The sequence below is a fragment of the Anolis sagrei genome, chromosome 6 (genome assembly GCF_037176765.1).
Source record: "Anolis sagrei isolate rAnoSag1 chromosome 6, rAnoSag1.mat, whole genome shotgun sequence".
Taxonomy (NCBI): Eukaryota; Metazoa; Chordata; class Lepidosauria; order Squamata; family Dactyloidae; genus Anolis; species Anolis sagrei.
This window is the reverse complement of record NC_090026.1, coordinates 12,596,387-12,708,087: the sequence shown is the minus strand read 5'-3', so window position 1 is coordinate 12,708,087 and position 111,701 is coordinate 12,596,387. Positions and strand designations below refer to the sequence as shown.

The window sequence follows — 111,701 nt, the reverse complement described above, 5'->3', positions numbered from 1 at the left end:
CAAGGTGGTCAGTTGAAACATTCATACCTAGCTCCAGCAGACAAGAGTCCTTTGTCCCACCCTGGTCTTTCCACAGATATATTTTCCTAGTTCCAACAGACCTCACTACCTCTGAGGATGCTTGCCATAGATGCAGGCAAAACGTCAGGAGAGAATGCCTCTAGAACATGGCCATATAGCCCGAAAAAACCTACAACAACCCATTTGTTACTCTTGTTGTGTACCTTCAAGCGGTTTCCAATTTGTGGCAATCCAAAGGTGAATTTATCATAGGGTTTTGTTGGCAAGATATCGTCAGGGAAACCTAATCTATGGACATTAATTGTGGTTTCAGTTCTTTGATTTGTCCAAAGTGTGGTTGTCCTCGACTTCCTCTGAGGCTGAGTGAGGTACTGCCTTACTTGTATCCTCTTGGACCTGGAAACAGTAGTTTGGAGAGGCACTTTAATATAATAATATACTTTATTTATATTCTACCCTATCTCACCGAGGGGACTCAGGGCGGATTACAAACATTCAATGCCATTATACAATGAACAAAGGCAGACAGTACATAGACAGAGGTAAAGACTTTGCATCCTTTTCCATCTCCGTCATCTGAAAACTGTGCTTGCCTCCAGCCACAGGGGGCAATGCAGTACCTATTTATCTACTCTCATTACTGTTTGGAGCTCCCGGTGGCGCAGTGAGTTAAATCACTGAGCCGATGAACCTGCTGATTGAAAGGTTGCAGGTTCAAATCCAGGGAGCGGCATGAGCTCCTGCTGTTAGCCCCAGCTTTTGTCAACATAGTTAGAAAATATGCAAATGTGAGTGCATCAATAGGTAATGTTCTGACGGGAAGGTAACGGCACTCCATGCAGTCATGCTGGCCACATGACCTTGGAGGTGTTTATGGATAATACCATCTCTTCGGCTTAGAAATGGAGATGAGCACCACACCCCAGAGTTGGACATGACTGGATTTAATGTCAGGGAAAAACTTTACCTGCTGTTTTCAAACTGCTACGTGAGCAGAAGTTCAGCTGATGGTTGGACGCTCACCCCAACCCAGGCTTGAACTGTCGACCTTTCAATCAGCAAGATTTTCTGCAGCTGGGCCTTTAACCCGCTGTGCCAAACCTTTATAGGAGCTCGGTGGCTGAGAAGTCCTCGTGGACAACAAGTTAAACATGAGCCAACAATGTGATGTGGCGGCAAAAAAAAGGCAATGGGATTTTGGCCTGCATCAATAGGAGCATAGTGTCTAGATCTAGGGAAATAATGCTACCCCTCTATTCTGCTTTGGTTAGACCACACCTGGAATATTGTGTCCAGTTCTGGGCACCACAATTCAAGAGAGATATTGACAAGATGGAATGTGTCCAGAGGAGGGCGACTAAAATGATCAAGGGTCTGGAGAACAAGCACTATGAGGAGCGGCTTAAGGAGTTGGGCATGTTTAGCCTGAAGAAGGGAAGGCTGAGAGGAGATATGATAGCCATGTATAAATATGTGAGAGGAAGCCACTGGGAGGAGGGAGCAAGCTTGTTTACTGCTTCCATGGAGATTAGGACGCGGAACAATGGCTTCAAACTACAAGAAAGGAGATTCCATCTGAACACGAGGAAGAACTTCTTGACTGTGAGAGCCGTTCAGCAGTGGAACTCTCTGCCCTGGAGTGTGGTGGAGGCTCCTTCTTTGGAAGCTTTTAAACAGAGGCTGAATGGCCATCTGTCAGGGGTGATTTGAATGCAATATTCCTGCTTCTTGGCAGAATGAGGTTGGACTGGATGGCCCATGAGGTCTCTTCCAACTCTTTGATTCTATGATTCTGTAATTCTTCCTGGACTGCCAGTCCCATGATTCACTAGAATGGAAAGGTGGTACTTTAATGGATCATAGTGCTATAACTGTGCAGAATGAATGGGTACCAGTGACCTATGAATTTTACTTCAACACAGCTGAGAAGACAACTTATTTCATTGTTCACTGCAGGCAGCAGCTTATTATCTAGAGAAGTTCAAATTGTGGAACAGGTTGCAGGTATCATAAATAAATAATTGTGTAGCGGATCCAGGCAGGCTAAAGAGCCAGTGTGGTGTAATTGTTTGTGTATTGTGAGTAGGACACTCAGAAGACCTGGGATAGACTTGAAGGCACACAACAATATAGTCAATACAGTTCCTAAGGTTCCTCAAAACCTATTGAAACTTGTTTCTTGTTTATGGTTGCTTATGTTAAGCTACTCAAAGAACTGAGAACACAGGTAATGTATACTGAATAAATTTCTCCAGTCTCAGTTCAAGTGAGAAGATGTCTCCAAATACAGTCAATTCCATAGTGGGACTACAGTAAGGTCCTCAAGAAACAGTTATCATTTCCATATCAGTATGGTGGCAAACCCACTTTGAGTTTTAGTCTGAATGTTAAAGGAGGGCCCTTCCACACAGCCATATAACCCAGAATATCTAGGCAGATAATCTACAATATCGGTTTTGGATTGGATTATCTGAATCCACACTGTCATACAATCGAGTTCAATGTGGGTTGTATATAGTTGTGTGGAAGGGGCTGGGATTATCCAAGGATAGAAAGCCCAATTCTCCAAATAGGCCCAGCATATTTAAAGTTCAGACGAAAACTCAGAGCAGTTTCATCACTTCACTGTCTATGAAGTCACCAAACTCCAATGGTCAGAACACATTCAGAGTTTCTTACACACACTACAGTCAACACACATTTTCAGTGTCTCTTGTAACATACATGTTTTAATTATTAGTGACATGTAAAGAATGTATTTATTTTCCAATAAAATACAAAGTTTTATTTATTTATTTATTTATTTTGTATCAAAAGCATTGCATAAATTAGTATAAAACCGATAAAAATAGGAGCGCAGGTGGCTAAACATCTTTTGACCAAAAACGGGCAATAGCAATGGCATTGTCTGTAGCCTCCAACAATTCTTCCTCTGTACATGAAGCAGGGCATAGTGGACAAGCATACAGATGCAGAGTTGTCTGTTCTGCTCCACAGTCACACAAGGTGTGGGATTCTTTTAGGTCGTGCCATTTTGCCAGGTTGTCTTTTGATCTGCCCATTCCACTTCTGAGTTTGTTCAGGGACTTCCAGGTTGCTCATTCTTGGTTTGGCCCTGGAGGAGGACCCTCGCGGGGGGCCATCCAGTTGGGATTTCCTGGTTTAGCTGCCCAGGGGGATACCCTTGCTGTTGCTGGGGGGATGCCAAGAGGAGTGGTAGTTCTCATAAAGCTTTTCCTTGATTTGAGTCTACTGGGAGGAGGCTGGTAGGCATGTTATATGTAAGTAAGTAACATTGATTCAAAAAACCACTCTAGATTATTTTTACCTTCTAAGTTTGGCCCTATGGATTTCTGCTGATTCCAATGGTTGCTCTCAACTGGAGCAGACCCACTAAATGAAACTTACACAAGCATTGAGTCATTGAGTTCTACTCAGGTAAGATCAATAACTGAATTTGGGTTTAAGCCAGTGGTTCTCAACTTGGGGTCCCCAGATGTTTTTAGCCTACAACTTCCAGAAATCCCAGCCAGTTTAGCAGCTGTTGGGATTTATGGGAGTTGAAGGCCAAAAACATCTGGGGACCCCAAGTTGAGAACCACTGGTCTGAGCTTCCAGTTGTCCTTTTCCCATTGCTAAACACTTTGGGCCAAACCCAAGACATTTTGTTGGCTAAGGAACAAAATTATATCCTCTTTCCAAAGCCAACTGTCCCAACAATGAAATCTTCACACAGCGTTCATCTCAAATACTTTCATTCTACCTTCAAATACCTGCTGCCTAAAGTGACTATCTCACATTACCTAGTGGTGAGGCCATCTCTATAAGTATCTTGGGAGCAAAGTAAGTTGAATGGGAAAGGATGGAAGAGAATGGAGATAACACATTCTTTTTGTCAGTCTTTACTGTCTCCCACAAATGCTCACCACCTTCTCTTCTCCTTCTCTTCTTTTTATAACTCTGTATGTTATCAGTAGCCATCAATATTAAACACCTCTTGAGAATAAAATAGATCCAAAAAATGAATGAAAAGAGCTGAAAGGAAATTTAAGGTGTGTGAGGGTGGATTATAGGTGGATGCTCTTCTCTTCTCTTTGCCTTATCCAAAAAATACAGTTTGTTTTCTTCTAGAACAGTGTTTCTCAACCTGGGGGTTGGGACCCATGGAAGGGTCACAAGGGGGTGTCAGAGGGGTCACCAAAGACAACCAGAAAACACAGTATTTTCTGTTGGTCATGGGGGTTCCGTGTGGGTGGTTTGGCCCAGTTCTATCATTGGGATACTCTTTGATTGTAGGTGAACTATAAATCCCAGCAACTAGAACTCCCAAATGTCTATTTTCCCCCAAACTCCACAAGTGTTCACATTTGGGCATATTGAGTATTCGTGCCAAGTTTGGTCCAGATCCATTATTGTTTGAGTCCACAATGCTATGTGGATGTAGGTAAACTATAACTCCGAACTCAAGATCAATGCCCACCAAACCCTTCCAGTATTTTCTGTTTGTCATGGGAGTTCTGTGTGCCAAGTTTGGTTCAATTCCATCGTTGGTGGAGTTTAGAGTGCTCTTTGATTGTAAGTGAACTATAAATCCCAGCAACTACTACTCCTAAGTGACAAAATCCTCTCTCCAACCCCACTAGTATTCAAATTTGGGCATATTGGGTATTTGTGCCAAATTTGGTGCAATCAATGAAAATACATCTTGCATATCAGATATTTACATTACAATTCATAATAGTAGCAAAATTACAATTATGAAGTATTTTCTGTTGGTCATGGGAGTTCTGTGTGCCAAGTTTGGTTCAATTCCATCGTTGGTAGAGTTCAGAGTGCTCTTTGATTGTAGGTTAACTATAAATTCCAGCAACTGCAACTCCCAAATGACAAAATCACCCTCCGCCCCAAATACATCCTGCATATCAGTTATTTACATTACGATTCATAACAGTAGCAACACTGCAGTTATGAAGTAGCAACGAAAATAGTGGGTTGTTGTAGGTTTTTTTGGGCTATATGGCCATGTTCTATAGCCCGAAAAAAACCTACAACAACCCAGTGATTCCGGCCATGAAAGCCTTCGACAATACAGCAACGAAAATAGTTTTGTGTTTGGATGTCACCACAACTTGAGGAAAGGGAATAATGGGGTTGCGGCATTAGAAAGGTTAGGAACCACTATTGTAGAAAAAGAGATTATTATTTATTTGTAACAGTTTGCTCTCAGAATTGGGGCCCAAAGTGGTGTTTACAAACTAAAACGAAACAGCAAAAGATATCTAAGCACTCCTGCTAACTCAGAGCTTGTGGGTGAATTCCAGAAAGGAAGGAAGGGAAACAAAGACTGGGTCACTACCACTTCAAAATCCTCAAAAAGCATGGCTACCCGATCCTGCAACTTGTCCCAAAATATCAATTTAAAATCATAGAATCATAGATTTGGACAGTACCACAAGGGCCATTCCAGTCCAACGCCCTGTCCCACAATACACACACATACACCAAGTTGCATTGAACAGGAATCAAACCCAATCCTCCCGTGTGTCAGGCTAGAATTCCAGTACTGAACCACCAGTGTTCACAGACTAGCTTTGGTTTAGAAAACATGACACAGAATTGCTGCTCTAAGATTTGATATCTTGGTAGTGAAAGGCACTGTGCATGTTCAGTGAAGTAACCCATTCTTTTGAATGAGGTGGTAATTCAGAGCTTGCTGGAAAAACAGAACTGTCCTTCCTCACATAATATTGATGTAAAGAGGACATATGGTGAGAGAAAGAGAGCATTTCACCATACAGAGTTCAAAGCTCATATTGCTCTTCAGTGGGTTTGTAAGGTGACTGGAGGGGCTTGGAAGCATCCCCACCTTCTTGAGATGATCCACCAGTTGTTGGGTTAGTAGACATAGTCAGAAATTCAGGATTCTCATGATTTAAGTGTTTGATCTTTGAATTTCCAAGCTGTTGACTTCCTTGCATGGTGCCTTGTCTGGTGCTGGACATTTCAGAGGCTGTCCCTTCAAAGAGCTTGGCCATGAAGCCAAAGCCAGCGGACCGGATAAAGGAGCCACCACTGAAAGCATACAGGATGGGGTTGACGCTACTGCTAAAGAAGGCTAAGGCAATCAAAGTAGGTCTACCCATTTCTCCTGCACTTTTTACCTCCTTGGAATTGCTCCAGACACCAACCACATCCAAAAGGTTAACCACATGGTATGGGAGCCAAAAAAGAGCAAAAGCTAACACAATGAGACTGATGAGGTGGTTTGTCCGTCGCTTCCGGCGGAACCGTGTCTCCTTCAGCCGTCGGTTTATGGTCCCGTAGCTGTAGATTATGGCAATGAAAGGAAGAACAAACCCAGTGATGGTTTCAAAGAGATTGTGGAAAACCAGGTGCTTGGACATGGGGTCAGGGTAGCTGAGTTGACAAATGAGCCGTCCACTCATATTTACTTCCCTTCTGTAGATGAGTACAGGGATGGCCAAGAAAAAGCCAACCACCCAGATAACAGAAACCAAAATGCGTATGGTACTTCTTGTGCGGATCTTCTGGGAGACAAAGGGCCAGGAGATAGCCAAGCAGCGGTCAAGGCTCATGAGAGCGATAAGGGAAACACTGGCATACATGCTAACTCCGCAGATGTAATAGCATGCCTGGCAGATGACTTCACCCATTTCCCATCTGCCAACACTTAGAAAACGGAGAAAGATAGGTGCTGTGAGGAGTACAATCAAATCAGCTATGGCCAAGTGGAGGATGAGAAGGCAGGTGACAGTGCGCTTGCGGACAAGGCAACCTGCACTCCACACGACGAAAGCATTGCCAGGGAGACCCAGGATGAAGGCGAGTGAGAGGACAACCTGGCCTACAGTTGATCCTGGGAGAGGACCCACTGAACTGGTTATATTCTGGGTTGCATTCTTAGAAATATTCATGGTCCAATCAAATGTTGTACGGTGACAGAGGAACTGTGTGGGGAAAAAAGAAGCAAAAGAGATGTCAATAGAATGTCATGACCAGGACCCTACTTTGCATTTGCATGATGTAATTATGCTCTGAGACCCTCATGTAGAAGGCAACGCTGTGTACAAACAAATGTGCAAGTGAATCCAGCTACACACTTGTCTATACAACCACATACCACAGCAAATGTGCAACTAAATAGAATCTGAATATGGAGCTATATGCACAACATCATCAGATGTACAACTTTGCTTCTGTGATCTTGAACTAGATGGACAAAATGTCCAGTTGTGTAAGACACCAATCAGATTCTGACCCATGTCCTTCCCCTTCCCCTTGGCTACAATTTGGCAATAGTGTAATGGATATCAGTCCCTTACAAAGGCAACCTCAATGTAATATAAAGCACATAGAGATAACATTCTCAAAATAATTCTAAATGAATAATTGTACACCTTGTAGCAGAAAGTTTTACAAACCAAACCACAAAGGCAGCGTTTCTCAACCTGGGGGCCGAGACCCCCCAGAAGAGGTCACAAGGGGGCTTCAGAGGTGCCACCAAAGACTACCAGAAAACACATATTTGTGATGGTCTTAGGAACTCCTTTGTCAGAGAGGCGAAGGCTGAAGCTCTCTCTGCCTTTCCTTCTCTTCCTTTTGGAAACAGACGACAAATACACCAAAAGCCCTTCTGCTGTGATTTTCCAGTCTCTCATCCAATGGAAGCGCTGTTTCTGAGACTCCAAGTGGGGAGGGGAGAGCAGGCATTCTCTGCGCATGGCAATGTGGTGTGCATGTGCAGGTGAGGGAGAGTGCAAGGCTGCAAGGAGACTCATGTCAGTGAGTCCCTTCAAGGCATAGGAGTTCTGTGTGGGAAGTTTGGGTCAATTCTATGGTTGATGGGGTTCAGAATGCTTTTTGAACTATAAATCCCAGTAACTACAACTCCTAAATGACAAAATCAACGCCCCCCCCCCCCCCCCCAAACCCCACCAGTATTCAAATTTGGGCATATTAGGTATTTGTGCCAAATTTCATCCAGTTAATAAATACATCCTGAATATCAGGTATTTACATTACGATTCATAACAGTAGCAAAATTACAGTGATGAAGTAGCAATGAAAATAATTTTATGGTTGGGGCTCACCACAACATTTTTTTTGTCATGTCCACAACCCCTGCATAAAGGGGTTGCTGCATTAGGAAGGTTGAGAAACACTGCACTAAGGGCTGTGTATGTGTGTATAAAGCATACAACTTAGGGTTGAGTCTACACTGACCAATAAATTTGCAGCCAGAGCAGTCCAGAGCATATCTGTTCCAGACTAAACGCTCTGTGGTGCCACGTTGGTGTCTACATTGTCCAGCTGGATCAAGGCTTCATCCTTTTATGCCTGAAGAGAGGCAAAGCTGTTTTAAGTCTGCAAAATCTGTGATGGCCACAGAAAGTAGGCAAATATCATGAAAACAGCCAGAAGTGTATTTGGGATAAGTCAGGCTTTTTCTTGCTCATGCAGACTTGCCATTAGAGGACAAGCTTTAAGAACAGATGTGTCATTAGGTTTCAAATTCAAGAAAATTCTGAATGCCTATTGCAACCCCAATCTCCACCCCATCACAACCTGGCACTATCCAGATGTACTACAATACAGTCATTCTCACCAGGCCCGTAGCCAGGATTTCGTTTCGGGGGGGGGGGGGGGGGGGGCTAAAAAATTTCAGGGGGGGGTTTCGGGGGGCTGAGTTTCGGGGGGGGGGGGGGGGCTGAGTCTGAGTGAAAGAGGGTCTAGCCTAGCAAACCTTTTGTATCATTACCCCAATACCCCCATACGTATGGGATATATTGAGAATGGTGATCAAATCATGATATTAATAAACATAACAGTTTAAATAATGCACCAGTAAGGCCTTTTCGTGAACCACCATGAGAATTTCGGGGGGGGGGGGGTGAAGCCCCCCGAGCCCCCCCCCCCTGGCTACATGCCTGATTCTCACCCATGTTGATTGGGCTGATGGGAGTTGTAGTCCTAAAATCAGATGACCATCAAGTTGGGGAAGATGACTTGTCAGAAAAGGGGGAAGGAATTCCCCCATCACAGCATGCCTCAACAGAGGTTGTCCCTTGAATCGGATGTGATGCGTGATGCTGTCTTGGTGTAAAGGCACAAAGACTTCTAGTTCGTTTAAGCATATGGAGCAATTTCCTTGCAGCTCTCAGAGAAATGGTGGGGCAACTGCTTAATGATGGGGAAACAAAGGGAGTGCCTGCAGATGCGAGTTCTGCATAAGGACATGTTGTGCATATCTATTTCAGATGAACTGAGTCTGTTCAGAGATGAGATCCAGATCTTTCTTTACTTTTTCTACCAATTGGATCAACTGGGTGTAATTGTTTGATCGTTGGACTAGGGTTTCTGAGGTTCATATCCTTCTTTAGGAAGCTTGCAAGTGACCTTGAGCAAGTCATAGAGTGGGAAGAGACCCAGGGGCCATCCAGTCGACCCCCTGCAATGCAGGAACATGCAATCAAAGCCTTCCTCAAAGAACTCACACTCTCTCAGCCTCAAAGGAAGGCAAAGGCAAACCTCCTCTAAAGAGATTTTGCCAAGGAAGTCTTGTGACAGATCTGGTTTAGAGTCACCATAAGTCAGGAATGGTTTGAAGGCATGCAACCTTATTTCTTGCATGGGAAGAAGTAGCCGGGGAAGCATTGGTATTGCTTGGATGTCCCACAAGGAAAGGTTTGTGCAGCCCTTTCCCTTTTCATAAATGGTTGGAGGTACATCCTAGAGGAAACACCATGTAACATTACTGCGTCCAGATCTAGTTTGGCTCTTGGTGATGTCTAGAATTTAACTTTTCTACAACATTCATAAGATTCAACAGATAAGGGTGAAGTTGGCCATTAGAAAGGCTAAGGGCATCAGGTGAGGAAGGTTGCCAAAAGGGACATGCTGGGATTTGAAGCCAGGGCCAAGGTGCCTGTTATTTCAGCCTCCCCCCCCCCCTCTAGATTCTGTCTTCTCAGTTAGTCAAATGTTCTAGTTGTTTGCAGGACTGGCAGAGAAGGGGCATTATTTGGGTCACCTAGATTTTCTGATGTTAAGGTTGCATCATGTTCTAATGTTCTTCATACATCTGTGGCCCTCTAAAGAAAGTGTGGGCAAATAGATACATTTCCCGTGTTTCCCCATGTAACCAGATCTTCAAAGCAGCTTCTACCCACATTAACCACCAAGCTTAGACATTCAAACTGAAATTGAAGCAAGTTGAATTTTGGGACCTGCCTTCAAAAAAAACCTTTCCATTAGGTTTGAGAGGGACACATTTGATTATGCCATTGGAAGATAAGACTAACTGCTCAGCTGTGAATACTCTTACATAGTGTCTCTACATGTTTATTAGCTCCATGTTCCAATATCATTTAGTAAGTCCTTTTCAAAAGTGATTCTGCAATTGCAATGAGATATGCAATGCTATTGCCACTGCAGAATCAAAACTACTATGTTTGAACAATCTTATAGATATACTGATTACATTGAATGTACCTCCTTAGTCAGTGATTACACATCTTTAACAGTCATAGCTCCTTTGGCAATGATCTTGAGATTTGTAGTTTGGGTTTGAGCATTGGATTATGACTCTGGAGAGCAAGGTTTGATTTCCCACTCAGCCATTGAAAAGTTGGTGAGTCACATACTTCCAGACACATAAAATTCTGTGATAGGTTCACTTTAGGGTTGCCATGTCAGGAATGACTTGAAGACACACAACAAGGTACTTGGACTTCTCTTCTAGATAGCTTTCTAGCAGAGAATTCCATGTACTTCATCAACATACAAATCTTTGGATTCTGTACAAAAGAGTAATGATAGTTGAACATGTATGAAATTGTTGTAACTGAATACAAAGGTAGACTTACTTAGAGCCAAAAATGAATTCTTTTTAGCTGCCTTTGAAGGTTTTAATAAAAAGTTGAAACCTTAGGCTTGCTAAGGGATAAATTAAGTGTATCCTCTGTCACTACAGACTTCTAGACCTGGCACCCGAGATGCATACAAATCAGAATAGATTCAGAAGATGAAGTTAGAAAAGAATATAAGGTTTGCATTGCAGAAGTTATCCTCCAATCAGAATGGCATAGCACAGGTTGGTCTTACATAATGCATCGTGGTTAATTGGAGCCAAGACTTCTCTTATGATTGTAAGGCATGGACCAGCTGGAGAAAAGAGACATGCTCCTTTTCCAAACGATTCACTTGCGTAATTTTTTTTTTGTCGTGTCAGGAGCAACCGCTCCTGTTGTGAGAGAATTGGCTGTCTGCAAGGACGTTGCCCAGGGGACGCCTGGATGATTTTTGATGTTTTATCATCCTTGTGGGAGGCTTCTCTCATGTCCCCGCATGAGGAGCTGGAGCTAATAGAGGGAGCTCATCCACCTCTCCCCGGATTCGAACCTGCGACCTGTCGGTCTTCAGTCCTGCCGGCACAGTGCTTTAACCCACTGCGCCACCGGGGGCTCGGCACTTGCGTAATTGATAATAGACTAATGACAGACCCGGAAATAAACAGATAGAAAGAAATGGCTACAAACAGAAAATGCAAAGGCATGTTTACAATTGATCAGCAAGAAAACAAAAATCATGACCACAGATGAAGCCAACAATGAGGGCATTAAATTGTTCAAAAATTTTGTTTCCTTGGCTCAGTCATTAATCAGAGACTGGAATCAAGAAATCAGAAGACAAGACCTTTGAAGGAAAAGCTATGATGGATCAAGATCCTGATGTGCAAAGATATATCATTAAATACTCAAGTTAGGATGGCCCATGCCATTGTCAATGTCTTCCCCATTTCTATATATGGTTGTGAAAGCAGGACAGTGAAGAAAGCAGATAGGAAGAGAATCAACTCATTTGAAGTGTGGTGCTGGAGAAGAATTCTGCAGAAACCATGGACTGTTAAAAAGACCAATCAATAGGTCCTAAAGGAAACTGAACCAGAACTCACCCTGGAATCCAAGATGACTAAACTCAGACTGTCATACTTTGGCCATATCATGAGAAGACATGACTCCCTAGATAAGATGCTAATGTTAGTAAGGTAGAATGCATTAGGAAAAGGTGAAGACGCCATTCCAGGTGGATGAAATTAACCAAGGAATACACAGGCCTGAATTTGCAAGACCTGAGCAGGGATAGGGTGACTAGGAGGTCTCTCACTCAAAAGGTTGACTTGGGCAGCAGCAACAAAATGATACATGCTCAGAGGAATATTTCTCCTTTGTTATCCCTTCACATCTTCTAGATTGGAGTCTTGGCATGGGGAATACTTTCTAGGTTCTAATACTTCTGCCTGGCTTAAATAGCTCTGGTTGGTCTCACTTCTCCTTTCCACTCTCTTTATGGTCCATCTGTCAGAAACACACTTTGCCATCCCTGATATTATCTCAGGACTGTGGAGTTACCCACTCACTTGCTTACCTTTCTGGTCTTCCAAATTAATCTGCCTGGTGCTGAGTTCTCCAACCTTCTGCGCCCCGAGACTTATCCTGTCCCTAGTTTTGCATCACCCCTTGAGGAGTTGGTGGAGTGGAAGTGGTTTGGTTTGTGGGCTACTGCTTCTTGCACTCTCTCACAACAGCATTAGGAAACGCCCCCTCCTTTGCTATCTTCCATTGAGCTCCAAGAGGAAGTGACTGTAACTTTGTAAGGGATTGAGTAAGCAGTGGTAAGAAAGTACTAATGCATTAGGAGAAATTGAATTAGTAAGTAGATAGGATACAAATTTACTTGAAAAGGGCTTGTGATGTATGTGTTTCACGTTGTTAAGACTTTGTAGATATGGTTCTCAAGGTTTCCCACCCTAAACCATCTTGTAAGTCATGGGTTGATGCATCCAGCTATGTTCCTGTATCTGGAGACACTGTGATGGGCATCAGCAGGCACCTCCTTGAGATGTCTATACAAGTGATGTCTATACAAGTGGTGCCTTCAAGTTGTTTCCAACCTACAGTGAACCAATCATTGGTGTTTCTGGTCAAGATTTATTTAGAAGAGGTTTATCACTGCCTTCTTCTGAGGACGAGAGACTGTGATTTGCCCAAGGTCACCAAGGTTTCATAGTGGAGCAGGGATTCAGACCCTGGTTCCCAAAGTCATAGTCTGGTCTTTCTGGTTTTTCTTTTAGAACCATAGAATCATAGAGTTGGAAGAGACCTCATGGGCCATCCAGTCCAACCCCCTGCCAAGAAACAGGAAAATCACGTTCAAAGCACCCCAACAGATGGCCACCCAGACTCTGTTTTTGCTGTGAAACAAAAGAAATCCATCTCCCCAAACTGTTCTTATACATGTGTACTGGGCCTTATGTGTTCATTACAGTTTTGCTTTTTTGTCAAGATTTGTTCAGAAATGGTTCACAATTCATTTCCTCGAAAATGGAGAGACCATGACTTGCCCAAGGTCATCCAGTGAGCTTCCATAGTTGAGCAAGGATCTTCCAAACTCCTAGTATATTATTCAAGCCACTGCATATAATAATGTGGTATAAATAATGTAGTGTGATGTTTTATTTGGACTACAACTCTGGAGACAATGGGGGTTTGATTTCCCATGTAGCCATGGAGTGGATGGGTGAGTCACAGAATCTCAGCTCCAAAGAACCATGTGATAAGGCTTGCTTCTGGATTGCCATAAGTCAACTTCACAATTCCAAAGCAGTTAAAGTGGTGTCAAACTGAATTAATTCTACAGTGTAGATGATGTGTCCAAAGCTCATAATTGTCCAAGGTTTATAATAGCATAATGTATTAATTGCTTAAGTTGATATCCAAATTATTGGCATTATCTCCTACAGATACATAGCCCATGACAATAATTTAATTGTCACTGTCAGTACTTTTAGCATTATATTTCCTTTGTGTACAATCTCTGAAAATGTAATGCAGTGTGTCTAATAAGGAATCAAATGAGCTATAGAGGCAGACAGAGAGTGAAATTTGAGATGAACCATTGTTGTTTTGTGCCTTCATAACATTTCTGATTTATAATGATCCTAAGGTGAAGCGATCATAGCATTTCCTGTGATGGAAAGTGTGTGATATGCCCAAGATCACATGTGGATTTTCATGACAACCAAACCATGGTCTCTAGAGTTGTAGTTCAATACTCAAACCATTATACCAAACCCTCCAACATTTCCCAGGTAAAAAAAGAGACCAAGCAACATGAGAGTATGCTAAAGATGGTAACAGTTGCAACAAGGAAGAACACGCTGCCTAGGAAAGGATGCGTAGTTTGCTTTTGGTTGAGCCAACTAGGAAGGACAAAACTCTCCCCTCACCTCTCCAACCCAAATTAATTGAATGCCAACTATTTTTGGCACTTTGAATTTAAATGTATAGCAACTGAAGTAAACTGAGTATGAAAGACAAAGGAAGAAATTGGGACAATTTAGAGAAGTATAAGAACAAGTGTAATGGGCAGAGGATTAGTGGGAAGTTTTCCCTGCTAAACCAGAACAATTGGGTGATATGGAGGACTATGATTCCTTTCTCTAATTCAGTGGTTCCTAATCTTTTTTTGACCAGGGATCACTCTCCAACATTAATATCAAAAGGGTTATGAATCAATTTTTGGTCAACTTTAGATTCAGTTTGGTTACTTGGGGTCTTGATTTAGAAAATTATATTGTATAAACCACATTAACTCTAGTTTCTGATATAGAATATATGCCATCCAGTAGTCATCATCAGCTCACCCACAGAAAACCATATTTAATAACCCTTGGCACAATAAGAGGGTTTTGTGAGACCAGTTGCTCTTGTTACAATGGTGCAGTAATGGTGAGGCCATGGACCGTATTTTAATTCTTGCTGACCACTGGTGGTTCACGGACCACAGGTTGGGGACCACTGCTCTAATTTATGCTACCTGTGAAAGATTTTTGTATGTTCAGGACACCCAGGTTGTTCAATGGTGTGAATTTAATTCCTCTTTTCGTTACACAGGTCTTCAGGCAATACAAATTATGAAACATTGTCCCTAGAATGACCCAACCTTGAAATCCCTCAGTTGTTATTGTGTACATACATTTGCTCACAACGGTTTTGCAGCATCCCTTGATGTTGCATCAGAGCTCTGACCAGAGATACAGCCAGAATGAGGCTGGTTCATTTCCTCTTTCAAGAGGGATAGCTGAGTCAGTCTGGGTTACAGAAAACACAATAAAAGAACAGTTTGCAGTCTTAGAAACAAATACATTTAGCTTGTTAATTGCTAGAGAAAATTCGCCAGCGTTCAAGTAGCAGAATTTAGAATCTGGAGCATTGTTTAATCTCCCCCCCCCCCCCATTTATTGATAGGTACAGGTAAATGTTTTCCTCTGACATGAAGCCCAGTTGTGTCCGACTCTGGGGGTTGGTGCTCATCTCCATTTCTAAGCCAAAGAGTCGGCGTTGTCCGTAGACACCTCCAAGGACATGTGGTCGGCATGACTGCATGGAGCACATTGATCTACTCACATTTGCATGTTTTTGAAGTGCTGGTTTGGCAGAAGCTGGGGCTGACAGCGGAAGCTCACACCGCTCCCCGGATTCGAACCTGTGACCTTTCGGTCAACAAGTTCAGCAGCTCAGTGCTTCAACCCACTGCACCGGGGGCTATTTATTTATTGATACATCCATTCAATTAACAAACTTTTGCCGTACAAGTCTTATCTCGATATACATTATCCCAAAAGTCACTTTACCTTATATGGCACTATACATTTCTTAGATGTGTATCTCCCACTATCCATACCTTCCCCTCCATTTGAACATTATTTTAAAATTGCTTCAAGCTATCACTCTGAGCCAACTCAAAAGCAGTAAGTTGTTTTCACCATTGTGGCTGACAATTTATAGAGTCATCATAACCGAGGGTGCATCTACACGTTAGAATTAATGTGGTTTGACACCACTTTAGCTGTCATAATTCAATGCAATAGAATCACAGAGTTGTAGTTTGGTGACGCACTCTTTGGCAGAGAAAGCAAAAGACCTTGTTAAACTGCACTCCCCATGATTCCATGGCATAGAGTTATGGAAGTTAAGGTGGCATCAAACAACATTAATTCTACAGTGTAGATATACTAGGGTTATGGATCTGTAAGTGCTTCATATGCAGTAAGATTATGGACATAACGGAGGCAAACTGGTATTGAAGCAAAACTGCCATCTTTGGTGATAATCTCCATCACTCAATGCCAGTTTAGGTCATTTTTTCAATTAACAGCTCTCCCCCTTGCTATTAATGGACAAAACTCATCAATAACTGCTACTTGCACCTTGTTTATGTACTTAGTAAAATGGGCTATTCTGCTTCTCTGCTTGCTATTCCCCCCCCCCCCCCCACATTTCTAAGGACTATATTTTCAGTTTCACACATACCTGTGTTTGTGAAGTTGCTTTAAACATCATTTAAAATTTTTATGGAGCAGTGGAAGTGCGTTAATTGTGGGGTTACAAAATCTTGTGGAAGAACTACATTACAGCTGAACTTTGGCTTCACCATAGAGGTGCTACTTTCTCCTCTTATCCATTCCATATCTGCTGGAGAGTGGGGAAATCCAGAGAAGTATCTCGCTATGTCCCATAGCCAGTAGTAAAATGATTACATTTTCTCTCCAGAGTGAATTTGATTATTTATGGATTTGATCAATATGTTCTCTCTAGGAAACTAGAAGGGGGTCATGAGGTGGTTTCAGAAGGGTCACCAAAGACCAACAGAAAACATAGGCGGAGAAGGCTGAAGATCTCTCCACCTGTTCTTTTCACATCAGCAAGTCCCTTCAAGCCATAGGGGTTTTGTGTGGGAACTTTGGCCCAATTCTATCGTTGGCGGGGTTCAGAATTCTCTTTGATTGCAGGTGAACTATAAATCCCAGCAACTACAACTCCCAAATGTCAAGCTCTATTTTCTCCAAACTCTGTCAGTGTTCACATTTGGGCATATTGAGTATTTGTGTCAAGGTTGGTTCAACTCCATCATTGTTTGAGTCCACTGTGCCCTCTGGATGCAGGTGAACTACAACTCCAAAATTCAAGATCAATGTCCACCAAACCCTTCCAGTATTTTCTATTGGTCATGGGAGTTCTGTGTGCCAAGTTTAGTTCAATTCCATTGTTGGTGGAGTTCAGAATGCTCTTTGATTGTAGGTTAACTATAAATCCCAGCAACTACAACTCCCAAATGACAAAATCGATTCCACCCTTCCCCCAAACCCCACCAGTATTCAAATTTGGGTGTATCGGGTATTTGTGCCAATTTTGGTCCAGTGAATGAAAATACATCCTGCATATCAGATATTTACATTACGATTCATAACAGTAGCAAACTTACAGTTATGAAGTAGCAATGAAAATAATTTTATGATTGGGGGTCACCACAACATGAGGAACTGTATTAAGGATTCATGGCAATAGGAAGGTTGAGAAATACTGCTCTAGATCTTGCATGGTGACCTCACAGAGTCATACTAGCTGACCTAGAAATTCCTGGAAAGAATACATTTCTAGGTATTTGTAGGTTCCCCAGTACAATTCCATGATCAACAAAATGACCGTGGAGGGGAAATTGCAGCCACTTTGGAAGGCTTTGGTTGTTACAGATGGGTAAAGGGAGTACTCATAATCTCAATACCCAGAAAAAAGGCATACACAGGAATGAGGTTAACATAGATTTATGAGTGTCACTTATTGCAGTCAAACTGTGCAGATGGAAAACTAAAGAATGTGCACTTGGAAAAATGGAAGGCAAACAAGTGCATGGTATGCATTGGGGTGAAGTACTGGGAGAGGACATTTATAACAGCACGAAAGCATTGGAATAACCCTTGCAAGGTTTTTAAAAACATTCAAGAATTATGTGTAAGCCCCAGACATGATAAAAACTCGTAGGACTTCAGACTTCAGAAGCACCGTTTTTGGCAGCCCTAGTCTAATGAGGCAGCAAGTCAGATTCTTAAGTGAGTCACTGCTGTAGTAGTAGATAAGAAAGAATGATTCCTTCGAGATAAGTTTCTTAGGAAAGCAAAGAGAAAAGCATATTTTGCCCTTGGGCTTCTTTCAGTATGAGGTATCTGTGTCTGGAATATTGTCTTCAAAGGAAAATTCTGTCGAATTAATGCAGTTGGACACTGTTTTAACTGCCATGGCTCAATGCTATGGAATCTTGGGATCTGTAGTTTGGGGAGACACCAACACTCTTTCACTGAGAACGCTGGAGACCTTGTAAAACTACAACTCCAAGGACTTTGCAGCATTGAGCCATGGTAGCTAACATGGTGTCAAACTGCATTAATTCTACAAAAGTTCCACCCCTAAAACCAGGGGACAAAATCTCCCAACATCTCCTAGTTTGCAGTGTAATCCCCTAACACCCAAAGATTGTCTGTCATAGAAACATAGAGCTGGAAGAGACCCCATGGGCCATCTAGTCCAATCACATTCAAAGCACCTCCAACAGAAGGCCATGAAGCCTTTGTTTAAAAGCCTCCAAAGAAGGAGCCTCCACCCCACTCCAGGACAGAGAGTTCCACTGCTGAACACCTTTCACAGTTAGGAAGCTCCTCCTAATGTTCACACGGAATCTCCTTTCCTGTGGTTCCTGTCCCACTCTCAACATTTTGCTGTCATTGTCTTCAGTATATAGCATTGAATAATAGAGTGCTCCTGTTCCCAGAGGTCTGAGTTGCGGATTTTAATCATGATTGCAAAATGGTTTGAATATTAATGTTGTATAATATTGGTGATTTGTATTACTGTGAGAAAGGTAAATAGCCCCTGATGGATGTATTCATCTTGTAGTCTGCCCTCATGTCATTTCTGACTTATGGCAACCCTAAGGCAAATCCATCAACTGTTTTGAGGAGGCTGACTTACCCAAGTCCCTTTTAATAAGAATTCCCTTATACATATCAGTGATTCCCAACATTTTTTTGACCAGGGACCACTTGACCAGGGGCAGCTTTGACCAGCGACCACTTGAGCAGGGACCACTTAAACAGGAACTACTTGAATAGGGACCACTCTGACCAGGGACCACTTTCCAACATTAGTACCAAAAGGGTCACGAATCTGTTTTTGGTCAACTTTAGATTTAGTTTGATTATTTGGGGTGTTGATTCAGAAAATTGCATTGGATAGACCACATCCGCTCTAGTCTTTGATACAAAACATATGCCATCCAGTAGTCGCCATCTGCTTGCCCACAGAATTCCATATTTAATAATCTAGAGCTGATATAGTAGTAGTAATCTTTTGTTGGTAGTCAGCCTCTTCTCACTTGACATCCCCATTGCCTTGGCACTATAAGAGAGTTTCGTGAGACCAATTGTTCTTGTTGCTGCGTGATGTCGAGGCCACTTTGACCAGGGACCACTCTCCAAAATTAGTACCAAAAGGGTTACGAATCAGTTTTTGGTCAACTTTAGATTCAGTTTGGTTATTTGGGGGTGTTGATTCAGAAAAATGCATTGGATAGACCACATCAGCTCTAGTTTTTGATACAAAACATATGCCATCCAGTAGTTGCCATCTGTTTGCCCACAGAAAACCATATTTAATAATCTAGAGCTGATGTAGTAGTAGTACTCTTTTATGGGTAGTCAGCCTCTGCTCTCCCGACATCCCAGTTGCCTTGGCATTATACGAGGGTTTGGGGTGAAGTACTAGGAGTGAAGTACTGGGTTTCAAGGCAATGGTGTAAATAGACTTGTGCTTTTATGACTCACCTTGACCCATTTCATGTTTGGCTTTCGATGGGGACCCTGATCCATTTTTGTCTGGACCTCCCAAAATCAGGAGGTCAGATATTTGGGGTTTTTTTTGGTTTTGTGTAAAAATAATTTTTTGGGGGTGGGGGAGACTTCACTCATAGGCCCGAAGTGCCCGGACCTACAGGCCCTTCCTTACTCGGCACTCGGCTACAGGCCTTGCCAGTCCCCACACAATCCATCTGAAAGGCAGCCCCACCTGCCTTTTGGATCAATTGCATTTTTGTTTCTGGAGGGCATTTCCGTTTTGTGCCATCCAAATGGACAGATGAAATGAAAACACGAATGGAACGAATGGGACAAATTTGGGGCTAATGACTAGTAATGGTAGTTAGGCTGTGGACCATACTTTCGTTCTGGTGGACCACGGCCCACAGGTTGGGAACCACTTCCTTATATCCTGAGCTCATCTGATGGAGAAACCACACCTCTTCAGACTTCAGCATTTTGCTAGTCTTTACACAAGGACTGCTGAAATCACCATTGATTTCTCATGAAAACAATAAAACCAGAAATGAAAGGATACATCTTATTATTTTATATCAAAAAGCACAAATATATGTTCTTTATTTACATGCTATCAACTTCCAGATATCATGACTCCAATCTACTAATCCTCTTTTGCATGGGGAAAAAGTAGGGAAGCATATTGTTTTTTTCCCTTATGCTTGCAGTGTGGAATGCAGGAATCTTTTCTTTTCATTGGGCAAGTCTCGATTTATTGCTCTAAACCTCTTCCCCAAAATGCCAGGCAGTGGAAGGGATTATTGCTGCAGGCAGATAATGAAGGAATCCATCAAGAATTTCACAGAAGCTTTTCTACATGGGCACACTAAATTTAAGTCAACAATTTAAGTTATTCAAGATATCAAATCCTTTTCCTCCCCCTCTGCTCCACTGATATGGGAAAACATGCACCGAAGCTGGACACATCCTCAGTCCATTTTAGCTTATATATACGTTTCTATATGAAAAACACATGATTTGAAACATTCCACAGTATGTGACACTTTTTGCACACAGAAAAATGGAGAGGAAGCCCAGATAATGCAAATATTAAACACCCAGGGTTCCTCAAAGTGCATGTGCACATAAAAGTGTGTGAGAGACAGAAGGTCCCCATCTTTAAGCATTCTGTGCAGAGAGATGGGGAAACCATAGTCAGTCTCCAAAGTCAATCCATTTATATTACTCTCATTTTCAGAAATTTCAAATCTGAAGGTTGGCCTTAAAAGCAGAGTTGGAATGAACTAGGTTCAGTACAATGTCTTTCATCTCAAGTTTTTAGTAATTCAATAGTGCTGTAGTGTAGAATTGTTCCCCAGTGCTTTTCAATGGAAGTTAAGTTTCCAAATGAAAGAATATAAGGCAGGAAGTTCATAGCTCAACAGCAGAGTACACAATACTGCTGAGTGGACGGTGGACCATAACTCAGTGATAGTGTGTACATTTTGTGTCGGAGGTCTCAGATCCTAATATCTTCATCTGTAATTGCAGAGCATCTCTTTTTGATGCTGGAGACTATCTGTCAGTCAAAGTAGACAAGGCATAGTAGACAGACTGACTCAACCAAACACAGCCTCATTATCTTAGAAACTGTCTCATGTTGAAATTTGCCGTGATTCAATCTAGGAGTGTTAATATTCAGATTATGAGAGCTGCTCTTTTGTGCCATCATCCAGCCTACACTCAATGTCCTTGCTGACCCTGTGACAGGTTTCTAGTGGCTGCTGTTCTGCGGCCACAGGAACTCCTGCCACAGCTACCAAGTCTTTTGCCAGGTTTCTTTGAGACTGGCTCCTCCGTCCAAGCCCATCAGAAGCTCCCTCAAAGAACTGGGCAATGAAGTTGGCCCCCGAAGTCTTGATGAGGTTCCCAGCTGCAAAGACATAAAGCACCGGGTTGATGCTACTGCTGAGGAATGCCAAGGCGGTGGCCCCTGCTCGCCCACTCTTCCAAGCCTGCCCAAGCCTTTCTGCAGTCCTTCCTGATGCCATGTTTGAAGCCACCTGGAGCATGTTGACAATGTGGTAGGGCACCCAAAGGACAGCAAAACAGATCACAATGGAGACAATGAGCTTCTCAGTCCGAGCCCCTTGCCTCATCCTCACTCCCCTGAGCCGTATCAAAATGGCAGAGTAACACCCAACGATGATAGTGAATGGTATCACAAAGGCCACCACTGTTTCCAAGGTGAAGTGGAAAATGGCTAAGTTTGGTCTAGAGTGGCAAGGTTCACAGATATGACGCATTTTTGAGGGGTCTGTCACAACCTGTCGGAATAGAAAGGCCGGGATAGACAGCAAGATAGCTCCCAGCCAAATCCCAGATAGGAGCTTGACCACCAAGTGCTTCTTGCGAATGGCTTGGGAGAGGTAGGGCTGGTTGACTGCAAGACACCGATCCACACTCATGAGGGTGATGATGAAGATACTGGCAAACATGTTGATGCAACACAAGTAGTACACCACTTTGCAAATGGCCACCCCAAATATCCAATTCCTGAAAATGAGGAAGACAACAAAGAAAGGAGTGAGGAGGAGCACTGCCGCATCAGCCATGGCCAAATTAACCACCAGAAGGCAGGTGACTGAACGTTGACTTGGCTTCATTTTCCATAGGATGCTCCAGATAACAAAAAGGTTTCCAGGAAGGCCTATGACAGCAGCCAGGAGAAGAAAGACAACACCAGTACCGCTGGAGGTTGAGGAGCTAAGGAGAGTGCTGTTTCCTGAAGTTTGGGTGCAATCATTGGTGGTTGCATTGACCAGAGATGATGAGGATGCCCTGCCAGAGAGAAGGAAAAAGAAGAAGACCATGAGATCAATGCTACAACCAACCCTCTATATTCACTGGTTTAGAGGTATAGCACCCCTAAACCTGAGAGAACACCTGCCTAAGAATCAGTAGGTCCCCCAAAACAACTCTATAGTCAACTTTCACTAGAAGTTGACTATAGAATGGCACTGGAGAACCTTGAGATTCCTAGACAGGTCTTCCGGCATGTCTTGATGGTTGACTTCCAGTGGAGACTGACCACTGTATATATGTTGATATACAGAGATATCTCGAGATAGCATTTCAATCAAATCCATAAATAATCAAATCCACAAAAGTCAAATCTGGAAATGTGGAGGGTCAACTGTACCAAGATCTGGCCAAATCCCTGAGTCAACCCAGTGTTTTGAGTAGAATATATCCCAGTCAAGACTTAGTCATGTCTAGTATACATCCATCAGGGGCAGTAGACTTTCACGGCACACTTCTTGGTTTCAAATGATCTGGAATATTGATCTAGCTGATCTAGTTCAAGACTTTGCATTTCTACCTATTCTCCCTTGCTCAATTCCTCACTCACAGTTGAAATGTATGTTGCTAGTTTTCTGGGCAGAGGCTAACAAAATATAAACTAACCATGTGAGTCCATAAAATACCCTTTGTTTTTGTTTTGTTTTGTTTTGTTTTGTTTTGTTACAGTGGGCCTGTTGTACCCACAGGCTCTCGATCCACGGATTTAACCCACTGTGGTTTCTGCATGGGATACGTAGAAGTCCATAAGAAAATCATAGTCTGGTCTTTTTGTTACCTTGGCTATCCAGTATATTTGGATACTTGGTGTGACCATTGCAACTAATAGGCATGGTTACTATATGGACTTGATTCAGACCATAGTGCATTTTGAAGAAACAGCGAGAAATTATTGCAGTGGTGATAAAGGTAAAGAATGAGTAGGAGGAAAAGGAGGAGGTGGAAGGAAATGATGCCAGCAAATTAGTACCAATGCATTTGTTTTGTGAATTTCATATGATAGATGGCTAGACAGGGAAGTGGCTAAGCAAGAGAAGTTAGAAATGGAAGGAAAAAGACAAATGTAGAAGTAGAATACCAATGAAGGAAGGAAGGAAGGAAGGGTGAGTGGGTCAAGCACATTTCTTGGGTCCTCTCTGTTCTTTTGAATCTCTTATTTCAAAATCCTCAAGCTGTTTCCAGTCCAACCCAGAGCTAGGATGCTCTCAGTATACCTCCTTTCACCCCCCCCCCCCCAAATACCACCACTACTTCCAGCCCAGACCATTGCCAATTGATCTTCTAGTTCAGCTTGGACTACATCTATACTGTAAAATTAATGAAGTTTGGCACTACTTTAACAGACATGGCTAAATGCTGTGGAATCCTTGTAGCAATCATTTGGTGAGGCACCATCAACTCTTGACAGAGAAGGTGAAAGACATCATACATTCCAAGGATCCCACAGCATTGAACCACAGCAGTTAAAGTGGGGTCAAGCCAATGTTGATACATACCCCTTTAGTTTTCCTGATCCAGCATCACTTACATGGGAGAGTTGTGTGCAGTTCAGTCCAGGGAAAATGTCTCCTGCTTCTGCTGTCTCGGTCCCTTCATATCCTCCTTTGGGAAATGAATGCTCTCTGTCTCTTTGTGGAGACTGTGGATTGCTACGACAATTAACTGCTCTGATGCACGTCGAGACTGGAAGCTGGAATGAGGTTGAGTAATGGAAGAGGCAGGGAGTGGCTGCTGGGCTGGCTCTTAGCACGCTTTCCTTGGGTTTCTCCTCTTGATCTCCAAGTTGGGACTTGCTAGGGAAGGAAGGACACACCCAGCCATATCCAAGACTGGAGGATGGCAGTTTGGGAGAGCCTGTTTCTTCCCAATTCCCTTGTTCTTGCTTGGGCTGCAATAGTCATCCTTTGATTCTTGTCTCATCCTTTCATTCACAAAAAGCCTCTGTGCTGATAAAAAAGGGAAGAGGCAAGACCACAGGAGGATGCCTGCTGAGGGCTGATAGGGGACCTCACCAAGCCTGCTGGACAAAAAGTCACCAGATGCGTCCTTTGAAGAAGAAGAAAACTGAGCCTTGATCATTAGGCAATGGCTCATCTTTCCAACTTTTGTCAGAAGCTGCGAAAGTTACAAGTGACCCAAGCCAAGGAAAAGGGATAGATGGATAGGTAGGTAGATAGATGTATACACAGACAACTAGATAGACCATTGGTTCTCAACTTTCCTAATGCTGTAACACCTTAATACAGTTCCTCATGTTATGGTGATCCCCAACCATAAAACTACTTTCATTACTACTTCATAACTTGTTTTGCTACTGTAAAGAATTGTAATGTAAATATCTGATGTGCGGGAAGTATTTTCATTCACTGGAATAAATTTGGCACAAATACCCGATACGTCCAAATTTGAATATTAGTGGAAATGGAGGGGGGATTGATTTTGCCATTTGAGAGTTGTAGTTGGTGGGATTTATAGAACAGAAAATACTGGAAGGGTTTGGTGGGCATTGACTTTGAGTTTTGGAGCTGTAGTTCACCTACATCCAGGGAGCACTGTGGACTCAAACAATGATGGATCTGGACCAAACTTGGCACGAATACTCAAGATGCCCAAATGTGAACATTGATGAAGTTTGGGGAAAATAGAGCTTAACATTTGGGAGTAGTAGTTGCTGGAATTTATAGTTAACCTACAATCAAAGAGCATTCTGAACTCCACCAAGAATAGAATTGGGCCAAATTTCCCACACAGAACCCCCATGACCAACAGAAAATACTGTGGGTTATTGTAGGTTTTTCCGGGCTATATGGCCATGTTCTGGAGGCAATTTTTCTCCTGACGTTTTGCCTGCATCTATGGCAAGCATCCTCAGAGGTAGTGAGGTCTGTTGGAAGTAGGAAAAATGGGTTTATATATCTGTGGAATGACCAGGGTGAGACAAAGGACTTTTGTCTGCTGGGGCTAGATGTGAATGTTTCAGCTGATCACCTTGATTAGCATTTGACAATACAGAAAATACTGTATTTTCCGATGGTCTTTGGTGACCCCTCTGACACCTCTTTATGACCTCCACAGGGATCCCAACCCCTAGGTTGAGAAACACTGAGACAGACCCATGAGAAGGAAATGGGATGGATGGATGGATGGGCGGATGGGCGGATGGATAGATAGATAGATAGATAGATAGATAGATAGATAGATAGACAGACAGACAGACAGACACGAGTCCCAATGTCCAGAATCTCCAAGCAGGCTAGAAACAGTTGTTGTCTGGATGTAGGATGCTGGGGATTATAGTTCAAACAAGTAACCTTTCAAGCTAAATTTTCTCATAACTTCCAACATTTCACAAATGAAAACCAAAGCATGTGGCCAAGTAACACCACTGTGTAGCCAAGTTGGAAAAGGTTATTAACAAGGAAGGACAGACAAAACGAGAAGATGCTGGAGAAGTTTGCTTTTGCCTAAGTTGGCAATCAAGGATATATACTTTTACCTTGTTTTCTCTCCTAATGCAGAGCAAATGGAATGTAAACTGTTATTACTTGAAGCAATCTGAAGACAAGGGGGGAGGGGGAGGACAGAGTATGTTGAACATTTTAGAAACACCTGAGAAAGTGAGAAGGCAGAATTTTCACTGGGACTGTTCCTGCCAACTTGGGGGAGTCGGAGGCTATGTTCTGGGTGGAAATAGTCAAAATGCCTTTTTGTATCTTAAGTAGAATATAGAAAAATGGTTCTGTTTGCCGCTACTAAGGTCTTGCCATTCAGGGTAGGGGTGAGAATTGTATATAATATATAGTTTATCTTAGTATTTTTTAAAAATATTTTTATCCCTGGGATAAAGTGTCCTACTAAAACCACCCAGAGAACATTCTCCCTCATTCCTTCAAGGGAAATGCTTATCATTCTTTAACGTATTTTTAGTGTGTTGTGGAATTTTTTTGTTTTTTTAAAAACTGTGCTTTGAATATGTTTCTGTTTTAAATTGTCGCGGACCATTGATATCTGATGTTTCGTTCCAGAATCTTTGGTGGATACCCAAATCTGGGAATTCACAAATTCCATTGTATACAATGCCATGGTAAGATGGTGTTCCTTATACAAAACAGCAAAACCAGCTGTGAGGAGTAGACTTGGGCCCAAATCGGTTTGAACAAAAATGATTTGTAATATTCAGTGGTTCATTTCATATAATCTCTGAAACCAGAATGGGGAGGAGGGAACTGAAAAGCTCAGCAAAACGGATCAAGAGACCCGGATTTTATCAGCTGCTGGAGAAGATGGAGTTAAGTCTGCAATATACTTGAGGCAGGGGTCTGCTGCAAGGCTCCTGGAGAAGACGGGATTACCTGCAGTGTCTTTTCTCCTTCCCTGGGAGCAGCAGCATCCCTTCATTTCTTTTTGGACAGCCCTTCTGGGAACTCGATTTCCCAGCAGCACTTGCATGGGATGGGCATGAGTTCCTCTCGGAGCATGATGGGAGTTGAAGTTTTTTTTCTCTCTCTTTCTCAGCCAATAAAAAGCCTGGTTGTGTCCATGCTGATTGGCTGAGAATGGACACAGTTGGCAGCTACAATTCCCAAAACTCTATCTTGCAGTTTGTCTCATTTTTTAAAAAAGTTATGGATAAAACTTAAAATAATTCTAAAAAATCAGTGGATTGTTGAATTGTTTTGATACTTGGCAGGCCCAAAGTTGTAAATGGGGTCTAAAACTGAAGTAGGTTTCATACATATAGGTCTTAAAATGACTGAGGATTGAGCCTTTAAAGTTTCCCATTTTAGCCAAAGGACCAAATCTTTGCCAAATGAAAAAGGCAACACCCCTCTAGATTTGAGTAATTTCTTAGTAAACAGAATGAGAGGTTATCCAAAAATAGACTCCAAAACAGCATGCATTTTGGCTGAATTGCACACCTCTAATGAGGAGCATAGTCAAACCATGGATGGTTGAATCCATAGATGCAGAATGCATGCATATGGAGGAACAACTGAATATGTATTGTTGAAGGCTTTCCTGGCCGGAATCACTGGGTTGTGGTAGGTTTTTTTTGGACTATATGGCCATGTTCTAGAGGCATTCTCTCCTGACATTTCGCCTGCATCTATGGCAAGCATCCTCAGAGGTAGTGAGGGTAGTGAATGTTTTAATTGAATGTTTGTTTAATATTTTTTAAATGTTTGTAGTATCATATTTCTTCAATTCTAAGATGTCACTGATTCTAAAATGCAATCCGATTTTCAGTATCACCACCACCAACAAAAAACACACAAGATGCATCTGCAGTTCTAAGAACCAATTAATTTTTAGAGCTAAGGAAAAACATCAAATAATTTAAAAAATCCAGTATTTTTAAAAAGGTTGAATAAGGCTAAATATTTTTTCAGTGGATACGTAGAACACAAGTATGAAGCCCAACCAAAAAGGAATGCTCTTACCACATATTGGGAGGCAGGAATGTAAAGTTAGGTATAAACACACGTGTTGTTTCAGAATACAAAATACATTTATTAGTACATAAAAGTACACAATACATAAAAGCATATACAACTTAGAACATATAAATAATCAATTTCAGATCAAAAGATATAAAAAGTGACATTTGTACAGAGTGTCATAATGTTGCTTTGTACTCAAGCTTGAAAGTAAATCTGATTCAAAACCATTGTGGTATTTAAAGTTGTCCGCATATATTTCTCAACTCTATTTGTAGACATAGAAATTATGGCACTCTTTGGCAGAGAAGGCCAAAGACCTTGTAAAACTATAACTCCCAGGATTCCATAGCAGTAAGCCATGGCAGTTAAAGTGATGTCAAATTGCATTCATTCTACAATATAGATACACTCATAGTCACCTTTTATTTCTAGAATGGATTGAAGGAATAGGAAAAAAAACCCAGGAAAAAGCATTTCTCAGCCACTCTGAGTTCCCTCGGGGAGAAGGGGTGAGATATAAATAAAGATTTATTATTTATTATTATTTTTGCAAGGGAAACATGCGAAATTTCAACTTAGCCCTAATATTAATATATTACCTGATTGAAATGATTGTGCGTGCTGGATTAATGTAATATATTTATGCAAACATGTTGTTTTGGGTGTGGAGAAGTGGAGGGGTGAAACAGACCAGTTGTAAGAGAAACAGGATGATGTTGAAAGGACAAATATTCAGTTTAATAAATCAGCCCCTCAGAGATTGTGAGAATTGGTGGAAATTTAGTTGTGATTTTAATTCAGAGTGTGTTACTTTTATACAAAGATGGCAGCTCCAAGAATCCTCCAGCAAGCATGGCCAATGAGTGACCCTTGTTGTACTGGGGATTCTGGGAGCTGTAATCCAAAAAGGACATTTCCCCAAACTCTGTAGTTGGTCATTATTTTCCCAGAGATGTTTGATTGCATACTGTATATACTCGAGTATAAGCTGAACCAAATATAAGCTGAGAAACCTAATTTTACCACCAAAAAAACAAACAAAAAAAAACCCTGGTAAAATGAGTATAAGCCAAGGGGAGGGGGCTTTTTCAGTCTTAAAAAGGACCGAAAAACTAGATTTTTGGGAGTATACAGTATTTTATTAAGTTGTTATTTGTTTTCACTAAAAATAGAGTTACAAGTTAACTGACTCATGGGACAAATGCTCACTACACTTGAGTCTGGATTCATTTTTAGCAGTTTCCTTTGGCCAATATGGCTTCTTTGGCTTGGCCAGTGGCCATAACGGCAAGGGCCCAGCTGTCACTGTTTTTTGTCCATAATGGGACCACGTGGCAGCCAATCATGGCTCTTCCTCTCCTATTCAGCATCACAGTCAGGCATGTAGCCGGGGGGAGGGGGGAGGGTTTGAGGGGCTTCAGCGCCCCCCCCCCCCCGAAATTCTCATGGTGGTTCGCGAAAAGGCCTTACTGGTGCATTATTTAAACTGTTATGTTTATTCATATCATGATCTGATCACCATGCTCAATATATCCCATATGCATGGGGGTATTGGGGTAATGATACAAAAGGTTTGCTAGGCTAGACCCTCTTTCACTCAGACTCAGCCCCCCCCCCCCGAAACTCACCCCCCCAAAACCCCCCCTGAAAAAAAATTACCCCCCCCAAAATGAAATCCTGGCTACGGGCCTGATCACAGTTGAATCTTTTTTTATTTTCCTTTATTTTCCTACTTCTTTTTATTGAGTGGGACTGACTAGGAGTTGGGGACCTGAAGGACGGGAGGTGGGTTGCACACTTGCATATTTGGGGGCTTGGAGAATCATCCTTTACCTTATTTTTCTCCTTCCCTTTCTCTCCTTCAGAAAATACTTCTAAAAGATAATAATAATAATAATAATAATAATAATAATAATAATAATAAATCCCAGCAAACAAAAAGAGAAGTCTACCTCTCCTCTAGAGTAGAAAGTAGAAACAGCTTTAAGGAAGTAAAAAGTCGATTTAGGACTGCTTGCATGTCTCCATCAACGCCACATCTCCTGTCACTTGTCCATGCCTAGCATTATTTTTTAAACTTCATTTACATTTGGCCCAGCCATAGATTTTAAATGTGCACTTTACCTTGTTTAATGTTTATGCTATATGTGTATGTGATTTATTTTTTAATTGCTTTGTATTGTACTTGTTATTGCTTGTATTGCTTGTATTGTTGTATCATGTAAGCCGCACCGAGTCCCTTGGGGAGATGGTAGCGGGGTATAAATAAAGTTTTATTATTATTTATTTATTAGTAGTAGTAGTAGAACCCCAAGCAGAAAGTATATTGTAGACATTGGAGAAAAGAGAGGGGATTTTTAAGGTAGTCCAGGGAGGATAGCTCCACTGAGCTCCAGGTCATCGTTCTTCCTTTCCTCCTTAAAATGTTTTAGAAATCAGGCGTGCTGCTGTTGCTGGGAGATAAAGCACGCATGCCTGCTTCTCCTGTAGCGGTAGAAACAGCTTTAAGAAACATTAAACCTGGTCTCCGCCTCTACAAACAGAAGGGAAATGATCCAGAAAGAGTGGTATCTTAACTCTGATGCTTTTAAAAATCCAGGTCTTAATGAAGGCTGTGGAAGGGGCGCATGAGGGAAGTCCCTCCCAAAATGGGCTGGATAGGGTGCTTTCTAAACTCTTTTGCTGATACCCAGGCTCCCTTGAAGGGAAGAAAGGAAAGGCTCCCAGGAAGAGTGCTTCCTTAACCCCACTGCTGAAACCCAGGCTCCCTTGAAGGGAAGAAAGGAAAGGGTCCCAGGAATAGAAAGCAGAGCCTCATAAATTGCCCATTGCTGCCAACGGGTCGAAAAGAGCCACTTTTTAAAGATGCGGAACAAAAACGCCCATTCAGCAGTATGCTCGTTTCTGGGAGGCATGCAAAAATGGATATGGGGGGCTTCTGGTATCTGGCAAGCAGAAACGGATAGCAATTCACCTGAAATGCACAAACCTAGTGTTCACCCATTAGATTACAATTCCATTGAGATTGTTCCTGAAACAGAAAAAAGTATTTTCTCTATTCCATTATGAAGCCCTTAAAATCTACAAATATAACATAACCAGGAACATCTCAGCCAAAAACCAAATTCTCCAGAAAACTTGGGCTTCCCCTCCTTTATGTTATGAGGGATCATACAGTTCCTGTCCCTTTCCTCCACAAAGTGTTTTCAGATAAAGCCGGGTTCTTCTAGGAAATGGATTTGAGAGGTTGACACTCTGGATGACAAAAAAGCAGCCAGGCTAGACCATCATGTGTTATTTGGGTTATCTGAAGAGAAGATCTGAAAATGAATGTAAAAAAAGCAACAGGAAAAAAATCATTTTGGATGGATTTATCTCTCAACTGCTGTGGCATAGTTGAATTTGCTTTTTTTAAAAACGCCAAAACTATATTTCCAAATGCTCAACTCCAGTTTTAAGTGATTGCAATGCTATACATTTGGGGATTGAAAGGAAATGACATGGGGATGGGGACAGCATTCTTATTTGAGAGGGGCAATGCTCTCATTTCATACCCCTTTCCCTTAAGACTGGATCCACACAGACATATAATGCAGTTTTGAACTACATTATGTGATCATTGTAGAGCAGGCATGGGCAAACTTCGGCCCTCTGGGTGTTGTGGACTTCAACTCCCAGAATTCCTAACTGCCTGGAAAGAGTCGAAGTTTGCCCATGCCTGGTGTACACCCATATAATTCAGTTTAACTACACTGAACTGCATTATATGAATTGAACTTGACCACATAATGCAGTTTCAAATGGCAATGTAGATCCAGCTCAAGTCATATGGATTATTGAAGACTTGCATGGCTGGAATGAGTGGGTTGTTGTAGGTTTTTGTGCTATATGGCCATGTTCTAGAAGCATTCTCTCCTGACGTTTCGCCTGCATCTATGGCAGGCATCCCCACAACCTCTGAGGATTCCTGCCATAGATGTAGGCAAAACGTCAGGAGAGAATGCTCCTAGAACATGGCCATATAGCCTGAAAAACCTACAAGAACTAAATCATATGACCAATATCAGATAGTCATGCTACCACTGCATTTCAAGACACCTGGAGGAAACTCAATGCACCTTTCCAGGTAATATTGTACACTTGATATGAATCTAATCTAGATGTGACTAAGGCATAAGAGATAGCTGCCAAGTGTAGGTGTGTGTCTGAGTGATACTGATGACAACACCACTCCAATTTATCCTTCAACCACAAAAATGTCCTCAGGCTATTCTTAAGTTAAAAAATTGTACTTTCTATAAAGTACACAATGAAGGAAATCCCCAAATCCCTTAGGCATGTGACTTGTACAGGAAATGTCATTTACCTGAATCTTAAAAAAAGAAATGGGAGATTAAGAAGATAAGACCGTTGATGGCGAAGAAGGAGACTCCGACAGCCAACATCCGTTCCCATCCAACATCTAAAAAGAAAAAGAATTTCTCAGTTATATAGTGGGATGAACAGTTGGCACATCCATGGGGAGGTCAGAGCATTCTTGATCGGAATCACATAAGACTTGTTGATTCTGGTTTGGTGAACCCAATGTTTGTTTGTTATCTTGATTTTTCAGGCTCCTTTGGCGAGATTAGCTATCTTATCACATACATATTTACAGGGACCTCTGAGATAGACTACTTGAGAGAGAGGCTTTCATTCATCTCACATCCAAGGCTATCTGGAAAAGTGATGCTGCTATGCCATCAACTCTGCTGGACTGGCCACGTTGTCTGAATGCCTGATCACTGTCTCTCAAAGCAGATACTCTCCTCTCAACTCGAGAACAGAAAATGGAATGTTGATGGACAGAAAAAGAGATTTAAAGATGGGCTTAAAGCCAGCCGGTTTGAATCCAGGGAGCAAGGTGAGCTCTCACTGTTAGCGCTGTTAGCCCCAGCTTCTGCCAACCTAGTAGTTTGAAAACATGCAAATGTGAGTAGATCAATAGGTACCACTTCTGTGGGAAGGTAATAGCATTACTTTAATGTCCTGGATTTGGGCACATCACACATAGATGTATTGTCGAAGGCTTTCATGGCCAGAATCACTGGGTTGTTGTAGGTTTTTTCAGGCTATATGGCCATGTTCTAGAGGCATTCTCTCCTGACGTTTCGCCTGCATCTATGGCAAGCATCCTCAGAGGTATGCCATATAGCCCGAAACATGGCCATATAGCCCGAAAAAACCTACAACAACCTCACACATAGATGCTCCCTAAAACACTTTGGACATTCAAACTCATTTAAAGACCTTCAAAGAAAGAGGCTCTACCGTCTTCCAAGTCAACCTATCTCACTCTTGGGTAGCACTAATGTTTAGAAAGGAGTCTGTTAGAAGCAGTATCCTGATGCATGGTTTCAAAGCACCAGACCAGATGATGGCCAGCTGCTTGTAGGGAGCTCTATGGCCAGTGGGGAGCAGTGGCAGAAGCACTGGGACAAAGGGAAAGGCCAGTAAGGGGACAGTCTGTAGACATGGCTCTGGATTGAATTGGTACTGTTTGGATTAACTTGCTCCATGTAGCTGTACATTGAAGCACTCCTGAAATATGGCCATCCAAACTTTGTTTAAAAGTTGTCCTAAGAAAGTGATCCCACCATCCTCCAAGTCTGGCTATTCCACCCTGGAAAATCTTTAATATATAAACTTACGTAGTTCTGCAACATCCGTGGAGACAGGGTTACTCCACTTAGAAGCTACTCTCCTCCCAGCAAGTTGTAGGATGTAACGGCAGCGGCATTTCCCCATATCTTTTGGTTCTGTGATGTTTATGCCATGTGTCTGACTGCTGCCATTCACCGTCATGGCTGAGATGCATATCCTGCCACCAGAGTACTGGAATTCTTTGACATCCTTTGTTTCAGGTGGAACGGTACATTCTAAGTTGACCCACTCTCCCAATGGTTCCAAAGAGAGAGATGGAGCTGCAGGGGCCTCTGGAGGAAAACAAAGGGAAGATAAAGGCCCCAAATAAAATTTCCAGAGACACCAAGAGGCTTCACTCTTCCATTCTAAATATGTGTGCAACAGTGGTCACGTTTGTTGTTTGTTGTTATTGTTGTGTGCATTCAAATCAATTGGAATTTAAATTGCAAGCTTTGGGGCGAAAAACAGTCAGAAATGCCAGAAGGGCTCCATAAATTTTCCCCATGGGTTGCTGTGAGTTTTCTGGGCTGTATGGCCATGTTCCAGAAGCATTCTCTCCTGATGTTTCGTCCACATCTATGGCAGATATCCTCAGAGATTGAGGGGTCTGTTGAAAACAAGTGGGGTTTATATATCAGTGTCCAGGGTGGGAGAGAGAGCTCTTATCTGCTTGAGGCAAGTGTGAATGTTGCAATTGGTCACCTTGATTAGCATATAATGGCCTTGCAGTTTCAAAGCCTGGCTGATCAAGGTGGCCAATTGCAACATTCACACTTGCCTCAAGCAGACAAATTCTTTCTCCCACCCTGGACATTCCACAGATATATAAAGCTCGCTTGCCTAGTTTCCAACAGACCTCACAACCTCTGAGGATACCTGCCATAGATGTGGGCGAATCATCAGGAGAGAATGCTTCTGGAACATGGCTATAGAGCCTGGAAAACTCACAGTAACCCCATGAAAGCCTTTGACAACACAATTTCCCCTATGCTGTCATCTAGTGGTCAGCCTGTGCTGCTACATTCTTGCATTATTTTTATTTGTTTCCAGTAACAAATAAAAATAGTGTTGTGGTTTGTTGTGGTTTGAAAAGGAAACTACTTGTTGTGGTCTCTGGATCATTAAAAATGAAAGCAAAGGTCAGCAATTTTTTTCATTGCTGGGGAATTTTACTTTGAAAAATGCATCATGAGCTAATATTTTTTGCAAGAATGTGCAATATAACATTGGGGAAAGGGGAGAGAGAGTAAGAGAGAATGGGTTCTTTTAGCCTTCTGGGTTGTGCCTCAACATAACAAAAGTGTTCATTGCAGATGTTCATTGTAAAGGTTCCTCTCTCCATTCTCTAAAAAATACAGAAATGACCATGATGGACATTGCATGCTGCAACTTACAAGGCGTGGTTTTTTTTTTTTGTGGTAGTTTTGGGAGAATGTAGCCACATTATAAATGTTAGGGCTGTGCATGGTACCATTTTTCAAAACAGGTTCCGGGAATTCCGGCAGTTACAGAAACTGAACCTCTGGAAACAGGACGGGCGACAGGGCTTGAATTGACTTGGCTGAAATGGACCACGTGGTGGCCAAAATCGGTTGCTTTTGGTTACACTATGACAGTAGCCGTGCATATGTGCTGAGTTTTCCCCCTTAGCCTTGCCTGAGTCAATCGGAGCAAGAAAGTGTATCACGTGTCAGGCATGTAGCCGGAGGGGGGGGGGGGGGGGGGCTTGAGGGGCTTCAGCCCCCCCCCCCCCGAAATTTTCATGGTGGTTCGTGAAAAGGCCTTACTGGTGCATTATTTAAACTGTTATGTTTATTCATATCATGATCTGATCACCATACTCAATATATCCATATGCATGGGGGTATTGGGGTAATAATACAAAAGGTTTGCTAGGCTAGACCCTCTTTCACTCAGACTCAGCCCCCCCCCCCCCGAAACTCAACCTCCCCCGAACCCCCCCCCCCTGAAAAAATTCAGCCCCCCCAAAACGAAATCCTAGCTACGGGCCTTTCACGTGTCTTTTTTCCAAACTGGTCTATATATACCAGGTTGAGCTCCTCCATTTTCCTGTGGTGTCCTGGCATTTGAGAGAGAGAGAGAGAGATTGTGTGCTAGAGTAGCTACCTCTGTGTCTTGTCTCAGTGTTGTTGTTACTTAGGATCGCTTTTTTACTCAATTCCAATCTTTTTCTTTAGCAATTTTCTTTTAGTTTGCTGTATTTTAGTCCCTTTTTAACTATTTCGCTAGGAAGTTGAGGGTGGGTGTGAATTGGAGGGCTATGAAAGGGCATTTTTTTTTGGAGGGGAGGTTGTTTAAATATTTTTCCTTTGTGTGTGTGTGGAGGTGGGTGAGTGTGGTTTAGGGAAGGGAGGGGATAGCCTGACTCGGTAATGGTATGATAGCTGGGTCCGGAAACTCCGAGTTATGCTGTTTCCGCTTCGCTCCTTCGGGAATGTTGTTTGCGCAACGCAGAACAGAACACAGATATTGTAGAAGGAATGTAAGAGTTCTTTAATGGTTAAAACCTAACCCTTACCCAAACCTGAACCCTAAACCTTACCCTAACCCTAACCCAAACTCTAACCTAAACCTTACCTAGACCTTACCACTAACACTAATCCTCACCCTAATCATAATCCTTACTTACCCTACCCCAAACCGTAACCCTAAACCTTACCCTAAACCTTATCCTAACCCTTCCCTCCTTTCTCTCTGGACTATGTGGTCCCTTCCTTTATTCACAACTACCGTTGCAGAATGTGCGTAATGCTCGGAGCGTCTGGATCCAGCAATCATACTATCACTCCTGACTCCCTTGGGGCCCCCATGGGGAGAATACTAGTATTTCAATTTCAGTCCTTCCCAAGCCCTATCTATCTTCTTGCTTCTGTACTCTGTCCTGCACCATCCTTCTGCCTATAAAACTTTAAGAATTTCCTAAAGATCAGTGGAGGACCCAAATGTTCTGAAACTTGGGGGACTTGCAGTTGTAAATGTGTCCTCCAAGTGTGATCACTTTTGTTCCAATAGCTCAAGAAATGAAGGAAAGGGGAGTTTCGGAAGTTCCCCTATTGCAGTCAACGGGTTGGATCTGCCTAGAATGAAAACAGTACTACCGGCTGTATGAGAAATAGTATTTCCCCCCTCTTGATTTTGGGAAATTCCCAAAAAAATAAAATTGGGGCTGTCTGAAAATTCACACCGAAAACAGTAAAGTTTTTCCCCCAAATTGCACAGCCCTAATAAATGTATTTATCATGCTACAATATCTTGGTTAAGATATGATTTTTGCTATAGTAGAGGAAAAAAACACTGCTCTTTTGATATGTACCTGGGTTGAATGAATACACATGTTTTGCAACACAATGTCTAGAAATTTTGTTAGGGTGATATATGTTGGAGCATGCAAGGAATCAGTGTGTGTGTGTGTGTCAACTGTAAAATAAGATGCATGGAGCTGATTGGTCTGGCAATGCCCAGGGAGCAGGCTGAGCTTGGGACTTTTGTATATGTTACATTTTTGTTCAGGCTTGAGCTATGTAGGTGCAGAGAGATGAAGAGAGAAGCAGAGAGAGACACAGTTTGGCGTGCACTCTTGCTTCATGAGCTGATGAAGGAGTTTATCCAGAGGGATAAAAGAAAGACTATTTTAAATCTCTCAAAAAGGACATTATGTGAGTGGGTGCAACTGATCACATTGTACATATGTTGTTCTGAATTTACGAAGAGCAAACTACTTGTTCTTTATTTTTCATCTGCGTGGCACACTTTCTTTCTCTGGCAAAGCGGTGTGTGGGCTGATCAAAAGTGAAGTATGAGTGGTATGCAGGTACAACTGCACCAGGAGCTCCAATTTTGTTTACAATCCCAGGCTTGGGATTTTGCAGCAGGTTGGCTTCCTGTTATAGTTTGCAATCATAGGGCAAGCCACCTGTCAATTATCGTTAGGTTCCCTGGTCCCGCCCCTTTTTGAGTTTTGGTGGGAATAGGAGCCTTTTTGAGTCAGTTCTCACAGAGAAGCCTTTCGCACAGGACATAAAACGAAGAGCTCCTGTAGAAAGCTTCGTCTTCTACGGCTTGGCTGGGGAGATATACAGCCTACAGCCTGGCCGGGGAGAAAAGGCTCTACAGCTTGGCCAGGGTTTTTACAGCCCACAGCTTGGCCAAGGATCATACAGCATTACAGCTCCTTTGCTGAGGGACTTCAGCCAGCTATCACTGAAACCTGAACTTCTTTTCCCCTGGAAGTCTACAAAGCTCTGCTTGGGAAGGATCTCTCGCAGAAGCCAGACACAGTTGGTACCGGGTGCAGGGGCTCCACGCCAACAGAGGCAAGTACAGTCTGCCCAGATTAGAAGTTAAGGATTTCCCCATTAGTTAATTACAGTTAAGAAGATAGTGCCTGTTCCCAGTGAACAAGATTGCAAGTGCCAATAGACTGTTAAGAAAGCTTGAAAGTATCTGTTTGTTTTCATCAATAAATAACTTTGTTGAATTTACTTTAAGCAATCTAAAGACTCTGTTTGGAGGAATCTAAGGGCCTTTAATCTGAGGCAGCCCCAGCGTCCCGTTGGGCACGCAGAATTTATGCTCTGTCTACAGTCTAATGCACAGGCCCAGCGTGCGACAGCACAAGTGGTTTATTTTACATTACACCACTTTATACATATGTGAGTGCCTATTATTCCTGAGCCCAGTATTGCATATTGGTTGGGCACTGGACTATGAATTCTGCTCAGCTGATTGACCTAGGTTAAATAAAAAAAATCTTAGTCCTAAAAAACTATGATAGGTTCACCTTCGGGTCACCATAGGTTGGCAATGAATTTCTAACCAGGGTCCTCCCTCACATTTTGGGGCTCTGACTGTCAGCATTGCTAATAATCAATGGTGATGAGAGGTGTAGTCCAACAACACGTGAAGCCATAGACAGTTCCACCTTTGGCCTTCTATATGTTGCGATAAAGGGAGGGGGGTTGCAACAGGGCTTTGCTTACATTTCTGTATGATGGCATGGGCCATCAATAACATTGGAAAGAGAAACCTACCTGTTACATGTAGGGAGATGCTGTCACTTGGTGCTGAAATGGTCCTTGTATCATCTTTCTTCACCCAGTAGTCACAGGTGTAATTTCCAGTGCTGGTCAATTGAACGCTGAAAGCCATGCTGCCCTCTCGATAAGGATCAGGAGGCATTTTGTGGATTTGTTGCCCATCTCCATTGAAGAACCGATACTCTTCCACAGTCCTATTTTTCAAAGCTGAGCACCTGAACTTCACCTTCTCGCCTTCAAAATATTCAGCATATTGGGGTCTGACAGTGAGATTAGGGGGATGCAGAGCTTCAGAAAGGAAGGAAACAAGGTTCGATTTGACATCCAGCTTCAGTGCATGTTCTACATCCTGGAAATTGCTTTCTGACACCATCTTAACTGCCATGGCTCGATGCTATGGAATCTCAGGATTTAGTTTGGGATGTCATAACATTGACCAAAATCAGTGGCATATGCTGATTCCTCTCCATTTGCTCCATGGAGTCTGCCAGCTCCCAATCCATGACTTAGAGCTATGGTACTTTCAATCGGGCTCAGTGGTGCAAAAGGAAAGAACCAGCATATGTGACCACTGTGTTGCATAGGTATCAACAAAGGGAAACCCAGTGGTGGGTGCTTTCCTCTGTGGGATGTGGTATGGAAGAAGCTGGGCGATGCAGGGCATGAGGTAACGGGTCTCCTCCCCCCTCCGGGCACTGCCTGATTCACCATGATCCGTGGTGATTCCAGTGGCCAATCTGATAAGGTCATCACAACTCTCAGGATTACACAGTATTGAGTCATTACATTTAATATGGTGACAAAACTACATTAATTCTACAATGTAGATGCACTTCTTGAAACCTGAACTGGGAAAAAGCTGGTAATAATAATAATAATAATAATAATAATAATAATAATAATAACCCTCATCCACGGATTCAATCTTCTGCTGCTTGAAAATATAGATAGATAGATAGATAGATAGATAGATAGATAGATAGATAGATAGATAGATAGAATTTCAATACTGCTTTTCTCAACCCCTAGGGAAGGGGTCCTCAAACTAAGGCCTGGGGGCCGGATGAAGCCCTCCAAGGTAATTTACCCGGCCCTCGCTCAGGGTCAACCTAAGTCTGTAACGACTCAAAAGCACACAACAACAACAACAATCCTATCTCATCAGCCAAAAGCGGGCCTACACTTCCCATTGAAATACTAATAAATTTATATTTGTTAAAATTGTTCTTCATTTAATTATTGCATTGTTTTTAAGTGGTTTTTGCACTACAGATAAAGTATGCGCAGTGTACATAGGAATTCATTCATATTGTGTTTTTTAAAAAATTATAATCTGGCCCTCCAACAGTTTGAGGGACTGTGACCCGGCCCTCTGTTTAAAAAGTTTGAGGACCCCTGCCCTAGGGGGACTCAAAGCAGTTTCCAACATAATAAATGGCAAAGATTCAGTGCCTCAAAATCATATAAAACAATACATTACAACTAAAACAATAACAGAACTATAAATTAAAACAGTTAAGAACTATACAAATCATCAAACAGAGCCATAAAATGTTAAACATTTAGCCGTTGCACCAATCCTGTGAATTATTTTAGCTGCTTAAGTATTGCCATCATTCATCAAATGCCTACTTGCATAGCCAGGTTTTCAGCTGTTTCCTGAGCATCAGGAGAGAGGGGGCTGCTCTAATCTCGCTTGGGGGGGGGGAGTTTTACCGTCGAGGGGCCACTGCTGAGAAGGCCCTGGCTCTCGTCCCCACCAATTGCACCTGCGAAGACAGTGGAATCAAGAGCAGGATCTTCCCGGCTGATCTTAGTGCTCTAACTGGCTCATAAAGGGAGATGCGTTCTGACAGGTAAGCTGGACTGGAACTGCACAGGGCTTTATAGGCTAAAGCCAGCACTTTGATTTGTGCTCAGAAGCAGACTGGCAGCCATTGGAGCTGACGTAACAGCGGGGTTGTATGCTCCCTATACACCACTCCATTCAGGAACCTGGCTGCCGTCTGTTGGACCATTTGAAGCCTCCAAACAGTCTTCAAAGGCAACCCCACGTAGAGTGTGTTGCAGTAGTCTATACCAAAAACCTCCAAATTTTAATGTTGACATGTTATCAAAGGGATGCCATTTTACAACACCATTATATACAGCAGGACTTGAGCATCTGTGTATTTTGGTATACGCGGGAGTCTGGTTACCTTTACTACCATGTGCTAAGAAACCCTGTTAATTAATTGCAAAAACGTGCACTGGGACATTTGCAAAAGTGCCTGTGAGCTTTGCTGAGCACTGGTGCCCAATACACAGTTGTCCCATGTGTTTTGCTGTGCAACTGTCACTTTGTTGGCTTCGAAACATAATAATGTGACAGCAGACATCTATTGGATATGAACATTATGAATCTGCTCAATTCTTAGTAAGTTCACTTACTAAGGTGCAACTTCTATACAGAGTTCTGGCTGGGATTGAATGAGAAGGGACTGGAACTCAATGAAAGAAAAATTCCTGGGATATAGAAGATCTCAGTTTCAACTCTTGGCCAGTTCAGTGCCTGGAAGATTCAAGTAGCTTCTGAAGACAAAGACAATCTGCCTGAGAACCTAAGAAATTATGCCAGTCAAAGTAGAAAACAGGAATAGATCAGATGACAAAAAGGGTGATCTAATACAAGGTGGCTTCTCATGGTCTTCCAAGCATCGTTAGGTCTAAGCCCATGGCTGAACCAAACCTGACAAAGTTCCTCTTCAAAGATGGCATCACTTCTCTAAATTTAACCAGAAACTGCAGAAAGAATAATGAGAAGACATCTGGTTACCTGAAGATGCTCCTTGCTGGACCACAACTTTCAGCAGGGCTGGAAAAGAGAAAGAGATTGGAGAAGAAGAGTTTATTTATGGAGACTAAAAGCTTAAGCTGCAGGGGTAACTTTCCAGATGTTCCAGACTTGGGATGTTTTGTTTTCAGAGGGCCAGCTCCTAGCACAGTTCAATTGCTGGACTGGTGCGGAGCTTTGGCATAGAGTGCTACCAGTATGCAGATGATACCCAGCGACTCTTGCGTCTCGAACCTGGGACAACCGCAATTCCTGAGAACTTTAGGCTGTGTTTGGAAGCAGTGATGAGTTGGCTGTGAGCGAGCAGACTAAAAGTGAATCCTGCAAAAACTGAGATACTTTGGCCCGGCCAGCTGCCAGAATTAATCCAGTCTCTGCCTGATTTTGATGGGGAAGCTCTGGTTCCATCTGCCACTGTTAAAAGCCTTGGGGTGTTGGACTCATCGCTGACGATGGAGGCCCAGATCACTGCCATAAGGAAGCAGGCCTTTTTTCATCTTCACCAGGCAAGGAAATTTCGGTAGAAGCGTTGGCAACGGTAATCCACGCAACAGTCACCACGAGGTTGGACTATTGCAATGCCTTATATGCCAGCCTTCCGAACCCAGAAGATTTGGATGGTCCAAAATGCAGTGGGCAGGCTACTAGCGGGATCATCTATAAGATCCCATATTACACCAATTCTGCAACAACTGCATTGGCTACCAATAGAACATCGGATCTCTTACAAGATACTGATCCTGACATTTAGAGCTCAAAATGGCCAGGGACCTTTATATCTTAGGGACTGCCTCATTCCTTTTCTCCATCAGTGGTCACCTCAATCCACCCAGGAAAATCTCCTATACATACCGGGCCCTAGGGAGGTACATTTGGAAGCTACAAGGCGTAGAGCTTTTTCAACCTATGCTCCCATTCTGTGGAACTCATTGCCTCCATACATTAGAGCAATGTCGGGGTTGCGACCTTTTGTAAAGGCACTCAAGACTTGGCTGTTTGGTTGTGCATTTAAGTAATCAGATCTAATTTGCCAAATAGTCACTGTTGAATGTTTTTATGTTGAATGTTTTTATATTGTGTGAATGCTATTTTAGATTGTAAGTCGCTCGGAGCACCTTGGTGGAGAGCGACTAATTAAGAAATAAAGTGAAGTGAAGTGAAGTGAATTGATAACACATTTTTCTCTTTAATTGTATTTTTATTATGTTGGCAAAATAAAAACGGAGGCTCCTATTTTGGAGGCTTTTAAATAGAGACTGGATGGCCATCTGTCAGGGGCACTTTGAATGTTCTTTTCCTGCATGGCAGGGGGTTGGACTATCCTCTGTGGAGTAATGTAAAATAAACCACATGTAGTTTGCGTTTGATCAGTCCACACACTGTCTTGCCAGAGAAAGAAAATACGCCACGCAGTAAAAAAAAAAGTAGTTTCTTTTTTGTAATTTGGAACAACATATTTGGAATCATGTGATCAGTTGCATCGACACACATAATGTCCTTTTAGACTAGAGAGATTTAAAATGGTCTTTCTTTGTCCATGAGGAGAAACTCCGTCGAGCAGTTCATGAAGCAAATGTACACTCCAAACTCTCTCTCTCTACTTCTCCCTGCTTCCATGTAAGCACTTGCACAGCTCAAGCCTGAAAAATGCAACAATATCCAAAAGTCCCAGGCTCAGCCATCACCCCAGGTGTAGCCCAACTAATCAGCTTCATGCATCTTATTTTACAGTTGATACACACACACTGATTTCTCACATGCTCCAACAGGCTCTACACCAGCATTTCTCAACCTTCCTAATGCCACAACCCCTTAATACAGTTCCTCAGATTGTGGTGATCCCCAACCACAAAATTATTTTCGTTGCTACTTCACAACTGTAATTTTGCTACTCTTATGAATAATAACGTGAATATCTGATATGCAGGATATATTTTCATTCACAGGACCAATTTTGGTACAAATATCTGATACACCCAAATTTGAATACTGGTAGGATTGGAGGGGGGGATTCTGTCATTTGGGAGTTGTAGTTTTTGGGATTTATAGTTCACCTACAATCAAAGAGCATTCCGAACTCCACTAATGATGGAATTGAACCAAATTTGGCACACAGAACTCCCATGACCAACAGAAAATAGTGAAAGGGTTTGGTGGTCATTGACCTTGAGTTTTGAATTTGTAGTTCACCTATATCCAGAGAGCACTGAGGACTCAAACAATGATAGATCTGGACCAAACTTGGCATGAATAGTCAATATACCCAAATGATAACACTGGTGGAGTTTGGGGAAAATAGACCTTGACGTTTGGGAGTTGCAGTTGCTGGGATGTATAGTTCACCTACAATCAAAGAGCATTCTGAACTCCACCAATGATGGAATAGAACCAAACTTGGCACACAGAACCCCCATGACCAACAGAAAATACTGGAAGTGTTTGATGGGTATTGATCTTGAGTTTTGGAGTTGTAGTTCACTTACATCCAGAATGCACTGTGGACTCAAACAATGATGGATGTGGACCAATCTTGGCACAAATACTCAATATGAATAGTCAGCATACCCAAATGTGAACACTGGTGGGTTTTGGGGAAAATAGACCTTGACGTTTGGGAGTTGCAGTTGCTGGGATTTACAGTTCACCTGCAATCAAAGAGCATTCTGGACCTCACCAACAATAGAATTGAGCCACACAGAACCCCCATGACCAACAAAAAATACTGTGTTTTCTGATGGTCTTTGGTGACCCCTCTGACACCTCCTCATGACCCCCCCAGGGGTTCCCACCCCCAGGTTGAGAAATGATGCTCTGCACTCTATGTAAGTGAATTACACCTACATAGAATAATAGAGCTGGAAGAGGCCACATGGGCCATCTAGTCCAACCCCTTGCCATGCAGGAAAAACACAGTCAAAGCACCCCCAACAGATGGCCATCCAGCCTCTGTTTAAAAGCCTTCAAGGAAGGAGCTTCCACCACATGCCAAGACAGAGTGTTCCACTGTTGAACACCTCATAGATGACCCTTACGACAGAATAAGCCATCAGCAGGTTGTCAGGTAATAACAAGAAAGCAAAGAGAACCATTTACCCAATGTATCTATACACATAAGTACATTTCCTCTTCATAGTACTAAATATAAAAAACTGGACAATATGAAGTTTTGATTACTATTTTAACCCCTTCTCTGTTACCACCTTCATCTCCCCCACCACTATTTTTTTCATTAATTTTTCTACACCCCTTGTTACATCTAAGGGCATTGTGATGCCTTTATAGTGATTTTTTTCATCTGTTTCTTAATACAAAGATGATAGAAAAAGATACAGAGTGACTTAGAGAGAAGATACTAAAGGAACAACTTCAAGGAAGCATCAACATACCTAGGATGGAAAGCAAAAGACTAGTGTGCATCATAAGAGTTGAAGTTCTTCTCCGGCTACAGTTTTTCAGAGGCTGCCCTTCAGTATGCCCACTTTTAAAAAGAAGCGTTCCTTTCCAAAGCAGAGGACACTACTATTAAATGACTTTTGAGACTAATCACGGAAGTACAGATTTGCAAATTCACACTGCTGGGAAATGCCTGTCTGCAAGGGAAGTCAGTCATGGATCCAATGGACCTCAGTGCTTGAAAAAGAAAGTATTCGGGGACAGCTGACTGGAAGTGTCAGCAGTTGTAAACCACATCAGCAATTCCTCTTTTGTTGTTATGTTCCTTACATCAGCCCTTCAGACTCCCTGCTTCTGTTAAGCAAGAAAAAGGTTTGCTGATCACAGGAGTTTCAATTTCAGCTAGACATTCATCCCAGAGTATATGAATATGGTAAAATATGTATGTTCATATATAAGAAGGCAGGAATAAATTGTGAGATCAAGTCCTGGGACCAGTCCTGTTCGACATCTTTATTAATGACCTAGATGCAGACAACACCAAATTGGGAGGGAGAGCTGTTCTGGCATGGCTGTGCCAGGCGTTTGAATTCCCCTTTTCTTTCTTTGCTTGTTTGCATGAATTCCTGAAGGCTATGCACTTTGCAATATGGTAGCTTCTTCCAGATTGCAGTTATAGGACCAGCAACCTGTCAATCATTGTTGCAGTCTTTAGATCCGCCCCTTTTCCCAGGGTTTTGGAGGGGAAAGACACCTTTAGCTCAGTTATCACGGAGAAGCCTTTCCAACAGGACTTGTGAGATTCTCCCACCTGTAGAAAGCTTCGTTTCTCACAAACTTCCACAAAGTTCCACAGCTTTACTAAGAAATACAGACAGCTTTGCTGGAAGGTCAAGGACACCAGCTGGAAAATCTACAAAGTCTTGGCCAGTAAGGTCTACTCAGGTTACCCATAAAGCAAATTGGAACCGAGAGTAGGGCCCCACGCCAGCCTAAGAACAGATAGCCCAGGAAAGGGTCAAAGATTTCCTTTATAGAAGAAAGAAACAGTTCTTGAATCTGTCCCTTGTGGGCAGATTAAGAAAGCTACCAGTTTTCCAGAGTTTTAAAGTATTTGATTGATTTGTTCAAGATTTAAGCATTAATAAAGAACCTTGTTAAACTTTCTAAGCTTCTAAAGATTTTGTATAGGAAAATCCATAGAGCCTCTCAGCCGAGGCATCCCAGGCGTCCCGCTGGGCATATAGAGACCACCTCCTGTTAATAGACAATTGCTACAGGCCCAGCATGTGACAGCATAAGAGCCAATACTCCAGAAGACAGGAGCAGAATTCAAAATGATCTTAACAAATTAGAGAGATGGACCAAAACTAACAAAATGAAGTTCAACAGGGACAAATGCAAGATGCTTCACTTAGGCAGAAAAAATGAAATGCAAAGATACAGAATGGGGGGGGGGGGGGTTGCGTAGCTCGAGGGCAATAGTGTGAAAAAGATCTTGCTTTTGATTCAGGCGTCCCCCATTCTGTATCTTTGCATTTCATTTTTCTGCCTAAGTTAAACATAAGCCAACAATGTGATGCGCCGCGCAAAAGAAGCCAATGGGATTTTGGCCTACATCAATAAGGAGTATAGTGTCTAGATCCAGGGAAGTCATGCTACTCCTCTATTCTGCCTTGGTTAGACCACACCTGGAATATCATATCCAATTCTGGGCACCACAATTGAAGAGAGATATTGACAAGCTGGAATGTGTCCAGAGGAGGGTGATTAAAATGATCAAGGGTCTGGAGAACAAGCCCTATGAGGAACAGCTTCAAGAGCTGGGCATGTTTAACCTGAAGAAGAAAAGGCTGAGAGGAGACATGATAACCATGTATAAATATGTGAGAGGAAGTCATGGGGAGGAGGGAGAAAGCTTTTTTTCTGCTGCCCTGGAGGCTAGGCCGTAGAACAATGTCTTCAAACTACAAGAAAGGCGATTCCACCTGAACATTAGGAAGAACTTCTTGACTGTGAAAGCTGTTCAGCAGTGGAACTCTCTGCCCCGGAGTGTAGTAGAGGCTCCTTCTTTGGAGGCTTTTAAACCGAGTCTGGATGGTCATCTGTCGGGGATGCTTTTTGCTGCTTTTTGGCTGGGGGTTGGACTGGATGGCGCCAACTCTATAATTCTATGATTCTAAGTAAGGGGCCCGGCTTAGCACATCAGGATAAATAACCGTGCTGCCGAAAAATCCTGCCGATTGGAAGGTCAGCAGTTTGAGCCCAGGTGGGGTGAGCACCCGCTGTTAGCTCCAGCTCACCTGTCTGCCTAGCAAGTCGATAGCAGAAATGAGAGCAGATAAAATAGGTACCACTTTTTAGCGGGGAGGTAATAAAAGGCGCCACTAAAAGGACATTGATTGGAGGAAAACACTCCGGCATGGAAGATGGAAAGGCAGCACACCCTGCTCCCCCGTGTCTGGAGTTGAGCACAGCCTCCAAGATGCCGGAAATAAGATGCGGAAAAACTGCCTTTACTTCTGTTTGTGTTGTCTTCCCTTGTTAACTGTATAATTGGCATTGAATGCTTGTCGTATGTATGTTCTGTAAACCGCTCAGAGTCCCCTTCAGGGTGAGAAGGACAGGGTATAAATAGTGTAAATAAATAAATAAATAAATAATCAAGTCAGTAGTGGTGTTTTGTCCTCATGGAGTGTGAAAAGAAACAAAAAGTGGAGAGTGGAGTGGAGTAGAGTGGAGAGATCAGGGGTGCACCTACAGTGAAGAACGAATGCAGTTTGACACCACTTTCACTGCCATGCCTTCATGCTGTTGGATCACAGCAGCTGAAGTTTTAAAAGGTATTCGGCTTCTCTGCCAATAGCCTTGTGCTCCCAGGATCCTACAGCATTGAGTGATGGTAAAGTAGTGTTGAACTGCATTAACAGTGTGAATACGCCCCTTGATACATAGAATCAGAAAGGAATGCTCACACTGTTGACTCCAGAACTGGGTTTTGTCTTCTCCCCTTGGATTTCCTTCCATTCTCAGGAAAACTGTAAAGCCTGTCCTGATCAGGTTTGCAAACATCCCCAATTATTACTGAATTTCTGAGGTTTATAAATCAAGAGTGGCAGCAGCAATGGATTTATGAGAATTTTATTCAGTGTTGTTGTTCTATTGTCAAAGGCTTTCATGGCTGGAATCACTGGGTTTTGTGAGTTCCCCAGGCTGTATGGACATGTTCCAGAAGCATTCTCTCCTGATGTTTCACCTATATCTATGGCAGGCATCCTCAGAGGTTGTGAGGTCGGTTGGAAACTAGGAAAATGGGATTATATCTGTGAAATGTCCAGGGTGGGCGAAAGAACTCTTATCTGTTGGAGCTAGGTGTAAAAGTTTCAATTGGCCACCTTGATTAGCATTTGATGGCCTAGCAGTTTCAAGGTCTTTCAGCTTCAAATGGTGGCTGCTTCCTGCCTGGGGGCATCTTTTGTTGGAAGGTGTTAGCAGGCCTTGATTGTTTGCTGTCAGGAATTCCCCTGTTTTTGAGTGTTGTTCTTGATTTACTGTCTTGATTTTAGAGTTTTTTCAATACTGGTAGCCAGATTTTTTCATTTTCATGGCTTTGAAGCTGCAAGGCCATTCAATGCTAATCAAGGTGGCCAACTGCAACATTCACATTTGCTTCAAGCAGACAAGAGTTCTTTCTCCCACCCTGGACAGTCCAGATATATAAAACTCACTTGTCCTAGTTTCCAACAAACTTCACAACCTCTGAGGATGCCTGCCATAGATGTGGGCGAAACGTCAGGAGAGAATACGTCTGGAACATGGCCATACAACCCAGAAAACTCACAGCAACCCAATGATAAAAGTCTTTACAAGAGGAATATCAAGTGGACTTATAGCTTCTTTGTTTCTTCCCCCTCATTACATATTCCTTGTGATTCATCTCAGGTCTCAACAATATGATGTAGCATTTGGGGAAAAAGATGCAGGCTAGCAACCCAGCACTGGAGGCTAGAATGGAGAAGATCTCCACTGCCACCATGTATTTGCCCTTGGTGCTCAGGTAGGTTGGAACGAAGGACACCCAAACACTGCAGAAAACCAACATGCTGAAGGTGATGAACTTGGCTTCATTGAAACTGTCAGGTAACTTTCTAGACAGGAAAGCTACAGTGAAGCTGACTGCCGATAAACAGCCCATGAAACCCAAGACACAATAAAACATAACAACATATCCTTCATTGCATTCCAATATGATCGCCTCTTTGAAGGATCTCATGTCCACCTCTGGGAAAGGAGGTGAGAATCCCAACCAAACTGCAGAAATACCTGCTTGAATAAAGGAGCAGGAAAGGACAATGATAGTTGCCAGCCTTTTCCCTACCCATTTGCTCTTCCTGGATCCTGGCTTGGTGGCCAAAAATGCCAGAACCACCAGGATAGTTTTAGCCAATATGCAAGAAAGTGCCACAGAGAAGATGATACCAAAGGACACTTGTCTCAGAAGGCAGGTCACTTTCCCAGGTTGGCCAAGGAAGAGCAACGGACAGAGGAAACAGAGGAGCAGGCAGATGAGGAGTGTGTAGCTGAGACTTCGGTTGTTGGCTTTGACAATGGGAGTATCTTTGTGCATAATAAAAGTTCCTAGTACCAAAGAGGTGATAAAGGAAAACGAGAGAGCACACAAAGTGATAGTGATTCCCAAAGGATCTTCGTAAGACAGAAAGTTTACTCCCTTGGCGATGCATCCATTTTGACCCAGGTTTGGGTACTGATCTTCTGGACATTCAATACAAGCATCCATATCTGTGAAATGAAAAAACTGAAGTGTCTCAGAGTTGTGCATGGATCCATTGTCCTTCGTTACATCCGTTCTTTCGTTACTTTCGTTACCTTCGGGAGCACGTAATGGGAAGCCCCCTCCCAGTACACAAATCAGCTTGACACAAAAGCAAGCGGGAGCCAATACGGGCTCCTCACCAGCTTTTCGTGAGCAGCCCCCTTGCCTTAGAAAGAGTGTGTGTGTAGGAGGTGCCAGAAAGTGTGCATGGCTTACTTCAGCCAAGTGCTTCCTATGGAGTAAGAGAAGTTGCCTCCTTGCCTTGAAAAGTGTGTGGGGCATGCAGGCCCAGAAAGCACGTGCGTTTGTCTGCAGCTGAGTGCCTCCTCCAGAGTAAACTTGCCTCCTTGCCTTGGAAATTGCGTGTGGCATGCAGGCCCAAAAGGCGTGCATGCCTGCATGCAGCTGAGTGCCTTCTTTAGAATAAACGTGCCTTGGAAAGCTTACCTTGGAAAGTGCATGTGGCATGCATGTCCAGAAAGCATGTGTGTCTGCCTGCAGCTGAGTGCCTCCTCTAGAGTAAATTTGTCTCCTTGCCTTGGAAAGAGCATGTGGTGCGTAGGCCCAGAAAATGCATGTGCTTGCATGCCTCTTAGTGACTCCTCTAGCATAAACATGGGCTTGCAACTGAGCACCTCCTCTAGAGTAAACTTTCCTCCTTGCCTTGGAAAGTGTGTGTGGTATGCAGGCCCAGAAAGTGCACATGCCTGCATGCAGCTGAGCGCCTCCTCTGGAGTAAACTTGCCTCCTTGCCTTGGACAGTGCATGTGGCATGCAGACCCAGAAAACGTGCATGCCTGCATTGCTTCCTTGCCTTGGATAGTCTGTGTGGTGTGCATGTCCAGAAAGCATGCATGCCTGCTTGCAGCTGAGTGCCTCCTCTAGAGTAAACATGCCTCCTTGCCTTGGAAAGTGCATGTTGCAAGCAGGCCCGGAAAATGTGCGTGCGTACATGCAGCTGCGCACCTGCTCTAGAGTAAGAAACAGGTAAGAAGCCTCCTTAAAATGTGCACCTGCCTGCAGCTGAGTGCAGTTAGAGTAGAGCTTTAATTTCTAAAATGATGGGAAGGGGAGCCTGGGAAGCTCTCTCTCTCCCCCCCGCCCCCCAATAATAAGTCAATAGAAAACAGATCTTTCGGCATATAGAGTAAAAACTGATATTTCCTTTCCTGTTTTCGGGACGCTCCCAAAAAACAGATTGAATCACCCACTGAAAGCTAGGACATGAAACAAGTCAAGGTTTACGCAGATTGCACAAGTTTAGTCTCAGTGCCATTTCTTGTTGCTCTTGATCAATTGGAGGCTGTGCCTTAATCTCCTACTTGTTTCTTGTGTCATATAGGAAGTAGAGTCCCTCTTGGGATGAGAAAAGTGGTATACAAATACCGCAAATAAATAAATAAATAAATAAATAAATAAATAAAGTCTTTACCTTTTTTTTGAGATGCAAGGTGGCATGGGAGCAAGGAACAGTTTCCATTATGAATGTGGCAAGCCAATGGTTGATAAACTGACACCCCTATTAGTAATATTAGATGTGACTACTGACATCACAGACTACTGCTATGGACTGAGGGGATTACTTTATCAGGCTGAGAAGTTTCTATCAATTTTGGAAAAATCTCATAAATTATTAGTATTAATTTGGGGTTGGCAGGAAGGAGAAAGGAAATCTCCTTTTGTCAGCTCAGCTGCACACAGAATAAAAAACAGAGCTTTTTGATTATTGTCCCAAAGCTTCCAGTGTAAACAATAATTGAAATTACCCAGAAAGCAATAAAAATGCCATGACATGCTAAGGTAATTTGCATAGGGTCCTGTATCATATAGTGTCGCCCTCAACACAATAGTTCTGAAATTGATATCACTAATGTAGAGCTGGTATCTATATCAGGTGTATCTATACTGTAGAATGAATGAAGTCCAGCACCACTTTAGTAACGATGGCTCAATGCTATGGAGTCCTGGATGTTATAGTTTTGCAAGCTTTCTATGCCAAAGAAGAGCCTCACCAAGCTACAAATCCCATAAGTTGACAGAGAAGGATAAAGACCTTGTAAAATCACAACTCCAAGGATTGCATCGCTTTGAATGGTGCCAGTTAAAGTGGTGTCAAAGTGCATTAATTCTATAGTGTAGATGCACCCATCCTTTCAAAGTTCAACTCAATTTCATAGGTACATTTTTCTTGCCTTTCTAAAGTTGTTGGCCATATATCATATCACTTACCATTCAGATTTGAGATCTTCCCTTCCTCACATAGAATACAGTCATAGCAGCAAAAGTGTTTACTCTCTTTCTTGATCTTTTGATAACCAGGTTGGCAGAAGTCATTGCAAAGAGAAATGGGGGGCACCTATCCATAAACAAAACACACCTTACATTTAGGGTTTTAGGAATGATAGATGCAGGAGCAACAATGGTGACTAGTGTGGTTTCTTGCTTCTAGCATTTGTACTATGACTCTAGAGACCAGAGTTCAAATCTTCACTCAGCCATTGAAACACATTGGATGCCCTTGAGCAAGTCACACTCTTTCAGCCCCTTTTGAAGAAATATTGCTGTAACTCAGAAACAACTTGAAGACACATAACAAAATAATATCCCACAATGATTCAACTTGACCAAAGTGTGTTTGTGCACATTTTGAAAGGATGGGTGCATCAACACCAGCATTTCTCAGCCTGGCAGTCGAGACCCCTGAGGGGGTCATGAGTGGGGTTTCAGAGGGGTTGCCAAAGACCATCAGAAAACACATATTTCTGATGGTCTTAGGAACTCCTTTTATCAGAGAAGGCTGAAGATCTCTCTGCCTGTCCTTCTCTTCCTATTTGGAAACAGACAGCAAAACCTTCTACCAAAAGCCCTCCACCTGTTGTGATGACCGGCCTCTGAGCTGGCCTCTCAGACAAAAGGAGGGCTGTTTCTGAGACTCCAAGTGGGGAGAGGAAAACAGGCGTGCTCTCCCCTAAGTCATTGTCAATTCCTCCCAAATCCCTCCAGTATTTTCTGTTGGTCATGGGGCTAAAGTGTGAGACGTTTGGCACAATTCTATCATTGGTGGTGTTCAGAATGCTCTTTGATTGTAGGTGAACTATAAATTTCAGCAATTACAACTCCCAAATGTCAAGGTTTACTTTCTCCAAACATTTGGGCATATTGAGAATTTCTGCCAAGTTTGGTCCAGATCCACAATTGTTTGAATTCACAGAGCTCTCTGGATGTAGATGAACTACAACGCCAAAACTCAAGGTCAATGCCCACCAAACCCTTCCAGTATTTTCTGTTGGTCATGGAAGTTCTGTGTGCCAAGTTTGGTCTAATTCCACCACTGGTGGAGTTCGGAATGCCCTTTGATTGTCGGTGAACTCCCAAATGACAAAATCAACCCCCCAACCCCACCAGTATTGGGTATTAGTGCCAAATTTGGCCCAGTGAATGAAAATACTTCCTACATATCAGATATTTACATGACAATTCATAACAGTAGCCAAATTACAGTTATGAAGTAGCAACGAAAGTAATGTTATGGTTGGGGATCACCACAACACGAGGAACTGTATTAAGGGTTCACAGCATTAGGAAGGTTGAGAACCACTGGTCAAGTGGATGGCCATAGCTTATGAAACAAAGCATGGCCATTTCCTTACCTGCGTCAAGTCTTTATGCCAATGGATTCTCTCTTCGTCAATGATGAGCTCATTCCCTGGAGGAGCCTTGGGATCCAACTTTCCAATTGTGACTCTTAGGTAGGAATTATTTTGGAAAGTGACCAAGTTTGTGACATCAAATCCAGCTGCTAATTCTCCATGTTCGTTGAGTGTAATTTCATCTCCCACACTGTTATTGAATGAAATTCTCTGAAGCCATGAGTGGAGCTTGGTAGAAAAAAGAGAAAGAGGTTTATAAACTCTTGGAAAACTCTCACTGAGCTCATTCAAATAGTTTTGGAAAATGGCATACCCATGGCTTGACCACTTCACATCAGCATATGGGACCAAGATCTTGTAATGGTTTGCAAGAAGACATTACCTGCCAAGGCTCCACCTTCAGATGTCTCCTCCTATCACCACCTATCACTCTGTGAATTGATCTAGATGAGTATATGATGTGCAAGGCATGTGCCACCGCATAGACAGCATTATAGATGCTATAGCTATGGCCAGTCATGCTCATTTCAAAAAATGGCTCAGTAAGGTCCTCCAGCATCTCATCTCCAGTACATGTGTCATTGGTATCTGTAGGCTCAATAGTGCTGGAAACCAAACAATTGAATGCTTGTTCCCAGAAATCACTGATGAAGCCATCTCCATTAGACATGTTTGGTTCAAGAGTCTGAAGAAATTCTTGGAAGCCTTGAATCTCTTTTCTGTGAATTATGAAGGAAATAGCCCCATGGAACATTTGCATGTTGAGGCCTTTTTGCAAGGTATTAAATGTGAAATCAATCTGGGCTGTCGTAATCCACACCTTCCCAGAAGATGTCTTCATCTTGTTCCAAGGATCTAGAAGATAATAAAGCACTGCTCGACCCCATATGGTATATGCCAGGGTCCTTATGGTGACACTATCCCCATAGATAACCACTGCATTGGCTGTGCTGTCCATGAAAATGGGAATATAATTGAGAATGTTATTGATCATATCGTTTATTCCAAGGTACAGCCGGGGATTTGGGGGATATCTTTCAATGAAAGCTAAGCAGATTTGATTTTGGGAAAGCATGGATTCCAGCGTCATCAAGGAGTGTTCGCCATTCTCATCCTCAATAACTATGAGCCCAATCCATTTCCATCTGAAATGCAGAAGGAGCTGGACAATTCCTTGATGCTGAAGGCCTTCATTGGGAACCATGCGATAAAAGGGAGGAAAATCAGACTCATATCTCCCTGAAGGTTGAAAAGAGCCATAGGAAATCTATAGGGAGAAAGACAACCATTTCAAAGCAGAAACACAATCAGTATCTGAATACCTTTTGACACATTCGTTGGAGTGATCAGAAACCTTGCACCATATACAATGCCTTAAATAAGCATTAGAGATGCAAATTTCACTACAGTCAAGAAACATGCATTTGGTATTTATTTATTTATAGTATTTATATTCCGCCTTTCTCACCCCGCAGGGGACTCAGGGCAGATCACAATGCACATATACATGGCAAACATTCAATGCCATAGGCACACAACATATATAGACAGCGATACAGAGGCTACTTAACTTTCCAGCTTCATGAGGGTATGCTTTTTGAATTCTGGCCACCGGGGGAGCTGTCCAAATTGTTATATTGTACCATGCTCTATTTCAGTGTTTCTCAACCTTCCTAATGCTGTGATCCCTTAATACAGTTCCTCATGTTGTGGTGGCCCCCAACCATCAAATTATTTTTGTTGCTACTTCACAAATGTCATTTTCCTACTGTTATGATTGATCTGGACCAAACTTGGCACAAATACTCAATATGCCGAAATGTGAACACTGGTGGACTTTGGGGAAAATAGAGCTTGATATTTGGGAGTTGCAGTTGCTGAGATTTTTAGTTCACCTACAATCAAAGAGCATTCTGAACCCCACCAACGATAGAATTTGGGCAAACTTCCCACACAGAACCCCCAAGACCAAGAGAAAATACAGTGTTTTCTGATGGTGTTTGACAACCCCTCTGACAATCTTTGTGACACACCCAGTAGGCCCTGACTCCCAGGTTGAGAAACATTGTTCTATTTTAATTGCGTTTTTGTTTTAATGGATTGTTTTGCTTTTATGTCCTGTGAGCATTTTGACCCATATGTAAGCCGCCCCAAGTCCCTATAGAAAAATAAAGGGGGGAATGGACAGATGGTGGCAGGGTATAAGAATAAATTATTATTATTATTATTATTATTATTATTATTATTATGGATATTTAAAAATAAATGTATCTATGAACTTGCTTCCAAAGAGAATCAGGAAGACCAAAATATAGGTGAAATCAAATCACATCTGCAGAGTCTACCTGAGGTATCTTGTAAGGGCCCAACACTTCTGCCATATATGAGGAAGTATCAGAATCTAGTCCTCCAATAGCAGCTACTAGATTTTTCTGGGTGCCACACTGGTAGTTGGGAAGAAACTGTTGTGGCTTGTGGATTAAATCCAGAGTGGTGCGATAAGTCATCTTTGCATTGGAGTAACTGTCATAGATGTGGAATCCAAGAGAGATATTGGGCAAGATCTTTGGATTGTCATTGATCTCATTTATGGCAAACACCAAGGCCAGGACATGCTGGTAGAACTTTGTTGTCACTCTGGGGAAAAAAACAGCGGATTGTATGAAGGTGTATGTCATTTAATACATAGAAAATAATTGTGTCATGATTCTTTCATACACTAATGAACAAAGAACTGCCTTCTGACTAATTGTTTCTGCAGGAGATTATCATAGAATCATAGAAGCATAGAATCGTTGAGTTGGAGGAGACCTCATGGGCCATCCAGTTCAACCCCCTGCCAAGAAGCAGGAAAATCACATTCAAAACATCCCAACAGATGGTCATTCCAATCACACTATACATTATATTTAAATCCTATGTTTACTTCCTCAGGAATCCTGAGATTTGTGTTTAAAAATCTCAGCCAGAGAAGTATTGTGTCTCACTAAACTACAAATTCCGGAATACCACAGGTGGTATCCATAGGATTTAAAGTGGGAAAGCAGCACTAACAATATAGTGTGGCAATCTATAGATATGTTTATGTAGAATATGTTGACAAAGTAATAAACATCTACAATATTATTATTACCATATACTGACAGATATAATAATTCTGTGTAATGATCTGGGATGTTCAATGTATTGTTGAAGGCTTTCATGGCCAGAATCACTGGGTTGTTGTAGGTTTTTCCGGGCTATATGGCCATGTTCTAGAGGTATTTTCTCCTGACGTTTCGCCTGCATCTATGGCAAGCATGATTAGCATTTAATGGCTTGGAAGTGCCTGGGGGGAATCTTTTGTTGAGAGCGATTTGATGTGCCTGATTGTTTACTCTCTGTTGTTTTGCTGTTGTAATTTTGAGTTTTTTAATACTGTATTAAATCACAACAGCAAAACAACAGAGAGTAAACAATCAGGCACATCAAATCGCTCTCAACAAAAGATTCCCCCCAGGCACTTCCAAGCCATTAAATGCTAATCAAGGTGGTCAGTTGAAACATTCACACCTAGCTGCAGCAAACAAAAGTTCTTTGTCCCACCCTGGTCATTCCAAAGATATATAAACTCATTTTCCTACTTCCAACAGACCTCACTACCTCTGAGGATGCTTGCCATAGATGCAGGCGAAACGTCAGGAGAAAATGCCTCTAGAACATGGCCATATAGCCTGGAAAAACCTACAACAACCCACATCTGGGATGTAATTGTAGGATTTCATCCCACTGTGTTTTTCCAAGCGTTTCTCAACACTTATTTCCTCCGCTTCCCCTCAGTAGTAGGATAAAGTCCATAATCAACACTAAAAATCTCATTTCAATTTAGGTTTAATCCGAATTCACCCAAAATTCACAAAATCTGATTGCAAGAGAAAGTGGTCTGGAAAATTTGTGCATATTTACATGTCCATTGAGATGTGAAAAAGTGATGAGAGGGAGGGAGGAAAGGAGGGATGTCAGGACACATGGAATTTGGTTGTATTGGTTTTGATGTCAATTTTGGAAGCTTCATATATTCTGTGGTGTTTCCTGACTACTCCGATACAACCAAACTCAGCCTGATGGATAGGTCTGCCTCACTGAATATAATCTGTTCCACATAGTGGGAATAATAATAATAATAATAATAATAATAATAATAATAATCGAATACCTTACATTGGAACAATAATCCAGTCTTGAGAAGGATGCTTCTTGAAGGAAATTCCCAACACTATAAAATGGATATGAGACATAATCCCGCCTATAAGAATTTCACCAGGCTCGTACCATTCCTGTGGGATAAGAATGGGATCATTCCCAGAGCATTTTGCGGAATATCCTTGGCACACTGTACAAGAGAGAAGGAGCAGCAGGAGCAGCAATAACATGATCACACAACTCTTTGTTTCCTGATAGCAATGTGTCCACTTGAGATCTAGCTTCTCCTGTCTTGCCAGCACTGGTCTGGATGAGAAAAGCTGCCAAAGACAATCTGTAAAAGACAAATATTCAGTTTATTTTTAGGGTCAGAAGGTTGTGCACCAGATACTGATCTTAAAGCAATGACACACTCCCAAAGGGGAAAGTGTAAGAGCTCAAAAGGTCAGATTCCATGCCATCTTTATTCCATAAGCTTCATCTGATGCAACACTCTGGAGTTTGATATAACAGCGTAACCATAATTGTTGTTACTACTCTTCTTTCTTTGGAGCCAGTAATGCTCTGAGCAAATGATTTTATGATGACAGCAATTGTCATAATTATAAGGGAGGGATAATCATGAAGTTTTGGAGCACTGAAGCAAACATGCATATGATGTAGTACCACAAGGAATAGAAAAATATGTCAGTTGAACTTTCTTCTACCACTTTCCCCTCCATTTTGCCATCATCCAGAATACCAAGAGTTTTGCAGTTTTGGAACAAAGTTATCAAGAAAAAAGTACCGTATATTCTGGTGTATAAGACTACTTTTTAACCCAAGAAAATCTTCTCAAAAGTCAGGGGTTGTCTTATATGCGGGAGTAGTCTTATACATGAGAGTAGTCTTATACACGGAGTAGTTTTATACGCGGGAGTAGTCTTATACACGGGAGTCGTCTTATAGAGCAGGTGCTGAAACTTCCAATCGGATTGGAGAACCTGTGGTTGCTGCATATGGTAGAGGAATCTCAAAAATGGCAATGGCCATGTCCCTGCCATATGCAGCAACTGTATGAAATCATTAAGGGCGACACTGTACAAGTACTGTAGAAGAAAATCCATTCATCAGGATTCGTGGACTTAATGCAGTCCCGATGGTGAGATGAAGGGGCGCCTCACCAGGAAGGTGTAAGCGAAGGGTGGAACAAGCTACAGGTATCTGGGGCACCCGGGGTATGGAAAAAAGAGATAGAGTGGCTCTGGGCCCAGACAAACATACCTCTTTTACCTGTCTGGCCCGCCCTTGTATCCTATTACCATACCTCCTCCTCTGCCTCCCAGATCTCACTCCTGAAGACTGCAGTGAAGTGGTGCAGGTGCGCATTTGTGAGATCTGAGAGGCAGAGAAGGAGGTACAGTAATAGGAAAATTACCATATTGAAATAAAATCTGATGCTTTTTAAATTTTTAGTTGGTGTGCATAGGAAGAGGGGTAGTCTTATACGGCAAATATATCCCAAACTATGTATTTTAACTGGAAAGGTTGGGGGTCATCTTATACGCCCAGTCATCTTATATGCCGGAATATATGGGTAAATCACATTGATTTTTTTTTATTTGTATCAGTCAAATCTTTAGCTGGTTTCAGCTTCGAGAACTGCCAGGCGTTGGAGAGTGAAACACTCAAGACCTCCTCACATGGAGCATTTTTGCCCCATTTTGCTGCATTTAATCGTGGCAAGGATGGGACCTACCATGTGCCATCACACAATGCACAGCAGGCCTGTCCACATTCCTCCCAAAGTGGAGGAGAAGCGTGGAAAGACTCTTTCTCCTCCACTACACAGAGAAAAGTGTAGTTTGGGAAGCTCCAATGGAGCTATCTGCACTTTCCTCCTCTTTTTGCCATGTGATGGGAAAAGGGGGGGGCAATGTGTGTTGCTGTTCTTTCTGCCATCTGATGAGGGGAGGGAAAGGATGCCAAAGAAAGTTCAACTGAGGAGAGGATAGAGGGCACGTAGGCCTCCACGAGCCGCACTGCACACCTTCCTTTTTGAGGCGATTGCAGGCGCAACAGCACAGCCTGGAAGGGCTGTATGAAGAGGTTGCCAGAGTTTGAATGAATCTGTCTGTGGTTTCTGTTATTGGACAAGTCAAAGGAAAATTTGTCTCAGAAATCAAGTAAAATGTACATATTAGGTATCACTTTGCCTGATATTTGTTGTTGATCTGAGAAATCCAGGCAGAAGCAGAGCTCCTGCCTTCCTGATGTTTTCTCATTATTGCTCTTCTTGTTCATTAATGTTATCTGCTTCAAGCTCTGGTGATGAATGAAAAATCTCTAAGATTCCTCACCATCAACTGCTCTGCTCAGTCCTTAGTGACTTCGGGTTTTGGCTTCATTGATTGAATTAATTCACCTACAGTGCAGTCTCCCTATTATTCTACTGCCTTCCATTTTACCAAGCACTACTGGCTATATTTCAGAGGAAGGAACTGACAAAACTACTGTACCACTAAGTACTCCTTCCCTAAGGAAACCCAATCAAAAGCATGAAGTTGACACGAGTCTACAGATGATTCCATAATTTTATCAACATTTTGGATAAATGCAAATGTCTTACTACCAAGTTGTCATGTGGGGAAACTGGAACATTTATCCATATGTGGTGGGACTGTGCCAAGGTACAAGAATTCTATAGAAAAATAAAGAGGGAAATAGAGTGATCATTACAGCAAAAATTAGGATGGGATAATAAACAGGTTTTTTAAAACCTTGAAACTGGAAGGAGAAAGCGGCAATAAAGATTGAGTCAAGACAACATATGCTAGCTGTGTCCCAAGCTACAGAAAGATAATAAAAAATGGGACATACAAAAGTGATACGAATATTTAGCAGACTATATGATTCAAGATTATATTATTGATAGAAAAAATAAATATGCTAATGGATACCCCAGGGAGAAATGGAAAGGGAAATGGGGAAAACGGATATCCAAGGCAAAGGGCAACAGAAAATATAAGAAATAGAAGCAGACTATGCTTATGATACAACAAACAGAATGAATGATAAAGGAAATGTATGACTGTTCCCAGAGGGAGAGGGTAAACAAGAGTGGGAAGGGGAAGAGGAAAATAGTGGAAAAGGGATGGATAGTGTCTAGATCTAGGAAAGTAATGCTACCCCTTTATTCCACCTTGGTTAAACCACACCTGGAATATTGTGTCCAATTCTGAGCACCACAATTCAAGAGAGACATTGACAAGCTGGAATGTGTCCAGACGAGGGCAACTAAAATGATCAAGGGTCTGGAGAACAAGCACTATGAGGAGCAGCTTAAGGAGCTGGGCATGTTTAGCCTGAAGAAGAGAAGGATGAGAGGAGATATGATAGCCATGTATAAATATGTGAGAGGAAGCCACAGGGAGGAGGGAGCAAACTTGTTTTCTGCTTCCCTGGAGACTAGGACGCAGAACAATGGCTTCAAACGACAAGAAAGGAGATTCCGTCTGAACATTAGGAAGAACTTCCTGACTGTGAGAGCCGTTCAGCAGTGGAACTCTTTGCCCCGGAGTGTGGTGGAGGCTTCTTCTTTGGAAGCTTTTAAACAAAGGCTGGATGGCCATCTGTCAAGCGTGATTTGAATGTAATATTCCTGCTTCTTGGCACAATGGGGTTGGACTGGATGGCCCATGTGGTCTCTTCCAACTCTTTGATTCTATGATTCTAGGGGACAAGGGTGATTACATATGAATTTTTAATCTCTTTTTTTGTTAAATTATTAATATATATATACCTTTTAAGTCAGCAGTGTTATCTTCCTCATGGGGAAAAGTGGTTATGTTATACTCTACTTGTTTGGCTCCTATAAATAAACTACCCCCCCCCCCCCAAACTATACAAAATTGTCATATTCTGGCACCCTGAAAGGGTACCTTCAGACTGGTCAGTCTAAAGCAGTGCTTCTCAACCTTGGGTCCCCAGATGTTTTTGGCCTACAACTCCCAGAAATCCCAGCCAGTTTACCAGTTGTTAGGATTTCTGGGAATTGTAGGCCAAAAACATCTGGGGACTCCAGGTTGAGAACCACTGGTCTAAAGATTTGTGTTGGTTTCTCTACAAAGACAGATCACTACCAATTGGGCACCTCTTTAGAATCACAGAATCATAGAGTTGGAAGAGACCATATGGGCCATCCAGTCCAATCCTCTGTGACACAGGAAAAGCACAATCAAGGCACCCCCAAAATATGGCCATGCAGCCTCTGTTTAAAAGCCTTCAAAGATGGAGCCTCAACCACACTTTGAGGAAGTAAGTTCTACAGTTGAACAGCTATTTTACAGCCTCATCACACTAGAGCATGGATCCTCCTGCAGAATTTTGGGGTTTGTAGTATAGTGAGGCTCAGGTCCTGTCTGTCTGAGCAGTTTAAAGGCCCCTCCCTAAACTACAAGCCCCAGAATCCTTTAGGAGGAAGAAAGCGGATCCATGCTCTAGAAGTCCCTATAGTCAGGAAGGTCTTCCTAATGTTCAGGTGGATTTTTTTTTCCTGTCATTTGAACCCATTGCTCCAAGTCCTAGAAGAAAACAAGATAACTTCCCCTTCCTTATTACATACTTTCAAATATTTAAACAGGGTTCTCATGTCTCCTCTCAACCTTCTCTTCTTTAAGCCATTCCTCACAGTGCATAGCTTTCAGACCTTTGATTATTTTAGTCACCCTCTCTCTTGCTCTGAACATCTCGACCAAGCTTTTTTGCAACCCTAGCTTTATGTAATGTTTCGATTTAATTCAATCATGCTATACATCTAATACTTATAGGATGGGCAATCATATGTCTCCTGTCATTACCACGTTCATGGAATGCATGTCTCTCGGCATCCTAATAATTTATGCCTACATAGTTTGAGTGAAAGTGTTGTCCTTATTTATTTGAGAAATTTGTTTATTTGAAAAAATATATCCCATCTTTCTCTGAGCACTTGACCTTTTACTGGGGATCAAGATTCAGCTACCCACAAAAGAAGTTGCCTGAGGTTCAGTGCCTTGTGTGCCCCGCTACCTTGAGAACCAGATTAACACACAATCCAGGTTTGAAGACAATAGGAACAGAGGTGTTTTACTTTCAGGCCTGAAAGGATGTCAGATAAAGAATCTGTGCTGAAAATGATTGGACATTAAGTATGCATTACAGCATAGGATATTTTATTCTCTTTGACAGCCATTCAAAATACCTGCACCCTCCTGTAATTGGGCACAAAGCTAGCCTAACCAGGGTCTGGGCATTGATTGGCTGAGGAAACCTCCTGATGTCAAAGGTGGTTGGGGTTTCCTCCATGGCAGGAAAAACGAACAAATGTCATTTGTAGGTTTGAAGCCAGAGTCGTTCGGAAGGTTCGTCCTGGAAAAGAGTCAGACAGGTGGAATGTCTTGAGGCAATATGATTAAATTAATTATACAAAAGGTGAGCTTCAAAGAACACAATGCGTTGTTATGTAAATATAAGCAGTTCAATGTAAAGCATACAGAGTTAATCTATATGCTGATGTCTGATGCTGACTCATATTCAGACTCTCTCAGAAAATTGAACAATTGTACATGATGGGATTAATTTTTACTATAGGATTAACACAATTTGACCCCACTATCTCCTGTTCCTGGATTGCCCGAGCCCAGGAAAAACAGGATAACCATGTGTACAAGCAGAACAATTTCTATTGGCTCCAAGGGTGGTCAAATTCTGGAGCTTCAGAAAAGTTCTAGAGCATCCTGTGGATTTTTTTCTTGACATGATGCAAGGCCATGTTAAGCAGGCTTCTCTCATGCTATAATATAAATCTGTACTTTTGATGGACTTTCTCTCGTCCCTCAGTGAAGCTTACCCCCATTGTTGTCCCATCTGAGGTTCCATTACTCTATTTATCTATCCCACCCAGGTTTTTATAATTTTATCCCTCACATTTGGCCCAGGTCACTGTGTTTTAATTTCTTAACACTTTATTATGTGTCTATTTTATTGTATATTTTGTTATTGTTTGCACTTTATTTGATATTATTACTTACTTTGCGTTATTGTAATTCTTGGGCTTGGCCTCATGTTAGCTGCCCTGAGTCCCCTTGGGGAGATGGTGGTGGGGTATAAATAAAGTTTAATAATAATAATAATAATAATAATAATAATAATAATAATAATAAATTGACCTCATTCATAATGTGTTTTCTATAGATTCTATTCATCTTTGGGTTGACTCATATGGCCATGTAGATGAGCCCAAAGTCACATTTTCAAAGGATGCACCTCATTGCCAAGCATGGACTCCGTGTCCTTTGAAGTGGAAATGTATTGTGGCTGTGTAGCATCCATGAAGAACATGACAATTTGGTTGATTATTCATAGTAGTTTGAAAAAGAATGAGATATGACAAAAGTTTTCAAGAAGTTATCTTGAGCCATCTTAAGTAAACTGGTATTGTATGACACAGAGTAAGCAATTATAGCTATATACTCCAGATGGGCCTTTGAAAATGTTAGTGAATGCTTGGCTCATTTTTCAGACCATCTGAAGTCTCTCTTCTTGATTCTAGGATGCAGAAAGCTCTAGATCTGAAGGGATATTATCTGATTATTTCTTATGTAGGAAAGAGTGGAGAAAGCTTTCTGCCAGTATTAAAGTGTGATAGAAGAAACTTGCTTTGATTCCTCTATCTTAGGGTGCATCTAGACAGCCCCTTTAATGTGGGAGTTACCACAATAAAAGGGGGCTGTCCAGGTGACGTCCTGGACAAACCCAAATTAATTCGCTACTAACTGGGAAAATCCCTGGTTGGTAGTGAATTAATTTGTTAGTGGGTTTATTCTGTGCCTTGGAAGGTGCAGGATAAACCCACTACTTCCGGTGTCTGGACTGCTTCCTCAAAAGTTCTGGATTTTTGAGGCGGCAGTCCAGACAGTAGTCCCATGATTTTCTAGGCGAAATTAGCCCAGAAAACCGCAAGGCCACCAACCCTCTCCCTAAAAGCCCCCCCAAAAGCCCTTCAAAAAACAAATGTACTTACCTGGCTTTCATTAGATAGCTGCTGGAGCTCTCCTGGCATGTAGAAATGACACACCAGGAGAAAGGAAAATCGCTCCTGCCCCCCTTTCTCCTAGCATGTCATTTCTGCACTCCAGGACAGCTCCGGCAGCTCTGTAATGGAGGCCGGGTAAGTACTTTTGTTTTTTAAAGGGCTTTTGGGGGCTTTTCGGGAGGGGGTTATAGTGTCTGGGTGTTCTCCCGGGAACTTCCAGGAGACCATCTGGATACCCATCCCAGAAAATGCATGCTTTTTGGGGTGTGTGTAGATGGGCCCTTGGGAACATCCGTATTTTTTAAATGCAGATGCTCCTGGGATAACGGCCTGTGTGGAAGCGCCATAGCTAAAGTTTTCTTTTGAGTTTTCTTTACCTTTCCTTTTTATAAAACCAGGCCCATATCAAACCCAGAGTCAATATTTTCCCCTCTATGGTATGGCATTATTACAGTTTGACACCACTTTAATTGCCATGATTCAATTCATGGGAGTTGTGGTTTGGTTTGATAAGACACCAAGTACTATTTGGCTGAAAAGAGCTGCAGACTTTGTAAAGCTACAAATGCCATAACATTGTGCTATGGCGGTTAAAGTGGTGTCAAACTACATTAATTATGCAGTGGGAATGCACCCTTAGTTTTCTTTTCTCTTTCTTTGCATTTGCTTAATCCTTTGCTTGTCCTGCTTAGTTAACTTTTCATTACAAGTCGATTTGTTCATCTTGTTATCAGAAAGGTAATAGCAATATGTTTTCTTCTCCAAGTTTGCAATGTAGAGCAGATTATGGCATATCTACCATACAATTATCAAAATAACATACTTCTCAAGTCCCCGAGGTGTTTTTGGTGAGCAAAAGAAAACAGGGAACTCAGTTATTCGTATATCCGGTGTAAATCAAGGCAGAGACACAGCTCTGTCTGATTCCATAAATTCCTATGATTCTGTCTTTTTATAAGACTCTGTGACTGTAATAGTCAGATTTTTCCCCCAGAAAGGCTGAAAATGGAAGTGCTCTTACTTAGTGACCTCATATCTACAAACTAGACTCCCAGGCAAGATGGCACCATTCAAATGGACCCTTTCAGTCTTGCTGCTTCAAGTAGTATGCAATATTTCAATTTCTAAATGTGCCGATGGTACTCCTTTCATTGAACACCAGGATTATCATTCGGGAGGTATCCTCATTGCTGGCATTATGTCTCAGATCTACAGATTCATAGACCTGGTAACATACTCAAGACACCCAGCCACAGAACAACTTGAACATCTCATGTATGCAATGATTATTCTTAACTATTCTTCAGATTATATAATTTGTCTGGTAAATTTTGAGTGGGTAATTAGAAGCAGAAAGATGTCTTAGTTCCATGTTGTTTTGTCATCTCATTCTTGCTGTCTGTTGTTATACCCTTAACTGAATTGTTTCCCCTATTTTCTGTTATTCATTTTGATATTTCATACCAACTTCAGTACCTTCTGAAACCAAAATATTTCATTATCAATTAGGTATTACATTTTGAAAATTCTTCCACTGGAGGCAATTGATTCAGATCCTCATTTAAGCCTTGAAAATGACCAGCCCTTTGGATGGGTTTGAGCTCTTATACAGGCACAAAAAAGAGGAAAGATGTATCAATAATGCTTTATAAGGTGGAGGACAGTAGGGAAAAAGGATAACTAAAAGCCAGATGGATAGACCCAATCAAGGAAGCCATAGTCAGAGTAGGACCATTGAGGACAGGATGACTTAGAGGTCTTTCATTCATAAGTCAAGGTCAACCTGACAGCAGTAAAACAACAAAGAGGAAATCACCCCTGGATTCTCCCTACAAGGCAAGATGACTAAACTAGAATTGTTGGACTCTGGCCATAGCATGAGAAGATATGACTCGCTAAAAATAATGCTTGGTAAGGTGGAAGGCAGTAGGAAAAGAGGAAGGCATTACAGATGGATCGACTCTATTAGAGAAGCAATGGTGCCTTGAGTCTGCAAGATCTGGGAAGGGCTGTTGAGGATAGGGTGAAATAGAGATATTTCATTTATGGAGATTACCATAAGTCAAAGTTGACTTCTAGGCAAGTATCAACAGCAACAACAATGCACCATCTGGAGCAGTGGTTCCCAACTTGTGGGCCGCAGCACACTGGTGGGCTGTGAAACCTAAAACAAGGTTCGCGGGTCTAGATGATTAGATATGTTTTCTGTGGGTGAGAAGATGGTGACTACTGGATGGCATATGTTCTGTATCAGAAACTACAGCTGATGTGGTCTATCTAATGCAATTTTCTGAATCAGCACCGCCAAGTAACCAAACTGAATCTAAAGTTGACCAAAAACTGATTCTTAAGCCTTTTGGTATTAATGTTGGAGAGTGGTCCCTGGTCAAAGTGGTTCCTGGTCAAAGTGGTCACTGATCAAAACAAGGTTGGGAACCACTGCTCTACAGTACAGCTGAGATCCTCTATGGCACAGCATAGTTTTATGTATCCACATCTGGAGGTACAGTATAACTTTGCATTAATCCTTTTCAGATATACCATTGAGGCATTGTAGACCTCCTATATCCATTATATGACTGGTGGAGAACAGGAAAGTTTGGAGAAGCATCCAGATGGGTCTCCACAATTAGGTCTAGAATTACTACATCATATGATGAGAAATACGGTACCAGGGCCATCAAGAAGTCTGCCTCCTGCTTTAGGGATATAGTAAGGCACTTCTCTATTCCCCTTCCCCAGTTCTTTATGCAGCCATAGAATGGCCATAGAGATGACAAGTCTGGAGGGGTATTTGGTCATTCCATGGGGATGTGAGGAATATCAACTTCTTCAATGACTTAAAAAAAAGACACAAAGGCCATAGCAACATGTCAGTCTACCTGTGTACAATATCCACCATGAAAAATAGCAACTTTTAACATATCCTGAAACAGGTAACTGTTAACACACAGTCTAACTCTCTTTATAGATTATTTTATCAAAACTACCAGCACATCCTGGCCTTGGCATTTGCTGTAGAGAAGATCAATGAAAATCCCCATATCTTACCTAACATCACTCTTGGGTTCCATGTCTATGATACCCATTTCTCAGCAGAATGGAGCTATCGCGCTTCACTGCAGCTTCTTTCTACAAATGGCAGATTCATTCCCAACTACAAGTGTGATGACCAGGATAATGCAGTATCTATTATCATGGGTCCCAATTTCCGGTTCACTCAGATGGCAGCAAGAGCTCTAAACCTTTACAAGATTCCGCAGGTAAGAAGGACTAATGATGTTTTGCATACAAAGTACTCATCTGTAGCACTTTGTCTATTCAAACCACATTTTTAAGGGTTTAACAATGAAAGTCAGCATGTCAAAAATAAATACAGTCCTTGATATTGTTATGAGATGAAATGTAATCTAAGAAACTATAATGCTGGTTTACTAGGTTTTTAAACAAAATTAATGACTGATGATATTATAGGCATATTTTCCAATATTAGTGTACCTTTATTTCTAAATTTTTCAGTCACTGCAAAACAAAATTATTAGGAGAAATGAGATAGCTAGGGTTTGGGTCAGAAACCTGTATTCCTATCACTTACGGATGAAATACTGCTCTTGTATATGTTATGGGAGAAGATGTTCTTTATCCCAGCCAAAAAGTTTCTTGGGCTGCAATTATTGGTTTTGGGGGACAATTATTATAATTTAGCACCTCTATCCATATTGTTTAAAAAGTAAAATGAAGACATAATAATCTTTGCTTGCAAATATATTCTCCAGTTTTTTTTATGTTCTTCACATCCTCTAGCTTGTGTATGGATCTGCTCCAATGACCAGTGAAAACCTCCAAGAAGCTTTCTTTCACCGCATGTTCCCAAATGACCACCATCAGAATAAGGGACTTCTCCAGTTGCTCTTGCATTTCAGTTGGACCTGGGTTGGATTGGTTTATGTATGGAATGATGGTGGCGAAAGGGTGGTACACCACATGCTTCCCATGTTTTCTCAGAAAGGGATTTGCTTTGACTTTATAGAAGAACTCCCTCCAGAGACATTTTCCACAGACATTTGGAATATGGTGGAGTCCTATTTTGAAGCATTTGAGAAAATAATGAGAAGAACTGCCACCGTTGTGATCATACGTGGAGAAAATCTGCTCATGTTATGGTTTAGAATCATCTCTGGCTATCTAAACATTTATGAAGTTTCAGGAAGGAAAAAAGTCTGGATTATGCCAGCCGAAAGGGAATTCACATCCGTTCCCTTTGCAAGAATTCTAAACCTAGACTTTGTCCATGGTGCTATCTCCTTTGAGGTTCCCTCAAAAGACATAATAGGATTCCAGGAATTTCTTCACACAAGGAACCCCAATTCTGAGAAAGAAGACAGCTTTATGCACATCTTTTGGGAAGAGGCATTTCAATGCTCCTTTCCTACTGCCACTTCAAGTGAGAACATTGTAAATACCTGCACTGGCCAGGAGAAGTTAGAAACTCTTCCCAGTTCAGTGTTTGAAATGAATATGTCTGGCCAGAGCTATAGTGTCTATAATGCAGTTTATGCTGTGGCCCATGCTTTGCAAGCTATGTTTACATCCAGATTCAATCTCAGAGCAGGAGCTGATGAACGCAGATGGATGCTACTGACTCACCAACTTTGGAAGGTAATATTTTGGGCATCCTGTGTAGTAGAACATGTAATAAGATGTTATATTCTATGTATATTGTTTATTCATTTATTTATTGGATTTCTACCCCTCCTTTCTCCCAGAATGGGATTTTTTCCAAGTCTACAATATTATCATTTGAGTTTTAGGTCTATTTTAGCTTTTGATTTTCTTCTTCTGTCTTTGATCTGTAACAGGTAGCTGCTTGGAACAGAGAGATGTCCGAGTATGATGATACATGAGTTGGTTTTCCAAAGTGTTTAATAAAATTGCCTTCATAAGCATAATTATTCCCTTTACATTTCTCAAATATGAGGAAAAGTAATGTATTGTTAGGGGGAAAAACATTAAAAACGGTGGGCTGTGATGAATGACATCTCAAATAGGAGAAAGCAAATTTTCTTCCACAATATCCTTCACAGAGAATTATACCTTCATAGCCATAAGAGAATTCCAGCTTATCACTGGCTAGCTGTGCACTGCCTGATGACTCCTGATGGTCATAGGCACAATTAAAGAACTCAAAAACCAATCAGGATGCAAACGGCTTGTGCTGTGTCTGCACCAAGACCCTTGGTTTGTCATTTATCTCAATGAGTCAAAATCAAAAGCTTTCTCATTCCTGGCTTGTTTAGAACGTGGGAAAAAAACAATCAAGAACATTGGGCAGTATGCACAAACACACTGTTTGTGAACAATAAGCTAATTTTTGCTTATTGTTGCATCTGACTGCACCGCAATGAGTCGCCCCTGGGGCTGAGAATTGCGGTATATAAGCAAAGTAAATAAATAAATAATAAATAAATAAGTCAAACTACAAGAAAAAAGTTTCCACCTAAACTTTAGGTAAAAAAAACTCCCGATAGAGCTGTTTGCAGTGGAATATGCTGCTTGGGAATGTGGTGGGGTCTCTTAATGTCCTTAAGTACCTACTGTAGCAGAGCATTGGATTCAAACTACAAGTAAAATATTAATAGAATCATACAGTTGGAAGATACCTCGTGGGCCATCTAATCCAACCCCATTCTGCCAAGAAGCAGGAAAATTGCATTCCAAGCACTGCTGACTGATGGCCATCTAGCCTCTGTGTAAAAGCCTCCAAAGAAGAAGCCTCCACCACATTCCGGGGCAGAGAATTCCACTGTTGAACAGCTCTCACAATTAGGAAGTTCTTCTTCATGATCAGGTGGAATCTCTTTCTTGTAGCTTGAAGCCATTGTTCCACACCCTAGTCTCCAGGGGAACAGAAAACAAGCCTGCTCCCTCCTCCCTATGACTTCTCCTCATGTATTTATACATGTATATCATGTCTCCTCTTAGTCTTCTCTTCTGCAGGCTAAACATGCCCAGCTCTTTAAGGAGTTCCTCATACGGCTTGTTCTCCAGACCCTTGATCATTTTAGTTGCCCTCCTCTGGACACATTCTAGCTTGTCAACATCTCCCTTCAATTGTGGTGCCCAGAATTGGACACAGTATTCCAGGTGTGGTCTAATCAAGGCAGAATAGAGGGTTAGCATGATTTCCCTGGATCTAGACACTAGATTCATATTTATGCAGGCCAAAATCCCATTGGTTTTTTTTTTTCTAGCTGGCACATTATATTGTTTGCCCATGTTAAACTTGTTGCACATAAGGACACAGTATTCCAACTAAACATTAGGAAAAAGTCAATGTGGGACTGTGGTGGAGTCTCCTTCCCTGGAGGTTTTAAAGTAGAGGCTGGGGTAGTCACCTGTCAAGAATGTTTTAACTGTGTGTACCTGCATGGCTGAATGGGGTTGGACTATATGGCCCTTGTAGTTTCTTCCAACTCTGTGATTGTGTTATGATTGTGAATTCCAGCATGACAGGAGGGAGTTGCTTGTAAAAGGTAAGGCTCTTGGGAGTGTTTTGATGATTGACTAAGGGGGGGGGGGGTAAAGAGTTCCTCCCTCAACAATGAAAAAAAAGGGATATGACAGCATTATATTGCAGCTCTAGCTAACAGGATGCCAGTAACTTATTCAGGAATATTTCCTCATAGTAGAAATATGACTTCTGAAATATTTTCTCTTTTGTTTATGTATACATGTTTTTACATATACAGTAGAGTCTCGCTTATCCAACCTTCGTTCATCCAGCATTCTGTATTATCCAACATACTCTGCCTGGATCCACAGCTGTTTCAATACATTGCGTTGTTTTGGTGCTAAATTTGTAAATACAGTAATTACTATATAACATTACCATGTATTGAACTGCTTTTTCTGTCGATTTGTTGTAAAATATGATGTTTTGATGCTTATTTGTAAAATCCTAACGTAATTTTTTTTTTTATAAATGATCTTTATTCAGTTTTCAAAGTACATTAAAAAAAAAGACTGGTTGATAGATATATAGGATATGTGCAAATAGTTCCCCGAAATATGAAATGAAGTAGTGCCTCAGACAGATTAAAGAGAGAGGATAGAAAGAGAAGAGAAAAGAAAAAAGAAGAAAGAAAAAGAAAAAAAAATTAAAAAGATATTGAAAGAAAAGATTTATAGTCCCATAGCCTGAAGTAAAATTCAGTTCTTGCTTTCGACTTCCTGGGGTTTTTTATAGGGTCTTCTCTGTCTTCCTCTGTCCTCCTTCTCCTCCTCTTCCTCTTCCTCTCTCCTCGTATTCCTTCTTTTCTTCTTCCCTCCCTTCCGCTCCTCCTCGATTATATTAGGATCTTCTTGTTTCTTTGTTTGAAGTAATCCATCACTTTTTCCCAGTTTGTTTCCTTCATCTTTATTCCTTTACTTTTTGTGATTAGAAAGGTAAGCCGGTCCATGTTTCTTATTTCCAGAATTTTTGTCAATCTCTCATTTTCCTCTGGTATGTCTTCCTGCTTCCATCTTTTGGCATAGGTTATCCTTGCTGCAGTTGTTATCAGGAACAAGATCTTATCTGTATTCTTTTCTATTTTCAAGTCATACATCCCTAGGAGAAACAGCTCTGGTTTCCATGGTATTATAATTTGCAGAATTTCTTGTAGTTCTTTTTGAACTTCTCTCCAATATTTTTTGGCCTTTTTACACGTCCACCATGTATGGAAGTATGAGCCTTCCTTTTCTTTGCACTTCCAGCACCTTGTGCTGATGCTGTTATTTTTCTTCGGTGTTATGTACCATCTATGCGCCGTCTTGAGCCAATTTTCCTTCAGGTCCGTGGCATAACAGTATTTTAATTTTTCTCTCCAAATTTTTTCCCATTCCTCCTGCTTTATATTTCTTCCAATGTTTTCGTTCCACCCTTTTTTTGTAGTTTTTTTCACCCTTTGCTTCCATTTTCCATTCTAACAATTTTTTGTATATCTTCGTTATTAATTTCTTTTTTGATTCCATTATATTATCCCAAAAGTTTTTGTCTTGATTAAAGCCAATCTTTTTATCTTGTTTATATTTTTCCTTTATCGTCCAATATTCTAGCCATGTTACTTTATGCTCCACTGTGTTTAGTTCTTCTTGCGATTTTAGGGTTATTTCTCCTCGTTCCAATTTTAACAAATCTTTGTATTTTAGCCAATCATGCCAACCGGTGCATCTTCTTTGTCCTGCCTCCAGTGGGGAGACCCACATCGGTGTTTTATTGTATAATTTATTTTTATATTTTTCCCAGATGTTCAAAACCGTAGACCTTATGAAGTGATTACCAATTTTTTTTCCTTTTTTTCCCTTTGTACCACACGTAAGTGTGCCAACCTTCACGCAAATCCGAACCTTCCAAAATTAATAATTTCTTCTTCTCCAATTTTGCCCAATCCTTAGCCCATATTAGTGCATTTGCTTCAAAATATAATTCCAGATCTGGTGCCGCCATTCCTCCTTTTTCCTTTTTTTCCGTCAAATTATCATAACTGATTCTTGGTTTCTTATTTTTCCAAATGAATTTCCTAATATCTTTATTCCAATCCTTTAAAATCTTTTTATTCCTTATTATTGGTAGGTTCTGAAATAGGAAAATTAGTTTTGGTAACACTGCCATCTTCACTGTAGCTATCCTGCCAATTAACGAGAGGTTATGATTTTTCCATCTTTCCAAATCTTTCCGTATCTCCTTCCATTTGTCTATGTAATTGTTTTGTAATAAGTGTAAATTCTTCGCTGTCAGTATTATCCCTAAACATTTTAGTTTATTTACTATTTGTATGTTCCATTCTTCTTTTAGTTCTTCTTGTTCCTTTTTTCCGATGTTTTTGGTTATTGCCTTCGTTTTTTCCATGTTGATTTTAAATCCAGAAACTTTGCCAAATTCTCTAATTGTTCTTATCCAATTCCCTATATTATTCTTTGGGTCCTCAATCACACATATTACATCATCCGCATATGCACGGATCTTATATTCTTGGCCTTGCACCTTTGCACCAATCAGGCTTTTTTCCTCTCTTATCTTATTTAACAATATTTCTAGCGTTAAAATAAAGATTAGGGGTGATAAAGGGCATCCCTGTCTCGTTCCCTTCTGTATTTCAATCTTCTCTGATTCTTTCCCATTAACTATGATTTTTGCTTTTTGTTCTTCATATATGGCCTCAATAGCATTTTGGAAGTAAAAACCCAGATCCATTTCTTTCATTATAATTTTAAAAAATTTCCAATTTACATTGTCGAATGCTTTCTCCGCGTCTAATGCTAATAACATTACCTTATTTTGATGTTTGTTTTCATAATGTTCAATTAGGTCTACAATCGTCCTCACGTTTTCATTTTGATGCCTGTTAGGTAAAAAGCCTACCTGTTCTTCTTTTATATATTCGTTGAGTACCCATTTGAATCTTTCTGCCATTATCAAACTAAATATTTTGTAGTCTACATTCAACAACGAAATTGGTCTGTAATTCTTTACTTGTTCCCCATCTGAATTTTCTTTATGTATCAAGCATATATTCGCTTGTTTCCATGTTTCTGGTATTTCCTTGTATATTCTTATTCTATTCATTACTTCTTTTAAGTATGGTGCTAGTTCCTGTTGGAAAGTTTTATAATAAATTGCCGATATTCCGTCTGGTCCTGGGGTTTTGTTTGGTTTTAATTTGTTTATAGCCTCTCTAATTTCTTTCTCTGTAATCTCTTTATTCAGGCTTTCCCTTTGTTTTTCTGTGATCCTTTGAATCTTATGTTTCTTTAAATAGCCGTAGATCTCCTCTTCCTCTACCTTTTCCTCCTGGTACAATTTCTTGTAGAATCCATGGAACTGTTTTCTTATCTCCTCTTCTTGAGTTATGTTCTTCTCCTTATCTCTCAGTTTCGTGATATATGTTTTCTCCTTTCTTTGTCGAATTTTATTCGCGAGCCATCTTCCCGGTTTATTCGCGTTCATAAAAAAGTTTTGTCTCATATATCTTAGTTCCTTTTCTCTTTCCTCTAGTTCCATAAATTCTCTCTGTTTCTGTAGGTGTTCTAGTCTTTGTTTTGCTTCTTTATCCCTTGGGTCCGCCTTTAATTTGTCTTCTTCTTCTTTAATTCCATTGAATAGATTTTTCATTTTTCCATCTTTTTCTTTATTCTTTCTTATCTTTTGCTGTATAAAGTTCCCTCTCATAACGGCTTTACTCGCATCCCAAATTGTGAAAATTTTTGTTTCTGGCCCGTCATTAAAGTCAAAATATTCTTTTAGTAGCTTTCTGTTTCTTTCTATGTCTTCCTCCCTCTTTAGCAGATTTTCGTCTAATCTCCATCTTTTTGTCCTTTCCGTTATTTTTATCTCCAATTCCATTGCGCAATGATCCGAATTTGATCTGGGTAATATTTGTATTTTAGAGACATTTATTTGCAGTGATGATGTTATCCAAATCATGTCTATCCTGGACCAATTTTGGTGTCTCGCTGAATAATACGTATAATCTTTCTTCCTGTCGTTTCTGCTTCTCCAAATGTCCACTAGACATAGTTTTTGCTTCATCTCTATCATTGATTTTGGTAGATCTCCTTTCTCATCATTCATATTTTTTGCTTTTACTTTCGTTGTACTTCTATCCAGGGCCTTATTCAGAACGCCGTTAAAATCTCCTAACATTATTATTTGTTCGGGTTCTTGTTCTTCTACCCTCTTCCTCAGCCTCTCTACAAATTTTGTCTTCGAATTGTTTGGGGCATATATATTGCAAATGAGTATTTTCCTATTTTGTAACCAAATATTCACCCCCAGGAACCTCCCCTCTTCATCTTTAAATGCTAGTTCTGCCTTTATATTTTTATTTACATATGTGACTAGCCCCCTCTTTTTTTCCTGAATTGCTGCATAGAATGCTTGGCCAAATTTTTTGTACTCAAGGTGTTTTGTGTGTCTGCACATAATATGTGTTTCTTGGAACGCAATAATATGGTATCCTTTTTTCTTTAACCCATTGAAAATTTTATTTCTTTTATTCGGGGAGTTCATCCCATTTACATTATTAGAGTAAATTTTTAGATCACTCAACATAGTTTCCTTCTTCTTCAGTCTCTCTCGTTTCCTGTTCTTCTCCTTCTAGTTGATCTTCTTCTTCTTCTCTTATTTCCTCCCCTTCTGTTTCTATTTCTTCCTCTTCCAGGTCACTCAGGTCCTGTACTCCCGCCCCTTCTTCCGACATTCTCCTCAATTCTTCCTTTTCTTCCTTCTCTAAATCTTCTTCTTCCATCGAATCCGTGCGTTTTTTTTTCTTTGTCCTTCCTTTTATATGTTCCCCTTTCTCTCTCTCATAATCTAGTTTTAATCTGTTTAGGAATTCCTTTGCACTTTCTTCATTCTTGATCCAAAATCTCTGCTCTTTATATGTCAGCATCAGTCCTTCTTCCCTTTCCCATCTAAACCGTATATTTTGTCTTTTTAACTCTTCCGTCAACAGTGCATATTTTCTTCTTCTTTTCAGGACTATCCCGGGAAATTCTTTAAGTATGACTATTTTCTTTCCTTTGTAGCAGATCCTTTTTCTGTTATTTATTCTCAAAAGTTCATCTCTTGTCGTCTTCTTTACAAAGTGCACTACCACATCTCGTGCCGTCTTGTTTCTTTTCGCAAAACTGGTGTTTACTCTATAAATTCTGTCTGTCCGTTCCTGCATTTGCTGTTCCGTGCATTCCATTAACTCTGCCAAAATTTCTATCACCTTTTCCCTTATATTCTCATTCGCGTCTTCTTGAATATTCCTTATCCGTAATTGGAATTCTATCTCTTTTGCTTCCAATTCTTCCTGTTTCGCCTCCATTCTTGTGTTTTTTGTCTCAATTTTTTCATTTTTATTCGGATTTCTTCTTGTCTTTTCTTCATATCTTCTTCTTCCTTCTTCTGTTCCTTTATTTCTTTTTGCATTGTTGACATCTCCAGTTTCAATTTTCCAATTTCCTCTCTTATGTCCCTTTTTAGGTCTAGCATCTGTTCTTGTGCTATTTTCTGATATATATCTTGTCTTTCTTTTATTGTTTGTACCTCTGTTTTCATCGTCTGAATTTCTGTCAGTACCTCCGTCATCATTTCCTTCATCATTTCCTTTAAGTTCGTCTCCTCTGTCACTGACCCTTTCCTTGGTGTCCCTTTCGCTTCCTTCACTTCATTTTCTCCTTTCACCCCTTTCAGTTTGTTGGTTGCCATCTTGGATTCTAATAGACTCTTTAAACTCCACCACTCTCTCATATGTTGCTTGTATTTTCCTCTTTTGTTGTCTACTTTCCAGTCTTTAGTATGTTGAGGTCTCTTTACTTTCTCTTATTTCCTCTTATTTCTTTTGTCTCCTTGTTTCTGTTTGTCAAGACAATTTAAAGTGAGTATGTATTGTAGTTGTCTTCTTTTTTATAATAGTTTTTTTGTTCTTCTTCTTATTATTTTATTATTTTATTCTATTTATTTATTATTATTTGTTTTTTTTGTTTTTTGTTTTTTATTTATTTATTTATTTATATTTTATTTTATTTTTATTTTATTTTATTTATTTTTTTCTTATTTATTATTATTATTATTTTTTCCCTTTATTTTATTTTATTTTCCCAATTTCCACAGCTTATTTTGTCTCCTCTTCTTCCCCTTCACACTTACTTTATTTTGGTTGATGTCCCTAACGTAATTTGACGCTTAACAGCCTTTTCCTTAATCCCTCCTTATTTTCCAACATTTTCACTTATCCAATGTTCTGCTGGCCCATTTATATTGGATAAGCGAGACTTTACTGTAATAATGAATTACCTCCTCTTGCTTCCATCTAGCTCCATCACTTCCTGAGAAGTGTCTCATTCAACAACAGTGCTGGAGAAAAGATTTCCTTTGATGAGAATGGGGAAATAGAAGCTGGTTTTGATATCATCAACTGGGTTCTAGTCTCAAATGACTCCTTTCTGAAGGTCAAAATCGGACAATTAGACCCTACGGCTCCCGCAGAGAAGCAGTTGAGCATTTCTGCAGATATTACCTGGCCTCGAATGTTCAACCAGGTAGATCCTCTCCATATTTCAGGATGCTGGAAACAATGTCACACACACAGAGAGATACACATGGTACAACCTCCAAGTCAAGGGGGGTGTTGCGGTTTTTAGTTTTGAATATTTTTATGGTGTTTAAGTAAGTTTTTGAATACCAATTATATTTAATTCTGTTTTAATATTTGTAGATTTAATGTAAGCCACTTTTAATGTAAGCCACTTTGAGTCTCCTTGTGGAGAGAAAAAAGTGGGGCATAAATAAACATAATACTAACAACAACAACAACAACAACAACACTAATACAGAGTATACATTCCTAAACTGACCATGGAAACAGGAAATGGTGAATAACAGCGAATCCTATTAAAATTAATGACTTCTGCTAAAAGTTACCATAAAGTCTCCCTGGAGGACATAGAAAACTCTTATAGAGGTATCCTCTCTAAGAATTTGCTAGGTGCTGCAGGACAACTCAATCGTAACTTCTGGAAGAAGCATATCAGAGAATTTTATAGAGGACATAGAACATTCTTAGAGATGAGGTTGGATTCGGGTAGATGAAACTGCAATATAGTTTCCTGTGGCATGGGGAGTCATACTGTACAGAAAATTCTGGCTGAAATAGTGCTGGTGGAAGTGGGAGCCGGTGGCTTCCATGCCAGAGAATTCATGAATTTGCTCTGCATTTTAGTACAAATTATAAACTATTTATCTAAGGGCCTTTCCACATAGTCCTATATCCCAGAATATGAACCCAGAAAATCCCCCATTTTCTACTTTAAACTGGGATATATGGCAGTGTGGACTCAGATAATCCAGTTCAAAGCAGATATTGTGGGATTTTCTGTCTTGATATTCTGGGTTATATGGCTGTGTGGAAAGGCCCTTAGGTACTCAGTATGTTTTGTGTTCACTAAAATTAAGAGTAGATTGATGGAGAAATAGTAGAAATAGTTCCTTTAAAGATGTATAGGCAGTGAAGCTATGGCTCTATGGTTGACATTGGCATGTTCACCCAAGACGTGTATCTAAAGGAAACTTACACGTATTTCACAGGTTTAAAAATCCTAAGAGATTTGCTCCACAGTGAATGTTTACTTGTAAATAATTTGTAAATATTAGCACATAATAGGAGACCACCTTGTCTCCTGCACTGTGCTAATAATATAATCTATATAAATAAAAATGTAATGTTCATTTGTGGGAATAACATAATTCAAAAACTACTGGACGAATTGACACCAAATTTGGACACGATACATGTATCAGGCCAACGAGTGACCATCATGTAAAGAAAACTACCTTTCAGATGGCTAGGCCGAAGCTTGTATGACGGTGGCTGTCATCTTGGGAGGCAGGCAGAGCAGGAGGAGGAGTCAAGCTGACTCCTGATTGGGTATAGCAATTGGGGGAGGAGTCGGTTTAGAGAGGGAAAATAAGCTGCCAGTTTTGACACAAAGGAGAGTAGGGTCTTGACTAGAGACAGAGAAGGTTGTGATTTTAAGATAGGAAGTTACAGCAGGGATCTGACAGAAAAAGAAGAGCTTTTAGTGAGCCTTAAGTTTAGGGAAATAGGCTAAGACAAAGGCTAGGATTTTTACTGTGTTTAGAGTGCCAGTAAAAGAAGATTTGTCTCCTTATACTTGGATAGTATAAGGGAGCTTCTTACCCTGTGGTGGAGACAGATAGGGATCTGTCCCCAAGAGATACTGTGTCTAAAGTTAGAACAGTATGTTTAAGGAGTCTCACAGTTGTTAAAAGCTTTTCTGTCAGGGGAACTGTTTGTTTAAGTAACCAAGTTTCTACAACTGAATCACGCTTCTGTACCACTCATTTCTATGAGTTGTTGTTAATATAAAGTTCAATAAACTCTTTCTAGTTAACTTTTAACTGGTGTATGCCTCAATCCATCCATTTCCTCAGAACTCACTCTGTCAAACCCATTTTGAAGTCCAGTCAGCTAGTGAGGAAGCCTTAGAAGATCAAGAGCTCAAACATCCCTTACCTATAACACATTCGCACCCTTTGGTTCCTCAGGCCAGTAATTCTGAGGTGATGGCGGCTAATACTACCAAGAACATTCAGTCACTTGTATATTCAACATAGGGTATCCCTTTAATTTCGTTATACCATCACTCATAAAAAAACTGAAAAACACAGCAGAAGAGTCTTTAAAGGCCAACCCCCCCCCCCAAATACATTATAACATATGTGCAAAACTATATATATATATTATATATATATATATATATATATATATATATATATATATATATATATGCAAACACACATACACACATATATACACACAAAACACATATACACAGACTGGGCCACAGCAGCACATGACAGGGTACAGCTAGTCTATATAAAATAAAAATGTAATGTTCGTTTGTGGGATTAACATAACTCAAAAACCACTAGTCGAATTGACACCAAATTTGGACACGATACACCTGTAAGGCCAATGAGTGACCATCACTCACAAAACACTGAAAAAGAGATTTAAAAAGCCAAAAAACAAAAATTACATTACAATGCATGCTCAAAACCACACACATATATATATATGCAAACACGCATATATACATATATACACAAATATATACACATATATACACACACAAAAACACATATACACAGACTGGGTCTCAGCAACATGTGGCAGGGGATGGCTAATATAATATAATATAATATAATATAATATATTGTATATACATATAATATTGATAATATAATGTAATACAATATAATACTAATAATATGATATTATAATTATATATATTTATATTGCATGTAATATTACTAATAATGTTACAGTATAATGTTATAGTGCAATATAGTAATACATAATACTAATATTGTGCTATGGTAATAATATATATTGTATTTATATAAGCAGCTCAGAGCTTGTAAGCAGCTCTGAGTCCTTTTCGAGGTGAAAAGGGCGGCATATAAATCTTGTAAATAAATAAATCAACAAAGGTTGCACGAAAGACACTAGTAATATGTTCAGACAGCCCATTATTTCCCAAATGCTCTCTACACAATCATAATACAGTACTTTGTAGAGCAAAAAGAAAGAAAACAACAGTATCATCCTGATGTAATTATTTATGTTAAAATCTTCAATTTCTTGACAGACACAACCTATTTCCATGTGCAACAACAAGTGTAAAGCAGGCTATAGTAAAGTGAAAATTGAAGGGAAGCCATTTTGTTGCTACAGATGTCTTCCATGTCCAGATGGAAAGATTTCAGATCGAGAAGGTAAGATGATATGCCAAAGGGTGCTGTACAATATGTACATATGCGGCAGGTACACACTTGTTATTCATTGTGCAAAATTATCTAACTAAACTGCACATGATGTATAACAAAATATATAGGCCTATTTTCCTATGTTTTGAAGGTTTGTGGGTGTGGTAGGGATATGATGCGTTAAATATGTCAAGAAGTCCAAACAATTTATGCTAATCAATTTTTTCCAGCTATAGAATTGTTGAAAATGCATTTTAAACAGGTTTCAAAGACTCCCTACTCCCCATACTTCTCATATCTGAAATTGGGAGGTTGTTTGGAGAAGTTACTTAAGGATTGTAAGGTTATAACCTTTCATGATCTTCTCCTGGCTCGTCCTCCATCTATCCACGTAACACCGGGAGTTAACCTAATATATAACAACTCTAGATAGGCATTTCATGAGCATATATTTGTGTTTTCCCCCCAGATATGCTTAACTGCTTCCAGTGTCAGGAGGATGCGTTTCCAAACAGTGGCAATAATGCATGCATCCCGAAAGATGTAAGCTTCTTGAGCTATGGAGAACCTTTGGGAATCAGCTTGGCCACCCTTGCAGCTGTCTTTTCTTTCATTACAACTTTTGTGCTTTGGATCTTTGCTAAGTATTCAGACACTCCCATAGTCAAAGCCAACAACTGCAACCTCAGCTATACTCTCCTCATTGCTCTCCTACTTTCCTTCCTTTCCACTTTCTTATTCATTGGTAAACCTTCGACAAATTGTCTTTGGGATTGTCTTCTCAGTGGCTGTTTCTTGCATATTGGCCAAGACTACCATTGTTGTTCTAGCTTTCCTGACCACCAAGCCAGGATCTAGAATGAGGAAATGGGTGGGGAAAAGACTAGCCAGTTCCATTGTTCTTTCATGCTCTCTATTTCAAACCACACTTTGCATTGTGTGGCTGACAACATCTCCCCCTTTCCCAGATGTTGACATGTACTCAATGAGGGAAGAAATTGTACTGGAATGTAATGAAGGTTCAGTTGTCCTTTTCTACTGTGTCTTGAGCTTCATGGGCCTGCTAGCTATTGTCAGCTTCACCATTGCTTTCTTAGCTAGAAATTTACCTAGTCGTTTCAATGAAGCTAAATTTATTACCTTCAGCATGTTGGTCTTCTGCAGTGTTTGGATGACCTTTGTTCCAGCCTATTTGAGCACCAAGGGGAAATACACAGTGGCTGTGGAGATCTTCTCCATTTTAGCTTCAGGTGCTGGTTTACTGAGCTTCATTTTTCTCCCAAAATGTTTCATTATTTTGGTATGCCCTGAATTAAATAAGCCAGCACAGATAATAAGAAGGGGAAGGTAGAATACATCCCCACTCATCTCCCATTATAAATAAGTCAGAGTCAGTCATGATTGATGGGCATGAGCTAGTGGGCTTAATCTAAGACTAAACATGTTAGAATGGTATATTTATGGAAGTGGTGAAGCTGAATTAAATATCTAATTTGAATTGGGTTTTGAAGCAATGATTTGGAATTGTTCTCTTGCACTTTTCTTCTGAATGCAAACTGAAATCTTGAGTATTCACATTGTCCATAATCTTCCATGGAAAATCGAAATGATGGTGGAAAAGCATTGTCGTATTGAAATAACCTTTCCATGTATTAACCAGAATAAGTCTTTCTGAAGAGTGAATACTAGCTGCTGTGACTGGGTAGCCAGGTAAAATAAATTCCATTTGAAATTATGTTTTTCCCCTACTGGGTTAATATCAGTGATGTATATGTGGTCCTTGTGCATGAAGATTTATGGGATGCTTGTCCATGGACCACCAGAGATCTGCAAGAATAAAAATATGGTCTATGGCCTTATCATTACTACACCGTTGCCTTTAATCCATGCAGCAATGAGAGCGACTGGTCTCACGAAGACATCTTACAGTGCAGAGGCAACAGAGATGTCAGGAAGGGAGAGGCTGACTACCCATGAAAGATTACTACTACCACAGTAGCTCTAGATTATTAAATATGGTTTGCTGTGGGTGAGCAGATGACGACTACCAAAAAGCGAGGCCTCGGACAACTCGCTGGCTCACTGTGAAGCATTTGCTCGATCCTTCACGGATAAAATTGAGCAGATTCGGTCGGGTTTTGACGTCATGTTAACGGCAGTTTCCGGGGATGTAAGGGAGCACACCACCCCCCTGTTACATCAGCTCCACTGGCTGCCGATCCAATTCCGAGCACAATTCAAAGTGCTGGTTTTAACCTACAAAACCCTATACGGTTCCGGCCCAGTGTATTTGTCCGAACGGATCTCCCTCTACATCCCATCTCGAAATTTAAGATCGTCCGGGGAGGCCGTGCTCTCGACTCCGCCACTATCACAAGTGAGGTTGGCGGGGACGAGGAGCAGGGCCTTCTCAGTGGTGGCCCCTCACCTGTGGAACTCACTCCCCGGGGAGATTAGATCAGCGACCTCCCTTCTGACGTTCAGGAAAAAACTGAAGACCTGGATATGGGACCAAGCTTTTGGACATGCTGGCAGCTAAAGGAAGATCTGACGACAAACATGGACAAATGGAATGGAATGGATATACGGAACTCTGAACACTTAGCATGAGATTGTTTTGCTATTTTATTATGTACTAATGTTTTTAACTTGTTAACTGTCTAAACTGTTGTAGGTATTGTTTGTTTATTGATTCAGGCATCAAATTGTGCCGTTGTTTGTAAGCCGCCCTGAGTCCCCCCTCGGGGGTGAGAAGGGCGGGGTATAAGTAATTGAAATAAATAATAAATAAATACTGGATGGCATATGTTCTGTATCAGAAACTAGAGCTGGTGTGGTCTATCCAATGAAATTTTCTGAATCAGCATCCCAAATAACCAAATTGGATCTAAAGTTGACAAAAACTGATTTTTAACCCTTTTGGTACTAATGTTGGAGAGTGGTCCCTGTTCAAGTGATTCCTGGTCGAAAAAAGGTTGGAAACCACTGATTTAGACAAATACATACAAGGGAAAAAACACACACAAATCCACATCAATCAGTCCATGAACCAAGAGTTACACTTAAAGAGTGTGCTTGTGTCTATGTTGGTCACACCATTTAATAAACATTATACTGAGTTTTTCCTTTGTCTCTAAGGTTTATGCCATTTATAGCTTTATTTATGTAAATGGACAACATGTTCCTGTTCTGATACAGTTTTTGATATCAAGCACAAATTTGCAAACAAAATTAAAATTTTGATATGCATCAGAAAGTGATTACTGGTTGGAATCTTTGAGTTTTGTTGACACAGGCTTGCAAAGGCAGTGTCCTGGTTAGCTTTGACAGTGAGAATGAGTGGTTGGAGCGACAAATCAACAGCTTTCTGCAGCCTGCAGAAGGAGAGCCCTTAAAGGTAGCCACCAAGTGCCAGCAGGAAGACCAAGCAGACCCCAGAACTCAGGGGCAGGCTGCTGAAGGGTTAACTTATCCTTCTCATGTGGAACTTCACAGATGGCAAGCTCAATTATGCAGGTCTGCTGGATTAGCTGAGCAACAGGCTACCCACAAACAAGACCAGTAGCCTTAACATAAAAGACTCTTGAGGTCACAGACTTGTTGCTGGAGGCAACGTCATTCTGGATGGTGTTATCATGAACTTGTTTTGTGACTGGCTTTGTGAACCTTGGACTTAAGTACATAGGATTTTGTCTTGCACTTAGTTATACAGGGTTAGTCAAAATGAATAGGCCAATAAGAAAATTAATTTTAGACGAATCTATGTTTATTGTAACAAAACTACAGCTACGTATCGACAGATAAATTATCAAAGTTTTGTCTCACCTTCAGAGATGTTCGATATGGGCGCCCCGTGTGACACGGCAGACGTCCAAGCGATAGTCCAGTTCATTCCACATCCGTTGCAGCACATCCGACGTAATGGCATCGAATGCAGCACATATGCGCTGTTTTAAGTCGTCTAAGGTCAGCGGTAATGGAGGTCGGAACACAGTGTCTTTCACATACCCCCAGAGAGAAAAGTCGCATGGTGTGAGGTCGGGGGACCTGGGGGGCCACAGGAGGAATGGAAGATCAGTCACTCCAGCACGGCCAATCCAACGTCTGGGAAGGTGTTCGTTGAGGTACTCGCGTACACTGTTGTGCCAAAGCGGAGGGGCACCGTCCTGTTGGAATACGAAATCGGGCACTTTCTCTTCTAACTGTGGCATCAACCATTCAGACAACATGTCAGCGTACACTATGCCTGTTACGGTTTTCTCCGCGAAAAAGAATGGGCCAAACACGTGACGGTTGGTTATTGCACAGAAAACGTTTACCTTGGGCGAATCCCTTACATGTTCCAATACGGCATGAGGATTTTCAGATCCCCAAAAGCAGAGATTATGCCTATTGACCTTCCCGCACAGGTGAAACGTTGCCTCGTCACTGAAGACCAGTCTGTTGGCAAAGCCTTCCTCCTCTAGTCTTCGCTGCATTGATTCGCAAAAATCGTGTCGTTTCGAATAGTCACCTTTTTTCAAAGCCTGCACCATTTGCAATTTATACGGCTTGAACTGCAAATGTTTGCGTAACACGCGCCACACAGTTTTTTCCGGAACGTTCAATTCCATGGAAACACGATTTGTCGACTTCTGGGGACTTCGTTGAAAGGATGCACGAATGGATTCCACTGTGTCTTCGGAGACACGCGGTCGTCCTGTGGTTTTACCCTTGCATAAGCAGCCCGTCTCCTCAAATTGCTTTACCCACCTCGCAATGGAATGTCGATGAGGTGGTTCCTTGCCATACTTGGCTCGAAATTCTCGCTGGACCGTAATTACTAACATTGTTTTAGCAAATGTCATCACACAAAACGCCTTCTCTTTGCCTGATTCCGCCATTTTGAAAACATCGACTCCTAGCGACGCCTAGCGGCATTAACGTACATGTGTGTTGCTCAAAAAAAACTTTGATAGTTTATCTGTCGCTACGTAGCTGTGGTTTGGTTACAGTAAACATACATTCGGGTACAATTAATTTTCTTATTGGCCTATTCATTTTGACTAACCCTGTATTGTTATTTATTTATTTTTTGACCTTGAGACCTGGACACGAACTACTGGCATTCAGATTGTGTTTAGCCTCTGAGTCTCTGCATATGACTTTTGGACTTGGATATGGAATCTCTGTGGTTTGTGTACAAACAAGGCAGCATCACAATAGATGGGCAAGGCAAAATGAACTATATACTGGGCACACAGTTTATTTAGATTGTGACACAGGTATCTAGCATCGTCTCTTGAAAGTACATTTTATTGCCATGGTTGAATATATAGACTTATTCTATAAGACTTGAGTTGTTTGTTATGATGCATTAAAGTTCAATAAAGCATGTATGTGTATGTGTAACATAATAAATGTAAATAAACATTATAAATATATTACATTAATAAATATAAATATTAATTTTATGTCACCATTTAAATTGACCTATTTTATTCTAAAACCTGTAGAGCAGTACTCTGTCCTTGAACTTAGTGGTAGGTAAAGGGCCCCACTAAAGATTCTGGCCTGGAGGTCCACTTCAGTATATGGGAGCTATGTCTTGGGAAAGATCCAGTTTTGACAGGCAGCTCTGCTGGGAGCTCATCTGCCCAGACAGTGGGTTTCCATAAAGTCGGCAGGCAAATGGGATGGAGGCTGGGCTTGGGCACCTGAAGGATTTCCTGCATATCCCAAGTGGAAAAGTATTATACAGTGATTGGCTACAGTTCGTTTCTCGGCACAATTCAAAATTTTGGTTATGTCCTTAACCCTTTATGCTTGGATCTGGATTATCAGAAAGCTATATCTCTAGATACAAATCTGCTGGTGTTTTAAGATCTGAGCCTTTCTCTCAGCCCCACCCTCATCACAGGGTCTCTTAGCAAGGACACAGGAGAGATCTTACTCAATGACTTCTACCTTTTGAAATGCCTCTCTGCAGGAGACGTAGGCCCCTTCTGCACTGCCATGTAATCCAGATTATCAAAGCAGATAATCCACATTATCTGTTTTGAACTGGATGATATAAGTCTACACTACCATATAATCAAGTTCAAAGCAGATAATCTGGATTTTATATGGCAGTGTAGAAGAAGCTTAAGATGGTTTTGAACAGTCAATTTAAAAGAACCAGTTCCATTGTGGCGTGCCTACACAATTGTCCCATGAACCAGTTTGAGGCTGGGGTGGTAGCTACAGTATCCACTGGATGCTGATAGGAACTGGAAATAGGAGTGTTTTTTCCACTACCCATTCTGCCAGGATATAGTGTTTACATTGCCATGGCTGTTTGAGATCAGTGCTAGACCATGGCAGGGCACAGGACATGGATGCAGAGAGGAGGAAACCCATGCATTCATAGAATCATAGAGTTGGAAGAGACCTCATGGGCCATCCAGTCCAACCCCCTGCCAAGAAGCAGGACAATTGCATCCAAAGCACCCTCAACAGATGGCCATCCAGCCTCTGTTCCCAATGTAACAATATAGTTTCCTTTTGGGGTGGGATCCTAGTTTTGCTTGCAGCCAGCTGTTTTTTAATTGTGTCAGCGCTAGCCCTATCCTGAGGCGTGTTCCACCCTAAACTGTCTGTGCTTTTCTTTTATCAGTAGGCAAATATGTTTTTGTTCAAGCAAGCCTTTAATTTATAACTAAAGTGGTCATTTGGATATTTTATTGATCTTTTGTGTTTTCAATTTATTTTAAAATGTTTCATAAGTCCAATTTTATTCCCCCCCCCCCCCCCCCCCACATTTTATTCTAAACAGTCTTGAATTTACCTTTTCTGGAAGCCAACTTGGGCCTGAGAGAACGATGGTGGCATCTTAAACAAATACTGTATATACTCGAGTATAAGCCTAGTTTTTCAGTCCTTTTTTTAAGCTGAAAAAGTCTCCCTCGGCTTATACTCGAGTCAAGGTTTTTTATTATTTTACTCTATTATTGTTATTATTATTATTATTATTATTATTATTATTATTATTACATTAATCATTTTACTCTATTATTATTACATTTATTATTTTATTTTTATTATTGTTATTATTGCATTTATTATTTTACTCTATTATTACTGTTATTATTACATTTCCATTATTTTTCTCTATTATTATTGGAAGGATATGTAAACACATTTACACTGAAGAAGGTTAGAATAATGCTTTAATCAGAGGATAGTCTTATCTTAACGTACAGTTTGATTCAAAAACATTTAACCTACCGATGCCTCAATTAATGCAATGTTATTGGTATCTATTTTTATTTTGGGATTTACCAGTAGCTGCTGCATTTCCCACCCTCGGCTTATACTCGAGTCAATTCATTTTCCCAGTTTTTTGTGGTAAAATTAGGTACCTCGGCTTATATTCAGGTTGGCTTATACTTGAGTATATACGGTAAATGAAACCCCTTTTCCTATTATGCCAGACAGGCCTGTCTATAACTGAAGCTTGGATGAATGGTGTTGATAGTAGTGGAGGAAGAGGAGGAAAGAGAGGCAACTTCATTATGAAATTGTGAAAAAATGCTATGGAAGCAACCACGTCTTTGATAATTGCAACTTAATGGGAGTTTTCATTAGGACATTTAAACTTTCTCATTTCACAACTTGAACAAAAGGTGCATGATCTCAACAATTACAAAACACCTTTTCCCTTTTCTTCTCAATGGGTCATTCCTCTGCTTGACCCTGTCTTGCTTTTCATTGGAAACCCATGTGTTTCTCTTGCTATTTCTTAGGTAACCTCTGATGACTTCTTCTGAGATGGGAAACAACATGGTTTCTCCTTCACTGTTGCACACAAAGGAAAGAAGAATATAGGGTTACTACCCTATAATTATGAAGATAACTACCTCCCAGGGCTCTAGAAAGATCAGAGAACAATGGAAAACAGTGTGCTCAGAGAGGCAATTAGTATTAATACTCCAGGTATTAATATTCAGAGTGGAGACAGACACAGTTCCATTTGCAGTTCTTGTGATCCGGCATACAGAACGCATTGACAATGTCGGAGGAATAAACCGGAGGTGAATTGGCATATAATATGTTCCTCCTCACTGTATCTGTATCCATCGTCCTGCTGCACGTCTTGTGCAATAAGCCTGTGGCTAAATGTAGTGCTGGTCATCCTCTCTCTATTAAGCACAGGCAATACCATTCAGGAGATCTGATCATTGCCGGCATCATTTCCCAGATCTACATATTCTCTGAGCTGAAGACATTTAGAAGACACCCTTCTGCAGAACCACTTGATGAGCTCATGTACGGGGTATCAATTTGTATTCATCCCTTTAGATAATAGAATAGCTTTAAGCAAGATGATCTGGTATAATTTTAAATTTTGTATGTCAGTAGGGGAATATGCAATCTGTACATCTTCTGCTTTGGGACCACATGATTGTTGTCAGTTACACTGCTGGTGCTGATGCTGATCTTTATTACTTGTTAAATTCATCTTCATATCCACTATTCAAGGGTAGAATTAATGCAATTTGACACCACTACCTGCAATGGCTCAATGCTATGGAAGACTGGGAGTTGTGGTTTCACTGGGAGTTGTAGTTTTATGACACACCAGAACCCTTTGGCAGAGGACGTTGAAGACCCTGTAAAACTACAGCTCCAACAAATCCATAGCAGTGAGCTATGGTCTCAAACTGAATTCATTCTACAGTGTAGATATACTCCAAGTCCTTTCCTGAAGCTGGACCAATGATTGCTTTAGAAACTCCTATATTACAATGGCAAGTTTTGAAGGGGATAGTTTTGAGGCTTCTTGTGAGTTGGAAGCTAATGTATAGGTATAATAAGAACATTGATAAAGTTATATCAAGGCCAATTTTGCAGGATATTCTTGGGGTGCTCATAGGAGGACTTGAAAAGTGTCTCCATCTTCACCTCCACCTCCTTTGAAGGTATAGAGTTGGTACCTTAAAGTATATTCTTCTTACTAGCCTAATGAAGCTAATGTTTGTGTGAGAGAAGCTGACCTTCTGTATCTAAAGTGCCTAGGGTTTTCCAAGTGAAATAAGGGATAAGGATCTTGCCTTTGAATGAATGTTAGAAGAATTTCAGCAAATGTTGCATTTCATGCAATCTCACTGTTAATGTTGTTGCTATTTTTACCCTCCCTCCTGGTACCCATATCTCCTTTTATTTTCTGCGATCTTCTGTTAATATTGCATTTCCATTTCTTCTTCTCAATAATGCAATTTCTGGCTTTATCCTTGTACAGACTCGTGTTGAAATATGACTGTTAGTCTCTCATTTAATAATTTGTCCAGATTAGAAATCCATCAGACAAAAGAGAGATTCCATAGGCATTAAAATGTCAAATAAAGCAGTATCTGTTCTACGTATTGTTGAAGGCTTTCATGGCTGGAATTACTGGGATGCTGTGAGTTTTCTGAAGTGTATGGCTATGTTCCAGAAGCATTCTCCCCTGACATTTTGTCCACGTCTATGGCAGGCATTCTCAGAGGTTGTGAGGTCAACCTCTGAGGATGCCTCACAACCTCTGAGGATGCCTCCATAGATGTGGGTGAAACATCAGGAGAGAATGATTCTGGAACATGACCATACAGCCCAGAAAACTCACAGCAACCCAGTATGGGTTCTAATTTAATGTGGTGCCATGTTTGTATTTGTGGCCCGCAAATCTGTCTGCTATATTCACATAAGTCCTTGATTCTTTGTATTATGTTCACTATTTTTATGCAATATCAATCACATCACATTCAAATAGTAGCAGAGATCATATTCTGAAGTAGATTCACTATTGTTCTTATTCTTATTATAAGAATATGTTTTTAACTCTGTTATTAATCTGTGTATTTATTTGCTTAATCTGTTTTAATTGTGCAGTTGCTGGAATATGTTTTAATGTGTTTCTATGGCTGTGTCTATATGGCATTGAATTTTGCCAGAGCTGTAAGCCGCTTTGAGTCTCCCAAAGGGGTGAGAATGGTGGAGTACAAACAGAGCAAATAAATTTATTTATACTCTTCTTTATCTCTACCAAAGGAGACTCAAAGCTACTTATACTGAACGTATTACCACACATGTTTCCATACAAATATGCAAACATGACAAAGGTTTCAACTCTCTTTATAGGTTCTTTAGTCAAAATTACCAGCAAATTCTGGCTTTGGAGTTTGCTGTACAGGAGATCAATGAAAATCCCCATCTCTTACCTAATATCACCCTGGGAATCCATGTCTTCAACAATTATTTCATGGCAAGCTGGACCTATCTAGCTTCAATGGTACTTATCTCTACCCATGACAGATTCATCACAAACTACAGATGTGATGACAAGGACAACACAGTTTCTGTTATTGTGGGTCCTAACCCCCAGTTTTGTCAGTACGTGGCCAACATTTTGAACCTCTACAAGGTCCCACAGGTAAGACATACTCATGAAATTTTGGACTCCAAGAAATTATTCACTCCATCTTTACAGTTTAGACCACTTTTGTATGGTTTCAAGATAGAAACCAGCTGGCTATAAAGCCCTCCCCCCCCCCGAAATTCTGATGGTGGTTCGCGAAAAGGCCTTACTGGTGCATTATTTAAACTGTTATGTTTATTCATATCATGATCTGATCACCATAATCAATATATCCCATATGCATGGGGGTATTGGGGTAATAATACAAAAGGTTTGCTAAGCTAGGCCCTCTTTCACTCAGACTCAGCCCCCCCCCCCGAAACCCCCCCGAAATTTTTTTAGGCCCCCCCCCCCCCTGAAACGAAATCCTGGCTACGGGCCTGTGTGTGGGTAACGTGAATGCTGAGTGAAAATGTAACCCCCCCGTCTGTTTGTTACCTAATGTAACTGTAGGTTGTTTGTTGATTCATTGTAGTTACATCGAATCTGTATGCCTGCATGTCTGAATGTTGTTCTATAAAAGTTCTGATACCTTTTCTCTTACTGAAAAATTTCAATTAAAAAAGGCTTTAAAGTTATTGAAAAGTTCTTCATAACAAAAAGGGGTCTCTTATCCCCTAGCCAGTACTAAAAAATAAAATATTCAATTCAGAGACATATTGTACTATAATAGGGGAAAGTGCCATTTTTCTTCTACAGTTTGGCCAGGTAAATCTCTTTGGCTGACCTTTCAACATCTATTGATGACTTGGAGGAAATGTTACTGTTTGTCTATGGCAATAATGAATGCACATTGTGAAACAAAGATGTGAACACTTATATTATTTATATTGTTTTCTTTCTGTTTTCTTTCCTAAGCTCGTATATGGATCTTCCCCTGTGGTGAATAGCAATGCCCAAGCTGCTTCACTCCACCGGATGTTCCCAAATGAGTACCATCAAAATGAGGGCATTCTCCATTTGCTCTTGAATTTCAAGTGGACTTGGGTTGGCATGGTTTATATAGGTAATGACAGTGGTGAAAAATTTGTACATGACATACTTCCCATGTTCCATCAGAATGGTATCTGCTTTGATTTTATAACAGAAATACCCAGAGACTCTTCTTCCACTAAAATTGAAAATTTAGTGTTAAAGTTTTATGAAATGTATTGGATTATTATAAGAAGCACCTCTAAGGTTGTTATCTTATATTGTGAAAATCAATGCATAGTGGTTTTGAGAATTGTCTTCCATGGTGCAGAATTTGAGGAGTTGCCATTCAAGAGCCATGTCTGGATCATGACAGCTCAGATAGAATTTACAACTATTCCTTTTCAAAGAAATATTGGCATAGACTCCTTCCACGGTGCAATATCTTTTGCAGTTTCTTCAAATGAGGTCCTGGGATTCCAGCAATTCCTTCAGACCATGAACCCTGCTTCAAAAAATCAGGAGAGCTTGATGAGGATCTTTTGGGAACTGGTGTTTCAATGTTCTTTCCCAAGCACTGACTCAAATGAGGACATTGGAAACATTTGCACCGGAGAAGAGAAATTAGAAACTCTTCCTGGGTCTTTGTTTGAAATGACCATGACTGCTCAGAGCTACAGTGTCTACAATGCTGTCTATGCTGTGGCCCATGCTTTGCAAGCTATGCACGCATACAAAGTCAAACACAGTGGAATGCAAGATGTGAGAGGACAGATGCAGCAGCAGCTGTGGCAGGTAGAATCCTGTGCAATTGTGTGTGGTATTTAAGATTTCCCCATCTTGTACTTTGTCCACATCATATTCAAAGGGTCGGGTGAGTTATCTAGATTCTCAACCTGTGGGTCCCCAGGTGTTTTGGCCTACAACTCTCAGAAATCCCAGCCAGTTTACCAGCTGTTAGGATTTCTGGGAGTTGAAGGCCAAAACATCTGGGGACTCATAAGCTGAGAACTACTGAACTAGGGGCTCATATGCACCAGGAGGTTTACATGTCGGATTCAGGACCATTGTCCAGATGCCTGAAGACCACATCCACCTTCACTGTATCCTTGCCGAGTGTTGCAAATATGAGGGATATTCCAGAGTTCAAATTCTGTGGTATCCTAGAGCTTCGGGGCAGTCTGGACAACTGGATCAGCTCCCACTCTACCCAATTCCCTGGTTACAACCCCCTGATCAATGCAAATAAAGAGGAGGCACTTGTGCCTATTTTGGCAGCAATGTTAATACTATTAGATGGTTACGGAGTTCCATCTGAGGACTTGACATAGCCTAATTGTAGGCTTTCAAGGTTGGGATGTCAGGACAGGTGCTCATGCAACCAGCAAGAAAGAGTGGATCATGCCTCCATCCTTCTTGCTAGTCATGCAGATCAGTTGATGCGGAGCATGGTGCCCAAATGACCTGGAGTAGGCATCCTCAAACTGCGGCCCAAACAGCTGGAGGGCCACAGTTTGAGGATGCCTGTCCTGGAGCTTGGGGCTCCATGGTTTTCTGGGAGTGGTGGCAGCAACATGAAGGTAAAGGTCCAGTTTGGCCAATGTGGTCTCAGCCCACCAGGATTGTGTGTAGATAGTATCATAGCAGTTTGGCCATGTGTGATTAGCTGCTTCTGGGACCCAACTGAAGCATTTATCTTCTGGTCTGGCCCTTGATTTTGTGACCAGTAAAGAATATCCCCATATATTCAGATGGATATTCTCTATTTTGGATCTTTGCATGCTCTTGCTGTCTTTATTATCTACCATCTTGTCATTCTGTCTAGCTCCACTACTATTTGAGACGTGTTTCATTTAACAATACTTCTGGGGAAAAAGTTTCCTTTAATCAAAATGGAGAAATAGAAGCTGGTTTTGATATTATCAACTGGGTCATATTCCCAAACCTGTCCATTGTCAAAGTAAAAATTGGAAAGGCTGATCCTCATGTTCCAGTTGAGAAAAGATTAAGCATTTCTGCAAGTGATATTACCTGGCCCAGAATGTTCAACCAGGTAGGTCTTATACGTATTTTGAGATGAATGGAGAATATATCTCCTTTTCAAACCATGTCTTACTTCTGCTGCTACAAAAGCCCCCAGTGGTGCAATGGGTTAAACCCTTATGATGGCAGGACTACTGACCGAAAGATCGGTGGTTCAAATCCAGGGAGCAGGGTGAGCTCCTGTCTGTCAGCTCTAGCTCCTCATGTGGGCACATGACAGAAGCCTCCCACTGGGTGGTAAAACATCAGAGCGTCCCCTGGGCAACGTACTTGCAGACGGCCAATTCCCTCACAGCAGAAGTGATTTGCAGTATGAACATTAAAATAAAAATGTCAAATTCCTTTAAAGACAGTAGACATTAAATAAAAGAAGTTTGTAAAACCCTCCGTTTTGCAGTCCTTTTCAAAACTGTACATGAATAACTCCAAAACAGTAAAGGCGGGGGGCAAAAACTACATTGTGTGTTTCTCTGGTGCTATCTTTCATCTTAATAATAATAATAATAATAATAATAAACATTTTAGTCAAAATATTTTACTTCTTTTTATTCATAGGTACAGCCAATTTCCATGTGTAATGAAAAGTGTCTAGAAGGCTATAGTAAGATTAAGGTGGAAGGAAAGCCATTCTGTTGCTACAATTGCCTTCCATGTCCAGAAGGAAAGATTTCAAATCAACAAGGTGAGCTGTGCAATATAAAAACATGTTTAATGTTATCTGTCTTGGCTAAGTTTTCCTCTTGCTAATATAATTTGATTTCTTTTCCAGATATGGATGACTGTATCGAATGCCAGGAAGATCAATATTCAAACAATGCCAAAGACTTTTGCATTCAGAAAAACAGAAGCTTCTTGAGTTATGAAGAACCTTTGGGGATTGCGTTGACCACTCTTGCAGTCTCCTTCTCTTTCATGACCATCTTGGTGCTTGCAGTCTTTCTTAAATATTCAGATACTCCCATCGTGAAAGCCAACAATCGCAGTCTCAGCTATTCTCTACTCATTGCCCTCCTGCTCTCCTTCCTTTCCACTTTCCTTTTCATGGGTGAACCTCAGAAGGTGACCTGTCCCCTTCGACAGACTGTTTTTGGGGTCATCTTCTCGGTGGCTGTTTCCTGCGTTTTGGCCAAAACCACCATTGTGGTTCTAGCTTTCCTGGCCACCCAACCAGGGTCTAGGATGAGGAAATGGATAGGGAGAAGACTGGCCAGCTCCATTGTCATTTCCTCTTCCTTTATTCAAACCATTCTTTGTACGGTGTGGCTGGCAATCTCTCCCCCATTCCCAGATTTTGACAAACACTCCATGGTTAAAGAAATTGTGCTGGAATGTAATGAAGGTTCAACCGTTCTGTTTTACTGTGTCCTGGGCTTTATGGGGATGCTAGCCCTCATCAGCTTCACCGTGGCCTTCTTTGCCAGGAAGTTACCAGACAGTTTCAATGAAGCAAAATTCATCACCTTCAGCATGCTGCTCTTCTGTAGTGTTTGGTTATGTTTTGTTCCAGCCTATTTGAGCACCAAGGGAAAATACACAGTGGCTGTGGAGATCTTCTCCATCTTAGCATCTAGTCTTGGTTTACTGGGTTGCATTTTTTCTCCAAAATGTTTCATTATTTTGGTGCACCCTGCATTAAACAAGCAAGGACAGCTGATAGTACAGAAAAGAAAGTGAGACATGTCATGTCCCATTCTAAAGAGTGGGGTTGAGTCAAATTTGTTTGCCTTTAAGTCTTTAGAATTGTGAAATAAGCAGGTATATCCATATAGGCTAAATAAATACCCCAAACACATCAGTTCCTTTCCTGATCTTTGAAGGCTAAATGGAGTCAGTTATGGTTGGTGTTTAAAAGGGAGACTCTTGTAGGATCAAATTCCTTCAAGATTTGATTGTATTATGGAGTTTTACTACTGTTGTTTTCAATATTCTTTGCTACTGTTCTAATTAATTTTGCTGCATGTTTTATCATGTTAAAATCTGGCATGTTCAACTGTCATTGTTCTGTCACTGCTGGGCTTGAAATGAAGAGCCTTTAACACAGGACGTGCACCTTTTGGCCCAACAGGAAGCCAGGGGGCCCGAAGAGAAATTTTGAAGGATTTTCACCATAAACAGGCTTTAGAAGGCTTGTGAAATAACAATTTTTTTATTGGTGAACAATCAACAGAAACTCCTTTTGTCTTCAAAGGGTTAAACAAATACTTTCAGGCTTCAAACAACTGGTGGCTTCTAACTGATTGTTTGCTTTACTTTAAAGCAGTGGTTCTCAACCTTCCTAATGCCGTGACCCCTGAATCCAGTCCCTCATGTTGTGGTGACCCCCAACCATAACATTGTTTTTGTTGCTCCTTCATAACATTTTCCTACTGTTATAAATCATAATGTAAATATCAGATATGCAAGACATATTTTCATTCACTGGACCAAACTGGGCACAAATACCCAATGCACCCACATGTAAATGCTACTGGGGTTGGGGGAGGATTGACTTTGTAATTTGGTAGTTGTAGTTGCTGGGATTTATAGTTCACCTATAATCAAAGAGCATTTTGAACTCCACCAGCGATGGATTTGAACCTAATTTGCCACACAGAACTCCCATGACCAACAGAAAACACTGGAAGGGTTTGGTGGGTTTGGGAATTGTAGTTCACCTATATCCAGAGAGCACTGTGGAATCACACAATGGTGGATCTGGACCAAACATGGCACAAATACTCAATATGTGCAAATGTGAACACTGGTGGAGCCTGGGGAAAATAGACCTTGACTTTTGGGAGTTGTAGTTGCTGGGATTTATAGTTCATTACAATCAAAGAACATTCTGAACTCCACCAACAATTGAATTGGCTCAAACTTTCCACATGGAATCCCCATGACCATCAGAAAATACTGTGTTTTCTGATGGTCTTTGACAACCCCTCTGACACCCCTCCGCGACCCCCTCAGGGGTCCCGACCCACAGGTTGAGAAACACTGCTTTAAAGGAAAACCCTTTTCTAAATTTCTCCCAGGCTAACTATGAACTTAAACCTTATTGATGTGGATTCACTACCGGGCTGAACTGCGTCTCAACGCCGAGCGAACCTATCAAAAGGCTTGTAATCACTTAGCTGGAATCCTTGATGCTTAAAGCTGTTATTCCCTCTGGAATTCTTCAGGGCTGTAAAGCTGTTTCCCTGGAACCTTCGAGAATCTTTAGATGATCTTAAGACTGGTTCTCCCCCGGGAGGTCTTAAGGGTCGAAGCCTTTTTACAGGAGGAAATCTGTATACATCCTGTACATTGACTTCCCTGTAGAAAACTAACTGAAATGGTTCCTCCCTCTTCCCAAAACCCAGAAAAAGGGGCTGAACCAAAGCTAAATGAAGATGGACAGGGGCTTGCCCTATGACTGCAAACTATAACAGGAAGCCACCCTGTTGCAAAATCTCAAGCCTGAGATTGCAAACAAACTTTAGTTCCAAGCAAATAAAATTGGAGCTCCTGGAACAGTTGTTCCAGAACAGTCACGTGAATGCTTTATCCTTAAATACATCATAGAAATACCAAAAATGTTTAATGTCAACACTATCTATCTATTTTGTTGGGCAAGTAGGCTTAATAACAAAATACCCTCTGTGATAGCACGCCCAAACTTTTGGAAAAACTATAGTGTCTAACTATATTCAGGGGCTATCTGTATACCTTCTGTTAAGATTAAGACCCCTAGCAGACAGAGGCACTTTAGGCAAGGTGAAAAGATAACCAAATGAGTTTACTGCAAACAAGATGAATAAAGGGTTAACTCCACCCAGAACTATCATAAGATAACTTCAACAATACATTACAAAAGGAGATTTTGCTGGTTGTAGTCATCTCTCTGGAATCTTCTGCCTCTGATGCAAAGTGATGGATTACAAGTTGTTGCTTATAAACTGTCTTAATCTTCTTTCCTGTGAAGTTTAGGCTGGCCAAAAGCTTCTGTTATCCTTTGGACTGTTGGTATAATAATACTGCTAAATGCAGCAGGTGCTAAGAATGCCTGTTTTTGGATTGCTTGGGCTTGGGTTATCAGACAATACCTAAGACACTGTTCTCTGTAACTCTGCTGCAGAAAAAAGGAGTCCAGCAAGAGCTTTATACAGGGAATTTAATTGTTTTAATTACTGTTTTACACGTTTATTTGTATTATTGTGTAGGCATCTAATTGTGCCTTTTTGTAAGCCGCCCTGAGTCCCCACTTGGGGGTTGAGAAGGGCGGGGTAGAAGTACACGAAATAAATAAAATAATAAATAAAAATGGAATAGACCAACTAAGATTGACCTCTGGGGGGATTTTAAGTTCAAACCAAAAAACGAATATAAAGGAAGTTATCTACACTATTGGGAAGGTCTGTAATCATGGGGAACTAAAGCAGAGGAGAGGAGAAGGCAGAGCCAAGACTTCACACCCTCCCCAAAAATGTACAGTGTACCCTCACTTATTGTGGGGGTTACGTTCCAACAATTGGGTCACACAGTTTTCAGAAAACCTACACACAAAAACTGCCAGGCCATCAAATGCTAATCAAGGTGGCCCACTGAAACATTCACATGTAACTCTAACAGACAAGAGTTCTTTCTCCCACCCTGGAACTTCCAAAGATATATATACCCAATTTTCCTAGTTTCCACAAATCTCAAAACCTGTGGGGATGCTTGCCACAGATGCAGGTGAAACGTCAGGAGAGAATGGCCAAACAGCCCGAAAAACCTACAACAACCCAAGCCCTAAATGTTTCTAGCCCAGCTTACCTGTCCAAATGTACCTCCCTCTATGATCCACCTCAGAGGTTAGGATCTTCTAGGGAAGCCCTTCTCTCTGTCCGCCTCCTTCACAGGTATGCTTGGTGAGGATGAGAGACAGGGTCATCATAGTGGAGGCCCCTCGTGTATGGAACTCCCACTTCAGTGAAACTAGAGCAGCTCCCTTCCTCCTGACCTTTGGGAAGAAAATAAAAACGTGGTTATGAGACCAAGCTTTTGGATAGCAAGTTTTAGTGCAATAAGAGAATAAGGAATAGTGAAATGACAAGTGGAGCGGCCTTGGATCATGATTTTGGATGGTTTGATTTTAATAATTAAAATAATTAAAATAATTGATTTTAATAATAAGCTTGTGGTGCAGTGGGTTAAATCGCTGAGATGCTGAGCTTGATGATCAAAAGGTCACAGGTTCAAATGCAGGGGGCGGTGTGAGCTTCCGCTGTTAGCCCCAGCTTCTGCCAACCTAGCAGTTTGAAAACATGCAAATGTGAGTAGATCAGTAGGTACCGCTCCAGAGGGAAGGTAACGGTGCTCCATGCAGTCATGCCGGCCACATGACCTTGGAGGTGTCTGCGGACAACACCGGCTCTTTGGCTTAGAAATGGAGATGAGCAACAATCCCCAGAGTCAGACACGACTGGACTTAATGTCAGGGGAAAACCTTTACCTTTACCTTTAATATTCATTTGTTTTAATTATTTTTGTTTTAATGTAATTATTTATGTTATTGCCTGTGTGTTTATGGCACCAAATTGCTGCCTATCTGTAAAGCCACTCTGAGTCATACTTTTGAATTTGCAACCACAGTTCTATCATCCCACCAAACAACAAACCTCAATAATACATAGGATGTAATTGTTTTTACTGTTATTATGATGAGGGATGGAATTTTCCATTACTTCTTGAAAGAAGTAATACCCAATTTGAACAATGCACTTTCTATTGTTGAAGGCTTTCATGGCCAGAATCACTGGATGGTTGTAGGTTTTTATGGCCATGTTCTAGAAGCATTCTCTCCTGATGTTTCGCCTGCATCTATGGCAGGCATCCTCAGAACTTTTCCCACTTTTTCTGAATTAGTTATTTCTATGCTTGACCTTGTTTCCCTTTTCATTGGAAATCCTTGTTTTTCTTTGGTAACCCCTGATGACTTCTTCTGAGATGGGAATCAGCACGATTTCTCCTTCACTGCTGCACACAAAGGAAAAAAGAATGTATGGTTACTACCCTATAATTATGAAAATAACTACCTCTCAGGGCTCTAGAAAGAGCAGAGAACAATGGAAAACACTGTGCTCAGGCTGAAAGTTTGTATTAATACTCCTAGTATTAATATTTAGAGTGGAGACAGACACAGTCCCATTTGCCCAATTCCTTGCAGTACTTGAGGTCAGTAAGCCCATGGCTGATTTATTCAGCCAAATAGAACACATTGACAATGTCGGTGGAATGAACCCACGGCTGGCAGGTGGATTTGCATAAAGGATGTTCCTGTTGACAGCATCTGTATTCATTGTCCTGCTGCATGTCTTGTGCAATAAGCCTGTGGTTAACTGTGGTACCGGTAATCCTCTCTCTATTAAGCACAGGCAATATTATTCAGGAGATTTGCTCATTGCTGGCATTATTTCTCAGATCTACAGATTCTCTGAACTGGTGACATTTAGAAGACATCCTGCCGCCGAGCAACTTGATGAGCTCATGTATGGGGTAGCTATTATTATTATTATTATTATTATTATTATTTGAAACACAACAAGATTAGTACACAGCAAACAAGATCACTATGCTGGATGTTGTATTGGATCACACGTCGGACACTTCCCAAGTGTCTAGGACTGTGTGATGTATCTGTGAATAATGCGTGCAGATCCCAGTAAGGTGGCTTTTTGCAGCTGGAGGATGGTAATCTTGTCAGCGCCAATTGTGTTTAAGTGCAGGCCAAGGTCTTTAGGCACTGAACCCAATATGTCAATCACCACTGGGACCACCTTGACTGGCTTGTGGCAGAGGTTTTGTAGTTCGATCTTTAAATCCTCGTGTCAGCTTTTCCAGTTGTTTCTCTTCAATCCTGCTGTCACCTGGGATTGCAACAAGTGGGTTTTTAACACTATCGTGAGGTCAGGAGTATTGTGCTCCAAAACTCTGTCAGTCTGAATTCGGAAGTCCCAGAGTACTTTGATGTGTTCATTATATGTAACTTTTTCGGGATTGTGATCCCACCAGTTTGTTATTATTATTTGATGCACAACAAGATTAGTACACAGCAAACAAGCTCACTCTGTTGGCTTTTGTATTTGATCACATGTCGGACACATCCCAAGTGTCTAGGACTGTGTGATGTATCAGTGAAAAATGCATGCAGATCTGAGTAGGGTGGCCTTTTGCAGCTGACAGATGGTAACGTTGTCAGCGTCGATCATTTTTAAGTGCAAGCCAAGGTCTTTAGGAACTGCACCCAGTGTGCCAATCACCACTGGAACCACCTTTACTGGCTCGTGCCAGAGTCTTTGCAGTTCTATCTTTAAATCCTCATATCGTGTCAGCTGTTGTTGTTGTTGTTGTTGTTATAATAATAAACATTTATATTCCACCCTTCTCTCTCCTAAGGAGACTCAGGGATGAGCACATCATATATACAGCAAGCATTCCATGCCAGAACATAAACTAACTATAAATATACACAAACACTAAAAACAGTTATATCTTTTAGTTACTTTAAATCAGTTGTTTAAAACCATCTCAAAACACCATGCTGGCTCTGATCAGCAGAGTGGATTTACTATTATTGCCTCATTGCACTGCCCCAAAGGCTTGGTCCCACAGCCAGGTTTCTACCATCTTTCTGAAGGACAGGAGGGAGGAGGCAGATCTAATCTCACCAGGAAGGGAGTTCCATAGCTGGGGGGCAATCACTGAGAAGTCCCTCTCTCTCGTCCCCGTCAATCGCGCCTGTGACAGTGGTGGGACCAAGAACAAAGCCCCCCCCCCCCCCAGAAGATCTTAGTCTTCGCTGCGGTTCGTAAAGGCATTTGTAACCATTCCTTAAGATCATGGACTGGTTTCAAGCAGACTAGTTTGTTATACAGACTTTTTATCTTAGTTTGTCCTTGGTCATATGGTTGCTTTTTCCATTGTTGCTTATGCTGCTCTCACTATTGTTACCGTATCATTTTATAGGAAAGACACTATGTCCCTCCCTACTCCCAATTATCTCCTCTTTTTTCCTGCTACCATTGGGTTAAACCGCTGAGCTACTGAACTTTCTCATCGAAAGTTTGCAGGTTCGAATCCAGGGAGAGGCGTGAGCTCCCGCTGTTAGCCCCAGCTTCTCCCAACCTAGCAGTTCGAAAACATGCAAATGTGAGTAGATCAATAGGTACTGCTCTGGCGGGAAGGTAACAGCGCTCCATGTAGTCATGCTGACCACATGACCTTGGGGGTGTCTATGGACAACGCCAGCTCTTCAGCTTAGAAATGGAGATGAGCACCAACCCCCAGAGTCAGACACGACTGGACTTAATGTCAGGAGAAAACCTTTACCTTTACGTATCATTCACTGATGTTACATTTCCATTTCATACTCTCAATCATGCCATCTTTGGCTTTACTCTTGTACATTTTAATTATCCAGTTTAACTTTTCATGTCAAAAAAAGTAATGATTAATTACTTATTTGTCTAGTACCTAAATGCAAAAAAGAGAAAGATTGCATAGTCATTTAAATTTCAATACAAATAAAGCAATATGTGTTTGAAACTGTATTTGAATAAGGTTCAGTTTCTGTGTTTTGTGACTCTCAAATCCATATTGCCAATCAGCTGCTATTCACAGAAGTCTTGGTCCCATCAATATTTCTTGATTGTCATTACAATTTTCAGTTTCCCCCCCACAATATCAATCACCGGCTATATTAAATCGGTTGCAGATTTCATATTCTGAAAGAGATGCTTTCTGAGAAAGGATTTAACTCTCTTTGTAGGTTCTTTAGTCAAAATTACCAGCACATTCTGGCTTTGACATTTGCTGTACAGGAGATCAATGAAAATCCCCAACTCTTACCTAATATCACCCTGGGCATCCATGTCTTCAACAATTATTTCATGGCAAAGTGGACTTATCTTGCTTCGATGGAGCTTTTTTCCACCCATGACAGATTCATCCCTAATTACAAGTGTGATGACCAGGACAACACAGTTTCTGTTATCGTGGGTCCCAACCCCCAGTTCTGCCAGTACGTGGACAACATTTTGAACCTTTACAAAGTCCCACAGGTAAGACGTACTCATGAAACTTTGGATGGCAACAAGCCATTCACTCTATATGGTTTAGGTCACTTTTGTGTGGTTTCAATATAGAAACCAGTTGGCAAAGAAGAAATAATTCGGCAACCTGTTATTCTGCTATGAGTAAAACTTTGTTTGGGGTTTTCAATCATCTATGCAGCAGAGACTCCTCTATTCATTCCTGCTGGGCATTTAAAATGAGAAATTATGTCTCCTTGTTCAATTTTTCAAGATAAAGTTCAGACCCCAATGGAAGTCTGATTGAATCTCTCAGAATCTTTCCTATCATTAAACATAATGCTGAGTTGCCTCCAGTAGTGTATGGGGAAAGGTGAAAAAACAGAAAAATACTATATCTGACTCAGAAAACCAATAACGCCCTACCTGGTTAAAGTACATGGACGAGCTCAGAGACTGATCATTATCGCAGAGCTCACTGGTTATTGGTTGATATTTGCTTTTATATATTGTTATAATGTTTTATTTTGTTTTATGCTGTTGTTTATATATTTTAATGTGCCCTGAATCCCTTTGGGGAGATGGAAGCAGGGTACAAAAGCAAAGTTGTAATAATGATATAAAGATGACATCTATATTTAAGCATAAATCAATATAAATATGAAGCTAAAAGTGAAACAATTCTGGATTGAATGGGTTGGCAGAATTCATGCAGAATTGTTATGTTTAGGTTTGAATATGTTGGGAGGCTGCAACAAGTTTCTTGTGAAGAAAATTGTGTGCAATTCAGTTTTAAGTAACTATGGGTTGTGTATCACTTATTTATAATGTTTGAGATCAGAAGAGTTTTGAATTTTGGATTTTGAATATGTGTATTTGCATATACATGTATAATAAGATATCTTGTAGATGGGACACAACAAATCTAAACATGAAATTTATATATGTTTAATATACACCTTATATTATCTTAAGGTAATGGCAAGAAATACTTTAAATACTTTTATGCATGAAAGAAAGCTTGTGTACTCTGAACCACCAGGAAGCAAAGATGGCACTATCTCAGCCACCCATGGGGACAATTTCAGATTTTGTAGTATATCAGATTTCAGAATTTTAAACAAGGAATGTTTAGCCTGTATTTGGTTTATAATGGTTTTGGAAAAGGTTCTTGAAGGATTTGGAAAAGGTTCTTGAAGCCAGTACTAGAAAATGAAATATTTGATTGAGAGTTATATTGTAATATAATGGGGGAAAGTGCAATTTCCTTCTACAATTTAGTCAGGAAAATCTCTTTTGCTGACCATGGAACATTTAATGATGACTGGGTGGAAATTAAGGTTCTGCAATCGGGATAAACCTTCACCTGTTTCGTGTCCCAAATTTTGGTGGGGACCCCATTCCATTTTTGGGAGCCTTCCCGAAATCAGGAGGGCAGATTTCTGTTTTCTGTTTGGGCCTCCCAAAGATCTGTTTTCTACTGGACCATTGTAGGGTGGTGGCCTCCCACCCAGGCTCCCCTTCCTGGCATGTGCTTTAAGGAGGCTTCTTACCAGCTATTTCTTTCTATTCTAGAGGAGGCTCTCGGCTGCAGGCGCTGGCAAGTGCACACGTTTTCTGGGCGTGCACGGCACACCACACACACACACTCTCCTCAGAAAGAGAGTGCATGCGTGGCATGGCATACAGGCCCAGAAAGCACGCGCACCTGCCAGTGCTGCAGCCGAGAGCCTCTTACCCTAGAGTAAGATGTGCTTGGCTGGAGGTACTGGCAAATGCATGTGCTTTCTGGGCCTGCACTCCACATGTGCACTCTCTTTCTAAGGAGAGTGCGTGTGTGGTGTGGCATGCAGGCTCGGAAAGCTTACTCTAGAGTAAGAGGCACTCAGCTGCAGGTTCTGGCAGGTGCACATGCTTTCTGGGACTGAACAACCACACAAAGAGGCATGTTCTTCTGGAAGGCACTTGGCTGCAGAAGAAAGCAGGCTTGAAGCTAGGATCGGCTCCAGCTTGCTTTTGTGTCAAGCTGATTTTTGTGCGGGGAGCGGGGTTCCCGTTTCACGCTCCTGAAGAAACAAATGAAACAAAAGAAACGGGAGAAATGGGAGAAACTAATTCCACACACAACTCTAGTGGAAATGTTGCTCTTTATATATGGTAATAATAATGCACGTACGATGTGAAATAAAGATATGAGCATTTTATATTGGAAATCCATTCTTCTATTTCTATGTTTGCTTTTCTTTCCTAAGCTCATATATGGATCTGCCCCTGTGATGACTAACAATGCCCAAGCTGCTTCTCTCCACCGGATGTTCCCAAATGAGTACCATCAGAATGAGGGCATTCTCCATTTGCTCTTGAATTTCAAGTGGACTTGGGTTGGAGTGCTTTATATAGGCAATGACAGTGGTGAAAAATTTGTACATGACATACTTCCCATGTTCCATCAGAACGGTATCTGCTTTGATTTTATAAAAGAATTACCCCGAGAGTCTTTTTCCACTAATATTGATAATTTAGTGTTCAAGTATTATGAAATGCATGGGATAATTGCAAGAAGTACCGTCAAGGTTGTCATCTTATATGGTGAGAATCAATGCATAGTGGCTTTGAGAATGGTCTACCATGGTGCAGAATTTGAGGAGATGCCATCCAAGAGCCATGTCTGGATCATGACAGCCCAGATGGAATTTACATCCATTCCTTTTCAAAGGAATTGTATCATGCACTTCCTCCATGGTACAATGTCTTTTGCAGTTTCTTCAGAGAAGGTCCCAGGATTCCAGCAATTCCTTCAGACCATGAACCCTGCTTCAGAAAATCAGGAGAGCTTGATGAGGATCTTTTGGGAACTGGTGTTTCAATGTTCTTTTCCAAGCACTGCCTCAAATGAGGACACTGGAAACATCTGCACTGGAGAGGAAAAATTAGAAACTCTTCCTGGGTCTTTGTTTGAAATGACCATGACTGCTCAGAGCTACAGTGTCTACAATGCTGTCTATGCTGTGGCCCATGCTTTGCAAGCTATGCACTCATACAAAGTTAAACACAGTGGAATGCAAGATGGGAGGGGACAGATGCAGCAGCAGCTGTGGCAGGTAGAGTCCTGTGCATTTGTATGTGGTATTTAGGATTCCCCCATCTCGTACTTTGTCTGCATCATAATCAAAGGGTCTGATGAATTATCTAGATGTTCAACTAGCGACTCATATGCGCCAGGAGGTTTACATGCCAGATCCAGGGCTATTGTCCAGAATGCCCAGGACCACAACCATTCTGTTGAGCTGTCACCTTCACTGTATCATTGCTGAACGTTGCAAAGATGGGGTATATTCCAGAGTTCAAATTCTGGGGTATCCTGGATCTTAGGATACCCCTGGACAATTGGATCAGCTCCCATTCAACCAAATTCCCTTGTTGCCACCCCCTGATCAGTGTAGGGAAATGGATAAGAACTTGTGCCTATATTGGCAATGTTGCTGTTAGATGGTCTCAGAGCTCCATCTGAGCACCTTGCCAAAGCCTAACCATACCTTTCAAGGTTTATGATGTTAGGATAGGGGGGCCAAACCACCAGCAAGAAAGAGTGGACATTGCCACCACCCTTCTTGCTAGTCATGCAGATCTGTTTATGTGGAACAAGATGTCTACAATGACCTGGAGCTTGGAACTCAATAGTTTTCTGGGAGTTGTGGCATCAACATGAAAGGTGAAGTAAAGGTCCAATGTGGTCAATGTGGTCTTAGGCCAGCAGGACTGTGTAGACAGTAGCACTGCAGGTTTTACCAGGTGTGGCTAGTTGCCTCTGGGACTCATGTCTCTGGGACCCAGAAGTATTTGTCCTCTGGACTGGACCAAGATTGTGTAGCCAGTGAAAAATCTCCCTAGCTCTTCCAATAGTTCTCAATTTTGGATCTTCACATGCTTTTGCTGCCTTTATCATCTACCTTCTTGTCATTCTGCATAGCTCCACCATTATTTGAGAAGTGTTTCATTTAACAATAGTGCTGGGAGAAAAGTTTCCTTTAATCAAAATGGAGAAATAGAAGCTGGTTTCGACATTATCAACTGGGTCATATTCTCAAACTTTTCCATTCTCAAAGTAAAAATTGGAATGATTGATCCTCATGTTTCAGTCGAGAAGAGGTTAAGCATTTCTGCATGTGATATCACCTGGCCCAACATGGTAGGTCTTTTCAAACCATATCTTACTTCTTATGCTCCTGAAATCCTTAATACTCAGGCCACCAATGATAACTTTTTTCAATTTTCAAAATTTTAGCTGTCTTTGGTGTATTTTGGGGTGCTGGATGAAAAAAAAACCCACAATAAGAATGTTATACCACAGCTGATAACACAGTATGGATGTGAACAGATTTTTGTGTTTTATAACCGCAAATTAACATGTTTTGAGCATCTATTAGAAGACTTTAACCCCTTTGTTAGTATTTACTCTTTGGGTGGTCATTTATTACAGCAACAAAATGTCAAATCAAGTTGTGAAAAAATGTCCATGATGCACCAAATCTGAGGTCATTTTGGAGCATGAATGCCCAATTCCCATGAAACCAATAGACATTAAAATGTTTTGCAGGCCTATGTTATCACTAGCTCTCCTGGAAAGGTTCTATACATGAAGTGCACTCCACACAGTCAAGGGAACATAAAGTAGTGTTACATGTTTCACTGGCTCTCTCTTTCACATTAAGTTGTTGACCATATAGATGAGTGAATGGGAGATGCTTACATGTTTAAGCTTCTACATGGTTTGTGCCCCTCTCCCAACAATTCATAACATTTGATAACATGCATAGGCCAATGGTTGTAGTAATATGTCCAGGCAGCAGGCTGTATTGCAAATACTCTCCATGCAATACCAGCAAAGAACAATTGTGTAACTGGAGACAAGAGCAACTAATGGGAAATAATTAAATAAATAATTTTAAGGATAAAAATAAAAATATTTTAAATTCCATTTATTCATAGGTGCAGCCCATTTCCATGTGTAATGAAAGGTGTCAAGAAGGCTATAGCAAGATTAAGGTGGAAGGGATGCCATTCTGTTGCTATAATTGCCTTCCATGTCCAGAAGGAAAGATTTCAAATCAGCAAGGTGAGCAGTGCAATATAAAAACATGTTTAATATTGATTTGTCAAAGGCTTTCATGGCTGGAATCACTGGGTTGTTGTAGGTTTTTCGGGCTGTATGGCCATGTTCTAGAAGCATTCTGATGTTTTGCCTCCATCTGTGGCAAGCATCCTCAGAGGTTGTGAGGTTTGTGGAAACTAGGAAAATTGGGTTTATATATCTATTGACGGTCCAGGGTGGGAGAAAGAACTCTTGTCTGTTGGAGCTAGGTGTGAATGTTTCAATTGGCTACCTTGATTAGCATTTGATGGCCTGACAGTTTTTTAGGTGAGGCTTGTTTCTGCCTGGGAAATTCCTTTCTTCAGAGGTGATTAGGTGTTTCTGATTATTTCTTGACTGGAGTTTTCCTGTGGACCTTCCACAGATATATAAACTCTATTTTACTAGTTTCCACAAACCTGACAACCTCTGAGGCTGCCTGCCATAGATGCAGGCGAAACTTCAAGAGAGAATGCTTCTAGAACATGGCCATAGAGCCCGAAAAACCTACAACAACCCAATGTTTAATATTATCTGTCATGGCTAGGTTTTCCCTTTGTCAATACACTTTGATTTCTTTTCCAGATATGGATGACTGTATCGAATGCCAGGAAGATCAATATTCAAGCAATGCCAAAGATTTTTGCATTCAGAAAAACAGAAGCTTCTTGAGTTATGAAGAACCTTTAGGAATTGCTTTGACCACTCTTGCAGTCTCCTTCTCTTTCATGACCATCTTGGTGCTTGCAGTCTTTCTTAAATATTCAGATACCCCCATCGTGAAAGCCAACAATCGCAGTCTCAGCTATACTCTGCTCATTGCCCTCCTGCTCTCCTTCCTTTCCACTTTCCTTTTCATGGGTGAACCTCAGAAGGTGACCTGTCTCCTCCGACAGACTGTTTTTGGGGTCATCTTCTCGGTGGCTGTTTCTTGCATTTTGGCCAAAACCACCATTGTGGTTCTAGCTTTCCTGGCCACCCAACCAGGGTCTAGGATGAGGAAATGGATAGGAAGAAGACTGGCCAGCTCCATTGTCATTTCCTCTTCCTTTATTCAAACCATTCTTTGTATGGTGTGGCTGGCAATCTCTCCCCCATTCCCAGATTTTGACAAACACTCTGTGATTAAAGAAATTGTGCTGGAATGTAATGAAGGTTCCACCGTTCTGTTTTACTGTGTCCTGGGCTTTATGGGGATGCTAGCCCTCATCAGCTTCACCGTGGCCTTCTTTGCCAGGAAGTTACCAGACAGTTTCAATGAAGCTAAATTCATCACCTTCAGCATGCTGCTCTTCTGTAGTGTTTGGTTATGTTTTGTTCCAGCCTATTTGAGCACCAAGGGAAAATACACAGTGGCTGTGGAGATCTTCTCCATCTTAGCATCTAGTCTTGGTTTACTGGGTTGCATTTTTTCTCCAAAATGTTTCATTATTTTGGTGCACCCTGAATTAAACAAGCAAGGACAGCTGATAGTACAGAAAAGGAAGTGAGACATGTCATGTCCCATTCTAAAGAGTGGGGTTGAGTCAATTGTGACTGACTGCTTGCTTGTGTCAATGGACAATAAAGAGTTGTTTAATTTAAAAATGAACACAAGTTGAGACAACATATTTATATTATTTATTTATTTATTTAAACCATTGATATCCCGTCCTTCTCAACCCCCAAAGGGTGAGTCAAGGTGTCTTACAATTGGCAGTCATTAGATGCCGACAAAGAATAATTACAGCACAGCAATTAACATAAACAGTCCAACAACACTAAAATATATATTGTATCATGTTCACATAAGAATTGGCCTTGCTGCCGTTGTGATATACATACATGTATTGAAGTCATCAGAAACGTCAGATATACAGATATGTTTGGGTAGCTTAAATATCCCAAAGCGGTGTTTCCCAGCCCTCCTAATACCACAACTCCTTAATACAGTTCTTCATTTTGTGGTGACTCCCAACCATAAAATTAATTTTATTGCTACTTCATGACTGTAATTTTGCTACTGTTATGAATTGTAATGTAAATATCTGATATGCTGGATGTATTTTTATTCACTGGACCAAATTTAGCACAAATACCTGATACGTCCAAATTTGAATACTGGTGGGGTTGGGACAACTGTCATTTGGGAGTTGTAGTTGCTGAGATTCATAATTCACCTACACTCAAAGAGGATTCAGAATGCCACCAATGATGGAATTGAACCAAACTTGGCACACAGAACTCCCATGACCAACAGAAAATACTGGAAGGGTTTGTTGAGCATTGAGCTTGAGTTTTGGAGCTGTGGTTTGCCTACATCCAGAGAGCACTGTGGACTCAAACAATGATAGAAGTGGACAAAACTTAGCACAAATACTGAATATGCCCAAATGTGAACACTGGTGGTGATTGGGGAAAATAGAGCTTGACATTTGGAAATTGTAGTTGCTGGATATATAGTTCATCTACAATCAAAGAACATTCTGAACCCCACCAATGATAGAATTGGGCCAAACTTCTCACATAGCAGCCCCATGCTTTGAAGGAACTTTCTGGCATGGGCCTCCCTCCAGTCTCACACACTCTCCCTCTCCTGCACATGTGCACAATGCTCCCATGGGCCAAGCATGCCTGCTCTCCCCTCTCTGCCTGGAGTCTCAGAAACAGCCCTCCCCTTGGCTGAGAGGCCAGCTGAGAGGCCAGCCAATCACAGCAGGAGGAAGGATTTTGATGGGAGGATTTGCCATCTGTTTCCAAAAAGGAAGAGAAGGACAGGAGGAGAGAACTTCAGCCTTCTCTGCCAAAGGGGTTCCTAAGACACCTCTGTAACATCCCCCCCCCCGTGACATCCCCCAGGGGGCCTGAACCCCAGGTTGAGAAACGCTGCCCTAAAGGTTCCATCTCTTCCTGATCTCAGTCTAAATAGACTCAGCTCTTGTTGATATTTAAATGGGAGTTTTACTGCTGTGACTTTCAATGTTACATGCTGTTGTAATTAATTTTCCTATATGTTTTATCATTTTAAAATTTGACATATTCAACTGTCATGTGAATGCTTTATCTCTAACTACAGTCAAGAAATAGCATAAATAGATAACATCAAAATATTTGTACATCTAGATCAGTGG

The 111,701-nt window shown here is 41.1% G+C and overlaps 7 protein-coding genes across 7 annotated transcripts; 3 read left to right on the top strand and 4 right to left on the bottom strand.

Moving 5' to 3' along the window:
• Positions 1-5,093: 5,093 nt before the first annotated feature.
• Positions 5,094-12,604, bottom strand: LTB4R (leukotriene B4 receptor). Its single transcript, XM_060783010.2, has 2 exons — positions 12,469-12,604; positions 5,094-6,989 (listed from the first exon to the last, which is right to left on the bottom strand). Exon 2 carries the CDS (start codon positions 6,954-6,956, stop codon positions 5,823-5,825), a length of 1,134 nt encoding a protein of 377 aa, XP_060638993.2. The 5' UTR covers positions 6,957-6,989; positions 12,469-12,604; the 3' UTR covers positions 5,094-5,822.
• A 7,565-nt stretch (positions 12,605-20,169) lies between these two features.
• On the bottom strand, positions 20,170-24,226 carry LOC132779318 (leukotriene B4 receptor 2-like). The gene is made up of 2 exons (XM_060783009.2): positions 24,138-24,226; positions 20,170-22,588 (listed from the first exon to the last, which is right to left on the bottom strand). Coding segments are annotated over exons 1-2 (1,140 nt in total). The 5' UTR covers positions 24,140-24,226; the 3' UTR covers positions 20,170-21,450.
• Positions 24,227-29,719: 5,493 nt separating this feature from the next.
• LOC132779317 (uncharacterized) lies at positions 29,720-45,229 on the bottom strand. The gene is made up of 6 exons (XM_060783008.2): positions 45,012-45,229; positions 41,608-41,646; positions 38,787-39,080; positions 33,741-34,025; positions 32,417-32,512; positions 29,720-31,370 (listed from the first exon to the last, which is right to left on the bottom strand). The coding sequence occupies exons 1-5, from the start codon at positions 45,043-45,045 to the stop codon at positions 32,424-32,426; spliced, it is 741 nt and encodes a 246-aa protein (XP_060638991.2). The 5' UTR covers positions 45,046-45,229; the 3' UTR covers positions 29,720-31,370; positions 32,417-32,423.
• Positions 45,230-48,856: 3,627 nt separating this feature from the next.
• Positions 48,857-54,706, bottom strand: LOC132779248 (vomeronasal type-2 receptor 26-like). Its single transcript, XM_067469468.1, has 4 exons — positions 53,885-54,706; positions 53,503-53,730; positions 52,082-52,208; positions 48,857-49,818 (listed from the first exon to the last, which is right to left on the bottom strand). Exons 1-4 carry the CDS (start codon positions 54,704-54,706, stop codon positions 48,896-48,898), a joined length of 2,100 nt encoding a protein of 699 aa, XP_067325569.1. The 3' UTR covers positions 48,857-48,895.
• An 11,092-nt stretch (positions 54,707-65,798) lies between these two features.
• On the top strand, positions 65,799-82,410 carry LOC132779247 (vomeronasal type-2 receptor 26-like). The gene is given in 7 exon segments (XM_067469593.1): positions 65,799-66,015; positions 67,826-68,001; positions 68,543-69,397; positions 77,585-77,809; positions 80,942-81,068; positions 81,529-81,814; positions 81,816-82,410. Coding segments are annotated over 7 exon segments (2,481 nt in total).
• Positions 82,411-89,127: 6,717 nt separating this feature from the next.
• LOC132779246 (vomeronasal type-2 receptor 26-like) lies at positions 89,128-96,102 on the top strand. The gene is made up of 6 exons (XM_067469592.1): positions 89,128-89,343; positions 91,309-91,488; positions 92,332-93,180; positions 94,211-94,438; positions 94,984-95,110; positions 95,198-96,102. Exons 1-6 carry the CDS (start codon positions 89,128-89,130, stop codon positions 96,100-96,102), a joined length of 2,505 nt encoding a protein of 834 aa, XP_067325693.1.
• A 4,599-nt stretch (positions 96,103-100,701) lies between these two features.
• Positions 100,702-110,081, top strand: LOC132779316 (vomeronasal type-2 receptor 26-like). Its single transcript, XM_067469591.1, has 6 exons — positions 100,702-100,917; positions 103,311-103,490; positions 105,713-106,561; positions 107,431-107,649; positions 108,450-108,576; positions 109,177-110,081. Exons 1-6 carry the CDS (start codon positions 100,702-100,704, stop codon positions 110,079-110,081), a joined length of 2,496 nt encoding a protein of 831 aa, XP_067325692.1.
• The last annotated feature ends 1,620 nt before the right edge of the window (positions 110,082-111,701 follow it).

Coding starts and splice junctions, on each gene's coding strand:
- LOC132779317 (XM_060783008.2), bottom strand. CDS start 45,045: ATGATGCACACTAGTCTTTTGCTTTCCATCCTAG. Junction 41,647..45,011: donor TCTTTTGCTTTCCATCCTAG/GTATGTTGATGC, acceptor TCTCTTTTCCAG/CCCTGCTGAAAGTTGTGGTC. Junction 34,026..38,786: donor CATCTCCCTACATGTAACAG/GTAGGTTTCTCT, acceptor GTTTTCCTCCAG/AGGCCCCTGCAGCTCCATCT.
- LOC132779316 (XM_067469591.1), top strand. CDS start 100,702: ATGTTCCTGTTGACAGCATCTGTATTCATTGTCCTGCTGCATGTCTTG. Junction 103,491..105,712: donor ACCTTTACAAAGTCCCACAG/GTAAGACGTACT, acceptor TTCTTTCCTAAG/CTCATATATGGATCTGCCCC. Junction 106,562..107,430: donor TGCAGCAGCAGCTGTGGCAG/GTAGAGTCCTGT, acceptor CATTCTGCATAG/CTCCACCATTATTTGAGAAG.
- LOC132779246 (XM_067469592.1), top strand. CDS start 89,128: ATGTTCCTCCTCACTGTATCTGTATCCATCGTCCTGCTGCACGTCTTG. Junction 93,181..94,210: donor TGCAGCAGCAGCTGTGGCAG/GTAGAATCCTGT, acceptor CATTCTGTCTAG/CTCCACTACTATTTGAGACG. Junction 95,111..95,197: donor AAAGATTTCAAATCAACAAG/GTGAGCTGTGCA, acceptor TTTCTTTTCCAG/ATATGGATGACTGTATCGAA.
- LTB4R (XM_060783010.2), bottom strand. CDS start 6,956: ATGAATATTTCTAAGAATGCAACCCAGAATATAACCAGTTCAGTGGGT.
- LOC132779248 (XM_067469468.1), bottom strand. CDS start 54,706: ATGGTTCCCAATGAAGGCCTTCAGCATCAAGGAATTGTCCAGCTCCTT. Junction 52,209..53,502: donor GGCATAAAGACTTGACGCAG/GTAAGGAAATGG, acceptor GTTTATGGATAG/GTGCCCCCCATTTCTCTTTG. Junction 49,819..52,081: donor GAAGATCTCAAATCTGAATG/GTAAGTGATATG, acceptor TTCATTTCACAG/ATATGGATGCTTGTATTGAA.